Source organism: Globicephala melas, chromosome 13 (genome assembly GCF_963455315.2).
Source record: "Globicephala melas chromosome 13, mGloMel1.2, whole genome shotgun sequence".
NCBI classification, from domain to species: domain Eukaryota; kingdom Metazoa; phylum Chordata; class Mammalia; order Artiodactyla; family Delphinidae; genus Globicephala; species Globicephala melas.
In genome coordinates, this window is record NC_083326.1 from 4,529,210 (window position 1) to 4,673,388 (window position 144,179).

The 144,179-nt window shown below is 38.7% G+C and overlaps 1 protein-coding gene and 1 long non-coding RNA gene across 3 annotated transcripts; one reads left to right on the plus strand and one right to left on the minus strand.

Annotated features, from left to right (window-relative positions):
• Positions 1-2,178: 2,178 nt before the first annotated feature.
• Positions 2,179-98,342, minus strand: SMAD2 (SMAD family member 2). 2 transcript variants are annotated; one of them, XM_030867875.3, is made up of 11 exons: positions 98,183-98,341; positions 71,207-71,495; positions 40,199-40,288; positions 38,956-39,149; positions 38,013-38,147; positions 35,580-35,654; positions 10,681-10,734; positions 9,277-9,489; positions 6,371-6,508; positions 6,043-6,187; positions 2,179-2,750 (listed from the first exon to the last, which is right to left on the minus strand). In XM_030867875.3, the coding sequence occupies exons 2-11, from the start codon at positions 71,440-71,442 to the stop codon at positions 2,627-2,629; spliced, it is 1,404 nt and encodes a 467-aa protein (XP_030723735.1). In that variant the 5' UTR covers positions 71,443-71,495; positions 98,183-98,341; the 3' UTR covers positions 2,179-2,626. The 2 variants fall into 2 exon arrangements, with proteins under 2 accessions (XP_030723735.1, XP_060166207.1); XM_060310224.2 differs by lacking the exon at positions 40,199-40,288 and having other exon boundaries at positions 98,183-98,342.
• A 740-nt stretch (positions 98,343-99,082) lies between these two features.
• LOC115859199 (uncharacterized) lies at positions 99,083-102,080 on the plus strand. The gene is made up of 3 exons (XR_009566362.1): positions 99,083-99,390; positions 99,811-99,968; positions 101,670-102,080. It is a non-coding gene; the product is annotated as an uncharacterized lncRNA (long non-coding RNA).
• The last annotated feature ends 42,099 nt before the right edge of the window (positions 102,081-144,179 follow it).

Consider the following 144,179-nt stretch of genomic DNA (forward strand, 5'->3'; position numbering starts at 1 on the left):
CTTCCAAAGAGGTGAGTCCCAGTTTCATACTGTACAGAAGAATGCCACCAGAACTGTAGAGATGTGACCCACTACTGAAATGCTACAGGTGGCACTGCTCTGCTTAACATATCAATGCAAGAGCAACTGCCAGGATGTTCTATCACTTTCAACCAGACAAAGAACAGTGTTCCCTAACATCACTACAAGTCCTCTAGTAAGCAAACACTTCCAAAGGGCAGAGCCTCCACATTTCCAACAGGTCTGACTGTGGTAATACCTGGGACATTTACTCTATCCACAGGATGGGCTGCAGAAGTAATCATTTCGGACAGCAGGACATCTGGAAGCAAGCAGCCAGTCACTACAATGGTGAAAATCTGCCCAAGGCAGAACTGAAGAAAGGGTTGTTCAATTAAATGGTATTGACCTGGTGTAAACTTTTTACAGGAAGGATTTGAGGAAGAGGAAATATTAGTGAGAATGACACATGAAGCAATCTATCACAAAGTAAGGCCACCTTCAACTATTATAAACTGTAGAACCAATCTGATCCTCAAGTTTGGACCTGTGTAGAGGTTTTTGTATAAAGCACAAACACCTAGTAAATTATGAGTTTCCTTTAAAATAAGCCTTTGCATTTGATGCCATTTTCTTTGCCAAGAATGCCTATTTTTCTCTCCACAAGGCTTGCTCCTTTCTCACCGAAGTGTTAGCTCAAGCATCACTACCTTTCAGAAGCATTCCCCCTGCTATGCTTTATCACAGTACCCTGTTTTATCTCCTTCATAGACAAATAAGCTAATTAAGCATTATAGAAACTGCTATCTCAGCAAAGGCAAGGGCCTTATCTGTCTTGTTCACCTTTACCCAAAGGCTAAGAAAGTTCCTGGCACACATAACAGGTGAACAATAAATATTTGTTGAATGAATAAAAAATTACTATACCAAGTTTACATAAACACATACATGCATACACAAATATAGAAAAATGGGGAATATCTAATAGAAAACAACCAATGCTGAAAGTATTGAAAATAACACCTGTAGATAAAGGTGAATATGGTTTCAAAAAACAAGTACCAAAGATAATCTGTCTTCAAAAATATGAAAACTTACTAGAAGGGGACCAGGAGTGGTTACTTTCCATTTCTACTGAGATGCAAACAAGAAATGTTTAAACTGCAACGAGTTAACAATAAACATAAGGATTATCTGCTGCAGGATGGATTCCAACAGAGTTCCCGACATCTCCTGTCACTGTAGAGCAAAATGCATGGTTGGTTCAACAGTCACCACATAGTCAGGATTAGTTAAGAACAGCTCAGAGTGTAGGTAATTATAAGCTAAAAAACTTGCTAAACTGCTTCTCCCCCAAATTTTAAAATTCAGAATTCATAATTATGTAAAATAACATAGATTGTATAAATTTAATACAACATACCTTAAAAACAGATGGCCTTTACCTGCTGATCATACCTCAGCATTACTTTTCTAGGTAGTCTGCTGCAGCAATTACATTTACAAAAGGTCCATTCCATAATACAATCTGGTAACTAAATCAAATGAAACTCAACTCAAAGAGCACTAGGTTTGCTACTGAAATATTTTAAAATACCTTTTTAAAGAGTGTTTATCTCTATAGATTGAATTTTTAAAAAGGATAAATATATTGAAATAACTGTAGCATATCCCTGAAAATAATTATACTGCCACCTGTGCATTTTTTATGAGGTGTAAAGATAAATCAAAAGACTGCTAGGTTACACAAGTCTATTATCATCTGCTGAAACTGAAATCTGGTGTAAGACAAAGGGACTTACTCCATAGGATTTGTTACCATACCCCAGAATTAACTGGTGCTGGCGGTATCAGTGCAACCATTATTGGTGATGGATGTCACGCTACACTGTTTTGGTATCAGGACAAAAGTGGAAATGGAGGAGAGGTCTGGAAAAATTTCCGTAAGGTTTTAGCAATAAGTAAACAAACACAAAAAGAATGAATACTTAAGACCCACTGAACACATTAAGGTCAAGGATTTCAAAAGTTAATCCACTTTTCTTCCCCCAAGAGTTTATTTTTGGTAAAAGGCAGAAAAATTAGTTTTTCTACAAGGGAAATCTGCTTCTAAATGATAATTTGAAAATCTTGATATATATTATATATTAAAAAAGACACACAAAAATAACGAAGAAGTGGGAATAACAGATTAGGTACTGTAACTTTATAAAGGCTTGCCTAAATCAAGAAGCAGCACACACACACCTAATTTATGCAAACTAAAAATGTATATAAACAGCACAATACTGTGATACTGGATCATGATACATTACCTGTACACATAACTACTACTGTTATTAATAAACCTTTGGGACACTCAGTTTTATGCCCAACAAGACATCAGTAAGTCTTTAAAATCTTCTCTTCCTCCTTTATGGGAGGGTATTTCTAGACACTAATTTTCCCATCTAATATTCAAACATAGGAAACCGATTCCACAAGGTGCTTTAATTGATGAGACCTCAAGTGCTGTTTTCTCTTGAATTTTTGGATAGTAAACAGTCCACGGGGACCACACACAAATACTATGACAGAAGAGTTGGTACATTAAGTCTTTTGATGGGACTTGACTGGTGACAAAGCTTTATGACATGCTTGAGCAACGCACTGAAGGGGATCCCATCTGAGTTAATACTTTGTCCAACCACTGTAGAGGTCCATTCAGATGAAGTTCAATCCAGCAAGGAGTGCTTGTTACTGTCTGCCTTCTGTTAAAAGAATGCAAGAAAATAATTATGAAATTAAAAGAATAACATGGCTATGGAAGAATTTAGATAAATCAAAAGGTTGTATCAATATATACTAAAACCTAGATTCTTTTCTGACAGAGTATCAAGTTTGCATATCTACTATTTTAAAAACTGTTTAATCCTCAAAGTACTTATGTGACTTTTTTTCTTTTAGAGAGAAAAAAAACACTGTTTTCCCCTCAAATTAAAATTAGTAGAGTAACCTTATATTTACCGTCCAAAATGGGACACCTTTAAGAGAGAATGTAGTCACTATAAATAATCACTGCCAGGGCAAGAGACGTAAACCAGCACTGTCCCAAGCAAACCAGAATATATAAAGTCACCCTACTTATTAATCATCCACAGCATAGAAGATACTCAAATAGCAAATGAAGTCCAAATGGAATAGGATTCAAATTTAAAGTATAGCAAAACAAAAGAGAATTCTGACCCAAGCTTATCACAGAACGTTAAGAGTTGGGGTTCAACTTTCCCTGACAAAGTCAACAACCAACATCCCTTTTAGCAAAATCATGCAGGCTTTTACTAAGAAGCACCTTTAGTACTTCAAACAAAATGAGCTACCCTCTGGGAATCGCAAATTGTTCAATGACATCCTGTCACTTCCACATACTGATTTTAGTTCTTACTTATTATATACAGTAAGTCAGTAAGTCTGCTTGCTTCTTCGACGTGACAGCCCTTCAAACATGAGAAAAGGCCATTATCAACTGTTCACCTCCATGTGACACATGCTCAATATGATTTAAAACTGTATTTCAAAGGATGTGGTTTTCTGTAGCAGATGGTGTCAGTGCCCCACTATACTCTTCAGATTTTCAGTGTTCTAGTCTAGCCAATTTCCAATTGTAGGCATCTGCATTTCTGTGCCTGAGAACTTCTCTGCTCCGTCCACATATATAGCAGATCAGAAGTGCCAGGAAATTAACATCCCCAGGAATAGACCTCAAGCAATGACACAGGAATTGGCATTTAAAGGTCCAGTTTCCCTTCCCTCTGGGTGGGATAATTCTGTGTGTTCTTTACTGTTTTCCGAAGTTTTCCTAAGGGAACAGCTCTAGTGACCCACCCACTAGAGTAGATGGGTTAAGAATGGTACTGGCTGCCTTTCCTCCCTACCTCTCTTCCCTACTTCCTCCTTCCTGACCAGTGCTCCCTCCATTTCCTGAATAAACTTCTTGCATGCAAACCCTTGTCTCAGGGTCTGAGACACACATTATGTGTCCCCCAACTGTTTATTCGTTTCAGTACTAATTCACTTAACTGAGACATATTTCTCAATTAACTATGAATTCTTTACACATCTATGTTTCCTGCTTACTACATGTCCTGATTTTTACGCTAAGCAATCAAGCTGGCAGTAAAGAAACTAAAAGATAGTTTTAGAAATCCAACCATTAGATCTATCTCCTCCGCACCAGTGTCATTAAGGATAAAAGGTTCCACAGTTCACAGATATATGGGTATTTGATTTATTTTGATCTGTAAATGTTAAAGGAAACTACTTTATTATCCAAAGTAGATGTACCTGACTCCATTATCCATGAAAACATACTGTATATTACTGCTTCTCATATAGATTTTAAATTAGCTCTGGGTTAAAGAACAGCAGAGTCCACAGTGAATGAAGGGCAGTATCTCTCTCTACCAATCAAAACTGGTCTTAACAGGAGACCCACAGATATACATGGAATTCTCCCTGACCTATGCAATTCATATCTAATTCCACTGAATTTCTACCATGTTCTTCAACATTATGATCTTTTGAAGAGAAAAAAAAAATGTCTGACCTAATAAACTGGTATCAGATGGTACTATCTGAATCTAATTTTAATATCAACTATCAATCTAATTTAATATCAATAAAATCTAATTTTATTAACAATTTGATAATTTGTTATCAAAGGGAAAAAAACCCTCAGCATTCTTTGAAGTTATCACATCTCAAAGGGGAAATGATTAAAACAAAAGAGAGCTACAGCAAAGTCAAAAAGTGAATTCTTCTACTAACATAACTTGGACAAAATAGTGACAAGTCTTCATTCTAGAATATACATACATAACACATATATTTATAAAAGTATTCAAACCAGTAGATCTCAAATCTCACCATCACAAAATTCATACACCTCACAAAACTTAATACAGGGAATCAAGTTCAAATGAAATGAAATAAATTCTGAAGAAGGGCCCAAACTGCTGAATGAAACAGGAGTACTATTACCATTCTATATGAATATCTTCTTAAGCAGACATTCAGACAGTAAGCAATGTGAACTGAAGAAAGACTAAGTATTTCACTTATACTTTCATTCTTTAATACGCTGATGAAGTATTCCCTGTCTTTGCTGTGGAATCCAATCAACTGTTTAATTTATCAATAGCGTAATCTATCTTACCCCTTGATGACAGATTAGCTTTGGTAAAACTCAATTACATAACTGCTACTTACTATCCTTAGAGAAGAGGTTAAGAGTCAAGCAGAGCTTTCCTCAAGTCCCGTCTCTACCACTTAGAATGTGTCCTTGGGCAAACTATCAAATCTTTTCTAAGCCTATTTCCAAATAAATATTAGTCTGGACCATTTTTTACCTTAGAAAGATTGCAACCTTATAAAGAAAGGATAAAGACAGCAACAGTAATTCTTAGCCATGTTGAAAGGCGTGAGATACTGCACCTAAAACACAGCACAGTGCCTGGCACCTAACAAGTACTCCCTTCTATTACTGAATGAAGTTCCACCTTTTAACCTTATACTGAAGTTGTCTCAACTTATTTGTCCAGCCTTATTCTTCTTTACTTTCTATACTCCAGTCAAACTGAACTGTACTCTACTGCCAGGATCATCACTTCCCACCCCACAAACCTGTGACTACCGAAATCCTAGGCATCTTTCAGAACCCAGACCCTGTGTCATCACTACCTCCCCCAGCCCCAGCGAAACATCTCTCCTTCCATGAACTGACATAACCCTTCCAATATGCCATTTATGGTATTTAACACTCTGCATTCTATTACAGTACCCATCCATACACGTTTTAATTCTTTGTTCCATAATGCCAGCACAGGAATTTGCAACAGTTTTGAATCCAGAGGCCTCCAACTTTCTTTTGTTATTTTACATAAAGATCTGCTGACTCTATAAACCTCAAGGAAAATAAATACACATGAACTTCAGAAGATACAAAGAATGAAAGAAAAAAGAATTACGTTGTGGAAATTTAAGAACCGAATATGTATTTCATACCGGTATTCTGCTCCCCACCCTTTCACAAAACTCATTCTTATGGTGCACATTCTAGTTAGCTGATACACGGCTTCAAAACCCTGATTAACAGACTGAGCCAGAAGAGCAGCAAATTCCTGGTTGTTGAAGATCTTCAGGTTACAGCCTACGATTGAGAAAAAGATTTAAAAATTATGTAAAAAGAATATTACTATTAGAAAATCATTTTAAAAGGGCTACAGATTTTAGAATATGAGCATGCAAATCATCTCCTGATTCCTAAAAGTAATAGCAAAGAAAAACTCAGCAAGTTGATACAATAGGTTTATTTACATTGTTGTATCCATACCTGGTGGAATTTTACACACTGTTGCAGGGTGCCAGCCATATCTCTGATTACAATTGGGGCTCTGCACAAAGATTGCACTATCACTTAGGCACTCAGCAAAAACTTCTCCACCTATGTAATATAAGCGCACTCCTCTTCCTAAAACAAAATATATATGGAATCAGTTTTACAACATTTACTATTTCAGCATGACTTTCAAAGAGTCTTCTCAGAGGATAGTAAAATGACATAAAGTATTTTGATGACTTTTTCCATAGCTATGCTTTTTTGAAATCTAACTTTGAAACATACCACTGTACATTTTTCCAAGTATTTTTTTAAAAATGATTTTATTGATTTGTAAAGATAATACGTGCTTATCAAAAATACTTAAGCAACGCAGAAAAGTGAATGGATAGCAAAATAAAGAATTTTATACAAATTACAGTTATTTCTAAATAAATAAAAGAATTCATTTGAAGGAATTAACTAATGTCTGGATTAATATGCCTTCATTATAATAAACAGTATTTCTTTAAAGAGCCCACTATGGTTAAGAAAAAAGGTAATAAAAATTATCAAGAGATCAGAGTCATCTGCCCCTTTTATAACTATATATATTATGGGGGCAACTAGGTCCCTATTTATATAAGCAGAATTAGATAAGAAAAAATTATATTGGGAGATTTTAATATACCTTTCAGAATTTGACAGATCAAATATATACATAAAATATGAGCAGATCAAATATACATAAAATATTAGCAATACAAGGATTAAAGAAAAAATTGTGAAAAGCAGAAATCTAAGATAGCACTTAAGATTCTCACCCCGGTGTATTTATCTTCTCAATTATTCAATCAAACACTAATCTACATACTGCTTAAAGGGATTTTTCAGATGTAATTAAGTTCTCAAATCAACTGACCATAAGAAACTAAGACTACCTTTGGTGGGCCTGACTTAATCAGGTGACAGCCCTTAAAAGGGACTGGGCTGGCCCTGGTGAAAGTGATTCAAAGTGTGAGCAACAGGAATTCAACACAACAGAGTCTTCACTGCTGACTGTGAAGATGGAGGGGGCCACGCAGGGGGCCTCTAGTTGCTGATAGCAGCCTCTAGCTTACAGTCTGCAGGAAATGAGGATCTCAGTGCCACAACTTCAAGGAAGTGAACTCTGCAATAATCACCTGTGAGCTTGGAAAAGGACCTCAAGCTTCAGATGAGAGCACAGCCCAGCTGACCCTTTGATTTCCCTTTGTGAGACCCTGAGGAGACTCCTAACCCACAAAAACTGTGACACAGTAAATTTGTGTGGTTTTAGGCTGGTAAATGTGTGGTAATATGTTACGCAGCAAAAGAAAATTAATAAAAACCAACAAGCCAGATTTACTACATAAATATGGAACCTGGTGCCCAGTTCTCTTAATGACTACATAATACTTATGTAAAAAATAAAGTTGTTCACTTGACCATTAGGAAAACATTAAGTCCAAAAAGTAGAGATTTTTCAGGCTATAGTTTCTGATCAAAAGCACCCAATAAACTAGAAATCAAAAGTAAAAAAAGATAATCCAATAATTACAGCACTCTAAAATTTTGTACAGAAGTAAATAAGGTAGGGTAAACCTTTTGTTATATGTTTATGCAGAGCCCTAATTAGAACATGGAAAAATCAGAACTGTTTTACTGAAAAGAGGGCAGATATTCAGAGGCCTTCCTCACCTATAAGATACCTGAGTACCTTAGGAAGATGATATAAAATATACACATCAAGCAAGATTTGAGAAATTCCACATGGAGCCAACTAACAGACCTCTGAAGTCACTAGCACTTTGCAATATCACATTGACTGTTTAGTGATCAGCATTATTTCTCATAGGAGGTGATGGTTAATTAAATGAACAGAAGCAAATTATTATCAAAAGAAGTTACTTTAAGGTGATGAGAACTATGTTAGTTATTTTTGTGGCGCTCAAACTATTTTTTACCTCATTGTCAAAAAACTACTGACGACCCAAAGAGTTGTTGTTTATGTGGATTACATCTATGCAAACTTACCATATTATGTGTGAAAACTGAGATTCAAAAAAATTAATTCATTTGAAAATCAAAATAATAAACCCACTACATATTAACATAAACAAGTTTGTGAAAAATAACTATTTTGCAAACCAAAGAAAAAATTAGTGAGAAGAGTAGCAATGTTTTATATTTTTGCAAATATCCTTAATGTCTGGCTTAAGAGAAGACAGTAGAATTCTCATCAGAGTCTACGTTTAATTCCTTGCAAAATCGTAAGCCTTGTAAGCCTCTGGAATACTTCACTGTACAGTCAAGAGAGAACAAGAGTGAAAATGGCAAACAGCATCTTAGTACCACTGTGAAAATTGTTTTTACCTCACCAACTTGCTGAAAGGGTGCCTGGGATTACCACATTTTGAGATTCTATGAATTATTTTTGAACAAATTAAATGGTCGTTCTTGTTTTAGATATCCTGCATCAGATTAACAGTGTGCAGATCTGACATATGAATTCACTGAAAGGGGGAAAAAACTAGGAGATGTAAACAAACTGAAAAAAAAAACTCATGATTTGTTAGAATTACATCCCTAAAATCTGAACATGACAATTTTATGACTGGTAGAGGCTCAGCAGAGTAAAGTTATTTTAACACGTATTTATTGAAGGACTTCCCAGTATCGAGGGTGCCAAATTAACAGAAGCTCAAGATAAAAGTTCACAGACAGAAGGATCACCAGGATCTACTAAAAGCTGTGAAGCTGTGCACTTCAACATGACTGCCCTTAAGGTGGGAGAGAGAAGGCAGGCTTTTTTGCACACAATCTCTTGATGTGGTAAACCACATAATGCTCACATTATGAGTATATGGCACTGGTTTTTCACATAAGGGAAAAAAACATACCTATATGTCTTCTTGTCATTTCTACTGTAGCATTTCTGTTGACGTTAGAGAGTAAACCTAGGCAGAACCTCTCTGAATTTGATGGATCTGTGAAGCCGTCTACGGTGAGTGAGGGCTGTGATGCATGGAAGGTCTCTCCAACCCTCTGGTTTAATTCGTAATACGCTATTGAACACCAAAATGCAGGTTCTGAATAAGTAACAGGCTGCAAATCTGGGGCAGAAAAAACAAACACATAAAAGAAATGTGTGTGAATAATTCAAGCCACCTCAAGCCAAGAATAGACTGAATATCATCACCTTTACATGTTCTATGCCAGCCTACACTGGCAACAGCCCAGGAAACAGACTTAACATCTACATCACGAACTCCAGATTCCAAAGAGCACTCCAGATTTTCAATTTCTCAAATATCCCCTATCTCATTAAGTCATTCTAATCTTCAAACAGCTTTCTTAGACTTTATGGTGGATCATTTATTCTAACAGTAGTTTTACCCTGCTTGTGCCACAGTCAATTTGCATTATAAAGTTAATTTTGGGTAGGACAGAGTAGAACAAAGCTGAAGCAAAGATTAATGAGTCAAAAGCCACAGGGGAAAAAAAGATGTCATGATAGGATACAAAATACAACATATTTTTGACATTTGTCTATTTTAACATGAGATTCTCACTGAGTTACCCTAGTTACAAAAATAGAAAACCCAAATATACACAAGAAACAGAAAGTAATAAAACATACAAAAAAAAAAAGAAAACATACAGTATGCAAGTGGAAACAGAATATAAATCAAAAGAATCTACATATTTCATGGGAAAATGAGGATCACATGTATTTAAGTGCTGTCATTTTGATTAAAATGCATCATAAGCAATATCATGGGAAAAAAATGACAATTTTGTAGAACAAATTCCAATGTGTAGAAACTGAAAAGGAATTGTGAAATAGTGAGGTAAAATGAAGACCAAGAATAAACTACAGACCGTATACACACATATATACATATGTATTAGCTATCACATATATATATCATCTCCCACACTACATGTACATGTGAGTGATATATGTCTATATATATTTATACACACATCTCATATGAATAATGGCTATTATAAAATACATCAGAAACTAAATATATACATAAAAATCTAGCCATATAAGAACATTTTTCATGAATATGATTTCCATGAATAAAAAGATTATTAACTTCTTGTATGTGCCAGGAGAAAAGAGTTTTAGTAATATTGAGGCACATTATCAGTATCATTTTTAGAAAGCACTAAGTTGAACAATCATTTGATTATTCGCTGGGATCTCTTTCTCATATATATGGAAAATAATTACCAGAAAGGACATTTAATTAAAAAGGTATAAAAACAGTAGGGGAAAAGTATTTGCAACTTACCCAAACTATGATTAACAGGGGAAAGAGTAGTAGGAGATAGTTCTGCTGGAGATCCTGAAACAAAAGATTCAATTTTAAACCAGCTGTAAAAGTATTTCCATAAGTTCTAACCAAATAAATAATAAAACTGATTGTATCTGGTTGTAATGGTCACAGATGATACACAGATAATTTACATACCAAGGATTCAAAATATACAACTGCTTAATGCAAGTTTAATTTTGGAAGCTTCAATAGATAAAAGATACAAAAAAGTCCTGGCTTCAAGCTACCCTCTTCCAAAGGCATCCAATGTTGCCAGTTCTTTGTGTACCTTTCCAGAAATATTCTTCAAACCATATAATATATTGTGTTCTGTGCCTCCTGCTTTTTATGTACAAATGGTAACACAGTTCTGAACTTTGCTTTTATATTACTTATTCTATCAGAGATGTTGATGTGTTTCCCTTTTACTTATGTATCTATTTATCCATCCATCCATCCATTCATCTATTAGCTGCATAACATTACATTATGGAATATTATGATCCCATATTGATGGATATTCAGGTTATCTTCAATCTTTTGCTTTAAGAACCAAGATTCCAATAACTAATCTCGCACACTATGCACATTCTCAATTGTATCTTAAGGGTAGGCTCTAAAAGAGAAACTGCCAAATCAAAGGGTTGTCCATCTGTAATTTGATAAATTTTGCCAAAATTGTCATCTATAGAGGTTGTACCAGTTTACATTCCCAGCAACAACATAAATAGGGGAGGCTCATGTGCTATTGTTGATAAGTAAGAACAAGGTCTTAACAAGTATAGTTTTAATTTGTATCTCTCTTATAAATGACACTGAGCAGTTGAATACTTGTTTATATTTTATTTCCTTCCTGTGAATAGTCTGTTCTTTTCTTTTGCTCAATTTTCTATTGTGGTGTTGATCACTTTTCTCACTGATTTACAGAAGGCTCTTTATTGTTTTAGTGATATTAGTCCTTTCATGGTATGGGATGTAAATATTTGGTCATCTGGCTTATGATTCTTCATCCCAATTTTGACTAAGCAGTATTAAAAAAAACTTTTATGTGATATAATTTACCAATCATTTTGGGGTATGTCACATTTTGATAAAACAGTGGTGATACCAGAAATTCTTGGCTTACTCTTAACTTTAAGGAACTACTTCTAGTATTTGCCCATTAAGTATGATGCTGGCTGTGAGGATGAGAGAGAGAAAATTCTTTATTTAGGAATTCTGAATCAATAATCGTATGCAATACTGGTCTGCAGATTTATGTTGCAAGCACAAATGTTACGCTGTCTCATAAAGACAAGCTAGAAGATTTAAGTCTTTTCTATGCTCTGTAACAGTTTATTTAAACTACTTAGCATTGGAATAACACATTCTTTAATATTTCAGTAGAATTCCCATGTGAAATTCTTTGCAGTTAAAAATTTTCTAGGGTTTATTCTAAGACACTTCTCTATTGCTTCTATGAAGGTTGACTGTTCAGGCAGCTCTATTTCCTGGAGTCAGTTTCAGTAAATTATATTTATTAGAAAAGTATTCATTTCTTCCAGTTTTAGGTAAACTTGCTAAAATCTAATCAAGAAAATAAGGGAGGAGGGGGCACAAACACATAAAATAAAATAAGAAAAAGAAGGAAGAACCACAGACACAAGAAAAACAGTGACTGAGATTACTTCACTCAATTTCATGCAACTAAATTTTAAAACATATTTGTTGTAAACTGTTGTTAAATAATATTATAATTGTAGGAAAAATTTTGTTTTCTTATCATTATTCTCTACATATTTTGAAAATGTTACCCAAAAAAGCATGACTTACAGCCCCCAAGCTTTAAAAATATAGCAATGGCATAGATGTAGAATAAGGTCAGATGCCCCCTGTGGACCTCTCCCCTCTCCACACTATAACCATGACCTAAAATACCAGGCAACACAGGTGAAACAGCAATTTCCACATAAACAAATAAATCAAAAATAAAGAACAGGTGATAATGATTTTTGAGAAGACAGAACAGCCTTCCATAACAAAGTTCTTATGTTCTTTTTTTATTCTTCAGTTTGAAAAATCTGTTGGCAAGTCACAACAGGTACAGCTATGAAAGGTCAAAATATATTTAGAACAATGAACTAAAACTCACTGCTGTTTCCTGAAGCTGAGATAAAATAAACAAAGCCACTATTAGAAATGGAGGAAACTGCCCAATTTTTCATCTTTTAACTGTTTACTCCCTCTATTAAATACTTATAAGAAGTGACTAGTAGAGTCACAGTTCATTAATTTAGACTAAGAGGAGTCCAGTCAGATGTGATAAAAGTTAGAACTATATATTATGAAAAGGAAAGTCGATTAAAATCATATATAAAATTTTTAGAAGTTAAATTAAGCTAAAAATTTATTAGCTAACAGAAGTTTTTAGAAACTTTTTTCTTAAACAGAGCCAGGTTAAATGATGATTAACCTATTAGTTATTCGTACATACATGCTTCTACTGAAGTCTGGAACTTCCAGTTATGAGAAGTAATGATCTCACTATTTAAAGCTAGTTTCTATTACTTGCAGCTAAAACATCTAGAGAAATCCTTGTGCACATAACCTTGCATACAAGTTCGCAGGTATTTGTAGGATACATTTTTTCAACAAGGAAATGTTAGATCAAAAGGAATGTGAGGTTAAACTTTTATAAGTACCAAAGTACCCTCCCAAAATGTTTAGACCCACCAACAGTTTATGAGCGTTTCTTCATGCCATGTCACTACCTTCTGACATATAACAATTTGAAAGGTTTAAATGGGGCAACTCTGATATTTAAAAATTTTACTTATTTTTATTTTGTTATAAATAGTGCACTCATGTTCTTTATGTCCCTTTTCTATTAACTACTGTCTTTTTCCTCTTTATTTGTAAGTTTTAAATTTAGAAATCAGTTATTAGGCTTGTCATACATTTACAAACATTTCCCCAAGATTTTTGGTTTGTTTTGGTAGGTCGTTCAAGGTTAAAAACAAATTTTTATAACATTATTTTTTAGAGTTTTAGGTTCACAGCAAAATTGAGCATAATTTACAAGAGTTCCCATATACCCATACATGTATAACCTCGCCTGCCATCAGAGTCGCGTGCCACAACGTCAATTTATTGTAACTGAGGAACCTACACAGACATCATTATCACTCGAAGCCCTTAATTTACATTAGGGTTCATCCTTGGTTCTGTACTTTGTACAAATTTTGACAGATGTATAATGACATGTATTCACTGTTGTAGTTTCATACCAAATAATTACACTTCCCTAAAAATCTTCTGTGCTTACCTGTTCATCCCTCCCTGCCCTCTAGCCCCTAGCAATCACTGATCTTGTTACGGTCTCTATAGTTGTTTGTGCCTTTTCCGGAACATCACATAGCTGGAATCATAAAGTATGTAGCCTTCTCAGATTGGCTTCTTTGACTTGTAATATGCATTTAATGTTCCATGTATTTTCATGCCTTTATTTAGCAGTTTTCATTTTAGCACTGAATAACATTCCATTGTCTGGATATGCCACAGTTTATTTATTCATTCACTTACTGAAGGACATCTTGGTCGCTTCCAAATTTTGGCAATTATGAATAAAGCCACTAAAAACATCCATGTGCAAGTTTCTGTGTGTACATAAATTTTCAACTATTTTAGGTGAATACTAAGGAGCATGACTGCTGATCACATGGGAAGAGTATGTTTAGTTTTGTAAGAGTCTGCCAATCTGTCTTCCAAAGTGGCTGTACCATTCATTTTGCATTCCCATCAGCAATGATCTTGTTGCTCCACATCCTTGGCAGAATTCAGACTTTGATCATTCTAACAGGTGTGTAGTGGTAACATTTTAAATTTTATATATTCAAATTTATCAACCTTTTCTTCTATGGTTTTATATGTTGCATAGTTCTTGCTCAGATTATTTTAAAAATTCTTCAATGCCATGTCCTAGAAATTAGAGTCTCATTTTTTAATTTAAGCATTTTCTCTAAATGGAATTCATTTTGGTATGAGATAAGTTACATGCTTAGTATCTATAACTTTTTGAGAAATATTAAAATTACTTTGAATTTCTTGAGCAAAATTAACGGCAAAGAAATGTATATTTTACTTTTATAAGTTTCAGTGTGTTAACTAACCATAAGTTACTATCATTCAAATAAGAAAATAAAAATACTTATTCTTTCAAAAGGCATATATGGAAGAACAGGAAAGTTAAAGGCCTTAAAATCATTTAGTTTTATCTTCTTTGCATTCATATTACAGAGATAATCCCGAAGAACTAAAATTATCTACGATTTTGTTTTTATACCAAAAAAGGCTTAAACATATGCTTTAAAAGAATCTCATTTACTGAATACACAGACCAATCGCATTCACAAACCCTTCAAAAAACTGAGAATCACGATGGATTATTCCTTCAACCATATCCCTACCTAATCACCAAACAAGTCTTACCTCAGCAATATATTGCAAAGGCAGGCATTTCTCCCCATGTCATCTGAAACGAGCCAGAGGAAGTCTAGTGCAGTAGTTCAGAACAGAATTTCTAGAATCTGAGATCCTAGGTGCAAATTCCTCTGTCACTTTCTACCTATCTTTCTATGATGTTCATTGCAGTACTGTTTTTTATGAATTACATATAATGTTTAAAGTTTCTTGTTTTACCTGTTTATTTTTTATAATGAACATCCACTTGTTGCATAATTCAAAATGCTGCATTATAATTTTAACCTGTAAAATACTGTTTAACTTTTATTTGACATAGAACGGTAAAAATGAGATTAAGCAAAAATAAAAGAAATAGGTACTATGTCAATTCCACTTTAAAAATACACACTTCCTTCATGTTTCTTTATTATGTTCTATGTATTTCCAAATTTTCTACAAGCATGAATTATGTTCATAATGAGAATATAGTTGCTCTTCTTGTGTTTTTATTTGTACCTTCTGTAGGGTTCCCCTTATGGCTAGAATGTAGAAGACTGTTGGAAAAAACCTTGCTCCTACAATAAGAAAATATCAGAAACACTAAAAAAAATTATATTTTTTACCAAAAAGTGACCCCAAAACTATAGATCCATTTAAGTCTAAGTGAAGTAGTTTAGAGAAGGATGAGCTCTTCCTATTTAAGTAGAGAGTGGTAACCATTTTCATTGCTGGGAGTATCTGCCAAGTTAGGACACAAACACATGTAGGATTGTACTTGCCAAAGGAGAAACCAGCTGAAATTTTAATGGCCACACGCTGGCAACTGGAATCTGAGAAGCCCAACCACAGATACAGTCTTCTTCATTAGCCAATTCTAACCCTCATGTCTTTAGCTGAGTAGTACATGCTAGCACAGGAAGTTTCAGGCAAAGGCTGCAAAGCAGTGAGAGATCCTACAGTCTCACCATACTCATATCTGAAAGACCTGCTGAGGTAGGGGACTGCCCCTCCTTAAAACCTGAGGTGATTTGATGTTAAGAATTAAATTATCACCTATTCAACTCAACTCCTAATATATGGAAGAGATTAGATCCCCAACTTAGCAACCAGAGAAAGAAAAGGGTGAGTCTTTCATAAGGAAAATATTATCTATATTACACTCTAGTATTATTTTATATACAATATCCAGCATCCAACTAAAAAAACATGAGACATGCAAAGAAGTAGGAAAAACTGACCCATAATCAAGACTTTAAAGTTAACACAAGCAAAACTACATATAAACCAGATACTGGACTTATCAGATAAAGAGTTTAAAATCGAAGTTATGAAACTGAAAAACAGATTATCTGAAATGAAGTCACTGAACTGGCTTAGAGAAGACCAAAAGTTAGACACACATATACCTTATCACTTGATTTTCAACAAAGAAACCAAGGTAAATCAATGAAGAAAGAAAAGTATCTTCAACTTATGGTGCTAAAACAACTGGACAAATGTCTACAGGAAAAGAAGAGCAGAAATGGAAAAAATGGTAGGTAAATACAAAACATTACTTTTCAATTCTTTAAAATAATTTTTTTAAAAACCTCAAAGTCTAAAGCAAAAAATAACATTTGGGGGTTTATACATATTTATAAATAAAATATATGAAAACACTAGCACAAACGACAGAGGTAGGTGAATGGAATTATAGTGTTGTAAAGTTCCTATATTTCACATGAAGTTGTAAAATATTACAATTTAAGTAACATTCTAAATAGAAGATGATGATAGGGGATATACACTGTAATCACGAGAACACTCACTGAGAAAATAATACTAAGTGATACTGCTACAAATTCAAGAGAGTAAACAGAGTGGATTCAAATATAAATATATTCGATTAATCTAAAGAAGTCAGAAAATCAGGAACAGAGGAACAAAAACCAGATAGCACAGACAAAAAAGAAATAGAAAAATGGTAACCCAAACCCAATGATTATTAAGAACTACATTAATTATAAAGGAACTAAATACTCCAATTAAAAGACAATGATTGTTGGGCTTCCCTGGTGGCGCAGTGGTTGAGAATCTGCCTGCCAATGCAGGGGATATGGGTTCGAGCCCTAGTCTGGGAAGATCCCACATGCTGCGGAGCAACTGGGCCTGTGAGCCACAACTACTGAGCATGCGTGTCTGGAGCCTATGCTCCGCAACAAGAGAGGCCACGACAGTGACAGGCCCGCGCACTGTGATGAAGAGTGGCCCCCGCTTACCACAACTAGAGAAAGCCCTCGCACAGAAATGAAGACCCAACACAGCCAAAAATAAATAAATATATTAAAAAAAAAAAGAAAAGACAATGATTGTTAGATTAAGTAAGACATAGAAAGGTATCCACAAGAGACACATTTTAAATTTAAAGATGCAGGTAGACCAAAAGTAAAAGGATGGTAAAAGTAAATATACCATGCCACCTGTGAAATAAGAATATATGGTGATGTTTATATGAGACACATTTTATAAAAAGGGTCACTTCATCAGCAGGACAATTTAAATGTGCACCACTTAATAACAGAGATTCAAAATACATGAAGCAGGGGCTTCCCTGGTGGCACAGTGGTTGAGAGTCCGCCTGCCAATGCAGGGGACACGGGTTCGTGCCCCGGTCTGGGAAGATCCCACATGCCGCAGAGTGGCTAGGCCCGTGAGCCATGGCCGCTGAGCCTACACGTCCAAAGCCTGTGCTCCGCAGTGCGAGAGGCCACAGCAGTGAGAGGCCCATGTACCGCAAAAAAAAAAAAAAAAAAAAAAAAATACATGAAGCAAAAACTGACAGGACTAAAAGGAAAAACAGACAAATCCAAAGTCACAGTTAAGAGATTTTAACCCTCCTCTCTGTGACTGGTATAACAAATAGAAAGAAATCAGACAGAGTCAAGATTTAAACAATACCATCAATGATCCTAAGTGACACTTAGAGTAACACTACAATTGAACAACATTTTTAAAAGTATAAATGGAACTCTCATCAAGATAAATAAGCCATGTTGTGGCATAAAATAATTTTTAGTAAATTTCAAAGGACTGAAATCATACATAGTGTATTTGATTCATAATGGAATTAAGTGAGAAATCAATGAACTATATAGAAAACCCCCATACTTCTAAAAGACCAGACTTCTAAATAATCATGGATCAAAGAAGATATCACAAGAATTCGAAAAAACTTTAATGATAATAATAATTAAATAACAACGAAAGGGGGGGGGCGCCTTCAAGATGGGGGAGGAGTAAAACATGGGAGATCACCTTCCTCCCCACAAATACATCAAAACTACATCTACATGTGGAACAACTCCTACAGAACACCTACTGAACGCTGGCAGAAGACCTCAGACTTCCCAAAAGGCAAGAAACTCCCCACGCACCTGGGTAGGGCAAAAGAAAAAAGAAAAAACAGAGACAAAAGAATAGGGACGGGACCTGCACCTCTGGAAGGGAGCTGTGGAGGAGGAAAAGTTTCCACACACTAGGAAGCCCCTTCAATGGCGGAGACGCAGGGTAGCGGGTGGGGGGGGGAAGCTTCGGAGCCACGGAGGAGAGCACAGCAACAGGGGTGCAGAGGGCAAAGCGGAGAGATTCCCCCACAGAGGATGGGTGCCGACCGGCACTCACCAGCCTGACAGGCTTCCCTGTTCAGCTGCCGGGGCAGGTGAGCGCTGGGCGCTGAGGCTCAGGCTTCGGAGGTCAGATCCCAGGGAGAGGACTGGGGTTGGCTGCATGAACACAGCCTGAAGGGGGCTAGTGCACCACAGCTAGCCAGGAGGGAGTCTAGGAAAAAGTCTGGACCTGCCTAAGAGGTAAGAGACCATTATTGTTTCAGGGTGAGCGAGGAGAGGGGATTCAGAGAAACACCTAAACGAGCTCCAGAGATGGGCTCAAGCCACAGCTATCAGCGCGGACCCCAGAGATGGGGATGAGACACTAACACTGCTGCTGCAGCCAACAAGAAGCCTGTGTGCGAGCACAGGTCACTATCCACACCTCCCCACCCGGGAGCCTGTGCAGCCCGCCACTGCCAGGGTCCCGTGATCCAGGGACAACGTCCCTGGGAGAACACATGGTGCGCCTCAGGCTGGTGCAACGTCACGCCGGCCTCGGCCACCGCAGGCTCGCCCCTCATTTTGTACCCCTCACTCCCCCGAGCCCGAGTGAGAAAGAGCCCCCTAATCATCTGCTCCTTTAACCCTGTCCTGTCTGGGCGGGGAACAGATGCCCTCAGGCAACCTACAGGCAGAGGTGGAGCCAAATCCAAAGCTGAGCCCCTGGGAGCTGTGCGAACAAAGAAGAGAGGCAGCTGCTCCCAGCAGCCTCGGGAGCAGCGGATTAAATCTCCACAGTCAACTTGATGTATCCTTCATCTGTGGAATACCTGAATAGACAACAAATAATCCCAAAATTGAGGTGATGGACTTTGGGAGCAACTACAGGCTTGGGGTTTGCTTTCTGCATCTAATTTGTTTCTGGTTTTATGTTATTCTTAGTTTAGTATTTAGAGTTTATTATCATTGGTAGATTTGTTCATTGATTTGGTTGCTCTCTTCCTTTTTAAATTTTTTTTATATATATATATATTTTCCTTTTTCTCATTTTGTGAGTATGTGTAAGCTTCTTTGTGTGGTTTTGTCTATATAGTTTTGCTTTTGCCATTTGTCCTAGGGTTCTGGCTGTCCTTTTGTTTTTCTTTTTTAATATAGTTTTTAATGCTTGTTATCATTGGAGAATTTGTTTTTTGGTTTGGTTGCTCTCTGCTTTCTTTCTCTCTTTTTTTTTTACTTCCTAGTTTTTTTATTTTTAATAATTTTTTTCTATTTTAATTATTTTATTTATTTATTTTCCTACTTTCTAATTTTTTCTTCTCTCCCTTTTCTTCTGAGCTGTGTGGCTGACAGGGTCTTGGTACGATGGTCAGGTGTCAGGCCTGAGCCTGTGAGGTGGGAGAGCCAAGTTCAGGACATTAGTCCACCAGAGACCTCCTGGCCCCACGGAATATCAAACAGGGAAAGGTTTCCCAGAGATCTCCACCTCAACGCTAAGACCGAGCTGCACTCAACAACCAGCAAGCTACAGTGCTGGACACCCTATGCCAAACAACTAGCAAGACAGGAACACAAAACCACCAATTAGCAGAGAGGCTGCCTAAAATGGTAAGTTCACAAACACCCCAAAACACACCACTGGACGTGGCCCTGCCCACCAGAAAGACAAGATCCAGCCTCATCCACCAGAACATGGGTGCCAGTCCCCTCTACCAGGAAGAGGTACACAACCCACTGAAACAACCTTACCCACTGGGAGCAGACACCAAAAACAACGGGAACTATGAACCTGCAGCCTGTGAAACACAGACCCCAAACACTGTAAGTTAAGCAAAATGAGAAGACAGAGAAATACACAGCAGATGCACAAGGGGAACACCCACCAGACCAAACAAATGAGGAGGAAACAGGCAGTCTACCTGAAAAAGACTTCAGAGTAATGATAGTAAAGATGATCCAAAATCTTGGAAACAGAATGGGGAAAATACAAGAAATATTTAACAAGGACCTAGAAGACCTAAAGAACACACAAACAATGATGAACAACACAATAAATGAAATTAAAAATTCTCTAGAAGAAATCAATAGCAGAATAACTGAGGCAGAAGAACGGGTAAGTGACCTGGAAGATAAAATAGTGGAAATAACTACCGCAGAGCAGAATAAAGGAAAAAGAATGACAAGAATTGAGGACAATCTGAGAGACGTCTGGGACAGCATTAAACACACCAACATTCGAATTACTGGGGTCCCAGAAGAAGATATTAAAAAAGGGACTGAGAAAATATTTGAAGAGATTATAGTTGAAAACTTCCCTAATATGGGAAAGAAAATAGTCAATCAAGTTCAGGAAGCACAGAGAGTCCCAAACAGGATAAATTCAAGGAGGAACACGCCAAGACACATTTTAATCAAACTATCAAAAATTAAATACAAAGAAAAAATATTAAAAGCAGCAAGGGAAAAGCAACAATTAACATACAAGGGAATCCCCATAAGGTTACCAGTTGAACTTTCAGCAGAAACTCTGCAAGCCAGAAGGGAGTGGCAGGACATATTTAAAGTGATGGAAGAGAAAACCCTACAACCAAGATTACTCTACCCAGCAAGGATCTCATGAAGATTCGATGGAAGAATTAAAACCCTTACAGACAAGCAAAAGCTAAAAGAATTCAGCACCAGCAAACCAGCTATACAACAAATGCTAAAGGAACTTCTCTAGGCAGGAAACACAAGAGAAGGAAAAGACCTACAATAACAAACCTAAAACAATTAAGAAAATGGTTAACAGGAACATACATATCGATAGCTACCTTAAACGTAAATGGATTAAATGCTGCATCCAAAAGATACAGACTGGCTGAACGGATAAAAAAAGAAGACCCTTATATATGCTGTCTACAAGAGACCCACTTCAGACCTAGGGACACATACACACTGAAAGTGACAGGATTGAAAAAGATATTCCACGCAAATGGAAATCAAAAGAAAATTGGAGTAGCAAATCTCATATCAGACAAAACAGACTTTGAAATAAAGACTATTACAAGAGATAAGGAAGGACACTACATAATGATCAAGGATCAATCCAAGAAGAAGATATAACAATTGTAAATATATATGCACCCAACATAGGAGCACCTCAATACTTTAGGCAAATGCTAAGAGCCATAAAAGGGGAAACTGAAGGTAACACAATCACAGTAGGGGATTTCAACACCCCACTTTCACCAATGGATTGATCATGCAAAACGAAAATAAATAAGGAAACACTAGCTTTAAATGATACATTAAACAAGAGGGACTTAACTGATATTTATAGGACATTCCATCCAGCAGATTACACTTTGTTCTCAAGTGCTCATGGAACATTCTCCAGGAGAGACCATATCGAGGGTCACAAATAAACCCTTGGTAAATTTAAGAAAACTGAAATCATATCAAGTATCTTATCCGACCACAACACTATGAGACTGGATATCAATTACAGGAAAAAATGTGTAATAAATACAAATACATGGAGGCTAAACAATACACTACTAAATAACCAAGAGATCATTGAAGAAATCAAAAAGGAAACCAAAAAATACCTAGAGACAAATGACAATGAAAACACAATGATCCAAAACCTATGGGATGCAGTAAAAGCATTTCTAAGAGGGAAGTTTATAGCTATACAAGCCTACCTCAAGAAACCTCTCAAATAAACAATCTAAACTTACACCTAAAGGCACTAGAGAAAGAAGAACTAACAAAATACAAAGTCAGCAGAAGGAAAGAAATCATACAGATCAGATCAGAAATAAAGGAAAAAGAAATGAAGGAAATGATAGCAAAGATCAATAAAACTAAAAGCTGGTTCTTTGAGAAGATAAACAGAATTGATAAGCTATTAGCCAGATTCATCAAGAAAAAAAGGGAGAAGACTCAAATCAATAGAATTAGAAATGAAAAAGGAGAAGTAACAACTGACACTGCAGAAATACAAAGGATCATGAGAGATTACTACAAGCAACTATATGACAATAAAATGGACAACCTGGAAGAAATGGACAAATTCTTAGAAATGCACAACCTTCTGAGACTGAACCAGGAAGAAATAGAAAATATAAACAGACTAATCACAAGCACTGAAACTGAGACTGCGATCAAAAATTTTCAAACGAACAAAAGCCCAGGACCAGACAGCTTCACAGGCAAATTCTATCAAACATTTAGAGAAGAGCTAACACCTATCCTTCTGAAACTCTTCAAAACACAGCAGAGGGAGGAACACTCCCAAACTCATTCTACGAGGCCACCATCATCCTGATACCAAAACCAGACAAACATGCCACAAAAAAAGAAAACTACAAACCAATATCACTGATGAACACAGATGCAAAAATCCTCAACAAAATACTAGCAAACAGAATCCAGCAGCACAATAAAAGGATCACACACCATGATGAAGTGGGGTTTATCTCAAGAATGCAAGGATTCTTCAATGTACACAAATCAATCAATGTGATAAGCCAAATTAACAACCTGAAGGAGAAAAACCTTATGATCATCTCAACTGACGCAGAAAAAGCTTCTGACAGTATTCAACACCCATTTATCATACAAACCCTCCAGAAAGTAGGCACAGAGGGAACTTACCTCAACATAATAAAGGGCATATATGACAAACCCACAGCCAACATCATTCTCAATGGTGAAAAACTGAAACCATTTCCTCTAAGATAGGAAACAAGACAAGGATGTCCACTCTCGCCAATATTATTCAACATAGTTTTGGAGGTTTTAGCCACAGCAACCAGAGAAGAAAGAGAAATAAAAGGAATCCAAATCGGAAAAGAAGAATTAAAGCTGTCACTGTTTGCCGATGGCATGATACTATACATAGAGAATCCTAAAGATGCCACCAGAAAGATACTAGAGCTAATCAATTAATTTGGTAAAGTAGCAGGATACAAAATTAATGCACAGAAATCTCCTGCATTCCTATACAGTAATGATGAGAAACCTGAAAGAGAAATTAAGGAAACACTCCCATTTATCACTGCAACAAAAAGAATAAAATACCTAGGAATAAACCTACCTAAGGAGACAAAAGACCTGTATGCAGAAAACTATAAGACACTGATGAAAGAAATGAAAGATGATACAAACGGAGAGATATACCATGTTCTTCGATTGGACGAATCAATATTGTGAAAATGACTATACTACCCAAAGCAATCTAGAGATTCAATGCAATCCCTATCAAACTACCAACAGCATTTTTGACAGAACTACAACAAAAAAATTTCACAATTTGTATGGAAACACCAAAGACCCAGATTAGCCAAAGCAATCTTGAGAAAGAAAAACGGAGCTGGAAGAATCAGGATCCCTAACTTCAGACTATACTAAAAACGTACAGTAATCAAGGCAGTATGGTATTGGCACAAAAATAGAAATATAGATCAATAGAAAAGGATAGAAAGCCCAGAGATAAACCCATGCACACATGGTCACCTTATCTTTGATAAAGGAGGTAAGAATATAAGATAAACTCATGCACATATGGTCACTTTATCTTTGATAAAAGAGGTTAAGAATATACAGTGGAGAAAAGCCATCCTCTTCAGTAAGTGGTACTGGGTAAACTGGACAGCTACACGGAAAAGAATGAAATTAGAACACTCCCTAACACCATACACAAAAATAAACTCAAAATGGATTAAAGACCTAATAAAGGGCAGACACTATAAAACTTTTAGAGGACAACATAGGCAGAACACTCTATGATATAAATCAAAGCAAGGTCCTTTTTGACCCACCTCCTAGAGAAATGGAAATAAAAACAAAAATAAACAAATGGGACCTAATGAAATTTACAAGCTTTTGCACAGCAAAGGAAACCATAAACAAGATGAAAAGACAACCCTCAGGATGGGAGAAAATATTTGCAAATGAAGCAACTGACAAAGGATTAATCTCCAAAATATATAGGCAGCACATGCAGCTCAATATCAAAAAAAACAAACAACCCAATCCAAAAATGGGCAGAAGACCTAAACAGAAATTTCTCCAAAGAAGATATACAGATTGCCAACAAACACATGAAAGGATGCTCAACATCACTTATTATTAGAGAAATGCAAATCAAAGCTACAATGAGTTATCACCTCACACTGGTCAGAATGGCTATCATCAAAGAAATCTACAAACAATAAATGCTGGAGAGGGTGTGGAGAAAAGGTAACCCTCTTGCACTGTTGGTGGGAACGTAAACTGATACAGCCACTACGGAGAACAGTATGGAGGTTCCTCAAAAAACTCAAAATAGGACTACCATATGACAGAGCAATCCCCTTACTTGGCATATACCCTGAGAAAACCATAACTCAAAAAAAGAGTCATGTACCACAATGTTCACTGCAGCTTTATTTACAATAGCCAAGACATGGAACCAACCAAAGTGTCCATCTTAGTGTCAACCTAAGATGAATGGATAAAGAATATGTATATATATACATATATACAATGGAATATAACTCAGCCATAAAAAGAAACGAAATTGAGTTATTTCTACTGAGGTGGATGGATCATACAGAGTGGAGTAAGTCAGAAAGAGAAAAACAAATACTGTATGCTAACACATATATATTAAATCTTAAAAAAAAAAAAGGTTCTGAAGAACCTTGGGGCTAGACAGGAATAAAGATGCAGACATAGAGAATGGACTTCAGGACATGGGGAGGGGGAAGGGTAGGCTGGGAGGAAATGAGAGAGTGGCATGGACATATATACACTACAAAATGTAAAACAGATAGCTATTGGAAAGCAGCTGCATAGCACAGGGAGATCAGCTCATTGCTCTTTGCCCACCAAGAGGGGTGGGATAGGGAGGGTGAGAGGGAGACGCAAGAGAGAGGCCATATGCGGATAGATGTATATGTATAGCTCATTCACTTTGTTATACAGCAGAAACTAACACACCATTATGAAGCAATTATGCTCCAATAAAGATGCTGAATAATAATAATAATAATGAAAAATAACTTATTAAAACTTTTGGTATGAAGCTAAAGTACGGCTTAGAGGGAAATTTTAATTTTAAATGCTTACATTAGAAAAGAATTAATGACCAGTCCCTCCCATCAGGAAACGTGCACAATCCTCTTAGATAGCCTCATCCAGCAGAGGGCAGACAGCAGAAGCAAGAAGAACTACAATCCTGTAGCCTGTGGAACAAAAACCACATTCACAGAAAGGTAGACAAGATGAAAAGGCAGAGGGCTATATACCAGATGAAGGAACAAGATAAAACCCCAGAAAAACAACTAAATGAAGTGGAGATAAGCCAGCTTCAAGAAAAAGAATTTAGAATAATGATAGTGAAGATGATCCAGGACCTCGGGAAAAAAATGGAGGCAAAGATCAAGAAGGTGCAAGAAATGTTTAATAAGGACCTAGAAGAATTAAAGAACAAACAGAGATGAACAATACAATAACTGAAATGACAAACACACTACGAGGAATCAACAGCAGAATAACTGAGGCAGAAGAACGGATAAGTGACCTAGAAGACAAAATGGTGGAATTCACGGCTGCAGAACAGAATAAAGAAAAAAGAATGAAAAGAAATGAAGACAGCCTAAGAGACCTCTGGGACAACATTAAACACAACAACATTCGCATTATTGGGGTCCCAGAAGGAGAAGAGAGAGAGAAAGGACCCGAGCAAATATATGAAGAGATTATAGTCTAAAACTTCCCTAACACGGGAGAGGAAATAGCCACCCAAGTCCAGGAAGCGCAGACAGTCCCATACAGGATAAACCCAAGGAGAAAGACACCGAGACACACAGTAATCAAACTGGCAAAAATTAAATACAAAGAAAAATTATTGAAAGCAGCAAGGGAAAAACGACAAATAACATATAAAGGAGCTCCTATAAGGTTAACAGCTGATTTCTCAGCAGAAACTCTACAAGCCAGAAGGGAGTGGCATAACATATTTAAAGTGATGAAAGGGAAGAATCCACAACCAAGATTACTCTACCCGGCAAGGATCTCATTCAGATTTGATGGAGAAATCAAAAGCTTTACAGACAAGCAAAAGCTAAAAGAATTCAGCCCCCACAAACCAGCTCTACAACAAATGTTTAGGAACTTCTTCTCTAAGTGGGAAACACAAGAGAAGAAAAGGACCTACAAAAACAAACCCAAAACAATTAAGAAAATGGTCATAGGAACATACATATCGATAATTACCTTAAACGTGAATGGATTAAATGCCCCAATCAAAAGGCAGAGGCTCACTGAATGAATACAAAAACAAGACCCACACATATGCTGTCTCTACAAGAGACCCACTTCAGACCTAGGGACACATACAGACTGAAAGTGAGGGGATGGAAAAAGATATTCCATGCAAATGGAAATCAAAAGAAAGCTGAAGTAGCAATACTCACATCAGATAAAACAGACCTTAAAATAAAGAATGTTATAGGAGACAAGGAAGGACACGACATAATGATCAAGGGATCAATCCAAGAAGAAGATATAACAATTATAAATATATATGCACCCAACATAGGAACACATCAATACATAAGGCAAGTGCTAAAAACTATAAGAGGAAATTGACAGTAACACAATAATAGTGGGGGACTTTAACACCTCACTTACACCAATGGACAGATCATCCAGACAATTAATAAGGAAACACAAGCTTTAAATGACACAATAGGCTTCCCTGGTGGCACAGTGGTTGAGAGTCCGCCTGCCGATGCAGGGGACACGGGTTCGTGCCCCGGTCCGGCAGGATCCCACATGCCGCGGAGCGGCTGGGCCCGTGAGCCATGGCCACTGAGCCTGTGCTCCGGAGCCTGTGCTCCACAACGGGAGAGGCCACAACAGTGAGAGGCCTGCGTACCGCAAAAAAAAAAAAAAAAAAAAAAAATGACACAATAGACCAGATAGATTTAATTGATATTTATAGGACATTGCATCCAAAAACTGCAGATTATACTTTCTTCTCAAGTGCACATGAAACATTCTCCATGATGGATCACATTTTAGGTCACAAATGAAGCCTCAGTAAATTTAAGAAATTGAAATCATATCAAGCACCTTTTCTGACCACAACACTATGAGATTAGAAATCAATTACAGAGAAAAAAAGTTAAAAAAACCCACAAGCACATAGAGGCTAAACAATACATTACTAAATAACCAAGAGATCACTGAAGAAATCAAAGAGGAAATCAAAAAATACCTAGAGACAAATGACAATGAAAACATGACGATCCAAAACCTACGGGATGCAGCAAAAGCAGTTCTAAGAGGGAAGTTTACAGGAATACAATCCTACCTAAAGAAACAACAAACATCTCAAATAAACAATCTAACCTAACACCTAAAGGAACTAGAGAAAGAAGAACAACCAAAACCCAAAGTTAGTAGAAGGAAAGAAATCATAAAGATCAGAGCAGAAATAAATGAAATAGAGACAAAGAAAACAATGGCAAAGATCAATAAAACTAAAAGCTGGTTCTTTGAGAAGATAAACATAAACCATTAGCCAGACTCATCAAGAAAAAGAGGGAGAGGACTCAAAATAATAAAATTTGAAATGAAATAGAAGAAGTTACAACAGACACCGCAGAAATACAAAGCAGCCTAAGAGAATACTACAAGCAACTCTATGCCAATAAAATGGACAAATTCTGAGAAAGGTATAACCTTCCAAGACTGAACAAGGAAGAAACAGAAAATATGAGCAGACCAATCACAAGTAATGAAATTAAAACTGTGATTAAAAATCTTCCAACAAACAAAATTTCAGGACCAGATGGCTTCACAGGTGAATTCTATCAAACATTTAGAGAAGAGCTAACACCAATCCTTCTCAAACTCTTCCAAAAAATTGCAGAGGAAGGAACACTCCCAAACTCATTCTATGAGCCCACCATCACCCTGATATCAAAACCAAACATACTACAAAAAAAGAAAACTACAGACCAATATCACTGATGAATATAGATGTAGAAATCCACAACCAAAGACTAGCAAACAGAATCCAACAACACATTAAAAGGATCATACACCATGATCAAGTGGGATTTATCCCAGGAATGCAAGGATTCTTCAATATACACAAATCAATCAATGTGATACACCATATTAACAAACTGAAGAAGAAAAACCATATCATCTCAATAGACACAGAAAAAGCTTTTGACAAAATTCAACACCCATTTACGATAAAAACTCTCCAGAAAGTGGGCATAGAAGGAACCTACCTCAACAAAATAAAGCCCATATACGACAAACCCACAGCAAATACCATTCTCAATGGTGAAAAACTGAAAGCATTTCCTCTAAGATCAGGACCACAACACGGATGTGCACTCTCGCCACTACTATTCAACATAGTTTTGGAAGTCCTAGTCACGGCGATCAGAGAAGAAAAAGAAATAAAGGGAATACAAATTGGAAAAGAAGTAATACTGTCACTGTTTGCAGATGACATGATACTACACATAGAGAATCCTAAAGATGCCACCAGAAAGATACTAGAGCTAATCAATGAATTTGGTAAAGTTGCAGGATACAAAATTAATGCACAGAAATTTCTTGCATTCCTATACACTAATGATGAAAAATCTGAAAGAGAAATTAAGGAAACACTCCCATTTACCACTGCAACAAAAAGAATAAAATACCTAGGAATAAACCTACGTAGGGAGACAAAAGACCTGTACACAGAAAACTATAAGACACTGATGAAAGAAATGAAAGATGATACAAACAGATGGAGAGATATAGCATGTTCTTGGACTGGAAGAATCAATATTGTGAAAATGACTATACTACCCAAAGTAATCTGCAGATTCAACTCAATCCCTATCAAATTACCAATGGAATTTTTCTAGAACTAGAACAAAAAATCTTAAAATTTGTATGGAGACACAAAAGACTCCGAATAACCAGAGCAGTCTTAAGGGAAAAAACGGAGCTGGAGGAATCAGACTCCCTGACTTCAGACTATACTACAAAACTACAGTAATCAAGACAATATGGTACTGGCACAAAAGCAGAAATATAGATCAATGGAACAGGATAGAAAGCCCAGAGATAAACCCACACACCTATGGTCAACTAATCTATGACAAACGAGGCAAGGATATACAACGGAGAAAAGACAGTGTCTTCAATAAGTGGTGCTGGGGACACTGGACAGCTAGTTTCATGTACATGTAAAAGAACGAAATTCAAACACTCCCTAACACCATACACAAAAATAAACTCAAAATGCATTCGAGACCTAAATATAATACCTGACACTATAAAACTCTTAGAGGAAAACATAGGAAGAACACTCTTTGACATAAATCACAGCAAGATCTTTTTAGATCCATCTCCTAGAGTAATGGAAATAAAAACAAACAAATGGGACCTAATGAAACTTAAATGCTTTTGCACAGCAAAGGAAACTACAAACAAGACAAAAAGAAAACCCTCAGAATGGGAGAAAATATTTGCAAACGAATCAACAAAGATTAATCTCCAAAATATGTAAACAGCTCATGCAGTTCAATATTAAAGAAACAAACAACCCATCCAAAAATGGGCAGAAGACCTAAATAGACATTTCTCCGAAGAAGACATACAGATGGCAAAGAAGCACATGAAAAGCTGCTCAACATCACTAATTATTAAAGAAATGCAAATCAAAACTACAATGAGGTTTCACCTCACACCAGTCAGAATGGGCATCACCAGAAAATCTCCAAACAATAAAAGCTGGAGAGGCTGTGGAGGAAAGGGAACACTCTTGCACTGTTGGTGGGAATGTAAATGGATACAGGCACTATGGAGAACAGTATGGAGGTTCTTTAAAAAACTAAAAAATTACCGTATGACCCAGCAATCCCACTACTGGGCATATACCCTGAGAAAACCATAATTCAAAAAGAGTCATGTACCAAAATGTTCATTGCAGCTCTATTTACAATAGCCAGGACATGGAAGCAACCTAAATGCCCATCGACAGACGAATGGATAAAGAAGATGTGGTACATATATACAATGGAATATTACTCAGCCATAAAAAGGAACGAAATTGGGTCATTTGTAGAGACGTGGATGGATCTAGAGACTGTCATATACAGTGAAGTCAGTCAGAAAGAGAAAAACAAATATCGTATATTAACGCATATATGTGGAACCTAGAAAAATGGTACAGATGAACCGGTTTGCAGGGCAGAAATTGAGATACAGATGTAGAGAAGAAACGTATGGACACCAAGGGGTGAAAGTGGCTGGGGGGCAGAAGGGGGTGATGAATTGGGAGATTGGGATTGACATATATACACTAATATGTATAAAATGGATAACTCATAAGACACTGCTGTGTAAAAAAATAAACAAAATTAAATAAATAATGTATAGAGGCTCAGACAAGAAAAAAAGAATCAATCGAAAAAAATACAAAAGAATCAATGACCTAAATTTAAGCTACAAGGATCTAAAATGACCAAATTAAATGGGAAGTAAGTAGAAGAAAATAATGCAGAATAGAAATAAAATCAAGCAGTAAAAAGGCAAACACAAGAGAAAAGTTTAAGAAGCCAAAAACTGGTTCTTTAAAAATATTAACTGATAAAGCCCCTGCAAGACTTATCAAGAGAAACGTCAAACTATCAACATTTTAAGTAAAAAATGGGTCATCAAGATTTACTTGATATTGCAGACAACAAGAGGATAACAGATTAGAAATAACTTTATAGCAATAAAATCTACCATTCAGATGAACAAAATATCTTATAAGACACAAGTTAGCACACCAACACAAAAAATTGAAAATCTAAATAACTCTCAATTTAAAAAACCCTTCGCTATAAATGATGGCTTCTCTGGTAGAAGCTATCAAGTGTTTAAGGAAGAATTAATTCCAATCCTATGCAGTCTTTCAGAAAATATTAGAAAACCTCATCCAATATATTTTGATCCCAGCATAATTATGATATTGAAACTACAGAAAAACATTACAAGAAAACTAAAGACCAAAATCTCTCATAAACATAGATGTGAAAATCCTTTTAAGAACATTAGCAAATCAAATCCATAAATATTTTAAAAGTATAATTTATCATAACCAAATAAGGTCAAAATTCATTTGTTATTAGAAAAATCATTTAGTGGAATTCACTCAAGAAGAGTAAAACTGTATTATCTTCTCAATAGATGCAGAAAAAGTATGGGCAAAATTCCACAGCCACTCATTACAAACACTCAGAACGCTAGGAACAGAATGGAAAATCCTCAATCTGATAAAGATAATCTATTAAAAATCTATAATTAACATCTAACTTATTGGGGGAATTATTAAATGTATTCCCCCTATGATCAAGAACAATGCAAAAATATCCATTCTTAGTATTTCTATTCAATAGTTTACTGTAGGTCTCAGCCAGAACAGAAAAAGAAGAAAGCATAAAGATTAGAAAGCAAGAAGTAAAACTGTCTTTATTTAAGAGATGGCAAGGTAGTATGTATAGAAAATCTTAGGAATCTACAGAATACTAGATACAAAAAGTGATTTTAGCAAAGTTCAGGAAAAAAGATCAACATACAAAAATCAAATTTTATTCTATATCCTAGGAAAAAACAATTAAAAATAAAATTGAAAAATAAACATTTACAATAGCATGAAAAGGTTAAAACAGTGAAGAATGCATCTAATGACAGAAATGCTATATATCTATGCTAAAAACTGTAAAACACTGCACAGATGGCATAGCCAATAAGACCACTACCTTTAAGTTCTCAAACCTGACCCTCCGTTCTTGACAAATAACCTTATTTTCCTATTTTATTTAGAAGATTGTAGTCATGAAGATTAAACTGCTTCTGCTTCTGGATCTCAGTCCCTCAATTTACTTCTAATTTTCATGCAATCAAGTTTCTTCCTTTTTCTTAATGGTTAATTCATCCTTTTATATTTTCTTTAAATATACTCACATAGTATTTACTGTAAATTAGGAACATTTAACTTCTTTACAAAAATTAACTATTAACAACCCTATGGGTTTGGTACTATAATTATTCCTAATTTACAAATAAGGAAACTGTGTGCCTCGGTCATCTAGCTAGTATATAGCAGAGGGACAATTCAAACTCAGGTAGTCTAGTTCAGAGTCCAACCATACTATCCTGCCGCTATGCATTTGGTTAGAGAAGCTGTCTCCTAAGTGGGGTATGTGAACCTTGTCTAGGGGTATACAAAATGACTGGCTCGCAAGAAAAAAAAATTAGAACTAAATCAAACTTATATTTCTTGTGATGTTCAGCCTGATCCTTAATGTCCACAAACTTTAAAGAATGAAGGCTTGACCGGAGAAATTTTTAAAAAAAGAAAAAGCAAAGCGAAAAATAACAGGTACTTGTTCATACAGTTCTGTATTCTGCATTATTTGTCCTACAGTTACTTTTTTGTTTGTTTATATTTATTTATTTATTTTGGTGGGGGAGGGTCACACAGCTAGATCTTAGTTCCCCGACCAGGGATTGAACCCATGCCTCCTGCAGTAGAAGCGGAGTCCTAACTACTGGACTGCCAGAGAATTCTCCTCTGGTTACCCTTTTAAAAAATATTAACTCCTTCTGTTCCAGCAGAGCTTGAAAGATCAATTTAATTATGTCCTTCCCTCAGGGAAGGTATGGACCAGAGTTTAAAAACAGGTTAATTTTGTTCTAAATTGGGACCCTGCATCAGTCAGAAAATTCTTCCCATGGCACTGAGAGAACAATAGATAGCAGGTAGAAGACTGGTATTTAAACCAACTTTTAGCATCTCATGAATCAAATATTCACACTGTTACTGTCATTACACTAAATAATTTTAAATGTGTCATTTTGAAAAGACAGTAACATTTCCCCCCACTGAAACAGAATTAGAAATATTAGGTTACGTTCAAAGCTAGCCCCAAAACATTGAATTCATTTTAGTTGATTCAGCTTATTATCCACTTTTAGATTTTGACCATTATCATAACCAATGATTATATTCATCTTATTGTTCTTCCCATGTTTCAGCTATATTATAGAATAGGCATTTGTGCACTAACTGGAATCCTTATGGCCTTTTGTGCCTGGCTTCTTTCACCTAATATAATGCTTTCAAGGTTCATCAACGTTGTAGCATGCATCAGTACTTCATTCCTTTATATGGCTGAATAATATTCTAACGTATGGATATAAATCATTTAATTTATCCATTAATCATTTGATAGACAGTTTGGGTTGTTTCCAATTTTGGGCTACTATGAATAATGCTTACATGAACATTTGTTTACAAGTTTAATGTGGACATGTGTTCAATTTTCTTGGGTGAAATTGCTGGGTCTATTGTTATACTATATTTAACTTTGAGGAATAGCAAATCTTTCCAAGGTAACTGAACCATTTTACATTCCCATTAGCAACATATGAAGACTCCAACTTCTCCAATCTTCATTGAGACTTCCCCCCTTTTTGATTATAGCCATTCTAGAGGGTGTGAAGTGATATGTCATTATGGTTTTGATTTGCATTTCCTTGATGATTAATGATGTCATTAGGGCATATTTTTATTGGCATTCACTTCTAAGTGTCACAGTAGCAACTGTCCATCAACATGACTGATTTAGGAATACAGTTCTTTGACACACATGCATTTCTTAGGAAGATATATTCGGAAATCTAAATGTCATTTGCCGTAAGATATTTGCATTAAGATGTATAATATAGGGAATTCCCTGGAGGTCCAGTGGTTAGGACTCTGCGCTTTCACTGCTGAGGGCAGGGAACTAAGATCCCACAAGCTGCACGGCCAAAAAAAAATTTTTTTTTAAAAACATACATTATTTCCAATGATCATCATCTACTTTTCTTGGTTATCTACTATTTTGAAAAGCTATAAGTATGATTAGCTATAGCAGAAACTTCCTCACTTGGGAGTCTAAATAATGGAAGAATTTAAACAACAGAATTATTGTAAAAGCCAACCACCCCAGCCCCCACCATGTAAAAAATAACTTAGATTATCATAACTGCAGAATGCTTTAGTATAAACTGTGTAGAAAAGCGGATGCTATAATTTGGGAGGTTGTGATATTAAGGTGTCCAATCCTTAAGATATAACCAGGGTGAAATAGATCAAAACATACAATTACAATGACATCACAGCTATTTCACTGGTGACCTGTTAGTTCTGATGGGTTATATACATTTTATTACATAACAACTGTTTTAAAGCTTTGATGTGTGTAATATCTATTACACGTCAATTTTTTCTTCACTGTGTTTTAAGCTGATAGCTAAATATTAGAAATTAATTGCATTAGGTCAGGTACAATATACAAGGCATTTTGTGTAAACAATCTACTATAATTCAGAACTCACTAGTAAGTTAAAAGAGCACTGAAAAGCTGATCCCCATCTCTTACTTCCAAGTTCCTCTGAAAGTCTGTTATTGGGATAATTAATTAGAATCTTTCATCACAAAGACATTTATTCATAGAGTACCTAAAACTTTAAACAGAAGCACAGAATATCAATATTTTAAAAAGAAAAGTGAGTGTTCTCCCATTTTTATTTGTTTACTCTAATAAGAGAAAATTCTAACAATTATTCTGCAGAGTAGCATACGTTAATCTTTCACTGACTCCTCTCTCTGATGATTCAAATATGATTATTAAATCAAGATGATTCTTTTTTTTGATATGTCCCAACTTCTCTAAATGTAAGGGTTATGAATAACTCTAGTGAGTTTCCAACAAGGCAAAAATGTGTATCTAATTACTGAGGAATTTTCAAAAATATTTTTACCTGTATCCATACTTTGGTTCAACTGTTGATCACTTGTTTCTCCATCTTCACTGATATATCCAGGAGGTGGCGTTTCTAAAAAAGTTTAGAACAAATCACGTACAGGTTCAATTTAATCTCATGGCCTTTTCTCCCAGCTACCAAAGATAACCAACAAATCACTCCAAATAACATAGGAATGTTACATAACATCTCTATAAAAAGCAATATTGGATACTGAGGGCTTAAGATTCAGGTTCTGATCCAAACCTTATAGGTGAATCCTTAAAACTTACTTGTAATATAATTGAGCTCTCTGTGCATATTTTCTTAGCTATTATTTACATATCTGGCTCATTGTCATATGTGTATTTTCTGGGGCAAGAGCCAAAAACATAACTTCAAAGATGCCTCAGTTCTGATCGGTATGTTTCAAAGAATCTAGTACCCATAATTATGATTATTTTTTAACCTAATGGCCATCATGGATGGGTACTTAAGAGATGATTAAAGGACACACAACACAGGCAAACAAGATTTTGGATTACAAAATAATACAGGCTTACATCTTACATTAGGTTCTATAGGGCAAAATATGGTAATATAGTTCAGGAATGGTCTAGCTTGAATTCTACCTAAAAAGTATATTGCTCCATGATTGCTAACCAGTAAATCTTGAATGCTTGAGGCAGAAAATTAAATTCAAATACAGACTGCTACACAAAACTGAGGCAAACTACTTCCTGAAAATACTTAAGATTCTAATGTGCCATTTCCAATATGGTTTATGAACAAAATGTTTATATTCAGGAAGCATCTGAATATCTGAATAAACTTCATGTAAAATAAAAACATTTATACAATTTTACCAATTATAATTTCAAGGAGGAAAAAATAAGTTTAATTGATGTGGGTTAAAGGCTTCCTTCATAAACTTTTTATAATCTCTCTTCAATAAGCTAACTATAAATTTTAACTTAAGTATCAAACTTTTCTTTTTAAGTGTCAGTACCCCAAAATTTTTAATGTGAGAATAAAATAAATTCTTTCATACACTCGAACAACAAAGAATACAAAAATAAGAATAAATACCATTACGTGCTATTTTAAAAGTTAAAGCAAATTAAAAAAAAGAGCTGAGCTTTGCCAGTTTAACCACTCATGTCTCAAAGGTCTAAAGAGGAAGAAATACTGAACTGATAAATATGTTATCTTTTTTCATTTTTCTCCATTATTAGTTATCTATAAAATAATAAACAACAAAGGTACTAGTGTTTTCGAGGAAATGTTAAAATTTCTTTCGCGATGGAATAAAAAGCGAATCCCAAGGTTTTGCTGTCAGTTGGAGCTGGGTAAAGCCCCACTGTCCAGAAAAGCAGATAGGTGTAATCCACTTGTGATTTTCTACTTTGTAAAATGCCCAAATCTAAACAAGTAAAGACGACAGGGAAAATAAGCCCAAACATCTCCACAAGTGAAAGCCACTAAACATTCTAACACCCTCCATATAATTATTGGGTAGGTGTCTTACAAGAGTGTATGCTTACACCTCAGTTTCCTAAGTATTGTTGAATTATACTAATTCCCAGTGATCAGAGACTTAAGTACTCCCTCACCCAAAACACTACCCACAACCCACACGTAACCACTTCCAGTCAAATTCTTCTCCCTACTAAATGCCCTTTGTTCATCCTCCTTCCCCTCACCCTGGCCTCCACTCTCCACAACATCTTTGCCCTGTCCTAACTTTTCAAAATGTTGGTTTCCCAGCTACGCAAAAAACAGCTTTAAATCCTCTTTTGGAATAGAACAGTAGTAAAAGAAAAAAGCATTAAAATAATCAGAAAACACTTTCTAACCTTAAAATCAGCTATTTTTAAAAATCCTTCCTTTTCCTTATGTTTTCAAAATTATCTCCAATGAACAAGCATTATTTCCATGATGAGACAAAGCAATTTTTTAAATGTAGTTGAAACTCCAAGTTCCTTACATATTTTCAGTTGTATAAAATAAACATAACAGCGGAATAGATAAATATTACACAAGGAGAAAAAAGACACTAAAAAAATCCTATGTATAGCTAAATGCTCAATCTTTTACCTTTAGTTTGTGCTAGGAAAAAAAAAACAAAAAAAAAGGAAGAAATTATTAGCTGTTGTCCTAACAAACAGTGAAAACTAAAAGAGTAGTTTCCATATCATGGGATATTACTGGACATATAATATAATAGAGCAGAATTTGAGAACCATGCAGTTCATTTATTTATCAGCATTACTGAGTCCCAGATGAAAAACAACTAAAACAGAGGTTTTCTGATTTTCAGCACAACATACGTGTTGCTGTCTGTAGAACTAAAAATTGTAAAAAGCCAAACCATAATTTATTAATACTTGAACATTTATGAACAAAATTTGTATCTATCCCAAATTTTAGGAGATTCTGAGGCAAAAATACCTGGGATATAATTACTCTGTGGCTCAATTCCCGCTGGGAAATTAGTGTTTTCTGGAATGGAGTGGGTATAATCATCCAGAGGTGGTAGTTCTGTTAAGATCTCAGTATGCCGTGGCACTAATACCGGAGGCAAAACTAAAAGAGTAAAAGAAATCCAAGTCAATGGCAGAGCAAAGGGGAGGGTGACACCTGTATTAAAAGTTTTCATTAATTTTTGAAGTTTAGGATCCACCTACTTGGCATTATTTGGCTATTGAGAAATTGACAAACCTGATTATGATTTTAACTTGTCATAGTCCACAATCTAAATCTCCAAGTTCCAATTTATCTTGTACTTTTGGGGACAAAGTGATCCTGGTAATATTATATTACCACAGAAGTTCATAAATCCTCATCGGAAAGGTTGCAGAAACATTTGTAAAATCAGATTTGGGGTATTTTTTGAAAATATAGCTGTATTCTTTTAGTTTCAAGTATACAGTATAAGTATACAGTTCAAGTATACAGCTAAGTAAATTGAAAGTCCTGCTATGAGTTTTACCGAACTGCTTAGATGCAAATGATGTCATTAAAGTACATCAAAAAAACAAAGAGCAAAATTACTGAAAACAGGTAGTACAGCAGACAAGTAATAAGACATATCATTCAGTTCTAAGCAGACTGTGTATCTGTGGGATTAGAATTTCCTAGACATGTATTTTGATGTGAAATGCTTGCTATTCCAAGAAACTAAGATATCTTTCCCTCTAAGATATATTTTCCCATAACATGTGTTAAAAAACTTAAAAGTATTTTTAATTACTGCCAAAAAAATATACTGAATTTAAGGTAATTTATTAGTTTTATACCAAAATTTCCCTGGGTCAATTAGGTATAAGAGTACCTAATACACTTAAGTTCAAGCATTTAATTAAAACAAGGGGAAAAAATCTACTTTTCCTACCTGGTGTCTCAACTCTCTGGTAGTGGTAAGGGTTTACACATACTTCATCCTTTTTAAGATTAAAAGCATATTCGCAGTTTTCAATTGCCTTGAGTTCATGATGACTGTGAAGATCAGGCCAGCGCCATAATCGGCAATATATTACATGCGGCAGTCCTTTCCGATGAGATACCTGAAGACGACCATCAAGAGACCTATTGGGAAGCAAGGGAAAAGACAGGTGGGAACTTCAAAAAAAAAAATGTTCTCAATTGAGATAAATTAGTACAATAAGAGCATAAAGAAAGGAATGACAGACGTTTAGTTAGTTTTAGTGAGTACAAGGAAGAAAAATGTGTTATCTAATGGATCTCATATAAAAGTAAGCAGCAACACTAGGGTATGTTTCTTATAAATATGCTACATAAATGACTCAAATGTCAATGAACGGGTAACCGCTTGGGGAAAAAGTGATTTTTTAAAAAAAGTATCATATAGCTATACTTGAAAAACTTTTGTCAACAACTTCCATCTTTAGTGAATCAAACTCTTATTTAGGGAGGCTTTTAAGGGCATTATTTCTGTAGGTGACAGAATTGTCAAAAAAAGGAACTAGTGTGAAGAATGATAAATACCAACAATGATGTAAAAGTAACTTACTAAAACTAATGTAACTCATTACCCAGTTGTGATTGCTTTGAGTACTGAGGTATATTTCTACACAGCTCACACATAAATGCAGATGGTGATGAATATGATGAGATGAAATGGACCAATACCAATATGCTCAAAAAAGAGAATAAGGTGATAAAAAAAAGATAACATAAAAACGAGTTAGCCTGGCATTAATTGTGATATAAGGGGTTCAGTAAATAAGTATGTGCTTATTAGTATACAGATGAGATTTAGATGATAGCAAGAAATTTAGCAAAAAACTGGTTATGTATCTACTTAAAAATTAGGCCAACGACAGATTATAATCTAACCTCACACTAAAATGAGAATATAGTTATCAAAGTTTCTATTCTTTAGGGGATGCAATAATTTAAAAAAGATTCAAAACTAGAATTTCATTGATAAAACATCAGCTGAAACATTTAATATATTTTTAATACTGGCAAGCAGTTATTTTAAATGCCATGCCTTATTTTACATTAAGGAAACATCCAAGGCAAAATTATACTAAGCAACCCATTATAGGTCTTTACAAAACACCCTCCCTCCCACAAGATCTCTAGGATTCGATAGAGGGCAGAATATTCACCTGGTTTGTTCAGAGAAGCTGTAAAGGCCTGTTGTATCCCACTGATCTATCGTATTTGGTGTACTCAGTCCCCAAATTTCAGAGCAAGTGCTGTGCATAAATTGAAAAACAAAAAATTGATGTGAACATGGAAGCATGGTTATTCAAATTACCATGATGTAAAACATGGAAAATGTACAGAATACTTCCTTCACCCAGAAAATATACATTGCTTCACTTTTTCACAGGCATGTAGTGCTGGTTTCTATATTTTCTATATGAAGGAAGCCAATAAAATGGAACATGTGACTCCAGATAAGTTATGATTATGTTTTTAAAATGTGAACACCAATGCTCTCTAGCTTAATGAAATCAATACCTATGCCTTTTCCAATTTCTTCTACTCACAACAAAGGATCCTATGCCATTAGCCTTACTAACAGTGCTTCATTTTATAACCCAGTTTTTAAACAAAACATCTAAAAATGGATGTCAACTAGTATTTTTAATATAGGTAAAATTCCAATTGAAATAGACATATACCCACAGTTAAGATTTCCAGGTTATTTGTTTGAGATACATATATATTCAGTTTTACTGAAAATTATTATTGCTCTCTTATTACTGTAAAGGACACGGAAATGGATTTTGAAGTCATTCTAGTGCAGCATACTACCTTAAAAGTTTTAAGAAATTGCTATGAGGACTAAAGATACGTGAAAGGACAAAATTCATAAAAGATAGTATGAATATGACAAAGTTGCTCTATCTAGTTTTTCTCATTAATACACCTGAAAGGCATACACCAGAAAGATCTCAAAATTTTTCTTCCACATTTCTTTCCAGAACAAGGGCAGCCCAGAGATAAGTCTGCCTATTTTCCCTGCTACCACTTCATCTGTGGGAGAAGAGAAGAAAAGGAGAAAAGAACAGGTGCTTAAAAACAGTCTGGAATGGAACTAATGACAGCCAAAGGGGTCTCAGTTATAACTAAGTCATACTTTTAAAATTAGAGTCAAAAGATAATTTCTGAAACTCTATTCCATTTCTTACATATTACAAAATCATCAAAATTTAAAGGAAGAGAAAGAAATATTTCAAAACAACTTTTGAAAATCAAATTAAACAACTGGTTAAATTCCAGATGTATACTTTGCTAATGAGCTAACTCAATCAGCATTTCAAAGGGCACTGGTGAAAAGTGCTGTCTTCCTGTGGCTGGACAACACATCAAGTGGGCTGCGGGGTTTCAGGGCTTCAGGGCTTCAGGGCTACAGGGCCTTCTGCACAGTCACTGGGCTGCAGAAACATTTCACGCCGTGCTTTGGAGGCTACAGTAAGTATAATACTGGGTGGTTTTTAAAAATACATTTTCAGACACTTTCCAGCAGCTTTCTGAGACATTTTACAGATTCTCTTGGTTTTTAGGCTTCTAACTTCCACTTCTCAGACGACAAAAGTCAGAAAAAACCAAACTGGAGGATAATTCAGACCTTTCCTTTTTTCCCAAAGGTGTACTGACTAAACAACCATCACATAAATGGTCCTTTAATTCGGATATTTATCAAATATCTACTGGAAACATACAGCACCATGTAGTTTAAAACAATAAAATCAACTAAATTCTAGAGTCTTATGAATCCAAATTTAAACTTCAGAAGGAACAGTATGCATCTTACTCTTCTCTCTTTGAAAATAATTTGAGGAAAATGATTGATAAAAGAGTAGATAATGAGGCTATTCTGCTCTTATGAGACTAAAATGAACATTTCACTCAAGTTAACTCTGGAACTGACATGAGAACCAAAATGTAATAGGTCATGAAGAGCTTAAGTTGTGCTTTATTCAAGCCTTGAAATGTATCAGAGAACAACAAGCAGTAGTTGTTAAAAACAGGCAATCGATTTAGAGGCAGAAAGACCTAAATCCCAACTCTAACTCGGCCACTTTCCCACTGCCATCACAAGGTATATTTAAGCCTCAGTTCTACTGATCATTATAATCTCTCTCACACAAATTGGAAAGTTTATTTAAAAATAATAAATTTGCTTCTATCAAGTAAAATATTTCCTTGTTTATATATGAAAATTTTTCAAAGAATCAATTTATAACAAAATATACAAAGCACCTAGAATAAATGTAATTATAAATGTGTCAAAACTACACCAAGAAATATTTTAATTATTACTAAAGAACACAAAAATCAACTGAGCAAAGAGAAAAACATACATCTTCCTAGACAGGAAGATAACATCATAGCGATATCAGTTCTGTCAAATTTATATATCTGATGCACTCAATAAAAATTTTAAAAAATTGTTTAAGACCCTGATAAAATTACCTGAGATATAATGTATCAAAATAAACAAGAATGACCAGGAAAACTCTGACAAAGAAGAAACTGGCCATTACCAGATCCTGAAACACATTATAAATCCTCAGTAATGGAAATAGTATGCAATTAACAAAAGAATACACAAACAAAACAGAACAGAGATTCTGCCAGTAGAGTAGCCTCAATCAGGGAAATCTTCCTTTGGATAAAAATGAGAGCCTCTGAACAAAATATAATAAAATTAACTATTTGAAAATATAATAAAATCAACTATTTGATAACAGTGGAGAGAGACCAAAAACAGATACAAATTGAAGGGAAGTCAGCCTTTGTAAGGGGGGAACTGCACTGGATGCGAGCTGCATTTGTGTGGCTCTATATCCAAAGGCACCCCACAGTGTAAGCTACCCAGGGCAACTAGACCTTAAGCAGAAAACAGCAGTTTTAAGGACCTGCAGAATCAGAGGGTGGATTTGGGGCTGCTGGAAAGGCTGGAAAGAGAAGAGGGAAATCCCATAATGACGGAAGCCACGAAGGGAAAAAAAAATCTGAATAGGGGTATGAACTCTGCCCAGACCCTTAAACTATGCATGTGGGAGAGACTGCAGAGGCCTGCTGAAAACCAGTGCTTAAAAGTCTGAAAGAACTAAGCTGAGATTTCAGCTGTTTCTTTTCTCAGAGGCAGTTTGGACTCTGAGGTCACCCAAAACTATCTGTTAGAACAAAAATCAACATTCTTCAGAGAAAGATAAGAGAATTTAGTCTCTAAAATATTTTGTCCCAAATATCCAGTATAAAAATCACAAAATACTAAACATGAGAAGAAATAAGAAAATGTTACCCCCAGTAAAAACAGACCCCCAAGATGAATTAACAGACAAGAATTTTAAAGTAACTATTATGAATATGTTCGTGGACTTAATGAACAGATGGGAATCTCAGCTGAGTAATGGAAAATATAGAAACAAATTAAATGAAAACTCTAGAACTGAAAATTACAAAATCAGAAATTAAAAATTAACCTGATGGTTGGAGAAGACAGAAGAGTTGGTGAATTTGAAGATGGATCAATAGAAGTTATCTAATCAGAACTGAAATAAAAGACTGAATAACAAAATAAACAGTCTCAGTAACATGTGCAGTCCCAGAAAGAGGGGAAGCAAGAACAAGAAAAAAATTTTTAATTAATAATGGCTGAAAAATCTTCAACTTCAGTGAAAAACTAAACTTAAACTTCCAAGAAACTCAGTGAATACCAAGCAGTTTAAATACAAAACAAACAACCAAAAACATATTGGGAATATCACTGTCAAACTCCTAAAAACAAAAGATGAAAAGAAAATCTTTAAGCTGGTGAGAAGCATAAAAACTTGGCACAAAGGACTCCATCCAAACCCCTGCAGTTAGAGACTTGACCAAACTCTAACATGGCTTCTAGCAACCTAAGGCCTCGTCCCTGGTGTGACCCAGACCCTACTGAGCTCCTGCCTGGAAAAGCTCAAGGCTGCCAAAAGAATTAACCATTTGTTCCAGCCAATACTGGTCCATAGGCCCCTGACCTCCTTTTCCCAGTGCATCTATTTAAAAAGCTTACAACTGTAAATCCTTCCTGTCTCTTTGAAATGTACACATGACTCCTACAACTCAGAAGGGGAGGACCTGAAAACCATTCCTTTGAAATGTAACCAATCACCAGGAAAAATGGGGTCTCCATCTTCCAGTCTGCCCTCTGAGGGAAGGCAGAAGTCTAACTTCCGATAAATGCCATTTAGCAGACACAGATGGCCTAAATCACATGGACACTGACCAAACCTCGTACCCACTTTTTGGGTAATTTTTCACTTCCCTGACTCTGTTCCAGACCCCACTCATTAACCCCTTGCTACTCCCTCATTCTCCCAGTCACCTCTGTGCAAATCGGAAATTGGGCTCAGATCTTACCCCTGCTGGAATGGTTACTGAATAAAATCTGTTTTTACCACTTTTAACCAACAACGTGCAGTTTTGTTTAATTTTGACAGCAGCCAAACCAGAGCAATCTATACATGTAAAGGCATAAAGACGTGAATAGCAATTTCTCATCAGAAACAGTGGAAGCCAGGAGATAATGGAACAGCAGCTTTAAAGAGCTGCAAGGAAAAAACAAAACCCTCAACCTAAAATCTATAATCAACAAAAGTATCCTTCATAAAAGAAGTCAAAACAAAAATGTGTTCAGATAAACAAAAACTGAGAGACTTCTAGCGGACTCTGCACAAAGAAATGCCTAAAGGAAAATTCTTCAGGATAAAGAGAAATGACAACAGATGGAAACTCTAAATCGGGGGAAATTTTTTAAAAAACTAGCAAGTATAGGTATGTAAGTAAATATGAAAGATAATATTCTGTTCGTCTCTTAATTTCTACAAAAAGGATATGACCAACTACAGAAAAAAACTGTAACTCTAAAAGCATGTAGTGTAATTTATGACAATGGCAGCAGAAGCAACAGGAGGTGTTTAAAAACCACTACATTATTGCAAAGCTAAAGATGCATATTGTCGCTGTGAAAGCAACTCCCCCTCACACACACAAAGGGCAAAAGAGAGTAACTAAAGAGCATATAGCAAACTAAAATGAAATACTAAAAAATAAGCCCAAAGGAAAGAAAGGAGAAAAGAACAAAAAACAGATAACCGAAAACAGAGTAAAGAGTAAAACAAAGAGTAAGTCCAACCCATCAACGATAATGTTATACATAAATACACCACATACTCCAATAAGCCGGAGACTTGTCAGAATGAATACAGGATGCAAAATGTCTACAAAAAAAGATGTACTTTAAACATAATATATGGATGGGCTGAAAATACAAAAGTGGAAATACAAAGTTCATACAAGCAATAAGTTTAATAAAGCATAGTACCAGAAATAAGACTTCAAGTCTAAGAATATTACCAAAGTAAAAAGAGACATTAAGAGGGACAATTCATCAGAAGACATTAACAATCCTGTAAGCATTTAAAAATACAGTTTCAAAATACATGAAGCAAAAACCGACAGATCTAAAGGAAGAAATGAACAAATCAGCCATCAGAGTAATCTCAGTAACTCTTTGGACAGTCACACTACAAAGAAAAAAAAATCTATGTATCATAGAAGAGCTGCACAATACTATCAACCACCTTCTAACTGACATTTATAGAATCCTCTTCAAGTGCACATGGAATATTTAAAAGAGAGCAAAACAGTGCCTGACAATCAGCTGGTGGGTGGGTGGGTGGGTGCCTGGTTCTTTAGAAGAGGCTAGAAAACTGCCTAAATTTTTCTAGAAATGCTAATTTCTTCCCAGAAATGGCTTTCAAATTACATCACTCAAAAAACCAGACCAAACTTAGGACAATTTTCTCTTCCCTTCTAGTCTTTGTGTATGGGGACATGTAGTTCAAGACCTCCCAAGGGAACTCTATCAGTTTTCATCATTATGTATTTAAAAAAGAATGGCATGTAATGAGAAGTCATCCATGGATCCTATGGTATAGTCAGTGTTTTCTGAACAAAGTCAAAGGACAAGATAGGATCTAGCACAATAACAGTGACTCAAAAAATACTTGATAAATGAGTGAACTTTATGGGGAATTCCTTTATATAAAACAGATAAAAGTAGAAAGGCTCCATGCTTACTGTAGGCATTAAACAGAAGCACAGAATAAGAGTGAGACAAGAGTACTACTACCTCTGCCTTCCCTTTAGGCCTGAGGCACCTCTATTTAACACCGGGATCCAAGAGAAACTGATCAATAATTATCTGGAGTCAACGGGCAATGATCTAAGATCAATGAACTATTTCAGACAAATGGTTTGCATTATTAGGTATCAACTGAACGTTAATGAATGAATAATCTACAGAGATCTAAACTGAGTTTACTTCTGAGTTACATATTGTGACGTTCTTGGTTAAAAAAAATACGAGAGACCACATGCTGAGGACAGTCAATTTTAAAACTCTGAAATCCTATAGATTATGTTCTTTGGCCATAAGTGAATTAAATTAAAAATCAATGATTGAAAGATACTTAGAAAAGTCCCAAATATTTGGAAATTAACAACATACATCTAAGTAACCCATGGGTTAAAGAAGAAATGACAAAATAAAGTAGAAAATACTTTATATGATAAGGACTCCACAATATAAAAAATTGGGGAAAGGGGGGCTAAAGGCTATTGCTTAAATGTTTATATGTTTATATTAGAAAGAAGAAATATTTTAAATTAATGACTTAATTTTAGTCAACAATGATATAGTTCTAATTAACACTGTACTGGAGGTCGTAGCCAGTGGCGAGAAAAAGAAAGAATATTAGAAAGAGAAGAAATAAAACTGCTTTTTTACAGCCAAACTCAAAGAAATATAAAGTAGAATGGTGGTTGTCAGGGGTATGGGGGAAATGGGGAGATGTAGGTCAAAAGATGAACTAAAAGTTGTGGGGATCTAACGTACAACATGGTGACTATAATTAACAATACAGGTATACCTCATTTTATTGTGCTTCACAGATATTGTGTATTTGGGTTTGTTTGTTTGTTTTTACAAATTGAAGATTTGCCCTGAGTCAAGCAAAATCTCCTGGTGCCATTTTTCCAACAGAATTTGCTCACTCCATGCCTCTATGTCACATTTTGGTAATTCTCACAATATTTCAAACTTTTTCATTATTATCATATTTTTTATAGTGATCTGTGATCTTTGATGTTACTATTGCAATTGTTTGGGAGAACCATGAATCACACCCATCTAAGATGCTGTATGTGTTCTGACTGCTCCACCTACCAGCCATCTCTGCCCCCACCACCTCCCCATCCCAAGACAAAACAATATTGAAATTAGGCTAATTAATAACCCAATAATGGCCTCTATGTGTTCTAGTGAAAGGAAGATTCGCACATTTCTCACTTTAAATCAAAAGTTAGAAATGATGAAGCATAATGAAGAATGTTATGTTGAAATCCCAGACAGGCCAAAACCTAAGCCACTTGCACCAAACAGTAAGCCAAATTGTGGATGCAAAAGAAAAGTTCTTGAAGGAAACTAAAAGTGCTACTCCTGTGAACACAAAAATGATTTAAAAAAAAAAAGGCAAAAACAGCCTTACTGCTGATACGAATCACCAGCCACAACACTCCCTTAAGCCAAAGCCTAATCCAAAACAAGGCCCTTTCTTCAACTCTGTGAAGGCTAAAGGAGGTGAGAAAATAGCACAAGAAAAGTTTGAAGCTAGCAGAGGTTCGTTCATGAGGTTTAAGGAAAGAGATGAGTCATCTCTGTAACATCAACGTGCAAGGTGAAGGTGCTGCTGTAAAAGTGACACCAAGGTATCTAGAAGATCTAGCTAAGGTAACTAATGAATGTGGCTACACTAACCAACAGACTTTCAATGTAGACAAAACAGCCTTATATGGGAAAAAGATGCCATCTAGGACTTCATAGCTAGAGAGAAGTCAATGCCTAGCTCCAAAGCTTTAAAGGATAGGCTGACTCTCCTAATGACTCTCTCATTAGGGACTAATGCAGTTGGTGACTTTAAAGCCAATGCTCATTTACCATTCTAGGGTCCTAGGGTCCTTAAGAATTATGCTAAATCAACTCTGCCCATGATCTATAAATGGAACAACAAAGCCTGGATGACAAAGCCTGCATTACAACATAGTTTACTGAATAACTTAAGCCCACTGTTGAGACTTACTGCTCAGAAAAAAGATTCCTTTCAAATTTTTACTGCTCACTGACAAGGCACCTGGTCACCCAAGAGCAATGATGGAGAGGTACAACAATATTAATGTTGTTATCATGGCTGCTAACACAACATCCATTCTGCAGCCCATGGATCAAGGGGTAATTTTGACTTTCAAGTCTCATCATTTGCGAAATACATTTCGTAAGGCTGTAGCTGCCATAGATAGTGATTCCTCTGATGATCTGGGCAAAGTCCACTGAAAACCTTCTGGAAAGAATTCACCATTCTAGCTGCCATTAAGAACATTCACAGGAGTTTGGAAGAATTTGATTCCAACCCTCGTGGATGACTTTGAGGGTTCAAGACTCCAGTGGAGGAAGTAACTGCAGATGTGGTGGAAACAGCCAGAATTGAAGCCTGAAGACGGGACTGAATTGTTGCCATCTCATAAGACTTTCACGGATAAGGATTTGCTTCTGATGGATGAGCAGAAAAAGTGGTTTCCTGAGATGGAATCTACTCCTGGTGAAGATATGGTGAAGGTTGTTGAAATGACAACAAAGGATTTAGAATATGACATAAACTTAGTTGATAAAGCAGCAGCAGGGTTTGAGAGGACTGACTCCAATTTTGAAAGAAGTTCTACTGTGGGTAAAATGCTATTAAATAGCATTGCATGCTACAGAGAAATTGTTCGTGAAAAGAAGAGTCAATCGATGTGGCAAACTGCAGTGCTGTCCTATTTTAAGAAATTGCCACAGCTGCTCCAAGCTTCAGGACCACCACTCCGATCAGTCAGAAGCCAGGAACATCGAGGCAAGACTCTCCGTCAGCAAAAAGACTACTATTCAGTAAAGGCTAAGATGATGGCTAGCATTCTTTTTTTTTAGCAATAAAGTATTTTTAAATTAAGGTATGTACACTTTTTATTTTTTAAGATATAATGCTATTGCACACTTAACAGACTACAGCATAGCATAAACGTAACTTTTTGTATAGACGGGAAAGCTAAAAATTCCTAGTGATTCACTTTATTGAGATATTTGTCCTATTGTGAGGTCTGGAACAAGCCCACAATATCTCCAAGGTATGGCTGTACTGTATCATATATATGAAAGTTAAGAAAGTAGATCTTAAAAGTTACCACCACACACATACGAAAAGGTAATTATGTGAGGGGATGGACGTGTTAACTAACTTAATTGTGGTAATCATTCTGTAATATATATGTGTATCAAATCATCACACTGTATACCTTAAACTTATATTTTTCATATGTCAATAATCAATAAAGCAGGAATAAAAACACTTTTTCTGAACAATGACATAATTGTTTACACAGAAAGTCTCTGAAGCAACTTCTAGAACTAATTAGTGAATTTAGCAATGTTGTAGGATTTAATGGCAACTTATAAAAATCCATTATATTTCTATTACAGCAATAAACTATTTGAAAATTAAAAATTTAAATTCCATTTACAATGGTGTCAAAAACATAAAATACTTAGACAAAAGGTTTAATTAATGCAAGATGTGTAAGACCTGTTTACTAACAACTAAAAATCTTGCTGAAAGATATTAAATAAGCCTAAGTATATAAAGGAATACAATATATTAGATTAAATGACTCAAGATGTCCATTTTCCCTAATTCCCTAATAATATTTGCTCTATTTTTTCAAATCCATTACAATCATGATTTCAGCAAGGTATTTTTATAGCAACTGACAAGCTGATCTAATACATATATGGAAATGCAAAAGATCTTGAAAAGCAAAACATCTGGAAAAAGAAGAACACACAACACGGACGAATCTCATAAATATTTAGTTGACCAAGAGAAGCTGAACATGAAAGACTAGATACTGAATGATTCCATTTACATAAAGTTCTAGAAGGGGCAAAACAAACTGGAAGTGAAAAAAATTTCAACAGTGGTTGCCTCTCGGGGGAAAGAGGATGAAAGAACTTTCTGGGTGATTGAAATGTTCTGTATCTTGATACACTGTATATGCATTTGTCAGATCTAATCCTACTAAGCATTATGATTAGTGTACTTTACCATTTGAAAATTTTACCTAAAAATACAAACAAGGAAAAAGAAGAACTTCAGACAATGAAATAATAATCAAAATGGAAAGTAGCAACAAAAAAAATTCATATGTTTATTTAGTATACGATAAAGTTCCCTAAGAACTGATAAGGAAAGATCTCTAAAATATAAATTAAGTGAAAAAAAAATGTACAATATTTTAGTAAGCTACTCTCTGTGTAAAAAAGGACAATTAAAACTTTAAGTATTTGCACATGCATATGGGGACGGACACACACACACACACACACCATGAACAGGAGTTACTTGAGGTGGAGAGAGGGAGGGAAGGGTAAATTTTTCGATGTTTGTTTGTTGTTTTTATGTATGCATGTACGCATAAAACATATACAGATTTTTAAACCATGTGAATGTATTGCCTTTTATCAAATTAAACAAATCAAACAAAATAATACTGCCACAGAATAAAATGTAAGTCAAGTTGTCTTGACATTTCTATTAAAAGATATGCTTCTAACCTTAGATAACTAAGAAGTACAGATTGTTATTTCCTATTCTGCGTCATTTCAGCTCACTCTGGGCATCACTAAAGGAGGTAATAAAATGCCAGCCTGAGCCCTGTTTATTCTCTTCTAGCAAAATGTCCTCTCTATATAACATGGGCCTTTGGTACCCATTTTCTTGCACATGTATTTATGTCAACAGCCCCTTCCTAGCCACCTTTTGACTTAATTACTAATTTTTTTAGGTATACCTAGCAAATCAGGTCAATTTTTAAGACCTAGTAGTCTAAGGGATTTTTTTTTTTTTTTTTTTTTTGCGGCACGCAGCCCTCTCACTGTTGTGGCCTCTCCCGTTGCGGAGCACAGGCTCCGGACGCGCAGGCTCAGCGGCCTTGGCTCATGGGCCCAGCCGCTCCAAGGCATGTGGGATCTTCCCGGACCGGGGCACGAACCCGTGTCCCCTGCATCGGCAGGCAGACTCTCAACCACTGTGCCACCAGGGAAGCCCAGTCTAGGGGATTTAAATCAGGTGGTTTTAATCATTCCCTCTTCCTTAAAGATTCTTACTAACCAAAGTTTTTATTTATGGGGAAAATAATCCCCATAAGACCTTGAGCTCCCAAAGGTCTTTGTATACCTACCACCTAGCAAGCAAGGTATCTGGTGACTAAATTAATATTTTTATAGCATAAAAACTGGACCACAACGTTCCTAGGCACACTAAATCATAATACATTAAACAACAGTGGGGAAAATGGATCTCTCAGGTTTTCAGTTTGTTCACAAGGAGTGGCAAGTTACAACTGCAAGTATGTACAGTTCCTAAAAGATATTAAAAGAAACAAACCCAGGAAAAATGTTAGAGAAATAGCACTGATTGTAACAACTATTTTATAAAAGTCTTTTGCACATTCCTTATTTCAATAAATCTAAAATGCAACATTATCTTGTGTTAAACTTAAAAGGAAAAACTTCAAAATTTATTTATATGATGCACCCCAAAGTGAAAAAATGTGCACCTTAAAACCAATGAAATATGTAATAGCAATTACCTTCATAAATTAGCTACTACATGTCAGGTACTATGTAAGACTTTAAATATATTATGGACCTTATAATCACCTGCAAGCTGTGCATTATTATCTCACTTTCAATTTGAGGAAACCGAGCCTCAGAGGGATAGTAAAACAATCTCACCAAGGTCAGATTCCTAACAAGTGGCAGGGCCAGGATTCCAGCCCACTCTTGTCCAACAATGCTCTCCACTCCACCAAGAGCTTTCTGAGCTTTTACTTTCTCACCACCTACATCAGCATTTCTGTGACTAAAACCTGGGGATCCCTGGGCACCTCAAATATAGTACTCTCAAGGGTCTGTTTGGTTCCTACAATAATTTTTTAAGTTACATTTTTATTCTGAGTAAATAGTAACTTTACATAAATCTTCTAAACACATATTCTGGATAACCTGGTAAGCACTAGTCTTGTTCGCCTGCATCATCTCGGTGTCTGGGTCTGGATCTGGGTTTGACAATCACCTCAGCACCAAAGGTAAGTAGAGAGATTGACTTAACATGTAAATGATGAGATCACCCCAAAAAGGCCAAATGATATCAGGATGTGCTAAATAAATTATGTTTCATAGTAGGCTTAGAGAAAAGAGGTAGAGAATTTAGCAACACAGGGCACATGGTAGTATGCTGGCCTCAAAAGATCCTTAGTCATTCAGCAGCACAATCACAATGGAAACAGAAAATCAAAATTAACAAATCATTAACTTGATGTTAGAATTTTCTTGGTTATAGAACTCAGTATAAATCAACCTTTTGATAAGCATAAGTTTACACTAAATTATGTTTCTAAACATTTAAACAGGGCTTCCCTGGTGGCACAGTGGTTAAGAATCCGCCTGCAAACGCAGGGGATATGGGTTCAAGCCCTGGTCCAGGAAGATCCCACGTGCCGTGGAGCAACTAAGCCCGTGAGCCACAACTAATGAGCCTGCGCTTTAGAGCCCACGAGCCACAACTACTGAGCCCACGTGCCACAACTACTGAAGCCCGTGCGCCTACCGCAACAAGAGAAGCCACCGCAAGGAGAAGCCCGCGCAACGCAACTAAGAGTAGCCCCCGCTCGCCACAACTAGAGAAAGCCCGTGAGCAGCAATGAAGACCCAACACAACCAAACATAAATAAATAAATGTATAAGCATTTAAACAACATTAAGAGAAGTCCACAAGAAATGTCTATACGTTACTTGAACGTGAAACGTATCAACCTGCACAACACCAAGCTGTTGACAAGTAGTAAGGAAGAGAAGGATGGGTCTGAAAACATTAAACTCATAAAAATACCTGCTAGGTGAAATCCACATATCCTAAAGAAAGTATTAGACTTTATTAATTACAAAATTAACTACAGTGATAGCACTATCCCATACACATTAGCTCAACATCTCCTAAATTTGACTATCTGACTTTAGGACAGTCTAAAAACTCTTTAGTTTTAAAAAATACCATGCTAATTGGTTAAAAACAAAATTGGTCTCAGATAAATTCTACCTGCCTGATAAAAATTTGATATTGTTCATCAATGCAATTAACATAGATTATAAATTTATGTTGAAATAAGATGTAATAGCCCGTAAGTCATCTACGATGCTGTCCCTGCATCAATTCACAGACAGATGAGCAAGCATGTCCATGTTAGAATACCATGCAAAGTCCAATCCTTTGCATGAAACACAATTTCTTAAAGGCAGATTATCAACTGTGAAACTTTCTTGCTTACATAGACTGAATTTTAAAAATCTGGGAAAAAGAGGCTGGAACAGCTATTAAAATCATCAGGACACCAAACTGCCAAAAAAAAAAAAATGGCATATAGTATATTAGTTGACCACTGGACTAACCAGATGACTTTGTAGTAAACCTGGAAGAAATCCTTATAGAATTGCCCTGTAATCACTTTTACAATAATTATCAGCAAAACCATTAAAGCTTTTTTTCATCTAAGAATAAACCTTTGAAAACTGAAGTTAAAATTTAAAATCTAGTGTACAATTTACCAACCATATATATGTATAGGTATTTTATACACACATCTACATTAACATTTTGAACTTTGGTTCAAACAGACATTGTTTGTTAATTAATATACTTTTTGAATTAAGGACGTATATTTATTTGTATACTTGTTATCAGGAGATAGAAGAGAAGTAATGTGAACTAAGCTCAAGAAAATAACACTGACTTTGAAGGCTCATACCACAGAAGCATATAAACCATTAAACAAGCTGTACTGTCCCTACAGTATTTGCACAATTTACTGCAGCAGCTAAACCACCAGTGTCAAAAGTAATAAGCCTCATTGTGTTTTACTAATTCATTATTTTTCACGAACTTCTTGTCTAAAGAGTATATTTCTTCTACAAATCAAAAGGAGTAGGATCTAGACTGTCACTGGGGAAACCCATATAAGCAATGCTGAACACTGAGTAAAATGAAAGGGTTCAACAAAAGAAACTTCACTTGAGGCTCCAGCTCGATTACTGATGTACTCATGAAACACGGACTGCTACAGAATAATCTGCAACCACCCATTCAAAATATTTTTTTTCTAAAGCATTCCTGTTTTTATTTATTTTTTTAAAATGTATTTATTTATTTATTTTTGGCTGCTTTGGGTCTTCGTTGCTGCGTGCGGGCTTCCTCTAGTTGCGGCGAGCGGGGGCTACTCTTCGTTGCGGTGCGCGGGCTTCTCACTGCGGTGGCTTCTCGTGTTGCCGAGCACGGGCTCCAGGCGTGTGGGCCTCAGCAGTTGTGGCACACGGGCTCAGTAGTTGTGGCCCACGGGCCCAGCTGCTCCGTGGCATGTGGGATCCTCCCGGGCCAGGGATCGAACCCATATCCCCTGCATTGGCAGGCGGATTCTTAACCACTGCGCCACCAGGAAAGCCCCACCCATTCAACATTATTTCTACTTATAACAGATCAGTCCTTCCATTTTGTATATGACTAGTAAGACTAAAAGTTTATATCACCACAGGAATCAAGAGCTGATAGCTGTAATAAAAAAATAAAGTCTCTGTAAGTATATGTACTACATGTGTCTGTATACTTCACTTCACACCATTATACAGCTGAGGGATGGGCAATGGAAAAAAAGAAAATGCCTACCTCCAGATAGTTCTTTTTTTTTTTTTTTTTGGTGGTACGCGGGCCTCTCACTGTTGTGGCCTCTCCCGTTGCGGAGCACAGGCTCCGGACGCACAGGCTCAGCGGCCATGGCTCACGGGCCTAGCCTCTCCGCGGCATGTGGGATCTTCCCGGACCGGGGCACGAACCCGTGTCCCCTGCATCGGCAGGTGGACTCTGAACCACTGCGCCACCAGGGAAGCCCCCTCCAGATAGTTTTTAACCTTCACTCCATCACCAAGAAAGGAGCTTTAGGTACAACCTTGTTCTTAACGAATTAGCAAAGGATACAAGTGAACAATTAAGAAATTTTCATTGGCTACAGAAAACTTAAGCAAATTGCCAACATTTAATTTAAGCATCTGCTACGTACCTGGCACTGTTCAAAGTGCTTCATATGTATTATCTAATTTATACTCATATCAACCCTATAAAGTGAATTAACATGACCATTATTTTCATATAAAGAAATAAATGTGAGCAGTTAAATAACTCAAAAAGTGGGCTTCCCTGGTGGCGCAGTGGCTGAGAGTCCGCCTGCCGATGCAGGGGACACGGGTTCGTGCCCCGTTCCGGGAGGATCCCACATGCCGCGGAGCGGCTGGGCCCGTGAGCCATGGCCGCTGAGCCTGCGCGTCCGGAGCCTGTGCTCCGCAAAAAAAAAAAAATACCTCAAAAAGTCACAAAGCTATTGAGGTAACAGCCAGGATTTACATCCACTTCTGGCTGGCTTAAAAGTCTAAATTTTTAAAGGTATACTTCTGCAGAATGATAGTTTAAAATCTGTAGTTTCAAACTTTTATAGGAACATGTATTAACTATGTTTTCTTATCTTCTGTATCCTTGATACTCTGGCATTTGAAGCCTTGATCCTGGAGAGACTACCCCTCCCAGGTCTAGAGGTGGCAAGAGACTCCCTTGAGAGCTCACCTTTGAAACACAAACCAACCGATCCAGAGCTCACACCCCTAACTGTTTAATCAAACTCTGACACACACCAAGCCAATATTCTTCCTGCCCTAAATCACCCTAGGGCTAGGTACTGGACAACTAGGAACCAGCCCTACAGTCCAGAGACTGGCCAAAATTACTAAAAGTATCTAATCCTAAACTTAACTCAGCATATCTACCCAGCACTATCATTCCTTCCCTGGAAAACTCCAATAAAGGCTCTGAGCCATGCTGTCCTTGCCCCAATATCTATTTATCAATCCATCTTATTTTTTGATGCGTTCAAAACTGTCGTAGATACTTCAAATCTAGACCTTAAAGAATGTGTATATTGTTAACTAGAGCTCACGGATCACTCTTTTTTTGAGGTAATATTTACAGTGTCAAACAAATCTTAATGGTACCATTTTGTTAGTTTTATCAAATACATAAATTGGGTAACCCTCTGTCCTGCCAAGAATTCCCTCCTACCCCTTTCTCAGTTAATCCCTGTAATCCCCTCCCCCACCCCCAAAGGCAATCACTGATGTGTTGTTTTTTTTCCCACGATAGGCCATTCTGGTGGTTGTGCAGTGTATTTCACTGTTTCACAATCTGCGTTTTCCTGATGACTAACAATACTGCACACTTTCCATTTGCTCAGTGGCCCTTTCTATATCTTCTTTTGTGATGGAAATGAGCAATCTCTTGCCCATTTTTAAAATCAGGATATTCCTCTTCTCACTACTGAGTTACAGAAATTCTTTATAAAGTGTGGATACAATCCCCTTCTCAGAAATATATTTTGCAAATATTTTCTTCCACTCCATGACTTGTTTATTCATTTCTTAATCGTTTTTGATGAAATACTTTTTTAATATTGATGAAGTCTATCTTAACAACTTCCTCTTATTGCTTTCCATATCCTTTAAAGAAAAAAACCCTTTGCCTACCTCCGTCACAAACGTCTTCTCCTATACAAGCTTGATAGTCTTAACTTTTAGATGACAACTATGATCCATTTGGAATTAATTTTTTTGAATGGTTTAAGGTGGGGCCAAGGTTCATTCTTCCAGATGGAGAATCCAGTTCTCCCAGTATTATTTATTGAAGACTTTCCTGTCCCTACTGGATTGCTTTGGCAAATCTGTCAAAAATCAAACAACCACATAAGTATCTATTTTAAGGTTCTCTATTTTATCCCATTTATCTACCTGTTTGTTTTTATGCCAGAAACACAATATATGATTACTGTGGCTTCACAGAAAGTCTTGAAGTCAGATAATTTAAGTCTTCTAACTTTGCTGATCTTTTTCAAGATTGCTTTGGACATGCTAGGTCCTAAATTTTAGGATAAGTTTGTACATTCTATGAAAACCATATATATTTTTAGGGTTTGATGGAGATTGATTTGATTCAGATTAAACTGGGAGAGAACTAACTTAATACTACTGAGTGCTCCAATTCACAAACATGGTATGTCTGTCAATTTATTGTATGGTAGTTCCAACATGAAGGTTGTCTCAGGGTTGGTTTCCATTGGTCTCCTCCTGAGAAAGGGTCACATTTTCTTTGCTCTTCATGCATTGAGTAACTTAAAGTCTGTATGCTGGACACTGTGAACGTTACATGATGGAGATGCTAGATTCTGTTATATTCCTCTAAGTGTTAACTGTTCTTGTTTTGGCAGGCAATTAACTTGTTCACACTCAAACTCTGTCTTTGAACAATTCCAATTAATTTTTCACCACCCTAGTGATTTCAGCAAAGTTTTTAAGGAAAATGTGGGGCTCCCCTTCTGTGGCTCTCTCCATGCCAGAATTCTCCTCTCACTCTTCAGCAACTGTGGTTGTTCTGATCTCTGGTTCTTCAGGACAGAAAAGGCAGGTTTCATATTGAAATTGTAGCTACCCTGCACATTCTGCATGGATAAAAGCTATAAGAACAGAAAATTCACCTCATGTCACTTGCTTCTTCCAAGGGTCAAATCTCCTTCAAAATGTCTATTTTGTTTGTTCATTCTCTAGTGCCTTATTTTTTTTCTTTTTATTTTGTGCAGAGTTTATAATTGTTATCTAGGGAGTCTAAGTCTGATAAAAGCGTATCTGGCTATATGAGAAGAATTCTCTCCCCATTTGTTTAGTCTTCTTTAATTTTTCTCATTAAGGTTTTGAAATTTCAGTGTACAGATCTTATGTCTTTAAAAAAATGTATTCCTGGGGCTTCCCTGGTGGCGCAGTGGTTGAGAGTCCGCCTGCCCATGCAGGGGACACGGGTTCGTGCCCCGGTCCGGGAAGATACCACATGCTGCGGAGCGGCTAGGCCCGTGAGCCATGGCCGCTGTCCGGAGCCTGTGCTCCACAACAGGAGAGGCCACAACAGTGAGAGGCCCGCGTACCACAAAAAAAAAAAAAAAAAAAAAAAATGTATTCCTAGGTATTTTATTGGTGCTACTATTCATAGAATTGTTTTCTTAATATTACTTCCATTTGTCTGCTGTTAATATTTATGAAAATACAACTGATCTTGTAAGATGAAGCCTTGCTAAATTTACTTGTTTGCTTTAGTGACTGTTTTTGTAGATTCCTTAAGGTTTCTTACATAATCATATCATCTACAAAAAGCAAGAGTTTTGACCCATTCTTTCAGATCTTTATGCCTCTTATATTTCATTTTCCTGCCTCACTGCACTGGCTAGGTCCTCTATTAAAATAATGAATTGAAGAAGGCACAAGAATGGACATCCTTGTCCTACTTTTGATCTTAGGGAAAACATATTATTTTGTGAGTAAGTATATTCTTAAGCCGTCAGTTTTTCTTAAATGTTCTTTATCAAACTGAGGAAACGTCTTTACATTTCTCATTAGCTGGGAGTGTTTGTCATGAATGGATGAATTTTTGTTAAATGCTTCTAACCAAGTAAAGTGATCAACACTGTTTTTCTCCTTTGTTAGTGCTGTGCATTACACTGATTAATTTTTGAATATTATAAACTAACCTTGCATTGTTGAGCTAAATCTCACTCAATCATAATGTCCTCTTTGTATACTGCTGGAGTATATGTTTTGTTAACAACTTTTTAAACCTATGTTCATTACAAGTATCAATCTCTAAATTTTCTCCTTTTGGTGCCATCTTTGTCAGGTTTTGTTATCAGGGTTATATTGACCTCATAAAATAACTCTGTTTTTCTGAGTTTCTATGCGATTGATGTTGTTTCTTGCTCAAATGCTTGAATTTACCAGTAAAACCAACTGGACCTGGAGTTTTTTTTGTGGGAAAGATTTTGATTATGAATTCAATTTCTTTAATTGATTATAGGGCTATCCAAATCTTCCACTTCCTCTTGCACCAGCCAGGGTAACATGTTTTTAAAGAAATTTGACTATTACAAATTGTTGACATAAAGTTGTTTAAAATATATCCATAGTATGCTTCTAATGTCTGTAGGATCTAGCATGATAATATCTCTTTCATTTCATACATAGCTAATTTATGGTTATGGGCGCTCTCTCTTTTTTCTCCATCAGCATTAGAGGAGTTTATTCAATTTTATTGATCTTTCTAAATAATCAGCTTTTGGATTTATCATCTCTGTTGTCTCTTTTCTAATCATTGATTTTCTGCTCTTATTTTTATTATTTCTTCCTTCTACTTACTTTCCATTTTCTTTGACCTTTTTCATAGTTCCCTAGGTGATGTCTTAGATAACTTTTCTGTTCTAGTATAATTATTTAAAGCTATAAATTTCCCTTTAAGCACTGCTTTAGCTGCATCCCACTTATTTGATATGGTATAACTTGATTATCATTTAGTTTGATATATATTCTGATTTTGCTCATGGTTCTCTTCTAAATGACCCATGGGTCAAAGAATTATGATAACTTCCATTTTTAATATGTCTTGCTGGTATTAATTTCTAATTTTGTTCTACTGTTGGCAGAGAACATACTCTGTTGATTTCAATCTTTTAAAATTTATTGAGATTTGTGCCCTGCAAATAGTCTTTCCTGGTGATGTTACCAAGAGTACTTGAAAAGACTGTTATTATACTGATTTTAGATTTAGGTCTTCTATGCCTTTACTTACTTTTTTGGTCTAATTGAACTCGCCAACTATTACCACAATTTTTTGTCATTTTGACCCATTAATTCTATCCAGTTTCACTCATGTATTCTGAAGCTTTTTTTATTAAGTAGATACACATTTATGGTTATGGCTCCTCAGAGATATCATTTTATAATCTTCTGACCCTCTCGCTTCTGCAAAAGGTCACCTGTCCTTCACATCATCGTTCCCAGGTATATAACATGTCATTGCTCACGGCTGCTTTCAAGACTTTCTCTTTCATGGGTTTGACTATGATGCACCTAGGTGTGGTTTACTTTTCAATTATCCTTATTGAGTTTAATGAGGAATCTAACTCCATTCTTGATATGTGACTGCTAAGAGTTTCGAGTCCCATCATGTCCTCATCCCCTCTGCCTCAAATCTGAGCAAGTTGATAAGGAAGCCCTTGGGGCTGGTGAGAATTTTAAACCAGGCAAGTCTGGGCACACACAGGAGTGCAGGAATTATCACCCCAGCCCCATGTCTCCTGTCACTCCTTTCTCAAGTAATTTTTGGACCAGTTTGGGAGCCTGCCCTGCTTTCCCCAGAAAGCCTTATCATATGAACAATAATCTTTTTCATGCCCTTTCATTACATGTTTGGCTTCATCAGTCTCACATCAAAATCAAACTTGGGGAGGGATCCACCCCACATATAATTCACACTGATTAAGCACTTACTATATTTCAAGCATAGCACTAAGTCCTTACACATACTGAATTACTTAATCTTCCAATAACCCACAATTTAGGCAGTTACCCCATTTGACAAATGAGATAATGGAAGCACAGAGATGAAGTGACATGTCTAAGGTCATACAGCTAGCAAGTGGCGGGGATAGAGGCTGCATTCTTAATTACCAACACTATTCTGTCTCTTATATAGTTTACTAAAAATAAAAACATAGCAAGACAAAATTAAAACAATAACTTTGGTATAGAATTTCTGATAAGTAAAGCACTATAGAATGTGCTTAATTATAAAAACTAGAGATTTCACTGTAAGAGTCATAATTTCTCAGGGAAAAAAAACGCTTTGGACAAGGAAATTAGTAGAGCTACTCCCAAATTAAAATACGGGGAGACACTAAAATTTCCATAGAGTCCAATAAGATAAAACTGATACTCTTCTTCTTTGGTTTGGAACAGCTCTTTTTAGAAGCAGAAGAAAGGACCAAGTGATGATTGAAAAATTTTTTACCTTTCCCTTTAAAGTTATGTTGAAAACACACTTTGAGATCTTGCTAGATGTTTCTACTGCCTTTGAAAAATAACAAAATATCTCCCACACAAATAAAATAGTCCCTATCATTGAAAAGATTTAAATATCAATTCTAAAAATAGTTGCTCAAAATATTTCAAGTCCTGGGCTTCCCTGGTGGCGCAGTGGTTGAGAGTCCGCCTGCCGATGCAGGGGACACGGGTTCGTGCCCCGGTCCGGGAAGATCCCAAATGCCGCGGAGCTGCTAGGCCCGTGAGCCATGGCTGCTGAGCCTGCGCGTCCAGAACCTGTGCTCTGCAACGGGAGAGGCCACAACAGTGAGAGGCCCACGTACCGCAAAAAAAAAAAAAAAAAAAAAAAATGCTACATACTTCATGCAGATGTATGTAACATTCCTCCATTCTCCCCATATAGTCTACCTGTCCCCAGCACCACTAAATTTGGATTCCCAAGTTTTCAAAAGGAGAATACAGACAGCTTATTTAAAAAGCTGGATTTGTTGAGTCTTCCCATATCATTACCCTCAAGCAAGCTCCTGTCAAACTGTTTTCCTCCTTTCTGCGTAAAATTTCAGAAAGATCCCATGGCTGTTCTAGTCACACCCAAATAGATTATATATATATAACACAATAAACGTCTTTGCAGAAATTAAAATTTTACTGCCCTGATCTAAATCAAAACTTTATTCTCTCATTCAATTTTGCTAATTTCACCTCTTCCAGGACTCTCTGTTACCTCTAAGGGCCCTGTAGGTTCTGGAACATCACGAAGAGGGGGTTTTAGGGGACGAGGGAACAGACTTATAAGGTCAGAAGCCCAAATGCAGCCTCTTCCCTGTAGTTAGTTCCTGTTGCAGGAATTTCTCTGGCTGTTTGGCTTGGGTCACTCTGACTTTCCAAGTTGAGCCTCTTGATCTGTTCAAGACAAGTCAACTTCAACTACCTTAGTAAAGTCCACCTGGCCCATGGGAAAATTCTTGCACCTTTGATGCACTGCACTCTGAACGTGCAGACCATTCCAACAGTGCCCTGCCTTCATTCTACTGATGCAGGAGCAGCTCCAGCTGCTCTCTCACTTTTTAGCCTTTTTCAGATGACAGTCAGGTACCAGTCTATTTATCTCCCAAACCTCATGTCAAACTGAGAAGTTCCCTGAAGCCCCTCAATTTGGATAAAGAAAGGGGAAATGCCACAGCATACCCTACTCGCTCCCAAGTTTTCACATGGGATCCCTTCCACAAACTCTTATATTTTATTTACATGGCTCAGAGGTCAGTGATGGGTTAACTGTAGCAAATACTTGTCTCAGCTAATCCTTTCTGCAAGTCCTGCATGAATGGTATAGCACCTCAATTCTCAGTGTAGGTTACTTGCAATCAGTTGTTCTCCAATTTCGGGTCTCTGAATAAATACCAGAAGAGTCCCACTTTCAAAAGCTGTTACAATTTTGCTTCCACGTAAGACATAAGCAGGTCATAGCAGGCTAATGTTCCCTATTGCAACAACTAGGGGGAAAAAAGTAACAAAAAATACTTATTCAAAGACAACGGAGAGCTATTAAAGTAATGAGATCCAAATGAACAAAGACTACGAGAAGCGAGAACACTTTCTGGTGAACTGATGACTGTCTGTCATTTCCTTCCCTGGGGTCACCTGCAGATTCTAGGTACACGCTGAGCATCAGGCTCGGTCTGGGAAGAAAAACTCAACTGAAGAAAATAACACAGTCAAACATTTGACAATCACAAGATTCTCCTTCCTCAAAGACATCTGCCTGATTTTAAAAATGCAAGCAGCAGGAGGCCCAAGAGCCAAACTCAAGCTATGGAAGAAGAGTAGAAGTGAATCTCCCACAGTGTTTGAGGGAGTGGAGGACAGAGACCTGCCAGGCTTTTAAGCAAAATCCCAGGAGAATCTTATTTGCAGAAAAGGTACGTGCCAGTGTAGACTAAATCAAATTAAAATGGCAACCAAGCCTCAACCCTGCTCAACCCCTGAGAAGATTAAGGTGATCAGCCTATCTACCTGACAGGGGAAAGCATCATTTGCAGCATCTATAATTCTCTTGTATGCAATATATGGCGTACAATCAAAATTACACAGCACATGAAGAGGCAGGAAAATGTGATGATAATCAAAAGAATGAACGGACAATAACAGAAGCAGACCTAAAGATGATCCAGATATTAGAGATGACAGGGACTATAAAATAACTACTATAAATATATTAAAGAAAATTCAGAAAATAGAAAAAACAGGTGAAGAATAGAGATTCAGAATCTATAATATCAAAGGAACATACTAAAAATGAAAAATATAGTATTTTAAATTAAGAACTTATTGGATATGTTTAACAGAAGACTGAACATAGCAGAAAACAGGAGCAGTAAACTCAAACTTAGGTCAATAGAAAACATCCGAACTGAAAGAGGAAAAACAAAAAGAATGTAAAGATCAGAGTATAAGAGACATGTGGGACACAGTCATTTCAGTCCAATTACCAGGTAAGATTTAACACAAGATTGAAGAATATCCTAAACTGGTGTTTTACTACTATTTTTCATCTTCACAGTCTATGTGTGGTACTGTCAATTTCAGGTCCCTTAGATCAGTGGTCCCCAACCTTTTTGGCACCAGGGACCACTTTGTGGAAGACAGTTTTCCTACAGACCGGGGTAGGGGGGTGGGGGAGGTGTTTTCAGGATGATTCAAGCACACTACGTTTATTGTGCACTTTATTTCTATTATTGTTACACTGTAATATAAAATGAAATAATTATGCAACTCACCATAATGCAGAATCAGTGTGAGCCCTGAGCTTGTTTTCACTTGACACTGATAGGGTTTTGATATGAATCTGCAAGCAGTTGATTTATTATGGTCTCTGTGCAGTCAAACCTCTCTGCTAATGATAATCTGTATTTGCAGCCGCTCCCCAGCACCGCCTCAGCCCCACCTCAGATCATCAGGCATTAGATTCTCCTAAGGAGCATGCAACCTAGATACCTTACAGGCGCAGTTCACAGTAGGGTTCACACTCCTATGAGAATCTAATGCTGCCGCTGATCTGACAGGAGGCGGAGCTCAGGCGGTAACGCGAGCAATGGGGAGCAGCTGTAAATACAGATGAAGCTTCGCTCACTCACCCACCGCTCACCTCCTGCTGTGCGGCCGCGTTCCTAACAGGCCATGGACCAGTACCAGTCCGTGGCCTGGGGGTTGGGGACCCCTGCCTTAGATGGTAGTGGTACATTTACATGTATTACCAGCGGGGACGACATAGGCCTGGAAACACTCTACTACAAGACAGGCAGGAGAAGGAGCAAACAATATAGTTAAATGTTGTCCCCAATAATAATGATCTTCCTAGAATGTGGTTAGTCACATAGTCTGGGCAAACTGAAATGGTTCCAGATAAGACTGGAAAGAGACCAAAGATGCTGAGAAAATAAAAGATGGTTATAATTTTTTAAATGCTTATTATTTTAGGTTGATTCTAAGTTGAGAAATGAATTCTTTAAAGCCAATACGTTACGTGAATGGGACAAGAAAAGTGGGGATGACGCTTGTTGCATCGAGCGTTAAATTTAAAATTATATATTAATTAACCTGGGTAATAATCCTATAATTTTATAAAGGAACCTAGGTCCTAGGGCAGTTGGATGTTTTCCCTGATAAGGTAAATGATAAAAATGCCCTACCGAAGAATATATTATATACACAAAAGGGCTCTGAGCACCAGGGTCCTAGAGCATGAGCTCCCTCAAAAAAAAGAACTATAAATGTAGGCACCACATAAAGGTTAAGGGTCTTAGCAAAGTGTCCTTCAAATTGTGTTTCACAGGACCACAGTGAAGTGCTCATTACAAGCGCCTTCACAACTTATACACAGAACATATAGAAAGAAAATGACAAGTTGGATGCTGAGGCTGGTAATCTCAAAGTTCTAGTTTGCATTTATAAAATGTTTCATTGCTTTGATGAACTGATTTTATAAATAAATGTTATACTAAATTATGATAGCTGTCTGGCAGAAATGTTTACTAAGCAAAGATAGACAATACAATTTAATGTGAGTTCTTTTAGAAAACCTGGAAGGAAAATGAAGACATGGAATATCTGTGAAAATTTCAAACAAATCATATTCATGGCTGTAGTGCTTTATAGCTTACAAACTAAACTTAACATTATTTCAAAGGACCCAAAAATAGTACTGTGAAAGAACTCAGATAGTACCACCCGTTTCACAGATGAAGAAACAGTCAAAAGTATAATCACATGCCTCAGGATTCACATTCATCAGTACTGAAGAAGCTGACTCAAAAACAAGTCATCAAACTTCAGAGTTCTTTCTGTCATAGTATTCCATATATATTATCTCATACACACACACACCCCCACACACAGTCTATTTCTATGTGTGAACGAGGGAGAGAGAATTATTCTCTTCTGAAATAACAAAAAAACACTAATTTAAGAAGAACTGAAGGATACTACAGTTTGGTTTTAAAAGACTTCTCTTTAATTCTTCCTGGGTTATCCAGAGAAGTAAAAGGGGTAGTAATACAAAATCAAAAGTAAAAGTTGACCATCTGCATGAAGTTTATTTCAATTACTCTGATATTTAAAAATTCAGAAGATGGAAAACAAAATCCAAATGTTAGCAACAGTATTAACAAGAAACATATCCTGTAAGGATATATAAGACACTAGTAATACAACTAGGTGAGGAGACGGGTGACAACAGGAGTGGGAGGGACACATTTTTCCACTGTATAATCTGTGTTTGAATTTGGAATCATGTACACATACTACTTTGTTTTAAGAAACATACTTTTTGAAGGAAAAAATATAAAGACATTTATTAGAATGTTAAGAAAATGAAAATATAACTGCCCTTTAACAGAAAAATTGACTTAATTTAAAGGGTAAAAAAGCAAAGCCAAGAATAGTCTAAGTATTGCCCAAAAGTTCTTTTTAAACATTTAATTGGGCTTCCCTGCTGGTGCAGTGGTTAAGAATCCGCCTGCCAATGCTAGGGACACAGGTTCAAGCCCTGGTCCGGGAAGATCCCACATGCCACAGAGCAACTAAGCCCGTGAACCACAACAACTGAAGCCCGCATGCCTAGAGCCCGTGCTCTGCAACAAGAGAAGCCACCGCAATGAGAAGCCCACACACCGCGCCGAAGAGCAGCCCCGGCTCGCCACAACTTGAGAAAGCCCGCGCACGGCAACAAAGACCCAACACAGCCAAAAAATAAATAAAAATAAATTTTAAAAAATTATTAAAAAAAAATAAAGTAAAACAAACCATAAAAAAAATTTGATTATGCTGACTGCAAAAGTAAAACATACTTTCATAGATAAATATTACGGAAAAATTACAGGACATTTCTTTTTTTAGGTAATCCATAAATAATCACTATTAACAATTTGATGTATTTCTCTCTAAAGTTTCAAGATTAAGTGTTAACATTTTTGGAAGTATTGCTTTATCAAGTTAAGAAAATTCCTATTCCTAATTTGTTAACATGAATACTGAATTTTATAGAAAGCTCTTTCTAGATCCACCAAGATCAGAGTGTTCATAAATATGAATACAGAGTATCTTACATTAATGGATTTCCTGTAGGTGAATCATACTAGCATTCCTGCAATAAACCTTACCTAGTCATGATTTTGTGGTTTTATTTTTATAATTCAAGCTTTTTCATTTATAATTTTTGCATTTGTTTTTATGAGTAAGATTGATATAAACTTTACTTTTACTATTCATTTTCAATTCTGGTATAAAATGAGTTGGGTTAAGTTTCCTTTATTATTACAGTTAAGGAAACTGTGGGTTAGGATTGGGTTTCTCTAATTCTTTGCTATTATAAACAATGCTGAAATGAACACCAGAAATCTTGGACCATATTCCTGATTATTTCCTTAAGATGAAAGATCAAAATGTAATTATGTGGTCAAAGTACCACCTTAGGAAAGCCCTTATAATTTATGTTTATGAAAATAAATTCTTCATTTATGTACAATGGATATTATCAAATTGGCATTTCAGACCTCACAGCCACTTGTTTTAAACTTTACAAGCTCTCCATCCCCACTGCTGTTTGGATTTTGCTTTACTGTAGATTAAATGCACTGAAAGTCACTTTTTTTTCTTCTGACTGATTCATACCTAAACATCAATTGCCATTCTGATTTTATGACTGAGTTGTCCTCCATTTGTTAGTCTCAAAAAATTGAGATGGAAAAGCTTCATGAAACTTTATACTATTCAGCTCATTGTAGCTGAATAGGTTAAGCTCTACCCATGAATCACTTTGTGTCACCACATAAAACAGTAGGAAGGAAGCAGTGACACATATGGGTAGTAGCTTCTATCCCTTCAGAGACAAAGCAATGAAGGCAGAGTTAATTATGTGAGGGGGATGGGAGGGATATAAAGTCAGGACTATGTTTCTAGCCGCAATTTAGTCCCACTCTAACATTAGAAGATGGGGGTTGGAGGAAAGGAAACTGTTAAGAAGAGTCAATGAAACAGGGATTTTTAAACAGAAAACATGTGTCATTTTAAAAAATTAAGTAATTTATGTTTCATGTTCATTAATACGTGATGAGTACATCAATACGTTAAGGTATTTTATTGACAACTTATTTGCAATTTTAAGTTAATAAGCTTACAGTAAATCCACCATGAATTACATTTTAAATAATTTTGCTTAAGCTAGGGTTTGGATTCCTCTATAATGGACCCTTTCCACACCCATTCCCCACCTTTTACAGTCTATATAATTAAGAGTTGACTGAATGTTTAAATACATTTAGTAGTTAAGAGGTGACTAATAATCTGACACAATATAACTGTTCTATTATTAAAAACAAACTTTATAAAATATATGGCTCCAGAATATAGTGCAAGAAACTTAAGGTTTTTGATAAACAGCCAATATTAACAAATCTACATTTCTTGAAATATTAAAAAAAAAAAAAAGACCACCAAATTAGACAAGCAAGTTTCTAAGCTTCAAGGAACTTTTAAAGAGTGAAAAACAAGATACTGGACAAGCACCACTTCACTTTCATTACTCAGGTAAAAGTGCGGGGAAAAAAATCTTTAAATGATGAAAAAGCCCTAGAATATGAAAAAAAACCTCTAAAAACTAGACTGGAAAATAAGGAAAAGAAATTCGACTAAAGGGATTTCTACAGTTTAAACAGAAGGCCTATACATTTCCATCATGAGGCTGCTTCCTACTGTATCTCCTTAAGAGACAGGACTGCATGACTCTCCTCTCAGTTCTGTTCTGCCAACAACCTCACCGCACTGGCACCGAAGCCCTAGATGAAGCTGTGCAAAAGCATGGCCCCCCGTCTTCCTGGATCACACAGCTCCCTTGGATGAGGAGACAACATACTAACTGGTCTCCCTGCCTCCACTCCTGACAGTCTCACAACCATTTTCCTCACTTCTTTACCTAAGACTCTTTGACAACTCCCCCATCACTCAATCACACTCATGTTCAGTGTGAACCCCCCAGCGCGCAGGATGTGGTGCTTCCTCCCTACCACACAGCCTCTGAGTCCTGCCATATCCCACCTCCCACCTGGCACTCCCAGGACCCCCATCACCAGTCCTCTCAACACCCCAGGGCCACTCTGGATGAATGGAGCTTATCCTGACTAAACTCCTCCTTTACCTCCACCCAGCTCAGGCACCAATCTTTCTCCAGGAGGAAACCTTCCACAAGCCGCAGAGCAGGGAAGGGTCCCCACTTTGCAAACAGCTCCCTAAGCATACATCTTTCAGAACACCTCCTGCACATTATGAAATTATCTTTCTTATTTTTTAAAGTTTACCTCCCTTACTAGGAAGTAAGCAACTCAAGAGCAAAGACTGTATGTTTATAAATGTTTACTGAACTGAAATACCAGGCACTATACAATAAAAAGTGAACACAAAAAACCTGACTTATTAACCAATTCATTAGCAAGTCCTGTCAGTTCAACTTCCAACCAAATCCATCCACTTCTGGTGGCAGCACAGCCTCCATGCCAGCCCAACCTCTGGCATCTCTGTTTTGGACTGCTTCAATAGCCTCCTCATTTCCCCGCTTGCAGACCACTATACCACACCAGTCTACTACACACACACATGCACACACACACCACTACACCACTACCCACCCTCAGCTCCAACCACGTGTGTCCGGCAGCCAGAATGATCTTTGTAAAAATATAAATGTAAAAAATTCTTTAAAAACGGATTAAGGGCTTCCCTGGTGGCGCAGTGGTTGAGAGTCCGCCTGCTGATGCAGGGGACACGGGTTCGTGCCCCGATCCGGGAAGATCCCACATGCCGCAGAGCGGCTGGGCCCGTGAGCCATGGCCACTGAGCCTGCAAGTCCAGAGCCTGTGCTCCGCAATGGGACAGGCCACAAGAGTAAGAGGCCCACGTACCGAGGAAAAGAAAAAAGGATTAAAATCTGAAAATCCACTTAAAAATCTTTATTTGCTTTCTATTACATTGACACTAAAATTCAAACTGCCCTACGATGCCCTCTATGATCTGACCCTTTCCAAGTTTTGTACTCATTTTGTATCACGCCATCTCTACTGCGATACAGTAAGTCCTCCAATACAATAAGCTATATCCTGACTTGGCATCTTTACACTCACTCCTTCCTCTGCCTAGAAGACCTCCCTCAGCTAGCTGCTACTTCTCAAAGCTCAGATTAAGTGTCACAATCCAATCCAAAGCAGTTTTACCCCTCAGTCGTTGTTTTCTTTGTACTCATTACCATCTCCAATTAGATTAATCTGTCCACTTGTTTACTGTGTACATCTATCCCTGAGGAGGGCAGGAACTTTGAGTTTTGTTCATACTGTATCTATCCCACGTGCCTAAAACCAGTGCCTTGTACACAGCAGGCATTCATAAACATTTCTAAAACGAAAGAATATACCAGGAAAAGTGACTCTTATTTAAGAAATACATGAAACAAGTGAGGTAAAAGAAATGGATAATTAACCTACTAAACAAGGGAGGAAACATTCTACTCCTAGTATTTGCAAGCAGACAGGCTGGTGTTATTAGGATCTATTATCAACAAGCATCCAGAGTGTATTTCCCAAAACTCATTAGAAACGTGTCAAGTAGAATGGTTTTACGTGCCATATGCTAGCCTATGTGTATGACACTGAAAACAATCATTTTTAGAAAATGCTATAAACTGACACTCCCGCAAACCCTGTAATATGCACAACTATAGTAGTACACATTAAAACACTTAAAAACCACTTGCTACTTTATGTTAAAAAACAGTATTTCTGACAGTGGTACTGATCTGTAAATGATTAAATTTACACTAATAAAACTTCAACCTCTTAAGTAACAGGTCCTTCTCATACAAGAGGTAGGTCTTCAAGACAGGTTCTGACCACCTATGACACCTAGGAAGCTGTCTCACATACTGTTCTTTGTTAGAAGTAGTGCTGCAACTCAAGCAAAAACAATACAAAATTCATCACAATGTTAGCAGCCTCTGTTCACTCCTTACTGAAGTTTTGACCAAGGGAGGCGAAAACTGTCAGTCACTACTGCACTGGTGATAGAAAAATCTTTGAATCTTTATTCAAATGTCATTCAATCACAGAAATTAGGATAACATACAATGAAGCATTTAGGCAATGAAGGTAAATGAAGACAGTGAAGATAAAAATACAATCTAAGTATTTTATTTTGCTTGATTAAACCTTCTCACTGTTCAAGAAAATGCTTTGTAAAATAAACAAGTCTTAACGAGTTAAACAAAATTAATACGACAGGTTAAAAATAGCTGTCATATTTTAATAATCACTATTGACAGGTCACTTGAAAGTAACAAAATTTCAATAACTTCCCTTCAGATTCCTTTAAGCAATTTTCAACAGTATGGCCATCAAATTTCTGATCTAACAACACTTACCTTGGTATGGTAACACATTTAGTATTACAATTTTGAGTGGTGATGGCTTTCTCAAGCTCATCTAATCGTCCTGTTTTCTTTAGCTTCTTCACCAAACTTTTAACTGCTTTCTCACACCACTTTTCTTCCTGTCCATTCTGCTCTCCACCACCTGCTCCTCCAGATCCACCCGCTGATTTCTTCCATCCCAGCAGTCTCTTCACAACTGGTGGAGTGAATGGCAAGATGGACGACATGTTCTTACCAAAGGCAGCGATCCACTCTAAGAAAATATCCTCCTTAATCTAACCTAGAAAAGATATGGAAAGGATAATTTAGAAGCTAACTTTACAATCAACTACTAGTTTCAACATAGTATCAAAAGCAAATTACAGAATACAATAGAAATTCAAATTATTTCTTTCACAACAGACATTCAGAAGTTATCTTTTTCACCCCTGAAAATGACTTTAATAATTTAAATGAATTGTGGAAACAAATCCTTCTAAAAACAAGACAGTGTTATAAGTGGACAAATATAATAATTTTGCAAGTAAAATCTTTTATCTTTATCAACACTGGACAAGTTTATCACTACCCATACTACTTTATTTTTAACTTAGTATCAATAAAATATCTTCACCAAAAGAAAGTTTTCCTCACTTTTTAGAATTTCAATCTATTCTCAAAACACGTAACAAAAATATTTTTAAAAATTTACAAGCTCAATATCCCCAAAGTTTTAAAGTTTCATAACCAAGTATCATAAAGTAAAATGTAAAGTTATAACAAGGGAAAAGGCATGAAGTGTGAAGTAAAGAAGAATAAAGACATAGGGACTTCCCCAGTGGCGCAGTGGTTAAGAATCCGCCTGCAAATGCAGGGGACACGGGTTCGAGCCCTGGTCTGGGAAGATCCCACATGCCGCGGAGCAACAAAACCCGTGCGCCACAACTACTGAAGCTTGTGCACCTAGAGCCCGTGCTCCGCAACAAGAGAAGCCACCGTACTGAGAAGCCCGTACACCGCAACGAAGAGTAGCCCCCGCTCACCACCACTACAGAAAGCCCGTGCGCAGCAACGAAGACCCAAAGCAGCCAAAGAAAAAAACAAAGAGTTAAAAAATATAAAAATAAAGAAATAAAGGTAAAGAGAGTCTGTGATAAAAAGATTTGGTTCACTTTTACCACCCCTTGAGAAGATTTTTAATTAAGCCTCTTTTAAAGAATATTTTCATTTATATCTAAGTAACAACATGCATAGTGAGTAAAGTCAAATATAGCTCCTCTTCTCACACCAAGAAAACCTTTTAACTTTTATTCTTGCTATTTATACCTCAGTAATGGTATCCCTTGAAATAGCAAGTTTAGATATATCTAGCGATTTTTCTACAGAAAATGAGGATTTACACCACGACCACTTGCTTTCCTCCAAGCTTAAAAATAATTATCTCCCAGGTAGTTTTGTACCTGATGAGATTAGTAGTTAACTACTACTGTGTAACTACTACTGTATAATCATGTTTCCTTTTTTGTACAACTCTTTCCTTTCCCCAGAGCTAATTATGTTAGTTTTTCATTTGCCTAGTTTTCTAAGCACCTACTACAAATTCTTCCCACACTTTCCACCAGCCCAATTAAAATTTAATGTCAATGGCTTTAATCTCAAAGTAAGAGATAAGATAATTTACCACTTGAGGACAGAACTGGAGAGTTCAGATTTGAGAAGAATGGAAAACATTTTGAAACCTAGCTCTGAGAAATACAGTGTAAAATCAACTAGGGTGAAGTGAAATAACAAACTTTATCAGGTATTTGCCAGATTATATATCAGAAAGTATTCCATGAAGGAGTTCCACTTCTAATCAGGAGACAGAGTCACAATAGACCATCACTTTCACCCTAACAATCAAAACAAGACAGAAAAGCTATAAAATCATGGTTTTTCTGAACCCATCAGAAAGTTTAAGATGCAAAGAAACCTAAGTGAAACTAAATTCCAGAAAGTGTTGAGTCTTGATAGAAGAGGGGCCCACAGATGGTCTCTTTCCTGGTAGAGTGGCTAAGGAGGAATAATCCCACCACAGTGAAGGTAAGGAGAAATCAGCCTAAATTTTAGTACATTTTAACAGTAACATGTAGGCTGACAAGACATTAGAATTCCAAGGATTCCACAGAGCAAGTCTGCACCACTCAACCGCTCAATCCCACAGGTCTGCACCAAGAGTTGGCCAAAATATGGCAAAGGTTGGAAGACAGGGCAGGAAAGCTAAAAGATACGCTAAGAAGCTTAGGATCTTCCTCAAATGCCCTGGGGAGGGGGTAGGGGGAGGGGTGGTGGTGAGATGAGAGAGAAATCAATCCAAGAGACTCCAGACATTCAGCTGCCAAGGGCTGAGGTGGGACAAGACAGCTGAGACAGAAACTTCCATGCAGATACTCTGGAAATTGAACTACCAAGGCTGGGGTAGGAAAGGACTGCTGAGAGAAAGCACTGGAAGGTATTACTCGTACCGAGAGATCTCACTAGGCACAAAAGCCTGGGGTAAGAGTAGAGAGCAAAAAGAACTCCAGAATGACCAGGAAACCAGTAGCTAGGCTGTAAAGCAGAGAAGTCACCACGGTTCAGAAAGCTGATGGCTCAGATACAAAGCATAAAGAGATAACTGAAATTACACTAAGACAACAAATCTTACAGAAAGTAAAGTCTTAATCCCACTCTCAAGACACTTGAACTAATCAAAATAAAGTTGCAAATAAGCCCAGAACTAGCTGACTATGCACACATCTTGTTGACTTAGCCCCACAAGAAATGATGGGCCATTTCGGGGAAGTAGATAATATATACTTCAACCTGTACTGATTTTACACAAACATTCAGCATTCAATCAAAAATTACAAGACAGAGAGAGTAGCAAACCAAAGTCAAAAGATGAAGTATTAATATAATCAGATCAGAGAGGGCCTAGATTTGGGGATTATCAGACATACTTTAAAATAACTATGATGAAAACTGATGGAAGAGATAGACAACATGAATAATGAAATGGAGAATTTAATCACAGACATTGAAGCTATTAAAAAAAAGATCACAGGGAAACATTAAAAATGAAAAATACAGTATCAGAAATTAAAGATTTCTTTAGATGGATTTAAAAACAGACAAAAAATGAGCTGTGAATTTGAAGACAGGCCAAATTAAAATGCCCAGATTGAAACATGAAGAGAAAAAAAAAAAGTGTGGAAAAAAATCCCAGAACATCCAAGACCAAATGTCAATTGGGGTTTAAGTGGAGTGTAACTGGGGTCCCAGAAGGAGATGAAAAGAGAGAATGGGGCAGAAAAAGCTTAAGAAGAGATAATGGCCAAAAGCATTTCAAAAATGATGGCAGATATCAACCCACAGATGGAAAGGAAACATACAGTAGTCAATCTGCTGAATATTAAAGATAAAAATATAATGGCTGAGTGTCCCTTAGGATGGCAGTGAAAACCCAGACGAAAGGGGAATCTGCACTCATTCACAAGCTCTTTTCAAAGGCTCTCAACTGAGTTCTCTTGAAAAAGAATGGCATGGGGCAAGAGAAGGGAGAGAGCTCCTCCCCTTTAAGTGGCACCTAACATGAAGCAAAAGCCTTCAACCAGGAGGGGAGATGCAGGAAAGCCTCCCACACCCAGGGCCCAAGGAAAGTTTCCCTGCCTGAAAGGGAAGAGTAAAGCAAAAGCTGTGTACTATTTGAGAGGGTGGGGGGAGCAGAGCCTATTTGCCCACCTCCCACATACAAACAAGCCTTTCACCATGTAACATAACCACAGTCTACCCCTAGAGGAAGACAGGAAACACTGCCACCACCAGTGGCAGACAAACATACCCTGATGCTAAGGAATGAATAGAAAGCAAAGCTATCGATATGACAATGGGCCAGGAGCAAGAAACTCTCTTTGGCCCAAGATCCTGCACTAATACAAAAAGCAAAGGTCTGCTACTACTAGAAGGAAAAATCCTTAACAAAATATTAGCAAATCACACCCAGTAACATATATAGAAAAAGTAATCATCATCACCAAGTGGGGTTTATCCCAAGGAGCAAAACTGGTTTAACAGTTAAAAAAAAAAAAAAAATCAAGCACCTCATTTACAGTATACAGGAGAAAAATCCTTATGATTCTCTTAACTGATGCAGGGGAAAAAAAAAAGGCATTTGACAATGTTAATTTAATATCTATCCATGATTAAAAACCCTCAGAGAACTAGAAATAGAAAAGGGGAAGAAGTTCTTCATTCTGGAAAACGACATCTATGAAAAACCTAAAGCTAGCAACATATCTAATGATGAAACATTGAGTCCCTTTCCCTTATAACTGAGGATACGACAAGGATGTCCACTGTCACTACTTCTATTCAATAATGCACTGAATGTTCCAGCCAGCACAATAAGGCAAGAAAGAAATAAAAGGCATAAAGATTGGAAAGAAGTAAGTATATTCTCTGGTGATATGACTGTCTTCATTGGAAACTGCACAGAACCTACAAAAACACTAGTAAAATTAGGAAGTGAATTTAGCAAGGTTTCATGATAGAAGGTCAACATACAAAATTAAGTGTATCTCTACATACAAGCAAAGAACAAATGGAAAATGAAATTTAAAGAAATACCAGTTATAACTGCAACAACAACAAAAAAAACCTATAGGTCAATCTAAAGAAAGATACTCAAGACCTCTATACTAAGAACTGCAAAATATTGCTAAGGTAAATGAAAGAAGACTGAAATGAAGAGAGACCATGTTCATAGACTGGAAGACTCAATATTATTTAAATGTCCATTCTTCCCAGTTTGATATATAAATGCAATCCCTGTTGAAATCCCAGCAGGATTTTTTAAAAAGAAACTGATATGCTGATGCTAAAATTCCTATGGAACAAAAGAGATCTAGAATAATAAAACCAAGCTTGAAAAAAGAAAAAGGATTTTTGAGGACTTATACCACCTTATTTCAAGACTCACTGAAAAAGCCTTAGTAATCAAGAGTATAGAGTGGGCATAAGAAAAATAAAGATAGTGAAATAGAAGAGCGTCCAGAAATAGACCCATACATATACAGTCAACTCATTTTCTACCAAGGCGCCAAGTCAATCTATTTTCAACATTTTTCAACAGCTTTTCAAAAATATGGAAAATAGTAAACCTCAAGCACTATCTTATACCATCCTCAATAGGAAAGCAAAATCTTAACTCTTAGAGGAAAACACAAAATACTTTTATGTCCTTAAGACATAAAAAGCACTAACCACAAAAGAAATATAAATAACACAAACCTCATCAAAACTTAAAATGCCTGCTTACCAAAAGACACCACTAAAGAATGAGTAAGTCACAGACTAGAGAAAAAATATTTGCTATAAATATTTGAGATAAAGGGCTACCATATAGAATATATAAAGAACTGCAAGTCAAAGAAAAAAGTGCACTCCATTTTTTAAAAAATAGGCAAAGGACAAATTACAGATATTGCATGAAAGAGGATACACAGGAATGGCCAATAAGCACGTTAGGAGGTGTTTAATATCAACAATCTTCAGGAAATGCAAATTAAAACCACAATGCATTTCGCACCATCTAGAATGGTTTAAAAATATTCTGACACTGTCAAATGTTGGTGAAGATGTAGAATATACTAGTTTCCTATTCCTGTTGTAACAAATTATCACAAACTCAGTGCTTTAAACCACCACAGATTTACCAAAATGAGTTTCAATGAATTCAAGAAAGTCAAAGTATACTCAGGACTGTTTCCTTCCAGAGGGTCTGACAGGAGAATTTGCTTCCTTGCCTTTTTCAGCCTTTAGTGGTCTCCCGTATTCCTTGGCTTATGCCCCATTCCTCCACCTTCAAAGCACATCACTCCAATCTCTGCTTGCATTGTCATACTGCCTTCTCCATCTCAGGTCAAACCTCCCTCTATCTGCCCTCTTATAAGGACACTTGTGATTACATTTAGGGCTCACCCAGATATTACCCAATAATCTCCCCATCTCAAGATCCTTAACCACATCTGGAAAGTCCCTTTTGCCATATAAATAACATTCACTGGTTCTGGGGACTAGGACCTGGATGTCTTTGGGGACCATTATTCAGCCTGACATATGGAGCAACTGGAAATGCTCATACCCTGTTGATGTGATGTAAAATGAATGGTACAGTGCCTTTGGAAAACTGGCAAGTTCCTAAAAAGTTAAACATACATCTACCCTATATCACAACAATTCCACTCCTAGACATATTCAAGAAAAATGAAAACTTAAGTTCACAAAAAAAGACTTATACAAGAATGTTCATAGTAGCCATAACTCATGATGGCCCCAAACTGGAAAGAGCCCAAATCTCAAGAAAACTGAAAAAAATAAAACCAACAACTGTGGTATATTCATACAATGGGATACTGCTCAGGAACAAAAATGAGTGAGCTACTGATACACTTCACAACATGGATGAATCTCAAAAGTATCATGCTGGTTGGTGCTTTGTGACCACCTAGCGGGGTGGGATAGGGAGGGTGGGAGGGAGGGAGACGCAAGAGGGAGGAGATATGGGGATATATGTATACGTATGGCTGACTCACTTTGTTATACAGCAGAAACTAACACACCATTGTAAAGCAATTATACTCCAATAAAGATGTTAAAAAAAATCATGCTGGGAAAAAGACACTCAAAATATATACTGATTCCACTTACGACTTGCAACAACTGGGGAAACTAATACAGTGAGAGAAGTCAAAGGACTGTCTCAGGAAAGGGGAGGGACACACAGAGAAATGCTTGGTCCGATGCACAAATACCTTTCTGGGGTGATAAGACTGTTTTCTATCTTATTTTGAGAAGTAATTACATGTGAGTACCCAAGTATCAAAACTCACAGAACTGAAAATTTAAAGTTTGGGCATTTATCAATGTAAATTACAATTCAAAAAAATTAAAAAGCATCTAAACAAACACATTAAGAAGTTTCAAACAAGCAAAGTTAAATGGACTTCTTTATCTAAGAACTTATCAGACCTTCAATATGCCAACGCATACTGTAAGTTTCAGAAGGGAGGACGTGGCAATTGACCAAGGATGTTAAGTAAGCCAACAAGTGTCTGCCCACAGCTTGGAGGGGAGCCTCTGCAAGCACATCTAGGTATATGTTGGGGAACAGGGCCGTGGATGTGGGAGGGATTTTTTTTTTATTATTTGAGAACAAACAGTGAGAGCCCAAATGACATCCAATCACAAACTTATCTGGGGCAGCGGTGGCAAGGTTGCTGCAACAGAGGTATACCTTTACTTTAAAAAAAAAAAAAAAAAGTTAGTATAATTCTCAAAAAAGGACTTTGAATTCTCAAAAGACCATTCTCAAAAATGGTCTTCCAAACTGAAGATACTTAGGCCTTGGTACAGTTTGCTAGAAAATAATGGTCACAACCTAATTAATAATCATATTCATTCCCCTCAAAAGGGAAAAACAATTAACAGGTCCCAACCTCAATTCAGGAAGACTGTCCCAAGGGTCTCCCACAAGAGGTAATATAGCATGCCAAATTTCACAAATTTATTTGGCCATAGTAACCCTTTTATAGGGACATCTCTGGAATTCCACATAACAATGCTGCCCTGGCACCCCTGATAGCCCAACTGTGGTTTAGATGCTAAACATCTGAAAGGAGCCAAAAAGCAGGATTATGTGACTTTCTTTAGCAATACAGCAGAAATGGTGGGAAAGTGAGGTTTGCCCAGTTAGGGAACTGTAAGATAAGTAAAGAACAGCAACGAGAGCTTGACAGCAGGTAGCACCATTAAGCTGTCTAGAGTGGGAGATGCTATAATAACACACATAAATAAGTATACATAAAAATGCCATACATTATAGTACACTATAGTAAATACTATAATTTAAAAATACTATAGTATATGAAACAACAACTTGAAAAAATAAAGCAAACACAAAAAACTACATCAAACACATGTAATAATCCACCAAAGTAGACATTTGCAACTACCAGGCAGCAAAAGGTGTATTTGGCTACCTTTGACCTCTGCTGAATTCCTACTCTGTGTCACAAAGCACGTTCTAGTGGAGCCAGCTATATAAACCTCAATACCATGTGACAGTCTTATCCAAGCACAGAGAACATGCTTATTAATTCAACCTTTGGAAGGGAGAGGTATCACAAAAGCAACACACAGCGGAAGTGCGAATAGAGAAAGAGAGAGAGAGAGAATACCAGGCAGAAAGTTCAGCAGGTTTTCAAGAGACAGGAAACGTTTTAGGAGTTACCCCAAAAAATGTAGGTATTACTAGAACTCAGAGTACAAGGAAGCAACGTGGTAGGAGAGAGGGGAGAGTGAGGCAGCCCAGTTTAAAAAACTGAAGACAAGTTAGTGCTAATGTTAGTATTACTTCAGTGATTTCAGAAACAATTCACATGTTATTGGCCAAGTGGATGTGGACAGTTTAGGGAAAAGGAGGATTCGAGAATAATGGCCACTAACCAATGTAACTGAGCACTGTGGAATGATGCACTAATCCCTATTCAGAACACAGAAACAGAAGCAAATCTGAAGGCTAAGGTTACAGGGTCAGGATTAATACATGGCTTTACGTAAGTAACTGTGTTCATCACATAACCAGGGTGCAGCAGAAAATACAGCAGAGGCTCAGAAGAGAGGGTAGTCAGGGCAAGAGAGCACGCCCAAGCAAGGCAGAGTTAGTCCTGCGGAGAAGGCTTGGATTCTGAGGGCTCCGCAGGCACTGTTTCAGCCCCACACCGATTTTATCCTTAGAACAAAACTCTTCCTCCGTTACACGAGGGATCCCTGTTCCTTGCCAAAAACTGACAGAACAAGCAAATATAACAAGACTCTATCTAAAAGTGCCTATAACTTTAGTTTAATTAATCCATCCATGAGAATTCAGCCTAGGAAAATGAATAAAATTAAACTTTTATATATGCAGCAAAAATGAAAGGGATTCCCAGTGTTAGGAAGAATCTGAGTAAACAGGTTCTCTGTTAGATTTCTGTTAGAAATGTTTCTTGTGAGTTAAGATGTATTCTTGGGGACCTGAAAACTTTCTGTAAAATCGTTAAAATTTTTTTTCTTCATGGAAATGAAAACATGAAATGTTTACGCCTATTCTGGGTCATCTGAATAACCTCATGACCTAGTATTGCCACATGATTTCAATGTCCCATGTCTTAGAAGAGCAGTTATGACCACTTTGGAACTATGTGTTCATTTAAAGTTACCAGCCTTAACTTGTCACGTTTTAGTAATCATGGCTGGCTGACTCCTGGCTAATTATCTCTGGAGAATTTTTCAATTATGCAATAAAATAATATTTTTCAGTAATGCTGATAATACACTTTAATTAGCTGAGCATTTTAAATAGCTAAGGTATCATATTTAGCCAATAGTTTTGAAATGTAAACAGACTGAGTTTAGGTTTTTTACAAGGTATCGACTCCTCCATGTTCCCAGTTGAAGACAAAATGGAGTAAGAAAATAAGAAAATTAGATTTATGATCAAGTTATCGAGATGTGAGTCATTTACATAATATACAGATTTCCTTCAATAGTGTGGCAGCAAGCTCTCTACTAAAGTTAGAAATGTTTTCCCAACATCTGCAAGAATTGAAAAATAAGTTCAGATTCTAACTCTGTTCCTAATTCCAGCTATAACTGATACTTATACAATGCAAGTTTCAACAGAATAGGAAGACTATCTTTACAGCTAAGTAAGAAAGCTTATCAAGTGATACCTTAGTAAAATTGGGATTCCAAGATTACTCACTGGAAAGTTTCAGTTAAGTAAGAGGTCTGATTATCCTGAACTAGCAAATAAAACCTTCAAATTATTAATAACTGTAAAATAGTTTTGTAAATAGCATTCTCTACATGTCTTATTAAACTACGGTTCATTTTCTTTGCAGAATCTTCAACTTGCTGTTCTTTGCGTACTGTTTTTATTCTGATATAAACCCTATCACTGAATATGTATTACAAAAAAATCTCCAAATCCTTAGAATGTTTTTTCATTTTCTTACATTGTCTTTTAGTATATACAAATTTATATTTTAATATAAAATCTTTTATGACACAACTTTGCTTCTTTTTAAAGAAATCCCTTTCTGCACCCAAATACAGCAGGAAATATTTATTGAGTGCTTACTCAATGACACGTTTGTGTAATAGTCTGGTAAGCATTAACTCATTAAATTCTCATAAGAATCCAGTGGGGTGGGTACTATTATTTACCAATGAGGAATCTGAGACACAAAGAAATACCCTGATTTTATAAAGATATTGCTCCCTCTAGATATTCTTGTAGATACTTTAGATTTGCCTTTCACACTTAGGCGCCTAACTTATCAGGAATTTCTTTTTAAGGGTTGAGATGGCGATCTAAATATCTCCTGTAAGGACAGCTTATTTTATCAGCACCATTTATTAAATAGTTTATCTTTCCTTTATTAATTCAAAATGCCACTTCTGTCACATACCAAATCCCTATAAATAAATGTCTGAATGTGGACTTTATATTCTGTTCATTGGTATGCTTGTTCGTATCTACACTACTACTACTACTACTACTTTCAAGCAAGTTTTGATACCTACAAGGTGAGCGCTCCCTCATTTTTCAAATTTATATTAGTTATTTTAATTTGAGCTTGTCAAATTCCACCAAAACCCTATAGCACTTTGGAAGTGCGATGAATTTAGATTCATTTATGATATTGAGTATTCCTATTTATGAAAATGAGATATTTCCATTTATTTTGGACTTAATACCCATCAATAAGTTGTCTAATTTTCTGTACATCTCATTAAATTTGCTTATTCCTCCATCTTGGGTTTTATTGTGGCTGGAACATTAAGAAAAAAATATTTCAGTCATACAAAAAAATCAATACATTGAAACACCCTTGGATCTCCCATCCAGCTCTGTCAACTCTCAGCATTTTGCAGTATTTGATCAGATGTAAGAAATAAGACATGATAGATGGATATAGCTGAAGTCCCCTATGAACACCTTTATGATCCCACTCTCCTCCCTCTTGTTTCTCAGGGAGAGTCACTATCTTGACTTTCCCCCATGGTCATTAAAGGGTTTTGATACATATGGTATCCATACAATAAAGTTTTGCACATTTTATAAATTTGTGTCAAACTTTTAAACACTGCTCATGTAACTTCGCTTTTTTCACTCGTTATTATAACTATCCATGCTGATAGTTATAATATAGCATATATTATACATATATAATCCTCAACTCTAATGCATTCATTTAGCTGTCATATACCACTCCATTATATGACTCTATCACAGTTCACTGTCTAGTCTCCTTTTGGTTTCCACTCTTACAAGCTGCCATGAGTAGTCTGGCATATATCTTCTCATTCGTATATGAGAGCTCTTTAAGGACAGAAACTTCTGAACTTCTTGATCGAAAAAGAAGCTCCACAGAGAGAAATACAATTTCACACTGCAACCTCACACACACACACACACACACACACACACACACTCTTAAGAGACATTCTACCATATGTTATCCTCTGCCATTTCTCTAAATTGAGGGTTGTGAACCCTTAATGAATATGAAATCAACTTAGTTGATCCTGAGAAGTATCTTTTTTAAAAGAACAGAAAAGAAAAAAAAAGAAAAACAGAATACAGTAGAAAACAGAGCGCACTCAATTATTTCAAAAATTTTAATTCAGTCTGTGTCTCATGTAAAACATATTTCCCACCATAGGTCTGTAAAAAAACATATGAAAACCACTGCCTTAGGACAGATACCAAGGAGCTGAAATGCTGCATAGTAGGACATGCACATATACAACTTTACCAAATACTATCAACATGGTTACACTAATTGTCATTCCCACCAAGGAAATATGAGTTCCTATTTTACCCAGTATCACTAACACATTATTTGGTCCCTCAAACTTTTGTCAAAAGGATGGGGTGCAACACAGAGGGCTGTCGATGTTTAGCACTTCCCCAACTACTAAGAAGTTTGAGAATATTTTCATGTTTACTGACTTTTCAGGATCCTATTCCTTTGAATCATTTGTTCACATTCACCATCTTTTTCTTAATTCACAGGAACTATTTATATATTCTAGATAATAGTCTTTTGTTAATTACACATGTCACATGTATCTTCACCTAGCAAGGGACTTTTGATGGCCTTTTTTATACTTAAGTAGCTCACTTTAATGTGCTCAAATTTATCAGTATTTTAATCATATGTATATATTTGTACCTTCTTAAAGATCCTTCCATATGCTGTCACCTTTTAAAAGTCAAAGTGTAAAGTTTTGCTTTTCACACTTGTAATTTTTTTGTGTGTATGATGTGAGGTAGGTATCTTCCCCTCAACAGAAATAATCAAGTACACCAGCACCATATACTGAATCTTTTCCCTAGTGATTACAAATGCTATTTGTGTTTCTAGGCTTTTTTTCTTTCCTTCCATTAGTCTGTACCTGAGACAAATACCATCATGTCTTAACCATTAAAGCTATACAATATGTCTTGAAATCTGATAAAGTGAATTCTCTTTCACCTGCGATTTTAATTGGAATGATACAATTTATAAATAAGTGGAGGAAACCTGACACGATACTGGCTTCTATTCATAAACACAAGTATATCTTCTTATAACTGAATATTATATGGGTCATATAATTTTTTCCATTAAGGTCCCATGTGTTTTTATTTTTTCCTAGGTATTTGTAGTTTGTGTTGCCATTTTAAAGGGTGGCTTTTTAAAATTTAGATTTTGTTTTTTGCTGGCATATAGTAATGCACTGGTTTTTATATACAGTTGACCCTTGAACAATGAGGAGGTTAGAGGTGCTGACCCCCCGTGCAGTCAAAACTTCGCATATAACTTTACAGTTAGCCCTCTGTATCACAGTTCTGCATGTGAGGATTCAACCAACCATGAATAGTGTAGTACATAGTTATTGGGGAAAAAAATCCACATAGAAGTGGACTGGCACAGACAGTTCAAACCCATGCAGTTCAAGAGTCAACTGTATTCTTTTTAAAGTCAACTTTATTGAGGCACAGCTTACATATAATAAAATGCACAGATGTTAAACATATAATTCAGTGAGTCCTGGTAAATATATACCTCCATATAACCACCATCCCAGTCAAGATACAGAATATTTTCATCATCTCAAAAAGATTCCTTGGGTCCCTTTTGAGTCAATCTACCCTTCACACCCACGATTTCTAGCAAAGTAATTTTACCTGTTCTGGAAATTCACATCGTTGGAATCATGCCATAGGTACACTTCTATTTTTTAAACCAACACCATTTACTCAAATTAGGCAAGTTCCCTAATTCCTAATTTTCTAAGAATTTTTGTCAAGAATAAGTACTAAATTTTATCATATGCTTTCCTTCACCCACTGAGATTATCATACGGTTTTTCTCTTTTGATGTGTTAATGTAATGAATTTCATTTACAGGTTTTCTAATGTTTAATCATTTTTACATTCCTGAGACAAACCCTAAATAGTCACAGTGTTTTTTTTTTGTTTTGAGCAAATACTAACATTTTTACCTAAAATGTTATTGCCATGTTCGTTAGTGAGATGTAGCCTACATGTTTCCCTTCTGGTACTACACTTGTCTCGATGGCTGGGAGGGTATCAAGATTACAGTTGCCTAGCAAAATGATTTTTTCTATGACATTTTGTATAACACTGGAATTACTGGTTCTTCCTAAGTTTAATAGAACTTGCCCATCTGGAATTTTCACTTGGGGTTTGGGTTTTTTGTTTGAGGATTTTTATTTAATTTCATTTTGGTGTAATATCTAACTATGAATTTAAATTTTAACATTATAATCTAATCAAGTTTCTTATTCTTAAGCCAATTTTGGTAATTTATTTTGCCAGAAATTTCCATTCTACCTGTTTTCCAATCTGAAAGCAAAAAGCTGCTCAGTGTTCTTAGTTTTGAAATCTCAATTTGGCCGCAGTCCTATCCCTTTTTCATTTCTAACACATTTGTGCCTTCTCTTCCTCCTCTATCAAACTTAGTCTTTTCAACATAGTACCTTATGCTTAGTTGTTCCAGTTATATCTATTTTTCCCCTATTAATATTTCTCAACTTTATTTCCTTCCTTTTTCTAACTCATTACATTGTATAGTTAACTTATTTTTCTTTACTAAGTAAACATTCTTAATTCTTTAATACACATTTAAGGTTGTAAGTTTCCTAGATAGGCAAATGAACTTTTGTTGTATCCCAGTTTTCTTTGTTTTTTTGTTTTTTGTTTTGCGGTACGTGGGCCTCTCACTGTTGTGGCCCCTCCCGTTGCGGAGCACAGGCTCCGGACGCACAAGCTCAGCGGCCATGGCTCATGGGCCTAGCGGCTCAGCGGCATGTGGGATCCTCCCGGACCAGGACATGAACCCGTGTCCCCTGCATCGGCAGGCGGATTCTCAACCACTGCGCCACCAGGGAAGCCCTGTATCCCAGTTTTGATAGTATTTTCATCATCCTAAACATTTTCTAATTTTTATGAGTTGCTCTTAAATTTAGAAGTATGTTTTTTTTCAGCATACAACTGTGGATTTGGGAGCTGTTGTTGCTATCCTCCTGTTATGTTTCTAACTTAACTGCACTAGGGTCCAAGGACATGATTTTTAAGGTACAAATTCTTAGGAATTTGTCAACATTTGCTCTGAGGTCTAGTACATAACCAAGTTTTGTAAAATTCCATGTGTACCAGAAAAGAATATATTTGTAATTGTTGCATGCTTGCTAACTGCACATTTCCAGTGCTGTAAAACCTTATTTTTTACCTATCTCTTCTTAAATTACTGTGAGGTATGTTAAAATCTCCTACAATGATTATTACACATTTGTTGACTTACCCTTATAATTCTGCTAATGTTACCGTATAGACTGCTATAGACTGTCCCTACCACACCTGCCCTGCCCTGCACCCAAATTCACATGTTGAAACCTAATTCCAATGTGATCGTATCTGGGGGTGGGGCCTTTGGGAAGTGATTAGGTCATGAGAGTGGAGCCCTCATGAATGGGATTAATGCCCTTATAAAAGACACCCCAGGGAATTCCCTTGCCCCCTTCTGCCATATGAGGTTACAGCAAAAAGATAGCTGTCTATGAAGTAGGAAGCGAGCCCTCACCAGACACCAAATCTGCTGGCACCTTGAACTTGGAATTCCCAGCCTCCAGAATTGTGAGAAATAGATTTCTGTTTTTATAAGGCACCCAGTCTATGGAATTCTGTTACAGCAGCCCAAATGGAGTTTATGCCTAGTACATCTTTTTGCATCTTTTCCCTTTACTTTAAAACTGTGTCATCATAGTTTCAAGTGTATCTACTAATAAAAAGCATTTAGTTAATTTTTAATTTTTCATTCTCCATTAACCAGCAAGCTTAATCTGAAATTATATATTGGTTTATGGAGATATTTAAGCTTATTTTCTATCATCTTATTTTGTTTTCTGATTCCTAAGCAATTTCTTTGCTTCTTTTTTCTCCTTTCCTGCCTTCTAGTTGAATGATCACATATTCTTTATTTCCACCGCCTCATCCCCACTGATTTGGAGTTATACATTCTATTCCAATTCTTTCAGAGGGTTATCCTTAAAAATTTTTAATGGAAAACTTTAATCAGTGGATTGCAAGTGAAGACAGCAAACAAAAAACAAACTCAACACACAATAAAGGAATTTAAAAAGAAAAAAGAAAAGACTATTTCATGAGGATAGGGAGAAGAGTAAGAAGAAAACAAGCAAAATTTTGATAACTGGAAAATGGATGGATGAGTAATAACTGTGAACAGATCAGAGACTACTTACTAACTCTAGGCTACCTGTGGAGAAACATCCTGATTTACACAGCAGAATTCTCAAAAGGCTAAGTAGCAGACACCACCAGTCACAGCAGGAACTGAGGGCCAGAAGGAGGAAGGAGATAAAATAGGCAGGATTGGGTGAGGGATATTTGAGAAGCAATCAGATACTTAGATCCACTTCCCCACTCTATGCCACTGGGTAACTGCTCCTCTCCTCTCCAGAAGACTAAATGTTTATTCTTGGCAGAGAGTAAAACAGTCTACCTGTACTAGGAGATGGCCTGGGTCCCGTTAGGAGAAGAGAGGGAGTAAATGAACATAAGCACACTAAAAGCAGACACTCCCAACCCCCTCCTCCACTGAGTTCTGGCTCCCAAGATACTAGCAGCCAGACCTTTACCCATTTAGTCAGATCAAGACTCCTCTCTGGGTTACCTGACCAACCCAGGAGGAAAAACATACAGATACTAATATTGAGAGTTTACCAACAAACGGTCCACTCAGATCACTCTACAGTGAAACTGAAAGAAGACCCACATGCTTAGTTTCCAATCAGCTTTTTAGACCCCACCTTCTTAATCAAGAATTACTTGGTTTATCTGAGAAAAAATGCAAGCAAAAACAGAAAAATGCAACCTTCAAGAAGTTTGAGACTATACAGAGAAAGAAAACATCGTCAAAATCATCACTATACCCAGAGAAACAAGAGAGAATATAGCAACCCTGAAGCAAGAGCAGCATGTTCTACAAAGGAAACATACTTTACAAAGGGAACATTCAAAGTGTAAAAGAAAAGCTCTTGGATGACTTGATAGCAGAAATGGGGGGGGGGGGTACAACAGAAGTGTGGGAAGATACAGTATAGGAAATCTCCCAGAAAGCAGAACAAGAAGATGGAAAATAGTGGAGAAAAATGAAGAAAATTAGAGGACCAGTTCAGGAGGTCAAATGTCCAAACAGAACTTCCAGAAAGACATCAGAGATGATTGGGGGGGGGGGGGATTATCAGTCAAAGAAATCAAGAAATATCCCCTGAACTGAAAGATGGGAGCTTCCAGATTGAAAAGGCCCATCAAGACCCCAGGACAATGGATGAAACACATCCACATCAAGGTTGGTGGCTATGAAACTTCTGAATGCTAAGAAGAGCCAAAAGTCTCCAGGGATAAATTTTTTGAAAGGTCATACAGAAAAGAATCAGAATGGATTTGATTTTCGCAACAGTGACACTAAGTGAAGTCAACAGAGCAATGCCCTCATGATTCTGAAAAACAATTATTTTTAACCTAGAATTCTATTACCCACCCAGGATCGAATAAAGGTATTTTCAGACATGTAACATCTCCAAATATTTTCCACACACACTCTCTCTCAAAGGAAGTCCTGAAGGATATGTTTCATCAAAAGAAAGGAGAGCAAAAGAATAGGAGATCTAACAAAGGAGAAAGGCTAAGGAACCCCATAAGATGACAGTGAACCCCATAAAATGACAGTGAAGGGGGATCCGAGGACAACTGCTGTGTACTAGGTGTAGGCAACCAGTGCAGATTGGAGCAGGTTCAAAAACATGTAGCAAAAGTAATATCAGGGGACTTGCCTGGTGGCACAGTGGTTAAGAATCTGCCTGCCAATGCAGGGAACACAGGTTCAATCCCTGGTCTGGGAAGATCCCACATGCCGCGGAGCAACCAAGCCCGTGCTCCACAACTACTGAGCCTGCACTCTAGAGCCTGCAAGCCACAACTAATGAGCCCACATGCTGCAACTACTGAAGCCCATGCGCCTAGAGCCTGTGTTCCGTAACGAGAAGTCCGCGCACCGCGACGAAGAGTAGGCCCCGCTCACCGCAACTAGAGAGAGCCCACTCACAGCAACGAAGACTCAACGCAGCCAAAGATAAATAAGTTAATTAATTTTTTTTTAAAAAAGAGTAATATCAGGCTTCTCTCTAAAGTGGACAAACATCGTAAAAGTCAATGGAAGCATGACTTTCACTGATGAGACCCACTATGATCATGGTAAATGCTGAGAGTAAATGTGACAGTAAAGAACCACCTGGTATGTTTTAACCAACATCGAGATTTCTGACGCTACAGATTATAATGCAAAGGAAAAAAAACCCGGCCTGATAAGAGGAATTCTCATGCATTCAGACTTGTTTATATATATATATGGAATTTCTTTAAGCCAGAGCCATTCAACAGAAATAGAATGCAAACCACACATGTGATTGTAAATTTTCTATTAGCTACATTAAAAAAGTAAAAATAGTTAAAAGTAATCATTTTAATAATTTTATTAATATACCCTACTATATCTCGAAAATATTATTTCAATGTGTAATCAGTATTAAAAATGGAGATATATTACACTCTATTTTTAATTAATTATTAAAAATCTAGTGTGTATTTTACAAATGCAGCCCATCTCAATTTGGACTAGCTACAGTTCAAGTGTTCAAGAGCCACATGTGGCTAGTGGCTAACTATTGAACAGAGCAGCTCTAGAAGGATACAGAACTGGGTAGCAGGAGTTAAGAGATCTGAAATATTTACTATTTTGTCCCTTTTGAATTTTGCACCATGTGCTCTTACTACCTATTCAAAAAATGAATAAAGTACATTCCCTAAAATAAATAATACAAATGTAGATATCCTCTGACCTACTTCTAGAAATCTATCCTATGTATGTGTATAATGATGTATAAACAAAGTTATTTATTACAGCACTATTTTTATACCACAAGACTGGAAATAAATGTCCATCAACAGAGGACTGATGAAATGTATTATAGACACCCATACAGAAGAATACTGTGCAACCAAAAGAAAAAGTTTAAAAGTACTCATTATGTACTGACATGGAATAATCTACAAGATGCATTATTAAGCAAAATACAGAACCACTTTTTGTACTAAAAGGTAATATATGCACAAAGTTGCTCACATATGCATAAAATCTCTGGAGCAATACAAGAAAACCTAGTAATGCTACTTGCCTTTGGAAAGGCAACTGGGTGGCAGGGACAGGCTGGCAAAGAGACTTTTCACTGTATATCCTTTTGTATCTTTTGAATTTGGAATTTTGAATCTGAATACAATAATGTATTACCTATTTAAAAAACCCACTATGCTACATCTAGCTAGTGTCTGCTTTTTATTTACCCTGCTTGGCCTTCATGTGATATTTAAGTCCCTCTACAAAAACACTACAAACTAGTGTTTTTCTAGTTTTTCCATAGAGAAGCTTGAGGCTTGTTTTTCTCAGAGGCCACAGAAGTTTCAATGATATCGGAACAGAGATATAGATATATATATATTTTAGTATACAGTTCCCAGAATTTTATCTCCTTTCCCCAAATGGCATTACAACCCCAGCCCCAGCTACTGAATTATTTATCTAATAAATGCCCCAAGGCCAGCTTTTCCTTGACACTAACTGATTTTCTAAATTTCTGGTACCTGGGGACTTTTCTCTCCCTCTCACCCCTCCCTCTCTAGATCAGCTATATATATATAAAAACCAAAAATGTTTTACATTTTATCCAACATTTGTAGCAGGAGGAATGGGCCTAATCTATGTCTCTTTAGGTGATTTTTTAGAAATCTAGATAAAGAGAGTATAGTCAATGATGCAAAAACACTGAAGAAAGTAGTACGATAATGGAGAAAAGACTGCTAAACTTGGCAATTCAGAATTCAGTCATGACTTCTAAAAGGGCAGCAGGAAGGCGAATATGAAAAAGAGTGGCAAAAAACACTTCACAAGGTTCAAGTTTAGAACAAAGGAAGTCATTAAGTATAGAAAGTAAATGTAGATTTCAAATATCTTCAAACTGCAAATACAAAACATTCTCCAAATACCTATATAAATATTTATTTCAAAAGAAAATCAAGTTAGGTATTTCAACATAAAATACTTGAAATGTGATGGTGCTGCCTCATAACGAACACCTAAGTTCCTGCTGAAATAGTATAAAATCACTATTAGATTTTTGGCCATCCACATTTAAACATGTATCACACGTTTACTAATGACCTGGATTTTTATAATTGTTTTAGTCAAAGAAACCAGGACAATAGAAAGCATTAAAAAAAAAAAAAGTAAAAATTAGTTTTAAGAACAACAACCAAAAAAAACCCAGATTTCTCAATTCTCACTGTAACTATGCTTTTTTCCCAAAGTTGTACGCTAGTAAGGAAAGACACTGCCAACTGGAAACCTAAGTTGGCCCCATGGAGAGCGATGGGTAATGTGCCTTTTAAAAGCAAAGAGAAAACATTCATGTGTTCAGTTTTATGGACTGTTAAAACGTAATGTTAGAGCTTGAATTTAACCCTAAAAGCAGGTCATTACTTCAGTGAAAGTCCCCATTATATGGGGACTGCTGTGTAAAGAGACTCTATCTGTTCTTTACTTGAGTTACATTCCTTTCACCTTTAATGAGTTGTGTGGAATCCATAGGTCTATATTCAGCTTGTAAACATAAAACTACATACTAGTTTATCATCCCTGGACTGTGAAAAAGGATCCAACTATTAAGAGACTACACAAGCCCAGACTCAAATCAGCACAAATATTCAGTACTCCAATCTCCCTTCAAACTCCCAGAGTCTGTATTGACCTTTTGCTGAAGCAACAAATTACACCCACATCAACTGGGTACAAGTCCTCAGGGTGTAAAAGTGCAGTTAAAGCAAAGGCTAGAGTAGCACTGCCCAACACAACTTTCTATTAAATTAAAATTAATTAAAATTAAATTCAACATTCACCTCCTCAGTCACAGAAGCCATATTTCAAGTGCTAAATAGCCACATGTGGCTGGTGTCCACTATATTGAATGGTGTGGGTCTACAGAAAGTTTCTTCTCTACGATCTACTACTCCTCTAGAGCTTCAAAGGCTTCCTGGGGGCCAAAGAATGAGAGGAAAACTGAGCAGGCAGGGCTTCAGCAACTGTCACTTCCCTTACATTTTGAGATTCTGCATAATGCTGTTGCTGTTGCTGGTAGGAGCCTTCTCTCTGGTTGCTGTTGTGTGCATAAAGGTATGTGTGTGCATTAGGTTTGAAAACTAGTTTAGAGCAAATATGGCCAACGCACAAACCTCAGGCAAAAGCAGAACCCTCCTGATACTTAAAACATTTTATAAAGAAAAGTTTAATTGGCAGGCTTACATGAACTACAGCCTAACCACCTGTCTACAAAGTAAAAGGTTGGTCTAAACATGAAAAATTTGCATTCACTGCCATAGATAGAGCGCCTCTAGTCAACAAAAAAGTTTCCATAGTTCATTCAAATCAAGGAAGAAAGCCCATGGGCCCAGCTTCCGTTGCACCATTCATCAGGAGTTTATTCTGTGAACTTTGAAAACCAGATTCACCTCCCCACATTTTATAATGAAGGATGATTAAGACGGAGCATTTCCTTAATATTTACAAGTCCATAACCATTATCCCGTTATAGAATTTTTGGAAAAGCTGAAGTAGCATATGCAAATGTACTTTATCTTCAACGGGCAAACTACAAGATCACAGATTTACTATGCTACTTCCTCAGATCGAGTTTCTGAACTGAAAGACTCAAGGTAATAAATCTGATGAACTTCCAGTGGCTCCTCCCAGTTATTCTTCAGCCATTAAACCTGAAGCTATGCCCTCCCGCCGAAAGAGAAGGGAGGTCACAGTAGGGCACTACAGGTTTTCAGATGCAAACTGGACATGTGTACTGAACAGATCAAAACTAAAGTCTGCACTCACTTTCCACTGTTCTAGTCTTGAGGCCAAAGTAATTCTGAGATTTTGAAAATTACAGAACTATCTGGAAGAATTTGTGACAAGTTGACAGTAAACTCACAAATTTTAATGAGAATGAATCACTTCAGGACTTATTTTCTTAAAAGCACAAACTTAAAGATCTAAATTACCAGGCATCTGTCCTGTCAGTGTGGCTCACTTATATCTAAGAGGAACACGTACACACTCTAGAATGTAAGGTACATATGTGAGCCACAACTACCTTAACTACCTTAATATTTCTGGCTAACTAGCCAAACCAGAGGCAGGGTCTAAATCCATCTGGCTTGGCAAAATTACATTCTCCCTACATGAAATTACTGAAATTGAAGCTCAGAGCTATCCTTGAGATGTCTACCTATAATCAGCATTGAAATATGTCCTAATTGAACACATCACAATTATATCAACCTGGAGTAATGATCAAAATTGATCAGAGAGGGCTTCCCTGGTGGGGCAATGGTTAAGAATCCACCTGCCAATATAGGGGACACGGTGAAGTTCAAGTCCTGGTCTGGGAAGATCCTACATGCCGCGGAGCAACTAAGCCCGTGTGCCACAACTACTGAGCCTGCGCTCTAGAGCCTGCGAGTCACAACTACTGAGCCCACATGCTGCCAACTACTGAAGCCCACGCGCCTAGAGCCAGTGCTCCGCAACAAGAGAAGCCACCACAATGAGAAGCCCGCACACCGCAACGAAGAGTAGCCCCTGCTCGCTGCAACTAGAGAAAGCCCATGCGCAGCAAAGAAGACCCAACACAGCCAAAAATAAATAAAATGGAATAAATTTAAAAAATTGATCAGAGATAAGCAATAAGCCTCAAACTGTGCATTTTTAAACAAAAAAGGCTGGATAACTTTTGTACTACTGGTTTAAAAACAAAAGACCCTTTTCTTTTTTCCAAATAGCTAAGGCTATAAATTACAAGGTCACCAATTAATATTTGATGGAGTAGATGGTTTAGAAAGTAACCCTGAGATAGGAAAGATGAGGATCAAAAAAAATTACCAAGGCTAATATTGGAAAGAAGTCACATAAAAGAAGCATGAAGCCCCCAACAGACAGACTAGCCAACTGTCCACACTTGTTCAGTCCTAGAAATCTCTAGCATACTTTATCCTAAAACCTGAGTGAAAAGTTGTACAAGACACCCCTGCAGACTGACAAAAAAATGACTTACTCCGAAGAAAAGGTGTGGCCTGGGGTGCAACACCATTTAGATCACCTTTCTTTACTACTGGCCTAGCATGAAAGATTTTTCAGTCTGGAATCACGGCACTCTGAATGGCAAAACAAATGAAAAGCACCTTGGTCAGAGCAGGTACTTTGGATCTGTCATAAGTCATTAGAACCATGTTCTACCCCTTTAAGAACATTTGTTAATCATCCCGAATGACAATCTAAAGTATATTATGTAGATTACCGCTCTCTTTAAATAGATTTTCCCAAATATGATTTAATCTAATCGATGAACTTTCATTACTATGTTTTCAGGTCTGGTCCTGCACTGAATGGTTCCAGACATGCTAGTTAGGCTCTGAGTATTCGTTTTTTGTGTCTTGTAGATTATCTCCATTATCCTCACCAGACTGTTATCTGTTTTTCCTTAAAATAGACAGTAGGCTAACAGTTCCCCATCCTCCTACCCCACCCCTCACTAGACTCCCCTCAACCTCCCACATGACCCACAATCTACTTGTCTCTAATCTACTATGGGTTTAGAAGCAAGATAACTTTGCTTGTTAGAAACATTTGAAATAAATGCCAACAGGTTCTAATTAAGGGTCACAATCTCTCTCCTATGACTAGAACTGAAAGGTATGGACTAGGACAATTTGCCTACCTTAGACCTTTTCGCTAAGTGTCTGTTTCTCAAATGTATTTTATAATAGATCAAGGAGAAGAGTGTAGGAAAATCATCTGAATTAGAAAACAAGTGAAAGCTACAACCAGAAGAGAACAAAGGTCTTCCGAGAAGACCCTTAGTCTGAGGCACTGTGCTTAGGTATCTTCATCACAATCATTTACTCTTTGTATGTAATAACCTTAAGAGGAAGGTGTTATTACCTCCATTTTCAATCAGAAAACCAAGGCTCAGGAGTTAAGTAATTTGCCCAATACAGTGACTGAGAAACTGACTATACGCCTAGGTCTCTCTGACGCCAAAACCCAGGGCCTTTCCATTACACAAGATTGCAGCCCAATCCTTTTTCTCGGTTTAGCTAATTGTTTTTATACTTTATTTCTGATACTTTCATTAGAACCTGACCGATTCAGGTTTGCTTTCTTTCCCTAACCGGTTTCTATAAAAGGCAATGGATAATCAAACTAAGGCCAAATTAGGCTTAGCTCTACAAGTGTTCACCTGCTCAGCAACAAATATACTTCTGAAAGACTAGTCATATCTTCAATTTGTAGAGATTGTGCAAAAATGGTGACAAGTTCCCCCCCCCAAAAAATACACTACCTATTCCCGGTGACAATATGAGTTAACACGTGACACCTTCCCTAGTGCTGTCCTCTAAACTCAAAAGAAAGCCGTGCAAGCATACGTTAGGAATTGGCTCAGTCCTGAATTTGTACATTAACATGATCTTCCTACTCTAAACACTGGAGGACAGGACAAGGAGATATGAAGATTTTCCACTTTTCTAATCCCATCAAGGAACAGGGATACACTTGTTCCCTGTTACTTCACTGCCTAGTTCAGGGCCTGACACACAGCAAAAGGCTGTTTTACTGTTTAATAAATGAATAAATGTTACCTGTTCGATAAATACAAGTTAGTTGTTGAATAAATGCATAACCTCTCCTGAACTGGTTTTGAAATCTTTTTATTTCACATTTTCTGACATACCTTTACAATGCAATACTTACAATCTTTCCTCTTACAGATAAAAATGGCTCCTCTACCCCCATCAAAAGACATGCCCCCCGCCATCCTCTAAAAATGACTCTTGTCCCAAGAATAAGAATGAGACTCCAGCTGCCAGACTGCACTAAATACGACTTTTATATGCATTACAAAAACACCTGTGTAAAAAAGCTGCTACAAAACGAGAAGTCCTAAAGTACAAAGCCAACAAAATCAAAACCAAACAAGAATAAGGAGTGCTTTCACACCTTTAGAAAAGCCAAAGCTGAAAATATTTGCAAAATGTAAAAATTCAATAGGTCTTTGATCAGCAGGTTATGTAACTAAACTATTTTTCACTCACGGATTTTCCCCCAATGTGAAGTAACAAAATTTTAGCAACATGTTTGTAATATTTACAATATGAAAATGAAAAGGGGACCTTTTGCCATCTTGAAGTAGAAACAACCTTTGTTCTTACTAAAGAGAATTTCTGCTGAAATATACAAAACTATCCCCAAATTCCTACTTAAGAGTTAAAGCACACACCAAGCCTGACAAGCCACAAACAACAGGAAATTACTCTGCACAGTTTCTTACAAGATTCTTATTTCATGAACCTTACAGATTGTGTATGTAGAGATCTGACCATTTATGACTAGGCACAGGTTAACTTACAGCCTTGAAAAACCAAACTTTGTTGAACTCCTATAATGTGAAATCACTGTACAAGGTAAGAACGGAGTATAAAAACCAAGTTCTAACAGCAATTTCTTACTAAAACAAGTCCAGAAATGGATGTTACCAATCACATTACATTAATTAAAACAGACCAATGAACTACTTTAAACTCAATTTTAACATTAAGAGTGTAAGTGGGTAATCACCTTAGATATGCCCATAGACTTGAACTATTCTTACTTACTACCACAGCTAATTTTATGGCAAAAAAAAAAAAAAAAAAACACTAAGGAACTTTAAAAATAAAATCAGTGTTACTTCCTGAATTTAATATAAATGTTTTCTAAATGACCTTTTGGTGGAGAAAATTCTATCAATACCCTGTATGGTTTTTTAAGGCAAATGAAAAAAAAATCCTCCAACCATGATACATTTATGAAATCCATTTTACATTATTTCTCCCATCTCTGTGTATATTTGCTTCACTTATTTATTCACATCAAAACTTACCAAATTTAATTTAATTATTTACCTTACACATGTATGTGAGAAAAACTTTTTTTTAAAGGGTATCAAAACTAGAAAATTAGCTAATGTATTTTCAGAATAATAGAAAATGTATTATCTTATTAGTCTCAAGGAAAGCACCCTTACAATCAGTGGTGAAGGTTCAATTCACATGAAATCAGAAGAAAAGGAACTAATCATTCAGAATTCTGGAAATTAATTCAAATTTCAGGGACCATTTTTGGAAAAATGGAGTTTGCGTGATCACTTGTTTATTTATTAATTACTTGCGTCGTTTTAAAAGTTTAAAACACCAAAATTTAGGATACTCCAAACTGTAACAAACATGCCAGGACTTAGATGGAAAATGCTACTTCATTTTCGTTTTACCTGGAAATTTTTTCTTTTTAAATAAAGGTTTAGTTGACAACAAACCGGTAGTATTTAGCTTTTAAATGGTCAGGAGAAAGAAATAACAAAACTAACCTAAGTACTGTCTTTCTTTTGTTTAGGATCAAAAGGAAACCATAACCACAAAACGGTTAAGTAAGTAAAAGACGAAAGTACTCAACCCAAGGGCAGTATCCCCCAGGAGAGAACAAAACAAAGTTGCAGATTTGAAAACCAAGTTTGAAATACGTGAAATCAATCAGCGTGCTCTCTAAAGGCGTGTGATAAAAACAAATAGGCTCCGCTCACAGAGCAACTTTCACAAGCGAGTAGAGAAGGATCTGGACAGAGTATCAGCCGTGTGCGTGTTTGTGTGAGAGCACACACAAGCGATTCTGAACCCCGAGACCAGAATGGTTAACAAAGGTTACAGCACCAAAAAAAAAAAAAAAAAAAAGTGGAAGCAAAGTATCGCACGCTCCTAACTCGGCTTCCCAACAACTCCCGAAACCAGAGCTCCGTCCCTCCGGGCTTTGCAAATCACAACCACAAACTACCGACTGTGTTCGCGGCGCAGGGGACGGGCCACAGCCGGCCCCCGCCCCGGGCAGCGGGCGGGCGGCAGCTCCGAGCGCCAACCCCTTCCCTCCAGCTGCCGACCCCGTCCCTCCGGCTGCCGGCCCCGTCCCTCCGGCTGCCCCGCCCTGCGCTCCCGCACCCCGAGGGCCCGGCGCCCCGCGGCCCCGACCTCGCCACACCCCAGCCCCCGGCCCCCGAGGCCAGGTGACGCGGCGAGCCTCACCGACCCGAGCCCCACATTGACACACCCCAGCCCCATGGGCCCGCCGGGCGCCGCGGCGTTACCTGCACCGAGGCTCCGGGTCCCGCCCCGTCAGAGCCGGGGGTCCGGGACCTTTTGTTCCTTCCTCTTCCGAATGGGATGAGGGGCTGGGAAGGGAGAGGGGAATGGGCGATTGGAGGCAGGACTGAAATCACTCTCGCGGCCGCCCGGCCACCCGCCCCGCCCCCCAGCCGGAGCCCGGCAGTCGACCCCGGCGCGCGAGGAGGGGGCGCGGGCCCGGACGCCGCCCGCGGGAAGGAGGGGGTGGGGACGCGCGTCCCGCCACCGCCCCTCCTCCCCTCGGGCGCGCGCCCGCCTCGCCCCCACCCCGGGCGGCCGGGACGGCCGAGTCCTCCCCCGCTGCGCCCGCCGGCCCACCTCCGCTTCCGCCCTGCGCCCTCCGCTGCCGGCCGCAGCGGCGCGGCGCACCCACCTCCGGGCGGCTCGCTCGGCGCTCGCTGGCTGCTGGCTGGGAGCTGCTCCTCCGCCGCCGCGGCCGAGCGGTAGACCCGCCTCCCACCCCGGGCCGCGAGCCCCGCCGATTCGCCGGCGCAGCCCCGGGGCTGGCACCCTGCCGCCCGCTGATTGGCGCCCCCGGCCGCCCGTTAGGGCGCGAGGCACGCCGGCCGAGCGCAGCGCTCGGCGCGTACGGAAGAACGGAGGAGGGAAAGAAGGAGGCCGAGCGCCCGGGAAAGGCCGGGGCGCGAGCGGGGCTCAGAGAGTCGCGGGCCACTACCTCCCCACCTCCTTTCCCTTCGGCCGCCCCGCCCTCCCGGCCGGACCGGCGGCGCGTGCAGCCAATCAGCGCACGGGGTGCTCGGGGTGTGAGCCGCGCGTCGGGGGCCTCGAATCGGAAGGGAGACGTCGCTCGCTGATTGGTCCCGCCTCCCCCGTAGAGCGTGAGGCGAGGCGTGGCCGGCGGGGCGGTGGAGGAGTAGGCAGGGTGTGATGCCCGCGGTTTCGGTTGGCTTAGTCTCCTGCGCGGTCCCACGAGAGGCTCTGGGAAGGGGAAGGGAAAGCACGTAACCTGCTGCGCTAACGACCATCCGTCCCTCACTACCTCGGCCCTGACCTCCCTCCCGGTCTCTCGCCAGCGCCACTGGGTGGGGCCTGTCGGGGGCCGCCTGGCCCACCTTCAGTAGTCAAGCCGGGAGTGGATACGTGCTCATCCCCGGGGAAGCCCAGAGGACGGGACGAGCCACGGGCAGAAGAGGTTTCTGCAGAAGCTCGGGTACCGGACCCACTCTGGGCGCGCCCTTCTGCGAATGAGTGGGCGGGGCCCTCGTGGTGGTAAACGGGGGCGGGGTCCGAGATGTAAATAAGCCCAGGGCTGAGATCTTTTCTGGGATGTAGGGCCAGGGAAAGGGGATGCCAGGTATTTTTCTTTAACCGGAACCGTCGTTCTGTCTTCGTTAAAAATGGTGCTAGTAATGCATGCTCTGAATGGTCTTGTGAAGTCTAGAACATAAGTGCCTGGCACGATGCCCCTCAATTGCTGAGTTATCTTCCCTTCCCCTTCATTTCTGCACTGTTCAGGCGCTGTTAGGCCCCATCCTCGCTCATCTGCACGACAAGCCGCTAAGCCGCTGGCTTCGCAAAGCTAGTGGAGTCATAACCCCAATCGGGTAACTTTGTCACTTTTACCTTACAGACACCCGAGCCTCTGCCGAAATATTGAACCCAACCAGTCACATCAAGCATTTATTAAGCACCTACTGTGTTAGGCAGAGAGCACCGTAGAACTGAAGGTGAAAAGAAACTTAGATCTCAAATCAGTAAGCAGGAAGTACCAAGTGACCACTTCAAACAGTAAGACTTCTTGAAATATATTTTTTTCTGAAGTGAAGGCTTCCCTGAGGAGGGTACCTTCAGTTGAATGTGGAGAGATACTTGGTCATCCTCTGAGTCTTACAGGTTTTCCAAATATCCTTTAAAAATCTCCTGCATTTCCTCCATCTCTCTCCTCAAACATGGAAGTACTTTTCTCATCGAAAGTTTGTGATGAAGAGCATGCTCCAAATATGTGACCTTTGGCAAGTGAAACTCACCTGCAATGATAGCTACTTAAATATAGTTGAGTGATGATTAAATAAAGTAATAATTATGAAAGTGACTAGCACAGGGCTAAGTTAAAAGAAAACCAATAATCATTATCCTTTCTTCCCTTCTGTTGCCTGCAACACATATGCTAAGATGAACCCATTCAGCAGAAATTCTACCTTCAAAAGTTTACCCCCAGGATGGTGTCTCCCATTGTCAGTTTAGAGGCAGCTCTACTCACCCCTTTTTAAAAACAGCTTGCGAAGGGGATCTAGGAAGCCAGTCGGTGGAGCTGTTCCACATCCTAATACTTCTCTTTCCGCTTCCCAGAGCCACCAGGGAGGATGTTCTAGGGCAAAGGCTATTCGATTTAGAAGTAGGAGGGCTGTTTATGGTTTTTGGTCCTTCTCCCTACTAACACAGCCAACAGTTTTTATATGAAATGGCCTATAAAAAGCTACCCTGGGTCACACAAGTATTTTCTCCTATGTGACCAGGGTGTGCATTTGGGTGTCTATGTGGGTGAATAGAAATAGAAACAGAAGCAGATCTGGCTGGAATTCCAGAAGAATCTGCTCCCAGTACAGGAGTTAGGTACTTTGAGGGGCACATTAATTCAATGGATAATATGCTTGAGGTCTAAGACCATCTCTCCAAAGTGTCAGACTTTGGATCCCTAACTCTTTCATTTAGGAAGCCTTCCAGGATTTGTAGGATTGAGGAAAGGGGAGGAGGGGCAATCTGGCTACCAATGCAGTCCCCAAAAGGCTTAGAAAAGGAGCATCCCTTCTCAGCTAGAAATGCATCTAAGCCAAAGTGGGTCAAGATAGAAACTGAAGGCAGATGGAGCAGGGATTGCCGTGGCAACAATCAACTTGGAAATCCACTGGGGTATCTCAAGACCTATCAGTAGGTCCCTATTGTATAAATTATATTGAGTAAGTCTTATGTTTATATGGATAGACACCTTGTTTAACCTTTTGTTGTACATGATACTGAAAAATCAAATCAAAATCAATTCAGAATCTATTTAAAAGTAGTAAAATGTACTGGAAAGACATATAAGGAAAATGGTAATGGTGGTTGCTTCTAGAAAGAGAGCCTTGAAGTCATGAGTGGAAAACTTAAATTTTATCATTAATTCTTCTGTAGAGTTTTAAAGAAGATATATATGTGTATTTATATATACACACACATATATATGTACGTATATATATATCTATATATATATATATCCATGTATTGATTTTTCAAAAGCTAGAACTCATATTCAAAAGCTAGAACTCTGCTAAATTTGTAAAGCTTTTCCTGGTTACTCCAGCCCAAAGGATATCACTCACCTATAAATTTTCTCTCATGGTCAGAATGATTTACATACCATGACTTTGCTTTGAGTAATGTCTTGATCTGTTAGTTTAGTCTTGAGCGGGTTTTTAACTTCTCATGTGAGTGTTTTGTCTCACCATTTAGATTGCAGATTCCTGAAGGACAAGGACGGCAAGCATCTTGCTCTCAGTTGTTTCCCCACAACCTAAGATAAAAAATACCACGTAATTGAAGAAGTGTGAAATACAGCATTTGTATGGCAGAAAAAGGCTGTATGTGTGTCAAAGGTCTGCAAGCATTCTACGTAGCTTTGCCCCATCCTTCCAGTTTGTAGTTACCCTCAGTACAACTATTGAGTATCTTGTCAACATCCAATCTCTATATATGCTCATCCTCGTGGAACTAAGTTGCAGTGAGTATTACTACATCTTAAAGAAGGATCCAGTTATTTGCAACTGATTAAATGAGATATAACCTAAGTACAAAATGTAAAGAACAAATGTGTGGGGTTACTTTTGTTGTAAATGAAGAAATCCAACACAGCTGGATTTTTATCTCAATACAATGAAATTTGATATTTTAAATGAACTTACGTTGAAGATGTGTCCACCTGCCTCTACACACACACACACACACACACACACACACACACACACACACAGAGTCCTCATTCACATGGTAATTTTTATTAAGATAAAAAATATTTAATATCTGATGGGAAATGCTGGAGACAAGAATATAGCATATACAAGAAAAAAATTAACTTCAGCAAATATTTATCAGGTATCTGTTATGTGCCTATCATAAAAGCATTGGTTTTTCATGGTGGAAAGTCCTCATTCCATGGCCAAAATCACTCAAGAAAATAAAACGTACAAATAGGTTTTTTAGTTTAAAGGTAATGACATTGGGAGAGAAGCTGGCTCTGGTTGAGAGAAAAACATTTGGAGAAAACAAATTATATTTCTCATCGTTCTCCAGGCATCTGATAATTAATATTATATTTCTTGTCTGTACATTTAAAAGCATAAAGAATTACTGGATAATTTATCATTGGATAGTTAATCCAATGATTGTTCAAATACTACTTGGAAAATTATGCAGTGCAATGAGCACTCCCATAAAGGCATTTAAATGGTATCTGAGATCTCCATATTTTGGAAAAAACTAAACAGGGGCCAATGTCTAAACCCTGGAAGAACAATGGACAAATTATTCAAAGTTCTATTGTGAGAGGGATAACTTGGTAGTCAGATGTCAACAATAGGGCCTTATGCCTTGATTATAATTGTCTGTGTGTGACAATATTGACTGAGCCAGGCGGCTGCTAGGCAGGATAAGTGTATGAAGGTATAATACTCTTAGAAAATTTCAACCTTATTAGCATAATTGCTCTGATGAAGACTGAAGAGCTTATTTAACATAACTGACTAGAGTAGACAATAGATGCATAATCAGTGTCCTAATGATTGAATTAATGAGCCCCAATTGTTTGTCCTTACTGTAAGGAGTCCTCAGCTATGAAAAAGACATTTTGCTGAAAGAGTCTGACAATTGTGTTAGCTGATGAGTGGCCAGAATGTAATTAATGATGGGAGAGAGACAATTACTACTGGGTTCTAAAGACTGCAATTGTGACTTTCAAGGGGTGAATTACATAGCTACATAGAAGTTTCATATCAGCTCCTCCTTGCCTTCATACAGTAATGGAGCCTGATCAATGCTCTTATTTTGCAGCTAAAGAAACCGAGGCCCAGGCTTTTCCAGAGACCCATGACCACTTTGTGTCAGGGGTTATACACATAGTGTCTTACCTTTCCTGCTCTGATACTGCCCACTGACTCTTTGACCTGTCCCTGATCTACAGCCTCACCTATGCCTTTGCTACTCTCTTCAATCTCTCTTTTACCTTCTATGCATATGTCCAGACCAACTATTTCACAGCTAAAATGGAGCAAATTTCCTCTCTCCACCTAAACCCCAACACTAGACAAATATGTCTATCTCCACATCTATTCTCCCAGGCACCTCCTGTGGAAGACCTGCTCCTCCTTCTGGAAGAGGCTTTTTCGTCTACCTATTCTCTGTTCCCTTGACCACCCAGTCTAGATTAGAACCGCCCGCTCCACACACGCATTCCAGTCACACTATCATATCACCTTTTAAAAGTTTTCTTTAAAACTCTTTATCATTATCTAGAATTATCATGTCCACTATTTCTGTACTGTGACTTATTATTTGTCACTTCTCCCTGCTGAATGTAAGCTCTTTAAGAGCAGGAAACATGTCTGTTTTGTTCACCAGAATATTCCTACTGAAGCATGTCTATTTTGTCCACCATATTATCCCTACTTCAAGCATACCTGGAGGCACTCAATACATATTTTTGAATGGATCGATAATTTTCCCTCAAGCTCAAAGCATGTGAAAAATAAACTCATCATCTTCTGTTTTCCTTTCTGGGTGTGTTTTAGCCCAGTTCCCTAGAAAACAGACCCTGATGCAAGGATGCTGGTCCTTTCTTTAGGAGATATTATCCCAGGGCAGGAACAGGGAAAAGGCAAGGAAGAATGGAGAGCTATGCACAGGGATGCATTACTGTGCTGAACACTGCTTCATGGAAAGACTTGAGGAGATACAGCCAATCTCTTGACAGCTGCAACCACTTGGCCAGACAGACAATATGGAGGACTCATGCCTTGGAACATTCAAGGAAGAGAGGAATTTTATCTTTGTCTCCTGTCTCTTTGTCATTGGTCAAAGCTTGTCCCACAGGGAGCTAACTTTCCCATACTTCCCAGTTGTGTTATCCATATTCTTTGATAGTCACTCAGAAAGCAGGTCCCTGCCCTGGAGTTCAGAAGTGGTGGGAAGAGACTGTTGGTATGTGGCTGGTCATCCTTGGGCTGTCAAACCACAAGGGACTTAACTAAGTCGCTCATGGTGGCAGCTGAGACAGGAGCAAGAGGCCCAAAAAGCCTGAGAAGACACATAAACGGGGCCTAATGTAGAGTACTTGTTACCACAACAATGGTAGGAACAGGTCTGTTTGATTCGCTGCATTGTATCAGCACCTCCCACAATAAGTGATGATTAAATGTTTGTTGAAGGAATGCATGCATAAATGGCATCACCATCTCTTGATTTACTTAAGCCAAAATCTTGGAGTCATCTGTGATCTTCCTTCTTAATTCCTATATTGAGGACAAAAATTCCTCTACCTCCTTAATATATCTCAGATCTAATTCCTCTTGTTCAAGCTCACTGCCTTGATTCATAACTTTAGCATCTTTCATTGTAATGCTTGCTATAGCTCCTTAATTGGTCTTCCCGTCTCTGGTATTCCTCTCCTCCAATTCTTTCTCTTTCCTGGCAGAATTTTCTAAAAATTATAGTGTGTTTTCTTTTCTTTTTTCTTTTTTTTTTGTGGTATGCGGGCCTCTCACTATTGTGGCCTCTCCTGTTGCGGAGCACAGGCTCCGGACGCGCAGGCTCAGCGGCCATGGCTCACGGGCCCAGCCGCTCCACGGCATGTGGGATCTTCCCGGACCGGGGCACGAACCCGTGTCCCCTGCATCGGCAGGCGGACTCTCAACCACTGCGCCACCAGGGAAGCCCTATAGTGTGTTTTCTGAATGCAAATCTGATTATGTCACTATGTTGATTAAACTGATAGTTTGTTTAAAAGGATCGAATCAAGACTCTTTAGCGTAACCCAAAAGATCCTTCACAATCTGTCCTAGGCTAGTCTCTTTAGCTTTACACCTCACCACTCCCCACCTTGTCCTTATATCCCAGCCAGACTGAAATCCTGGCGTTTTTCCCAATACACCATGCTCTCCCATTCCTCAGTGCCTATGCTGTGCTCTTTGTTCTGCCTGGAATACATTTGTGCCTGAGGAAACTCTACTCATACTTCAAAACGCTGTTTCCAGGTAGCTGCCTTCATCCACTGATCAATCCATCCCCCACCCACTCACCCATGCAAGATTCATTGTAACTTTCAAGTTTCTTAGTTGCAAGCAGCAGAAGAAACTGACATTGCTGACTTAAGGAGAGAGGCAGTTTGTGAAAGGGTATTGGGTGGCTGACAAAATTTCTGGGAAGTCTGCAGAAACAGGCTCCGACAGTAAGCAAGAGCAAGGAAGTCTGGGCAGCAGCTAGGATCACAACCAACATCACAGCACAACACATTGAAGGAGGTGACCACCACCGTTCAAAACAGGATACCTCAGCTTACACTTCCAGTTCAGTAGCACTGGACACAGGTACCATCCACCATTGGCACTCCCAGCGCTATTGCTCCTGGAAACCAGATGTCACTGCAGTGGCTGTTATTGCCCCCAGAATGGATTCTCCACCAAACCTACTTTGTTTTACTAGGGCTCCCTCTTTGAAGCCTGTGGCGGATCCATTAGGTTTACTAAGCTTAACATACGTTCCTTGCTCGAATTGCAGGCAGGTCTGGGAAAGTAAGGAGCTGACATTTTTTGAGACCTATATTGTTAATGGGATCTGCTTCACTCCAATAATCATTAGATTACCCCCCCAGAAAGGAAAGGAGGTCAGATTTTGGGAAACCCCAAATGACAAATGTTCTCAAATTCGCTCAACAAATAAATTGGCATCTGCCCGTACTGGATTCTCTTTGAGGCACTAAGGATACAAAATTGACTGAGGTGCCTATACCCACTGGGATGTATAGTCAAAAAGACAAAAAATAACAAGTGTTGGCAAAGATGTAGATAAATTGATGGGAGGAATGTAAAATAGTGGACTTTGGAAAACAGTCTGGCAGTTCCTCAAAAGATTAAACAGAGTAACTATATGACCCAACAATTCCACTCCTAGGTGTATACCCAAGGGAAATGGCATCATATACTCACTTAAAAACATACACAATTGTTCATAGCAGCGTTATTCATAAGAGCCAAAAAGTGGAAACAAAGACCTGTCAACTGATGAATGGACAAAGTGTGGCATACCCATGCAATGGAATATTATTTGGCCATGAAAAGTAATGAACCACATGGATGAACCTTGAAAGCATTATGCTAAGTGAAAGAAGCCAGTCACAAAGGGTCACATACTGTATGATTCCATCTATATGAAACATCCAGCATAGGCAAATCTGAAAGGATAGAGAGTAGATTAGTGGTTGGCTAAGTCTGAGAGCCGAGGTGGATAGGATAGGGACTAACTGCTAATGGGTACAGAGTTTCTTGCTGGAGTAACAAAATGTTCTAAAATAGATTATGATGTTGACTGTACAAATCTGTGAATATACTAAAAACTATTGAATTGTATCCTTTAAATGGATGAATTGTGTGGTGCGTCTCAATAAAGTTGTTTTTGAAAAAATGACTAAGATAGAAAAGGCTCTCTTTCCTCAAGGAGCTGAAATGCTTGTGGGACAGCAAACAAGCAGGAAACAATAGAACTTACCGGTCAGCCTCTTCCTCACTCCTACGTCTTCTTTCTTTATTCCTCAGCAGGGAATAGATCCCCTCCTCCCTGTCACAGGACTTATTATATTTTTTATCCTCTTTCTCTGAAAAGTGAGATCCTTGAGGTAGGGTATGTGTCTTTGAACTTTAAGTCAACAGGGCTAGACGCAGTGCCTGGCATATAGTGGGCTTTTAATAATTGCTTGTTGAATGGTGAATAAATGACATAGCCAGGACTAGAATGAGGGTGTCCTAAGTCCCAGATCAGCACTCCTTCCAGTTACATTGGTGCCTGAAATGAAGACTCCCTAAATCGGACGGCCAGCCAGGAGAAGTCTACACAAAAACAATAGTGCTTTTGCAAGCTGTCAGTTTGCACGTACGCGTTTACCTTTTCCTCTGTACACGTAATTTTGCTCTTTTCTTCCTCATTATGCTTACAGCTTTCCCCGTTGAGTTCATCACGCTGTAGCAGTTTGGCTGGCATCTGTAGCATCATGTAGTTGTGACCCCTCCGCAGTGAATGGGGCTCCCTGGGTTATACACACAGGGGTTCAAAGGCCCAGGTTTTAGAGATTTGGTTTTTCACTTACCAGGAAGCACCAAGTAGCACTCTTACAAGTAACGGTATTTAGAAAAATAGTTTTTTTACAGCCTACTCAGGTGTAACTTTGCAACAAATGCTCTCTACAGTTTTTCCAAAACAGCTTTATTGAGATATAATTCACATACCATGCAATTTGCCCATTTAAACTGTACACTTCAATGGTTTTTAGTATATTCACAGAGCTATGCAGTGATCATCACAATCAAAGTTTAGAACATTTTGTCACCCTCAAAATCAACCTCATACTGTTAGCATTCACTCCCCTTCCTCCCTCCCCTTACCCCAGCCCTAGCCAACCACTAATCTAGTCTTTTGCTTTTATATATTTGCTTTTTGTGGATGTCTCATGTAAGTGGACTCATACAGTATGTGGCCTCTTGTGACTGGCTTCCTTCACTTAACATAAGTTTTCAAGGTTCATCGATGTGGTAGCCCGCCTCAGAACTTCATTCCTTTTCGTGGCCAAATAATATTCCATTGTGTGGCTATGCCACATTTTATTTATCCCTTCATCAGTTGATGGGCATTTGGGTTGTTTCTACTTTTCAACTCTCCTGAATAATGCTGCCATGAACATTCTTATATAAATTTTTATACTACTCTCTAGATCATAACTTTATTCTAAAATTTCCTCTCCCCTTCTGACCAGCTCTAAGTATGCTGTCCATCAGTCTACAAGATTCTGCCAGGCTTTTTATAAAGGATTATTCATGGATATTGAAAGCTTGGCAAACATACAGCATTGCTGCTATTGGAATTGGCTGCCAATATATAAAATATTTCACTGAACTAATGAAACAATTATCTCTCCAGTGACATTTTGTGACTTCTGTTCAACGATGCCAAGGAGCCAAGTTTTCCATTCATTCAGCAGAGCTATGTGTTCCTGGAAAATCAACCCTGTATTAGGGACTGTGCACTGTGCTGGGAAGAGAAGGAACAGGACACAGTCCTTGTCCTGCAGGATCTGTTAATATTCTGTGGAGGAGGCGGTTTACTGGGTTTGGTCAGGGTAGGCTTCCCAGAAGAAGAGGCAACTATAGCTAAGATAATACTGACAGGAGTTAGCCAGGCAAGGAGTCAAGAAAGCAGATGTGCTGAGGCCCGGATGTGAGAGGAGCATGTCTGCGTGGGAAGGAGGAAGAAAGAGAGAGAGAAAGGAGAGGGCATGAGGAGGTGGGGAAAGAGGTGACACTGAACAAGAATGCCAAGTAAAGAAAAGATCACCACTTGAAGGAGAAGGGTTCAAAACTCAGCAGAAGTAAGCAGTCGATGTTTGACCCTCTTAAAAAAAAACAAACACAAGAGCTTGTTGAAAAACATACACTATGAAAAAGAATTCATGATTTGTTATTTTTCAATCTTCTTATTAGAAGCAAATATGTTTCCTTTTTTTTTTTTTTTTTTTTTGCGGTATGCGGGCCTCTCACTCTTGTGGCCTCTCCCGTTGCGGAGCACAGGCTCCGGCCGCGCAGGCTCAGCGGCCATGGCTCACGGGCCCAGCCGCTCCGCGGCATGTGGGATCTTCCCGGTCCGGGGCACGAACCCGTGTCCCCTGCATCTGCAGGCGGACTCTCAACCACTGCGCCACCAGGGAAGACCCCGCAAATATGTTTCCTTTTAATCAAAATTTTCAAATTTGGTGCCAACTTGTAATAACAGTAATGTGTTAAATTGTTATATTTTATCATTTAATAAATATGGATTTAGACCCTCCTATATACAAGAGATTACTCTGATCTCTGTGGCTATAAAATGTTTCCTAATGCTTGGTTCTTCACTTGCAGGTATTAAATGGTAAATCAAGGAAGACATGAAGAAAGTGAAAACAACCACAAAGATATTTTATATATCATATATATTTAATGAATTACTTATTTAGAACAACAAGCACTACAAAATAATTCAAAAGCGTCTCAGTACTAATCTCTCTCCTTAGCACAATTATAATTAATACAATTTTTTAAAGAGAGCCCTATACCAAGAGGCCTTCAACGAAGAGTCTTTCAAATAAATTTGCTTTGGAAATCTTTGCATCCTCTGGTGCAATTCAGGGTGGAACCATGGGAGTGTAATAAATACACATTTATTAAGCATTACAGGCAAAGCACTATCCTGTGAAGGAAACGCACCTGCTGGAGTAGGCGTGGAGGGCTGTTTGCCGTTTTCAGTAACATAGGAGCTGAGACTTGCGGGAGGTGAAGGAGCCAGCCATGTGGAGATCTGGGGAAAGAGGCTCTCAGGCAGTGGGAAGAGTGAGTGCAATGGCCCTGGGGCAGGAGCATGCCAGGCAGGCCAGTTAAGGCACAACAAGGAGGGGCAGAGTGAGCAGGGGGAGAGTGGGGAAAGGGTGGGGGTGAGGGGGTCAGGTAGGGGCCGTTTTAGGGACTGTGACTCTTAATCTGAGTAAGATGAGGATTTCTGGCATATGCAGCTGTGAGGTTGCAGGTGTGGAATAAAGGGATAGTAGGATTAGCCAGGGTTGGGCTTTTGCCACATGAAAATAAAGAATTGGGAGAGGGGCAAAGGAATGAGGAGTAATTACAATGCTGAATTCGTCCACTTATCATTGTTGTGTAACCAGCCACCTCAAAACACAGCAGCATGAAACAACCGCAGATCCTGTGTGTCAGGAATTGGGGCAGGACACAGTGGGGATGGCTTTCCTGTATTCTACGACGTCTGGGTTCTCAGCTGGGAAACCCGAGGGCTGGAGGGCGGGCTGATCCCTCTCATGCTGGCATCGTGTGGACGTATCTTCACTCCCATGTCTGGCGGGTCACGCTGACTGCTGGCCAGCACACCTACACACATGGTCTCTTCATGCGGCCCAGCTTCCTCACAGCCCAGCAGCCTAAAGGGCCTCTCAAGGCTCCCAAAGTGAAGGTCCTGAGAGAAAGTGGAAGCTGCCGGTGTCTTAAGGCCTGAGCCTGGAAATTGGCAGAACGTCACTCCCACCACGTTCTACTGGTCAAGTAGTCACAGAGCCCAGATTCAAGGAGAAGGGACTTAAGTGGCAAAGAAGAATCATGTTTAAAATACAGGACCAATTGAACTCATTTAAAGAGAGAGAGTGGTTATAGGGCGAGAAAAGGCCATAGGAACGTACTTGGAGAATACTCTATAATTTGGAAGTAAGAAATATGAAGAGAATCTGGCCAAGGAGAGTATGATGGTAGTAGAAAAACCAGGAGAATACGATGATTGTTTCAAGAAAAAAGTAATGATCCACTGAGCCTAGTGTTGCTGATTGATAGGTCTGAAACATAAGCCTGAGAAGTGACCTTGGACATGGCAAGGTGGAGAATATTGATATTGTGACAATGGCAGGTTTAGTAAAGCTGTGGGGATGAAAGTCTGATTAGATTGGGTTAAAGATAGAATGGGGCAGAGAAAGTAAGGACAGCAAATATAAGACATGTCGTTTGAGTTATTTTGTAGAGTAATAGAAAAATAGGACAGACCGGTGAAGGGAGATGCAGGTTAAAGGAGGATAAGATGGAACATATAAGATTTTATAGGCTGAAGTGAATGATCTAGTAGACATGGGGATATAATGGTACAGGACAGAGAGGATACTGGTGGGACTGATGTCCTTGAGTTGGTGAGAGTGGATGGGACCTGGTGCACAGTGGAGTGTTTAGCCTAAAATGGCAGCATGGATGGTCCACCTGATGCATACATTCTCCACGGGCGTGAACGCTGGTTCTTACTCTCTTTATGTCTAAAGCTCAGACATACATATAGTACATAAACAGATATACAGTATATCTGTGGGATTAATATTTCATGGGGGCACAGTTAGGGGAAAATATATCTAATAAAAACTCCTTAAGGAGCATGGTGATGAAAAAAAGATTGAGAAATACTGATCTATTATAACTGAAAAGAAGACAGAGCACATGAATAGATACTAGGTGTTCGGATGCCATGGTAAGAAACGTGGAAGCTCTCTCTGATAACATCTATATTCTTAGTGAAATAGGAACAAGAAGAATCAAATATGAGGAGATAAAAGGGAGTTTTGCAGGTTTGACAGGGGATGAAAAAGTTTGAAATTGATGTTTTGGAAGTTAGAAGGAATTAACTAATGATTCACTTTATGTTGGTGGACATTTTAATGTGAGACCCACTGGTGCATTTGTATGCTTTTCTTCAGCCACATTCAGCAGCTCAGTTCAAGCAGAGATTGGGCAGGGATGTATCCAAAAGAGTGACTATATCCATCATCGATGTCCCACTCAATCCCAGTGGTCCCCATAACTGAATGTTATCGGGTTTTACACCAAACACCTGCAACTCTCCATCTGAGAACTTCCTGTTGGCCTGTGTTCCAGCCAGGCCAGAAGTGCTGGGAAGCCAGTGCCCCCAGGAGTAATCTTCAGCCAGTGTTGGATGGGATGCCCCCAGTTTCCTTGCCCCTGGGTGGGACAGGGGAGAATAACCCCTGATGAGTGCTCTGCACACCTGCTCAAAAAATGCCATTTATTCAGTTCCTTCCCTTCTGTTTCTGACACCCCTATACCCCTACTAATGCTTTCTGAGATCACTTCCCAAATATACTACTCACACTCAAATCCTTATATGAGGGTCAGCTTCTGAGAGAACCAAACCAGGACAATGACAAACCATAGTTTTTAAGCCATGTAATGAGAGAATTAAGGACATGATGTAAGGGGTGGGAGAAAAAGGGTTGAAAGACAGTGAAAGGTAATAGGACCAATGGCTTTCAGGACCCAATGAGATCAAAGAATGTTGGAGTCAGGGCACCAGACATAGTGATTATGAGATTATGAAGTTATTGGTGAAGACAGAGTTTAAGGTATGACCATGGGGATGTGTGACTTGGTGGGGTGGAGAGTAAGACCATTGCAGGTAAAGGATCAAGGAACTGAGAGGCCAAAGACGAGGCAAAATCACATATGGAAGAATGATTATCTTTTACTTGCCTTCTGCCTCTCCCATAGAGTTATGCAGAAGATTAAATAATATAATCCACCTAAAGGTGTTAGTATAGGGTTTGGCACATGGTAAGTGCTTAATAAATGTCAGTAGAGGCCCACAGTGGTCAGTAGAGGCACGTGATCCAAACCACACCAGTCAGTCCTTCCCAAGGAGTGTTACAACTCAATCCATTGAAGAAGTGCTCTCTTTCCTCTTTGGTTGTGAGGTTGGAAAGTTGCAGCTGCCTATGGCAACCTACACTGCCCCGCTGAGAGAAAGAAGGAGTTAGCATAACACAAAGACTGAAGCAGAAAGCACATGGAGAGAGGATCCTGGCAGTTTGATTCCCAAGAGTCAGTTCTCTCTACAGCTAGATTTACCCTCCCTTCTTTACAATGATTGTTTGGTTTCAATAAAACTTTTGTAAAAACTTTCATTTTGGGAAGCAACCTAAGTGTCCATCGACAGATGAATGGATAAAGAAGATGTGGCACATATATACAATGGAATATTACTCAGCCATAAAAAGAAATGAAATTGAGTGATTTGTAGTGAAGTGGATGGACCTAGAGTCTGTCATACAGAGTGAAGTAAGCCAGAAAGAGAAAAACAAATACCATATGCTAATGCATATATATGGAATCTAAAAAAAAGCATGGTTCTGATGAACCTAGGGGCAGGACAGGAATAAAGACACAGACGTAGAGAATGGACTTGAGGACACGGGAAGGGTAAGTGTAAGCTGGGACAAAGTGAGAGAGTGGCATGGACATACATACACTACCAAATGTGAATTAGATAGCTAGTGGGAAGCAGCCACATAGCACAGGGAGATCAGCTCTCTGCTCTGTGACCACCTAGAGGGGTGGGATAGGGAGGGTGGGAGGGAGATACAAGAGGGAGGAGATATGGAGATATATGTATATGTATAGCTGATTCACTTTGTTATAAAGCAGAAACTAACACACCATTGTAAAGCAATTATACTTCCATAAAGATGTTAATTAATTAATTAATTAATTAATTAACAAAAAAACCCACTTTCATTTTGGATTTCCCCGGTGGTCCAGTGGTTAAGACTCCACGCTTCCAATGCAGAGGGCTTGGGTTTGATCCCTGGTCGGGGAACTAAGATACCACATGCGGTGGAGTGGCTAAAAAAAAAAAAGAAAAGAAAAACACTTTCATTTTGTTTTGCTTCAACTAGTTCGAATGGACTTTCTATTGTTTGCAACAATAATAAAAGAATAAAATAATAAGGGAATTCGCCTCTTGCCTCACGCTGGCCACAGTGACCTGATGCATCGTTCATACATGGAGATCTTTCAGAGCCCAGTGAGGAGGAAGTATGATGAGATTTGAAGAACATCTGACTAAGGCTCATACCTGAGTTTGTCTCAACTCTGCCATTTGCCAGCTGAGCATCATGCCTTGGAATTTCATTGAGAAACTCTCTAAGAGTCAGCCTTGCTAATTTAGGTTGTAGCCAAGCTGTTGGCTGCATTATCTACCTCGACTCACACAGGAGATGATGCACACGGAAGAAATTTATTTTAGAATTTTTTGCCAGAAAAAACTTTACTTCTCTCAAAGAATTGACAGGGTTTTAAAGAGAGAACTACGTAATCAATTGTTTGTTCACTTTAGCTCTCCTGGAAGCTCAGAGTCAAAAATACAGCTCAGCATGGATGAACTTATAATCTGCATGTGTGAATTTTATATTTTCCTCCTAATCCTAGTATTCTATTCTAGTCTATATTTTCCTTAAACCTTATTTATATTTTACATGTGTTATATAAAAATTCCTCAAATTATTTATGGAATAAAGTATAAATAAATAAGTACACATGCTAGCGTTCAATCTGCAGAATATCCCTTCCCCTCCTTACTGTAAAATAATGGAGTTAAAATTTCCAGTGGAGATGGCAAATTCTGAAGCACCCATTTTACTCCAAAGTAGAGCAGTAATAGTTGACTATAAAAAATAAAACTAAAATAACACAGCCAGGTTCAAAAACAAGTTAAAAATCTCCATGACCCAGAAACAATAGAAACATCAGGCAATAAAAAGGGCTGAAGCCACAGCTTGATGGCCTTCTGGTCTAGAGGCAGTAGCCATGGCTAGCGTTTCAACTCCTGCAGAATAATGAGGACCAAATGTGCTCCACATGAGATGGAGTATTGAAGTCAGGAACACTTACCTGACCGTGAAGGGAAGCTGAAAAAGAAATCTGTGCTGACTAATGTGTGAGCTTATAGCTTTTATAAAGGCAGGAGGGAAGTCTAGGGAGGTAGGAGACAGAAACACAGGCCCACAACCAGGAACTGAAACAAGCTGCTCACTGGCCTGGTGACTGGATCTAAAGCATCCTCAGTATCATTATAGGGCAGGAAACCCAACCACATATATATAAGACCCACATTTTCAAGACCTAGATTGAGATACTGGGGTTAGGGTGGGGGAAAACATAAGAAGCAATCACAAACATACTAAATAAAGAAGGGAGAAAAAGAAACAAATATCCCTCTCAAAATGAGTTTACAAACTAAAATTACTGCAAGGCATTTGAAGAAATTTAAGGCTAAGAAGACTACAATCATAATCAGTAATGAAAATACAAATTTGCTCCATTAGAAATACATTTTAGAGGCTATTTTGAAAAAGACTTAAACATAAGTATTTTAGCATGCTAAAATCACATCCATAAAAAGAAAGACGGAAAAACAAACAAGCAAAAACAAGAACAGCTATACATGGCAAGAAGAATTGATTTAAAAATTTGAAATAAAAATATAGACTTTGAAATTAAAAACTTAATAGGCCACTTGGTACTTTTAAAGAATGAATTAGTAAATTTGATGACAGTATCACAAAATTCTCTCAGAATGCAGCACAGAACACATAAAAAGTTTTAAAGAATAGTTAAGAAATGTGGAGAATAAATTGAGAAACTACACAATACATCTAATAAAATTTCCAGAAGAGAAGAACACAGGGAATGAAGGAGAAACAATAATTGAAGAAGTGGTAGCTGAAAATTTACCAGAATTAAGGTATGATACATGTTCTTGGTTTGCAAGTATGGAATATCAAGGAAGAGAAATAAAATTAAATCCACACTTAGATACTTTACAGTAAAACTTCAAAATATCAAAAAATGAAAAAAAATTAAGAATTGTTAGAAATAAAGATAGATCACCTAAAACTAAATGACAGTTAGACTAATAGCATGCTTCCTGTTGGCAACAATACAGGCCAAAAAACAATGGAATAATATCCTCAAAATGCAAGAAACTATATTTGGTGAGCCTGAATTTTATGCTTAGCTAAACTGTCATTCACGATGCACAAAATAGAAACACACCCACATAATCTGAGAGAGTTTACCATCTACAAATCCTACTAAAAGAGGATATTGAAACTTTTTAATTTAAGGAAGTAAAAAATGAAGATGAGAAAGAAAAAAGGAAGAAAATATTAAAAGAAGGAGAAGCAAAGGCATGGAATACAGGCATACCGTGGAAATGTTATGGATTCAGTTCAAGACTGATAAATAAAGGGGAGATCACAATTAAGTGAGTCACACAAATTTTTTGGTTTCCCAGTGCATTTAAAAGTTATGTTTACACTATACTGTAGTCTATTATGTGTGTAATAGCATTATATCTAAAAATAACAGTGTACATACCTTAATTTAAACACCCATTATTGCTTAAAAAATGCTAACCATCATCTGAGCCCTCAATGAGTGGTAGTAGTAACATCGAAGATCACTGATCACAGATCACAATAACAAATATGATAATATTGAAAAAATTGGAAATATTGCAGGAATTACCAAAATGTGACACAGACACAAAGTGAGCAAATGCCGTTGGAAAAATGGTGCTGATAGACTTGCCAATAGAATTATTCTGTACATGGTTGGCACAAACCTTCAATTTGTAAAAAATGCAATATCTTTGAAGCACAATAAAATGAAGTGCAACAAAATGAAGTATGCCTATGCAAGAAAAAATGGTGAGTACAGAATGAGAATGCATGTTTGCATAAATTTAAGTAATACTGACTGTAATAAGAATAAAGATAACTGATTATATACATTTACAAAGGGAGGGTAAATTAATATTCTAAACAATAATTAGAAGATTGCAGGCACAGTGTGCAATAGCTAAAGTGTATTCATGCTATCATGATTTTTAAAGAAGGGTAGAAATATTGAATAATTAGTTAAATACATACAAATTAAATATTTAGAGTAATCACTTTAACAAATAAAAATAATATCTATAGCTTCTCAAAAAGGGATTTAAGAATGGGAATATAGAAAATTTTATCTATATACACAAGTCTGGAATGGAGACAAAGAAATAAAGAATATGGTAAACAGAAAACACAAATTAAGATGGTAGAAAGAAATATATTAACAATTTTAATATATAGAAAAGGATTAAATTCACATAATAAAAGGCAGATTATCAGATTGGATTTAAAAATCCATCTAAATGTTGCTTATAAGACATATCTAAACAAAACCATATAGAAAAGTTAATAAAAGGATGGAAAAAATATACCATGCAAATACTATCCAAAAGAAAATAAGGATAGTAGTAATCTAAAAAGAATATATAATATTCATAAACGTGTTCACCTAACCACATAATGTTTAAATATACAAAATAAAAACGGATACATTTATAGAGAGAAATTGACAAATCTACAATCACAATGTAGAACCTTAACCTGCCTCTTTTAGAAATTGTTATGTCAAGCAGACAAAAAATTAGAAAGGATATAGAGATTTTGAATAACAATGGTAAGAAATATGACCCAATAGATTGTTTAGAAAACCCTGCTGGTTGGGAGGTTGGTTAACAGGCTCTTTGGGAGACGACTAGAGCAAAAACTCATAGGCTTGAGGTCTGGGACATGGGGGCATCCTTAACCAGCAAGCCCGGGCCTACAAATTCTGAATTCAAGAGCAGGGTCCCAGAGGTGCCCATTGTAGGACTGGGATTTAGTAGGGGGGGAAAGCTCAAGACATGGGCTCCTACCTTGACTGGGCCACTTTGGGCAAATCACTTTGAGCTTTCTACTTCAGTCCTACAAAACAGAGATAATAATAAAACATACATCTCTGGGGTTTGTAATGAGGATCAAGTTAATGGCTATAAAGAACTTAACGAAGTTCTTGGCACATACTAAGTGCCTGCTGTGTGTAAAGCATGATGATAGTTGTAAGAATTACAAAGGCAGTGACATAGAACCTACCTTTAAATGTGCAAGATGATGATGTCCAGCAAAAATTTACCAGGGATTTTGCTGCATCACTTAGCCAGACAAGAACGTGCTTTGGTATCAGACACACCCAGCTCCATAATTTTCTATGTGCCCTTTTTCCGACTCTGTTAAACCGACGTAATAATAGTGCTTATCAAATTGGATTTTGGGGAGAAATAATTGGAATAATACATTAAGCATAGTGTTGGACACATCAAAAATATTCAGTAAGTAGCTACTAATATTACCTGTAGGAGTCAGTAAATAACTATTGCCATTAATAAGATTAATAAGATTAAAAAGTAGAAAATGATGCAGAGTTAAGATAAATGAAGTTGAAGAAAAGACAAAAGATTTTAGCTGGAAAATGTACTTCAATGTACCCAAGTCAAGAATGACAGCAGGAACAATATGAGTTGGCACTAGAAAAATATTTATCTCCCCTTAGGCTAACGTTCTTATTTTTTTTTTCGGTACGCAGGCCTCTCACTGCTGTGGCCTCTCCCGTTGTGGAGCACAGGCTCCGGACGCGCAGGCTCAGCGGCCATGGCTCACGGGCCCAGCCGCTCCGTGGCATGTGGGATCTTCCCGGACCGGGGCACGAACCCGTGTGCCCCTGCATCGGCAGGCAGACGCTCAACCACTGCGCCACCAGGGAAGCCCCTAGGCTAACATTTTTGATGTGATATAGGATTATCAAATTTAATCAGTCATTGTTTTTAATTCCCCCTTAACAATGGCCACATCATAGTTCTCTTCCAAGAGCCAACTGATAAAAGCCTGTAATTAAGGATCTTACTTGGATTGCAAAATCAGTGAGAAAAACCTGTCATTTTCTGATGAGGGAAGTCAGATACCAAATAATTCCTGAAGGTTAATCTTAATTTTCTAACACAGATTATCGCATTTCCTATGTTACCAGTGCTTTCACATTATTAATTTTGCTCTTTTGGTTTTACAACACCTTTCTAAAATAAGTCTGGGTACATAGGATTTTCCCTATTTTTTAGAAGAATAGACAGAGGTAGAGAGAGTTCAAGTACCCATCCTAAGGCAGCTATCTAGTTAGAATCTCTTTTTTTTTTTTAACATCTTTATTGGAGTATAATTGCTTTACATTGTTGTGTTAGTTTCTGCTGTATAACAAAGTGAATCAGCTATACGTATACTTATATCCCCATATCCTCTCCCTCTTGTGTCTCCCTCCCACCCTCCCTATCCCACCCCCTAGGTGGTCACAAAGCACCGAGCTGATCTCTCTGTGCTATGTGGCTGCTTCCCACTAGCTATCTATTTTACATTTGGTAGTGTATATATGTCCATGCCACTCTCTCACTTCGTCCCAGCTTACCCTTCCCCCTCCCCATGTCCTTAAATCCACTCTCTACGTCTGCGTGTTTATTCCTGTCCTGCCCCTAGGTTCTTCAGAACCATTTTTTTTTTTTTTTTAGATTCCATATATACGTGTTAGCATACGGTATTTGTTTCTCTCTTTCTGACTTACTTCACTCTGTATGACAGATTCTAGGTCCATCCACCTCACTACAAATATCTAGTTAGAATTTTATATGATAATATAGAAGCCAAAGAAAATAGGTCGATCAATTCAATGAAGATGCTGCATATGCAGACTAACCATCTAATAAATGAATTGATGTACGTATTCTTTTAACAAATAGTATTTGCCCTGGTTCTGGGAACATATGGAGCCTCAGTCATTGCCCTATCAGAGTAAAGAAGGAGAACAGGAGAAAGAATTTTTTTCAAAGGAGAGAGAAAACAGACAGTAGACTTAGTGGTATAGTGGACAATTAATATTTTGCTTGCCCAGAACATTCCTTTCTCTCTTTTTTTTTAAATTTATTTAATTAATTTATTTTTGGCTGCATTGCGTCTTTGTTGCTGCGTTGCGGTGCGCGGGCTTCTCATTGCAGTGGCTTCTGTTGTTGCGGTGGCTTCTCTTGTTGTGGAGCACGGGCTCTAGGCATGCGGGCTTCAGTAGTTGTGGCATGCGGGCTCAGTAGTTGTGGCTCGCGGACTCTAGAGCGCAGGCTCAATAGTTGTGGCGCACGGGCTTAGTTGTTCCACGGCATGTGGGGTCTTCCTGGACCAGGGCTCGAACCCATATCCCCTGCATTGGCAGGCAGATTCTTAACCGCTGCACCACCAGGGGAGTCCTCCTTTCTTCAGGGAACTGTATCTCCCTTCTCTGCAAACTGTTCCTCTTCCACTTATAAGTATCCCACAAGGGCTGCCAGGTTCTTAGATGACCACAGTTGATCAGCCCGGGAGTGGGGGCTATTGACTTAATCTGTGCCAGTCAGGACCCTACCTAGGACCACTAGCAGCCCATATGGCACCTTTGTGGAAATTAGACAAGATGTCCCTTCCTCAGGACACCTTATGGCCGTCTGTGAGGGAATTGTTGAAATCTACGATGTTCATGGTATGAACAGTGCCCCTGAGTTTGTGCAGTAACTTCCTCCAGCAGGAGTTTTGAACTTCAAACTAAAAACAATATGACAGGCAGTGTCTCTCCAAGAGCAGAGATGATAACAGTCAGGAACCAAGGACAGACATCCACTCTGACACGTGGAGAAGGCTGGTCTGCAGTGAGACACAGTGAAGTCAGTTGGTGGAAAGAAGCCAAATGCAGAGCAGAGGGAGGTGGTTCTAGTCATTTTGGGGCCATGATTCCAATTGTTCCTGGAGGCTCCACTGCATCCCTGCCTCTCCCATTGTTTGGATGTTCAACTCTTTTTATTTTTCCACGACCAAAACATTCCTCTTTTCTGCTTATGCAAGATCAAATAGAATTTTTTGTTACTTGCAACTAATGCAGCTGTGAATTTAATTTCACTAATTTCCACATCCTTCAATTTTAAAAGCTAATGCGAGAGGGCACATTAGCTTTAATCTCGACTTGATCAAGTATGATTTTTACACAAAGGGAAACAGCTCTGTCTCTATCTATTCCAACCCAGTAAGTAGTTTCTCATTCTCTGTCCATGCCTAAACAGAAAATTGCATGTTGGCTGCCCACTTTAATTGTTTGTAATCACTGAAATTTGCAATCCTATCCTGTGGTGCATTACGAGACCTCTCCTCATGGGGCATTCTTTCAGTGTGTTTTGTTGGCAGTAGCTGTAGCAAGTAGAAAATTGGGAAACGTATAAAATCCAGAGGAATATCAATTTTGGCATTTCTTTTCTTCAGTCAGAGTTTTGTTAGACATGTGTAGGGCCCTAGAAAAAATTAAATAGGACTATGGGTTTTACTACTGACCTACAGAGCTCATGCTGTTCCAAGAATCCCTCGCTATCCCCATTGGTGAATTCAAATCTAGGAGGATCAGGGTCCAGTGAGTCTCTTCCCAGAGGGAGAGATGAGGACCACTTACTGTTTAGATGCCCGTATCTTTATTTTTTTTTTTATTTTTATTTTTTTGTTTTTTGTTTTGTTGTGGGTTTTTTTTTTTTTTTTTTTTTTTTTGCGGTATGCGGGCCTCACACTGCTGTGGCCTCTCCCGTTGCAGAGCACAGGCTCCGGACGCGCAGGCCCAGCGGCCATGGCTCACGGGCCCAGCCGCTCCGCGGCATGTGGGATCCTCCCAGACCGGGGCACGAACCCGAGTCCCCTGCATCGGCAGGCGGACTCTCAACCACTGCGCCACCAGGGAAGCCCCGCCCGTATCTTTAGAAGGCCATCTTCCTCCCAAGTGCACATGACTCTTTCTTATGCTTCTCCTTGTCAGATTGGACTTTAATTTATACTCACAGCCTACTATGCAGACCAGGAAGATTGAACCTTATTTGTGTACATGCATACACACATCTAATCAAATGCAACCATAAAGTCATAAGACTAATTTTAAAACAAACATAGAAGAGCTGAGGTCCATCCTTTTCCCCATCTTCAATGTGCTTCAAAGGTGTGTTTTCTCTTTGGAACAGGAAGGAGTTATTTGGAACCATATTATCTGGCAAATCAAGTATGCAATTTCAGGTTTAAAAAATATTATTAAGTTATAAGACTGATTTTCTATGTGGCTCAAAAGCTGCTTCCAGCTTTTGAAATCAGCAAAAACTTACCAGCAATGAAAGCATCCTTAAAATAGTTATGAAATCTTCTAAAGCGATTACTCAGAAGGGGAACCACTCACTTGGATATAAGAGGATGTATATGCTTGCCATTTAAAAGAAGTTAAGCGATGAAAAGCATAAACTAATGCATCTGTACCAAATACAGCAACATAAATATTTATGTTTCTAGAATATTCATCAAATGATTCTGGAAAAATTGGCAATTCAGAGGTAGTCAAGTTAGATCTTCACCTTACACTATATCCTAAAATAAATTCCCAATATATTAAAGTGAAAAAGTAAAACCATATAAATTTTAGTGATTAAAAATGTGAATGAGGGCGTCCCTGGTGGTGCAGTGGTTGAGAGTCTGCCTGCCGATGCAGGGGACGCAGGTTGATGCCCCGGTCCGGGAGGATCCCACATGCCGCGGAGCGGCTGGGCCCGTGGGCCACGGCCACTGAGCCTGCGCGTCCGGAGCCTGTGCTCCGCAGCGGGAGAGACCACAACAGTGAGAGGCCCGCGTACCGCAAAAGAAAAAAAAGAAAAAATCTGAATGAAATATAAGTGAATATTTTAAATGGTCTTGGGACAGATTTTCTAAGTATAAAATTATGTAAGAAATATAAATGCAAGAATGATATATCTGTCAACATAAAACATAAGACCAAAATACATTTTGTAGAAACATTGTACATTAAATAAAGCAAAGAATTAATACACTTAATATTATTTACAGAGCTATTCTAAAACAATAAGAAAATATTTTAAATTTATATAAACATAAGATATGTTTTTCAAAATGCTCAGCCTTCCTAGTCACCAAAAAAATTGCACATTAAAAATTTAGTAACTGGAGTAATATTTCTAAGTATCTGATTATGTCGGGTCTGTGGTGGTTTTTGTTTGTTTGTTGTTGTTGTGCTTAATGGTTCTGTGCATCTGCCTTTCACCAGCCTATGAAATCCATCTGTGTTGGGTTAAGGGGAAGGAGAGGAGCTGGGAGGGGCAGATAGAGTTCTTACTATAAGAAGAAGGAAGAATTAATAATTTGCTTTTGATATCCAAAATAGGTTTGTATAGCATGGAAAAAGCCTTGAGAGACAAACTTTGTCAGAAGAAACAGGATTTCCAAATTTCTGTAGCTCCTATTTAACCAGACTAGGGACTAACCCAGGAAGGCTCAGAGCATGCAATTTCTTCCCCTGTGGAAGAAACTTCCATTTCTGCCCATGATGACTAAACTCTGAGATGGGAAGGCTTCAGGACAAGGAGGATATAATATCAAGACAGCAAGGAGTACAAAGACAGTCCTTTCCTGCTCAGGAGGGAAGGACACAGGAGAAAGACTGATTTTTTTCCTCTCCACTTATGCCAGGTAGACACTTAAAAACATCCAAATAAATTTGGGGGAGCCAAGGACACTGGGGCTAGCAGTTTACTTGCCCAGATGCGACATAGAAAAACCCTACTTGCGGCTACTTCAAGCGCAGAGAGAGGCTGAGGCAGCATGAGCAGGAGATGTGCAGTTAGACAAATCGTGTTCTCTTGGTTCTCCACTGCCAGCTTGCAGCAAGCAAAGGATCCACGTGAAGCCGTTCCCTTGGCAGGGGACGCAGCAGTGCTGACAGGGTCAGGGGACCGCAGAAACAAACTTAAAGACCCCAGCAAAGGATGCTAGCACATCATCCCAAGAGGCCAGGTGGGGGCACGTGCCCTTCAGCAGTACCAGGTTCAGGTAGCAGATCACTCCAATCCCTGAGCAGCTGCTGCCTAATGGGGAATTGGCTTCTGAAAAGTCTGATTTTGTCAACTGAAAATACGTGTTTAACCAGAGGACACGGGAATATTGTTCACTGGCAAGTCTTAAGGGCTCCCACCATTCAGGGGTGAGGCGCTCGCAAGGACTATCAGAGCACTTTCAAAGCACGATGAAACTACAACTTCTTAACATGGATAAGAGTAACTTGAGTAATCGACCACCCAGCTAACATGGCACCTATATTTCTTTCTTGAGTTTTATTTTTTCTATTATATATTTTGGTATTTTCCTATTTTATTCCATAAAATCATACATTGCCTTTGAAATAAATGAATACAATAAACATTTTTAAAAGATATGTTTTTATTTTAAACAGGAAGAGAAATCTAACAGAACTGAAGAGAATTAAGTAGAAGAAAATCTAGGCTGGTACTTTACCTAAAATTAATTTCTCTAAAGTTATGTACAGCCGGCTCTCGGTATCTTCGTGTTCCACATCTGCGGTAGGTTGAATCCACCGATGCGGAACCCGCAGATACAGAAGGCTGACTGTCCAACGCCTTGTATATAAGGGGCTTGAACAGCCGCGGATTTTGCTGTCTGCGGGGGTCCTGGAACCAGTCCCCGGCGGATACCGAGGGGCGACTGGATCCAATAAAAATTCAAAGGTTAACAAAATTGGCCTCCTTAATTTGGTCCCACCTTACTCATATGGGTATCTTCTTTTTTTAATTTTTTTAATTTCAAGATGAAAATGAGTCACCTCCTGAGCTGATTTTAATCATCTGTATCGTGGAAGTCCAGTACATCCCTGCCTAATTAAGCATATGCTTACTAGGATTAGCTCTGGAGAAGAGATTTACTGCCTCTCGAGGAGGCTTGCGAGGCTCCAAGCGCCATCTGTGCAGTGAGCTGTGCCTGGAGGAAGGAGAGGGACAGAGATCTGGTGATTCACTGGACCTGATAAAGAGGCCGGTGAGACTCACAGAAAACAGGATATGGTTATTCTCTCGAGGCTTAGCCCAACTCCCCTGTGGTTTCCTTGATATGCTCTCTGATTTCCCAAGACCAACCTTCGGTTTTTATTGCTCTTGCAGTGGTTTTTCCACACACACCCTGGTTCAGACAGAGTGAATTAGGTAATGAACTTGTGAGCTGGTTACTTCTCCAGGAGGCCGAGAGGAACAGAGGGTCTTGCCCAAGGTCACATCACTGGCTGGTGGCAGAATGAGGACCCCACCCGGATGTCACGACTGCTCACCCAGGAGTACAAGAATTCGAGGAAAATGCTCACAGCCCACGGTGACACCACTTGTTTACTTATCAGCGCTCGTGAAACCCTTTACATTTTTATGATCCATTTGAGGGCGGCTTAAATTCAGACTACTCTGATCTCACCCGGAATTCACCACAGATGATTTCTAAACTTGGGCAGGGATGAATTGTATTTAAATAAGAGCCATTCATCTCCCTGGGACCCCCAAAGGCTGCCCTTTTCAGAGCCCCCTGCACCTGCCACTAACTGGGGTTTCTCAGTAGAGCAGCTAAAGTTGTTTTTGTTATTATTATTATTTTGATAGGTAATACAAGCATATTGCACAGAAGTAAAAAAAATCCTGCCCACCCCCCCCCCCCAAATCCAGTGGAAAGTGATTCTCTTTCACACACTCAGCCTCTCAGTTTTCCCCAAACACAACTGCTGTTATCAGATTTTTGGGTATCTTTACAGAGCTAGTCCATGAATACACAAGTATATATATAATTTTATATTATATATAGATAATATATATTTTATATTATGTATGTATTTTTATACATTATATTTATAAAATTTTAAAAATGGATGGAGGTTTGCTACTTACACTGTTGCCCCTTGCTTTCTTTGTTTTCACTTGATATTTCTTGACTGCTGTTCCATGTTAGCGCATATGTAACAAGGCAGCTATATTTTCAATGCCAAATATACCTAGTGCTTAAAGATCTACCTCTAAAACCATAATATTCTGTGTTCATTTACATTCAACCAAAACTTTTCTTTCTATTCCTTTCAAGATTACAATTGGGAGGATTTTTAACAGTGAATGGTCAGGATGTACAAACACACACACACATACAAGTGTTGGATACTTTCCACATACGAGTGCGATAAGCTACCATCGTATCAAGCCACAGAATCTAGCACCTCAGTGTTGGAAGGGACCTCAAAAGTCTTATGGTCTGATGTTCTGCCCAGTAAAAGAATTCCTTCCACATTCTTCCTGACAGTGTCACACAACTTCTGTTTGAGGTAAGTTCCACGTTTCCTCCCCAAATAAGCCATTCTACCTCCAGAGTAGCTAAGGTCTTCTTACATCAGGGGGAAACTTGACTTCTTATTGGTCCTTTCAGGAATCGGATGGTGCTGCCATGGTACCTCAAGCCTTACCTTCAGACTGCGTTTCTCTGGGACCTTCCACTGCTCCAGGGCTGCCCTCCTCCACGGCAGGCACCTGGCTGCAATTTGTCTGAAAGGGAGGCACTCAGACCAGGGCAGGGCTGCAAAGTAGAGGCCTGGCCAACACAGACCAAAGGCACAGAGTCGTGCCGAGGGGCAAGAGGATATTGCTTGTGACCTTGCTCACCTTTTCCACATATTTCCCTACTTTCCTTGAAAACACCCAGAACAAGTGTTATCCCAGGGGATTAGTAGCCATATTTTCTAGGCCAAAAAGTACACGCACCGGCCAGCAGCCAAATGCTTGCCTGCTCTGTGGGGAAGACATGCCCACTGTGCAGAAAGGAGCAGGCGCAAGCACAGGTGGGCTGGCACTCAGCCCAAGGGCTCCCTCTTGTTCTTGGAAGTTTACGGAGAAGTGTGGCCACCATTAGAAGTTGTGCTGTTCTGTGAAGAATATGAATTTATGATATCAACTTGGGAAGAGCTAAAGTGATGATTATCTATGTTTGCTTGTCTTTGGTTCATAGGGTTATCAGTAATACACCCCCTGATTTTGTGGATGAGCCTGGATAACATTCATTCCCTGAAAGTGAAAATGGTACTAATCAATGCATGATAGATGAGAATAACCAACTACAAGTCTCTCCACCAGGCTATAGCTGTTTGTATTTATATAATAATATAATATATAATTATATATTTTATGTTTTTATGATTCTATAAATACACAAAATATATAATTGTTATATATTTTATGTATTTATGATTATATAAATACATAAAATATATAAAAATTATACATTTTATGCATTTATGATTATATAAATATACAAAATATATAATTGTATATAAATTACACAAAATAAATAATGTAATATATTTATAGCTAAATAATTACTGAGATGACAAGGGCCACACCTACATTAGACCTGCCCAGGTGACCAGTGGATAGCCTTATGCTCAGATCACAGTGTGAGGAGGGCCTTAGCCTAGGCAGCTCTGTATAAACAAAGACTTAGGGACCAGAGTTGAGAGATGTGCGCACAGCCAGACAGAGGGAGGCGGAAGGGGATTCATCTGCACCCCGCTCTGGAGAAAGCACACCAATCTCAACAGGAGCGCTCACTCTGGTGCTGGTCTCATCAAACAATCTTCTGACTATGGACTTGGTTTCCCAGTTCCCTGGATACGAGGTAAAGGGGACCAAGAAGAACAGATGTAATTCTGAGTGTGCCGATCCAAGAAAAGGCATATTTCCCACTAAGTCAATAGGCACATGGCTTTCTAGGTTCAACTTTATTAATCATGAGAGTGGTGTTTGTTCCTGAGCCCCTGGCCAACTATGGATAAATGGAAACAAACTGTGTCACCACCAGGACAAGACCGTCTGGTAAGACCCTCTCTGGGGGCTGACTATTACTCTCTGTAAATGCAACACTCGTCCTCCTCCGTTGCACCCATTTCTCAGCTCCTAAGATAACTCTTTGACACTTCATCCTCATTCCCTCCACACTGCCATCACCCTAGTAACTTTCAACATTCATGCCAACGACCTGACGAATGTGTTGACTTCTGCCTCCTCAACTCCGTGGACCTCTTCTCCACTCCACAGAGCTGCCCTGTCACCCTCACCATCTCATTCAGGGCTTTGCTGAACCTGTCCTTAGACCACCCTTTCTGCTTTCTGGCTCATCCTACAATTGTCAGCAAATGACCCTCTTTGGTGCAAACCTTTGGCCTCTGAGATGCAATACTTTTCTGGTTCTCATCTTAGCTATCTGACTTTCCTTTTCTTTCCCTGGTTTGCTAACCCACTGTATCAGCTAGGAATGACATTTAGCTTCACATGAGAGTAACCTTACTACAGTGGCATAAGAAATAAGGATTGTTTTCCTTACGTCTCAAGTGCAGAGGTAAACAGTGCAAGACTGATGCAGTGGTCCTACAATGTTCCCAGTCTCCCAAGTGACTTCTTTCTGCTCTCCCATCCTTAGCTTGTAGCTTTCATCTTCAAGGTTAGCCACGGTGCACAGTGGCTGTTCAATCTCTTGCCTCTTGTTCTCTGTCCAGGCAGCATAAAGAAAAAGTAAGCCATGCTGCTTGCTGTAGCCACGGCTGGAAGATGGTGGGGAGTGACTTCGGCACGCTGCTGGACCAAGAGCTCTACTCCTTCTTCAACTGCCTCGCCGACACGCAGGCTGCGGGTCCCGCTGTCCTCAGTCTCCTAGTCCAGAACGAGGGAGAGCATGTTCTCCCACGGGCCCCTGGATGCCAGCAGCGACACCTCATGGTGGGACTATTAGGGTAAAACAGGATAACACGTGTTTAAAGAGCGTAGCTCAGGGTCTGCCACCGTGAGGGCTCCGGTTTGCTCTCCCAGCCAGGATTTCTACCTCTGCTTTGCTGTTCGCTTCTTAGCTGTCTACTCTCCATCCTGTTCTCCGGCCAGACCCTTGTCCTCCCTGGGTTCCTGTGAGGACTTGTGTGAGGTGATGGGTGTAAAGTGCAAGGGCAGTGACAAGCAGAGGGGCAGATGGGGTGACTTAGGTCAGGAGGTCCCCATGGTGGCCTCCGAGTGCCTTTCTGCTGATTCCAGCCTGACCCACCCAGTAAGGCCTCTCTCTAGACAGCTCTCCTGCTTTCCCAGGTCCCAGCCTTCTCTTCTGTCCTGAGGAAGAATTCCAAGGCTCTCAAGAACAGAAGAGATTTTAGAGGCCATCTCATCCAACATCCTCCCGGGCGCGGCTTGGATTTCCCAGCGGCTCAGAGTGCACACAGGACAGGGTGCTTGCTGTCTCTGGAGGCCCCCTGTTTTGCCTGGGGGACAGTGTTGGGGACATGTGGGTGTTGAGCTGAATCTGTAACTTCTATCCTGTGGCTTTCCATGTGGACTCTACCTTGAACCTCTTCAGGTGCCTTCAGAGAGGTGAACTGGCCTCTTTTCTCTCCCTCTCCCCTTCCCTGGCCCTGCAGCCCCTCTCCCTCTGGCCTTTGGCCTTGGCCCTGCAGTTCCCAACCTGGTTTCCTGGGGGAGCCACAGTGGAGTGAGAGCTTTGCTATGGCCCCTAGGTCCTGGGGTGACTCTTGAACTTTTCTGGGTTTTTTCCTATAAAAGTTATAACTGGCTTTGACTCTCAAGTTGAATGAAAGGCATCCAACACTAAAAAAAAAAAGAAAAGAAAAGAAAGAAAGAATGAAGGAAGGAAGGAAGAAAAAGGAAGCCACAAGGAAGAAAGGCTGTCATCTAGATGAGCGGGAATAAAAACCTTCCCAGAAATCCCCAACACACTTCCGCTTAGGTGTCATAGCTAGAAACAGTCACATGTTTATCTCTAACTGTGAGGGAGCTGGGAATGCATTTTTGGGGCAGATACAGTGCTGATCAGGGTTAAGTCCTTAAAGAAAATCAGATGGGTCCTGGGTAGGCAACTACCACATTTTATTTATCCATTCATTAGTTGATGGGCTTTTAAGTGTTTCCACTTTGGGGCTCTTATGAATAATGCTGCTGTGAACATTCATGTACAAGTTTTTGTGGGAGCATATGTTTTCATTTCTATTGGGTCCTCCAGTACTTTCTTCTAAAACAGGGGTTAGCAAGTTTTTCCAGCAAAGTACCAGATAGTAAATATTCTAGGCTTTATGGGACAATCTCTACAGAAGTGACTCAACTTTGCCATTGCAGTCAAAAAGCAGCCATAGACAATATGCAAACAAGTAAGTATGGCCGTGTTCCAATAAGACTTTATTTACAGACATTGAAATTTGAATTTCATCTAATTTTCACATCATGAAATAGTATTCATCTTTTGATTTTTTTCTCCAACCATTTAAAGTGTAAGAATCATTCTTAACTCACAAACCATGTAAAAAAGGGGCAGGCTGAATTTGGTCCATAGATAATATTTAGTCAACTCTTGCTATGAAACATCATCATGTTTATTTCCTTCAAAACATTTATCCCAAACCATGTATGGTTATCTGTTTACTTATTTGTTGTGCAGTTCTTTCCACAAGAATGCAAGCTTCATCCGATGGCAGGCAATCAGCATTTTGGTGAATTAATATATGTACTCTAATTTGTTTGGTTGATCCCATATAAATAGATGTTTGAGTTGTTTTCAGTTTTGTGAAGCTACCAATGATGACGCCAGGAATGATTTTGCCAATAGGTATAAATATTTTAAGTTTTACTAGACTTGACAAATTCTCCTAAAAAGTTATACTGGCCAACATATGAGTGTACCCATTTTCCCATACCCCAGCCGGCACTGGGCAAACAAAGAAATCCCATTCTTGTTTTATCTGTATTTGTCTATGTATTCGTGATGTTGTATACTTTTTCTTAATTATTGGGTCTTGATTTGCAAGAGCTCTCATGGATTTATTTTTTTGGGGGGGGGGGTACGCAGGCCTCTCACTGCTGTGGCCTCTCCCGTTGCGGAGCACAGGCTCCGGACGTGCAGGCTCAGCGGCCATGGCTCACGGGCCCAGCCGCTCCGCGGCATGTGGGATCCTCCCGGACCGGGACACGAACCCGTGTCCCCTGCATCGGCAGGTGGACTCTCAACCACTGTGCCACCAGGGAAGCCCTCATGGATTTTTATGTAAAGGAAATTAGCCCCTTATCTGTCAGAAGTGTTGTAAATAAGTTTTTGCACTTCTTTGTTTCGATTTTTTTGACTTTTGACTTTATTAGAATGTCCTTTATTTCCCATACAAAATATTCAAGTTTTCAAAGTGGTCAAATTTATCAAATGTTTCCTTTATTGCTTGTGGTTTTCATATCATGCTTAGAAAAGCCTTTCTCATTCCGAGATTATAAAAATAATTCATTCCTACTTTCTTCTAGTAATCTTATGTTCTCTCTTTCTCTTTAATATTTTAATCTTTGAATTATTGGTAATGAATACTAGGAGAGGTGAGGCAGGGAACCAGCTTTATTTTCTTCTAAATAATGAAGTAGATATCTGTATAAGCCATATTTCCCCCGTGGATTTGAAATACCATTTTTAGAGGATACCTAATTTCCAAAAATCCTTGATATATTCAGAGGGGATATTCAAAATATTTGAAAAACAACTACAACACAGACCCCCAGTAATTTTGAACAGGGCATCAGCATGTCAACACTCAGGGTGGGCACAGTACACAGTGCAGTGTGGGTCACACAGGTGAACTTCCAGTGTTGGCTCTGGATCATTGATTCACTATTACCTGTCAACCTCCACCTGTGACGCCACCACCTCTGGGGCTGTGGTCCCTGAGGGCCTCATTAAATGTCTGACCCAATAACGAAAATAGGTACCCCTAGACTTCTGATAGTTTGATAATAATTGTCCTGGTATTTTAGTCACTTTTACTCAAGAATTCTATTACTTGCAGCTCAAAGCATCTCATTTGATACATAGGTTGTATGTGTGCACAGATGAGCACAGGCACCTGCTACATTTATCAGCTTTTAACATCACTGTAATGCTGGATTTGTGGGGTGGGGGGGGGAAGGGAAGCAGGAAGTTTTCCTTATTTTGTGGTGCCCTGGAATCTTTGAATAGTGTCAAAAGTAACCTGCTCCTTGGGCTTCCCTGGTGGCACAATGGTTGAGAGTCCGCCTGCTGATGCAGGGGACATGGGTTCGTGCCCCGGTCCGGCAAGATCCCACGTGCCGCGGAGCGGCTGGGCTCGTGAGCCATGGCCACTGAGCCTGTGCGTCCGGAATCTGTGCTCCGCAACGGGAGAGGCCGCAATAGTAAGAGGCCCGCGTACCGAAAAAAAAAAAATTAACCTGTTCCTTGATGTGTTCACCCATAAAACTGTCCAGCCTAGCATTTTGACAACTTTCTTTCTCAGTGCATCCCCTTGTTTTTGTCCTTCTTGTTGTTCAGTTGAATTTCCCTTCTTTTTATTAATTCATTTTGAATAATTTATATTTCCTTAGAAAATTGTCCATTTCAGTCAGATTTTAAAATTTATTAGCATAGAGTAGTGAAAAATTATTCTCTAAGAACTACTACTTATCCTATTTCATTGCAGTCTGACAATGTAGCCAATAGAGCTTCTTCCTCTTGGAATTTACTTAGGTTTTCATTGTGGTCTACCCGATAAAAGATTTTCAAACATTTCAGGCAGTGTAGCATAGAGGCGAAGAGTAAACTATCTGGGTTGAAGCCCTGTTCCCCCACTAACCAGTGATCTTGAGACAGTTGTTTATGTTCTTGTATGTAATACAGGGATGATAATAGTATTGATGTGAGTTTTAAATGACTAATACATGTAAAACACTAAGAACAGTGTCTGGCACATAACAAACATTCCATAGATGTTAGCTTTTATTATTATCATCCTGTAGTATTATCTCTTTTTAAACACGTTTTATAAAGTTTATAAAGCATGTTTATAAAATTATAAAACTTTTTGGTTTTAATACTACAGAGAAGTTTTAGTTTAAAATGTGTTGTTTACTGGAGTAATTCTTTTCTTACTCTTTATCTAATTTGTACTTGATATATTCCTTCTAATGTCTTCCTCTTTTCTCTTTGTAGTATCAATGCATGGGAGGTGGGGGAGGGGAGCAGGCAGGCATATTTTTCATCTTCAGGTGGAACATTCTATTCCAGCTTATTATTTGCCCGAGAATCCTGTTTATGGATTACCCTTAATGTTCTCCCCTTTTATCCTAAGTGATTTTTTTTTTTTTTTTTGGTGATACGTGGGCCTCTCGCTGCTGTGGTCTCTCCCGTTGCGCAGCACAGGCTCCAGACGCACAGGCTCAGCGGCCATGGCCCACGGGCCCAGCCGCTCCGCGGCATGTGGGATCCTCCCGGACCGGGGCAGGAACCCGCGTCCCCTGCATCGGCAGGCGGACTCCCAACCACTGCGCCACCAGGGAAGCCCCTAAGTGATGTTTTAAGAGTACTTAGAATCTGAGTGGGAAGGTGAGTCTGATGGAGCCTCTGAGGGGGACCTCTACCTGCAGGGAGGCGTGCGGAGTGAGAGCAGTAGAAAGGAGCCTAAATGGGCTGTCTCTGTCTCCTCTTGTTGGCAAGTAGTTCATTGCATGAAAGAGAAGCCCTCTTTTGGTTTGGGCTGTTGTTCCCTCACTTTGGGACCAGCTGGTCATCCTGAAAGGGTGTTCTCAGTTAAGAAATTGAATGAGGGCTTCCCTGGTGGCGCAGTGGTTAAGAATCTGCCTGCCACGCAGGGGACACGGGTTCGAGTCCTGGTCCGGGAAAATCCCACATGCCACGGAGCAACTAAGCCCGTGTGCCACAACTACTGAGCCTGCGCTCTAGAGCCTGCGGGCCACAACTACTGAAGCCTGCGTGCCTAGAGCCCGTGCTCCGCAACAAGAGAAGCCACTGCAATGAGAAGCCCGCGCACGGCAATGAAGAGCAGCCCCCGCTCGCCGCAAGTAGAGAAAGCCCGCGCGCAGCAACGAAGACCAAATGCAGCCAAAAATAAATAATAAAGTAAACCTATTTAAAAAAAATTTTTTTTAAAGGATTATTTAAAAAAAAAGAAAGCAATTGAATGAGACTGCAGGACCACAGTCTTGGGAGCTCTTCAGCCCCACCTACCTGGCCTTTCTTTGTCATGAAAATGGGCCCCCCCAGCAACAGATTCCCGTTTCCTTCTGGGTCCTGCTCATTGCCCCTTATTCTGTATCCGTGGTAGGGAGTCCTCTAACATTATGGAGCAGTAGTCCACAATACCACCCTCACTTCAATAATCAGAACATCAACCACAAGTTTGGGAGTCCCCAAGACCACACTTAGGTTCAATAATTCATTAGAAGGACTTGCAGAACTCACTGAGAGCTGTTATACTTAGATTATGTTTTTTTGTTTGTTTGTTTTTTTGCGGTACGCGGGCCTCTCACTGTTGTGGCCTCTCCTGTTGCAGAGCACAGGCTCCGGACGTGCAGGCTCAGCGGCCATGGCTCATGGGCCCAGCCGCTCCGCGGCATGTGGGATCTTCCCAGACCGGGGCACGAACCCGTGTCCCCTGCATCGGCAGGCGGACTCTCAACCACTGCGCCACCAGGGAAGCCCTGGGATTATGGTTTTTTACCACAAAAGAATACAGATTACAGTCAGCCAAGGGAAGAGGTGCATGAGGCGGCGGTCCAGCAGAGTTCCAAGCACGGATCCTCTAGCTGTCCTCTTCCAGTGGTGTTGGGGACAGGTCTGCTCCTTCTAGTCATCGTGTGTGACATACACACAGAGTACTGCCCATCGGCGCAGCACACCCAAGCCTCAGTGCCCAGAGTTTTCTTAGGGGCCTGTCACATGGGCTCAGTTGACTCCTGTGTGACAAATCTCAGCCTCCAGCCCCTCTGGAGGTTAAGTCGATACCGCGTGACCCAAATCCCCCACCTTCAATCACATTGTTAGACTATCTGAAGTGACCCAAGGCCCCCAGACAAACAAAAACATTCCTATCAGGCATGACATTCCAGCAGCTTTAGAGATTACCTCCCAGAAGCTAAGGGCAAAGACTAGACCTCTCCTTGGGCAAGATTAAATTCTTTATTACACAGCCCCTGTGAACACTCTTATTTATATTTCTTAATCTGTACATGTTTCAAATTAGAGGAAAAAGGTGTCAGACCTTGGTGCTCTCCTTTCTCTGGGCTCAGTCTTCTTTATATCTGGCTGCTAGAGCTCCCGGCCTCTGGAACAGTGCTGGCACCTCAGAGGCACTCATAAATATGTGTTGAATGGATGAAGAATGAATGAATGAATGAAGATTTTTTGAAGCAGTGCTGTGAGATTGTGCTCATAACCTAGTAACTATCATGGTTGAAGTTTTTTTCTTTGTTTTGACCTTTGTTCCTTCTGAGTTCCAGAGAGAGTGTTGATGCAAATGTGTTTTGCCATCTCTCTGGAAAGGAACCCTTTCACTTTACAGAAGAGGAAGCTAATACCCAGAAAGGCTGAGTCACGTGTCCATTGATGAGGGACAGAGATGGGGTCAGCACACAGGTTTCACAACTTTTAAAATTTCTCTTAGCCAAGTGCTTTAGTTCCTGTTTTCCTTACAAAATCGACAACATAACTCTTTCTTTCTAATGAGTTTGTTACTAAACAGTGAAATTCCCTCATTTGGGGTAGACTTCAGTCACCCAGCCTGCCCTGTGGTGATGGCGTTCATGAGTCAGAAATTCATCAGTCCCAGGGCTGGAATAGCATAAAACCACTAAGGACATGAACACTGATTCCAACTCGAACAACTGAGAATTCACTGTTTGCATTTACTTTGAGGATTGATTATCCAGTTGAATCCCTCAACTGTTCTATATTATCATGGTTTAAAAAGTTCTCTCCCAGGGATGCTTGGGGCCTGGGCCAGTAGCCAAGCTCTTGGAGAGTAGTACATTCTTCAAAAATACTTTTTAAAGGTAACGTTTGATCTGATAGTTGACTATAATGAAGAGACAGTAGCAGCAAGGTCAGACGCCCAGAAGAGAAGGCACTAAAATGATGTTTCTTATATGGGGTTGCTTCCCTGGAATCATCAGTATCTTCTGAGGTTCCTGCCCCATTTTTGACCCAGGTGTAACTGCAAGATGGACATTTATTGAGTACTTACTATGTGTCAAGCATTTTTCACAATGACCTATGAGGTACTGTCATTATCATCATCCCTGCTGGGGAAACTGAGGCACAGAGAGGTTAAGTAACTTGCCCATGCTCACCCAACTCATGAGTGGTTCTAGGATTCAAATACCAGCAGATTAGCTTGAGCCTGATATATATAACCTCTCTCTTCCCCACCATGCCCACACTTATGATCATAATACCAGTTAAATTAAATAAAAGTAAGCTTCTAGGATGTATTAGTTTCCTATCACTGCATGACAAGTGATCACACATCCAGCAGCTTACCGCCATAAAAGTTTATTATCTCACAGTTTCCACTGGTCAGGGGTCTGGATGTGGTTTAGCCCAGGTCCTCTCCTCAAGGTGTCATCAGGTTCAAGTTGCTGCTGGGGCTCTGATCTTAGCCGAAAACTGGGGTTCCCTTCCAAGCTCACCGGTTGCTGGCAGGACTCAGTTCCTTGTGGTTGTTGGACTAAGGTCCTAGACAGCCTAGAGGCCACCTGCCATTCTGCTCTGTGGTCCTCTCCAAACACAGCAGCTGCTTCTTCAAAGCCAACAGAAGAGCATCTCTGCTGCTTTGAATCTCTCTGACTTCAATACCCTCTTTTAAAGGGCTTACCTGATCAGGTCAGGCCCACCCAGGATAATCTCTTTTTCAAAAATTTTATTTTATTGGAGTATACTTGATGTGTAATGTTGTGTTAATTTCTACTGTACAGCAAAGTGACTCAGTTATACATACATACATATATATACATATACATTATGATAATCTCTTTTTTGATTAACTTAAAGTCAACTGATTAGCAGACTTCACTACACTTAGGAAATGCTATCCCTAACAACCCATACTCAAAGGGAGGAGATTATTCAGGGCGTATATACCAGGGGGCAGGAATCTTGAGGGCCAGCTTAGAATTCTGCCTCCCGAAAAGGATGACATTTAAGAGGAAATGTCACAAAAGGGTGGGGGTGGAGGGAGGGAGAGGAGGGCAAAGGAGCAACCCCCGCGTGTAGGTCACTTTTGAAGCATCAGCTGGTAGAGGCAGTTTCTTTCTCGCCCTTACCATTGCACGATGACTGCTAACCAGTCAGTCACCATCAACACTCCTGGATGTGCCACATGCTGGCTTGTTTTAGAAAACCCTTGCCGTCTCCTCCCCCAATTCCTTCTGCTCTGCCTCAATTCCACCAGGAGTGGCTCCATCCCAAGTTGCATAGCCTTCCCCATCCAGACCACCAGGGCTGAAACTATCCTTGTCATCTCGGAGGTCCCTTAGAGGTATGGGTGTCACTGAGAGCTGATTAAAAGCAATAAGGTATTAGCTGTGATATCATCAAGAGGAAGCTAAGGAAAAAGGAAGAGGAAGCGTACTGGTTTATGTCCTTTCTGCCCAGTCTGAGGCATTCTCATGTCTCCAACAGAAGCCTGGGCCTCTCAGAATGATATTCTTAGATAATCAAATTCCTATCACAGAAGCTCTTAATCAAACAGGTTTTCTCTTACTAATTCTTTTGACTCCTTCCCAGTACTTCTTTCACCCCCTTTCCAGTGTTTGCCAGACAGCGTTCCTGCAAAACTGGAGGTGGGAGAAAAGCGTGCTGGGGCTGAGGGTGCAAGAGAGCTCCCCCATGTCACGGGACCAAGTCCCAGGTAAGCGCTCTTAGGAGATAAAACCTCGCAGTGATGGACGTTTGCTCGGTGACCATGGAGCCAGGGGCTGTGGAAGAGCTGTTTGTTTGTTCTTTAAGAGACAGAGGGTCCCTTCTGTTATTTGATAAGACCAGAGAGCTAAAAATAAAGCCGGGGAGTGATACCATAAGAGTGGTCAGAACTCCTCTTTGTGCAAAAATACCCGCCCCGCCCCCCACCCTGCCATTGAAGCATCCTGATGGAGAGTGTAGGTAGACTTTGCAAATGATTTAGAGTCAAGAATGGTGTCATTGACCTCTATGTCTACCCCCAGGATCCAGTCCAGCACCGTCCCTGTGGAGTCTGCATAAAGAGTTCATTTCCGTCTAGCGCTTCCATGGCCTTTTGGTCTAGAGAGTAATTTTAGCCACGGGGGAGCAGGGGAGCTTACCAATGCCCTTCATTCATTCATTCTTTTGTTCACTTAACCAATATGTTTTTATACTGGAAAGAGAATTATTTCTGTTCTGGGACACTGACAATAGACAAGTTTCTACCTTTATCGTGGTGAGTCAAGCAGAAAGCTAACAAAAAATTATATAATGCCATGTAATATAATATGTATACAATGCCATGTAATATAATAATATAATATGCATACAATGCAGAGTAGCAGTAAGTTTCCTTGTGAGAACGTGACGAAAACGATGGCTCTTTTCTTAAAAGAAGAAAATCAGATTCCATGTTGCCCATAATTTCCAGAAGTTCATGGACCCTCTGAGCCCCTCCCTGGAGCTGCTCTCCAGCAGTGGTTCCCAGGCCCACAGCTAGTCTTGATTTACTAGGGTGCATATGAGGTCTGAGAGTCTTTTTCAAAGTTCCACTGGTGATTCTGCTGCACAGGGTTCAGAACCATTGTTTTAATGGATCTGATTTTAATCCACATTATATCAAGGAAAAAAATATATTAATGACAATTTACAGAAGGCCTGCAAATAAAGACAAGCAAACCTACAAGATACCTGCACTGGGGGAGGTGAGCGCTCCGGCATTTGTTGTCCAGTGACCTATCCTGAAAGGTCTCCAGCCCGGGGAGCCACAGTTAGGCCAACATCTTTATTTGCACAGTTAGGCCAACCCTTTAATCTGGCACTTGCCCCTGACTCTTTTTTGTTGTTGCATGTGTGACATGCGGGATCTTAGTTCTCACCAGGGATCGAACCTGTGTCCCCTGCAGTGGAAGCACAGAGTCTCAACTACTGGACTGCCAGGGAAGTTCCCGCCCCTGCCGCCCCCCCCCAACTCTTTTTTTTTTTTAAACTCATACCCCCTTTGGATCAAAATTTAGATCACATCTTTCCCTGGAAATTCTGAAATAAAGTCCTAGTGGGGTGTAATCCTTAAGGAAGGACTGTATTTTCATAAACCAAGACATTGTTCAGCCCTGTTTTCTAAAATGTGAAGGACATAATTCATGTCTTTCCCTGTCCCTCCTCACTCCTTTTTTGATACTCCCACTAAATGTAATGCCTTACAGCTTACGAAAAGGTTAGGCATTTCTTTGTTCTCACTGCCGTGATTTCTAGGTAGAAGAATGAACAGATGGGAGAAGGAAGGGGGAATTTGAAAGGCAGGGAGCTTTGTGTAAAGATGCACACACTTGATTTCATTCCCTACTGAAACCCCATTAAAATGCCAGTAAAGAGATTTTTTAAGGCACAGACCGACATGAATGGGGGAAATGGGAGAGTAGGAGACAGCAGCAAGATCTAAAACCTGAAAAGCAGCTAGATAAGGGCTAATTTACTTAGCAGACCCAAGAAAACGGAAAGTTGAATCCTAAGCCAACAGTACAGAATGTGGAAAAGCAGCTCAATTTGTAAGCTAGAATTCCCGAAAGTTCCTGGCAGTACCACGTGTTTCTGGAAGTAGAAGTGGGGCTGAATTGGTGCTAAAATTAGGAGAACTGGTGGAAGTTCTGTTTATGAAGCAGTCACACCTCCAGATTCCTTTGCCATGTCCACACAGCCAGGCAACTGCCTCTTCCCCATTCTGGAAAAAAGATAGAAGAGGGCAATGCCAAGGGCCTCTGGCCCTGGAGAGGCAGGCACTGCTGAGGACAGGGGATGCTGGAGTTCCCAGCCACCGTTTCCCCATCAGCTCCCAGAAGTCAGGCAACCAGACCTTCACTCTTTAGACAGGAGCTTGGTAGAGTCTCCACTGATAATCTGACCAGCCCCAAAGGAAAGACTTAAAGATCCTGATATGGCAGTTCCACAAGGAAAAGGCTCAAACACACCAAGGTGAAGTTTACTGTTGACAAGTTCACCGATAGTCCAGAGCTTCTGATAAGACTCCTTGTCCCCTGGCCCCCAATATGAACGACCCTCCATAAAATGGGAATAACAATATCCCCACCTCACAGGGCTGGTGTAAGGATGAAATGAGGTGGTACTTGTGAAATCCTTAGAGCAGTGCCTGGCACATAGCAGAGCATATATAAGCTATCATTATACGTAGATATACAGACAGACTAGCCAAGGATTATAAGAGCTCTAAAAAAAAATCCTCTAATGTGAACATTAGAGATCAAAACAAATAGAAAATAAAGTCACTTGGAGACTCTACTACTTAGAACAAGAACCAACACCCACTACCCCCAACACATTGTTTATTTAATATAGCTGTAACAGCTACATTTATGTGGAAATACATATATAGACATAATAGATTAAATGTATTTTATGTATATACACATACATTGTGTATACCATATACACAATGAATTCTTGAAAATTGGAAATAGGAGAAGTTAAAATTGAGGAAATCTCCCACAAAACAAAGTAAGAGATGAAAAATTGGACAGAAAAGAGAAGATAATTAAACTAGCTCAGGAGTTCTGACAACCAAGTATAGAAGCTCTAGAGGGAGAGAGAGAAAGGAGAAAAGAAGGAGAGAAAAAAATCAAAGAAATAATTCAAAAAATTTCCCAGACCTGAGACATTTTCTGGATCGGAAATGTCATGAGTGCCCAGATGAACTGACATAGGGTTACACGGTTGGAAATTTCCAAACACTGGATTAAAATGACTCCTGCTATTTCCAAGGAGAAGAAAATTCAGGTATAAAGTAGTTAAGAATCAGGTGGTAGGAGATTTCCCAATAGCTACACTGGAAACAAGAGGCCAACCAAGCAAAGTCTTCAAAATTCTGCATGGAAATTTTTCTAAGTTAGAATCCTATGCCCAAAGAGCCAATCAAGACATTCTCTGTGTTAACTAACCTTACCGTGGTCATCATTTTCACAATATGTATGTATATTAAATCATCACATTGTACACCTTAAATGCATAGTAAGTCAAATATATCTCAATAAAGCTTGGGGGAGGGACTTCCCTGGTGGCGCAGTGGTTAAGAATCCGCCTAGCAATGCAGGGGACATGGGTTCGAGCCCTGGTCCGGGAAGGTCCCATATGCTGCAGAGCAACTAAGCCCGTGCGCCACAACTACTGAGCCTGTACTCTAGAGCCCACGAGCCACAGGTACCGAGCCCGCATGCCACAACTACTGAAGCCCACACACCTAGAGCCCGTGCTCTGCAACAAGAGAAGCCACCGCAATGAGAAGCCCATGCACAACAATGAAGAGTAGCCCCCGCTCCCTGCAACTAGAGAAAGCCCGCGAGCAGCAATGAAGACCCAACACAGCCAAAAATAAAAAATAATAATAAAAAAAAGAAGCTTGGGGGAAAAGCATGTAAACTAAAAGAAGAAGTGAAATGAAATAACACAAACATTGAGTAATTGGATAATGGAATGAAAGTATTTTGTTGAACATGTATTTTTTCAAACACATATTTGGAGAGATAGGGGCTTATCTGGAAAATATTAGTCATGGATATTCAAAAGTAAAACATTAAATGTGAAAGAAAGAGCAGACATTCTCACATAGTTAAAGTCTGAAGATTTATTTCCCATGCCCTGTTTTCTGAAAGCTGATAGAGGATATGCTCCACCAAAATGAGGGAGTAAACCTATAGAAAGATGTAGGAAACCTGAGAGCCAACTCAAAGGATGGAGAAGGGAAGACCCAGATGATGGAGAAGGGAGATGCCAGGGGGAGAGAGGAACACCAATGGTAGAGAGCAGCACTATATACACTAACAGATAACTAATAAGAACCTGCTGTATAAAAAATAAATAGGGGCTTCCCTGGTGGCGCAGTGGTTGGGAGTCCGCCTGCCGATGCAGGGGACACGGGTTCGTGCCCCGGTCCGGGAGGATCCCACGTGCCGCGGAGTGGCTGGGCCCGTGAGCCATGGCCGCTGAGCCTGCGCTTCCGGAGTCTGTGCTCCTCAACGGGAGAGGCCACAACAGTGAGAGGCCCACGAACTGCAGAAAATAAAATATAATAAAATAAATAAAATAAAATAAAATAAAATTTTTTTAAAAAAGAGAAAAGCTTTAGAAAAAGCTTTACACGTATCAAGTAGGTAATAACTGTATCTCTTCCTTTCACATCTAGGTGGAGTGGAACAGCCATGGAAACACCCGGATTAGCTTTGTTGTAAATGTTGTTGTAATTTTTTTTTTTTTTTTGCTTGCATATACTAAAACCAAACTCCTGTGTGACCTTTCAGGCCTGATCATAGGCAATTACAAAGGCTCTAGAAACCTGGCCTTCCCAGAGCAGACTTGGAGCATGGTCTGAAAGAAATTACAGTCAAGGATTGCAGCCCTGTGGAGTAGGTAGTCCCCAAATGATTACCCTTTTTTTAAATTTCTGAGATGTTTTCAATGCTCTGCTTCCTGTATTATCTTTATCCCCCTATTGACTTTGGCCGCTATGAACTCCAGTCTCAGACGAACGTGTGCCCCAGGCACATGCAAGAGTGCACATCCTGACTCTTTCCCTTTCCTTCTTAGGCTCTCAGCATGTGAATCCAGAAGGGACTGGACTAAAACATGTCCAGGGCCCCTGATGCATCTAGAAAGTTACTAACAATTACAGCTCCTTTCCTGAACCCTTGCAGCGTTGGGATCAGCTGTCCCCAACAATTCAGCACTCAGTTACATCCTCTCCCCAAAGATTAGCTGGGGTTTTTTTGGTTGTTTGCTTGTTCTGTGTTTTGTGTTTGTGGTTTTGGCTTATATCCTCCAAGTAGATGGAAAGTTCCCAGAGGGCAAAGGCCCACCTTGCACTTCTGTGCCCCTCACACGTAGTACAGAGCTGGATATCCGGTTGAGAATCAGTGAAAATTCCCTAAAGGAATAATGAGGTACGACTTTCTATGGGATAGGACAGAATCGATGCTGACCCTTGGTTTTGTTCATTGCCATGTCCCCAGCACCTGGAACAGTGCCTGGCACATAGTAGATGCTCAAAAACAATTCACTGGATAGATGAATGAATGCACCTAAGAGAAAGGCTGGAATGGAATTTAGTGGTTAGAAATACTAAAGCATCTGGGGGTCCTGGAAAAAGCCCCCCAGTAAGGGACTTGGGTGAAAAGCAGGAAGAAGAATGCAACCTTCTACCTTCTTCCGGACAAGATTCTCCAGGGCAGAATGTAAATAGTCAGACCCTCTGGAGGATGGTTGAAGTAATATCTAAAGCCTTACAAATACGCATTACCAACTATCTCCTGTCTAAGAACGCTTTCCCTAAAGAAATATAGCAGAGATAGTTAGGCACAAGGTGGATGAAGAAGGGCTTTTATTTCAACATTATTTGTAACAGAGAAAATGGGAAACAACCTAAATGCTTAACAATAAGGAACTTGTCACAGGTAAATGTTTATTCTATGTTGCTTAATGAAGAAAGTAAGACAAAATTATATGAGCCTTTCTTTTGTGATGAAAAACATATATTTATATGTGTGTATATGGGTATATACATATATACAAATTGACAAATAGCGCAGAGATACACATGAAATGATTACAGTATGAGAGAATTAAAGTTTGGTTTTTGTTTCTAAGTTGGCATTGCTTTTGTATTTAGGGAAAATACATTTTTATTTCTTTAAATGACACTATTTATATCCAAGTTTATATAGGCAACAATATTTGCGAATATACTAAATTCATGTTAATCAGTAGATATCAGGAAATCAGGGAGATTCATGCCCTGCTACCTCCCAATTTGAGAGATGTGGAGGTTTATTCTGAATATACCTAATAGCTAAAGAAGTGTGATTCGGAATGATGTGCCAATGAAAGAATCTAACTCATCCATCGGGGGACACCAATCTTCAGTGACGGGTGAAAAAACAGAGCCTGTTTTTAATAGTGGGGGGACTGGACTGGAGGGGAGGGTCTTAGGCAGGGAGGAACCAGTAGAAGACTGAGCCAAGTGGCTTGAGACAGGTCATAAAACTTCCACTGTGGAGAGCTTCCCTGGTGGCGCAGTGGACACGGGCTCGTGCCCCGGTCCGGGAAGATCCCACATGCCGTGGAGCGGCTGGGCCCGTGAGCCATGGCCGCTGAGCCTGCGCATCCGGAGCCTGTGCTCTGCAACGGGAGAGGCCACAACAGTGAGAGGCCCGCGTACCGCAAAAAAAAAAAAAAAAACTTCCACTGTGCACGCCCCACTCTGTGGCGGGGCTCTCAGAGATATTAGAGGAGCTAAAAAACTGGTTTAGAGTCTAACTAGAAAGACAAAGGCTAGACTGGATTGTTTACAATTAGTGCCAAACAGTGAGATTCGGATCAGTGCTTTGACAATGGTCTAGATTTTAAATATTTTAAGATGCTTTTCATATGCACATATATACTTAAACGTTCTCATTAAGAATTCAAATAGGCTAAAAATAAGCAAGGACTGAACATTAGAGTAAGATTACAAATTTTGGTGTCTA

Coding starts and splice junctions, on each gene's coding strand:
- SMAD2 (XM_030867875.3), bottom strand. CDS start 71,442: ATGTCGTCCATCTTGCCATTCACTCCACCAGTTGTGAAGAGACTGCTG. Junction 39,150..40,198: donor AGCTTCTCTGAACAAACCAG/GTGAATATTCTG, acceptor GCTTCCCAATAG/GTCTCTTGATGGTCGTCTTC. Junction 6,188..6,370: donor AGTGTGTAAAATTCCACCAG/GTATGGATACAA, acceptor TCTCAATCGTAG/GCTGTAACCTGAAGATCTTC.